Here is a 144,179-nt window from a genome sequence, read left to right on the forward strand (position 1 = left end):
ATGCCGCTGACAGCAACAGAAGTGGACAAAGAAGATGCAGCAAATAGACACAGAGAACAGACAACCGGGGTGGGGGGGGGGGGGGAGGAGAGAGAAATAAATAAATAAATCTTTTTAAAAAATTTAACTCAAAATGGATCAAAGACCTAAATATAAAAGGAAGTACAATAAAGCTCCTAGAAGAAAATGTAGGGAAACATCTTCAAGACCTGGTGGTAGGTGGTGGATTCTTAAACCTTACACCTAAAGCACGAGCAACAAAAGAAAACATGGATAAATGGGACCTCCTCAAACTTAAACATTTCTGTGATTCAAAGGACTTCATCAAGAAGGTGAAAAGGCAGCCAAGTCGATGGGAGAAAATATTTGGAAACCACTTATCTGATAAGTGTTTGATTTCCATTCTATATAAAGAGATCATACAACTCAACAATAAAAGAGTAGGCAATCCAACTTAAAAATGGGCTAAAGATTTAAATAGACATTTCTCCAAAGAGGAAATACAAATGGCCAGAAAGCACATGAAAAAATGTTCCATATCACTAGCTTTTAGGGAAATGCAAATTAAAACAACAATGAGATATCATCTAACACCACATAGAATGGTCATTATTTTTTAAAAAGTGGACAACAATAAGTGCTGGAGAGGATGTGGAGAAATAGGAACACTCCTTCACTGTTGGTGGGAGTGTAAAATAGTGCAGCCTCTGTGGAAGACAGTTTGATGGTTCCTCAGGAAGCTAAATATAGAACTTCCATATGATCCAGCAAGTCCTCTGCTAGGAATATATCCAGAAGAACTAAAAACTATAACATGAACAGACATCTGCACATCAATGTGCATTGTGGTGTTGTTCACAATTGCCAAAAGATGGAAACAACCCAAGTGTCCATCTACCAATGAATAGATAAACAAAATGTGGTATATACATACGATGAAATACTATGCTGCAATAAGAAGAAATGAAATTGGGACATATGTGATAACATGGATGAGTCTTGAAGACATTATACTAAGCAAAGTAAGCTAGACACAAAGGACAAATATTGCATGACCTCATTAATGTGAACTAAGTACAAATAATAAACACATGGAATTAAAACCTAGAGTATAGGTTATGAGGAGATAAGGGGAGGGTTGAGAAGAACTATGGATGCTTGATGTATGTAGAAGTTTTAATTAATTTGACTGTAAAAGTGTGGAGATGGATACAGTTATAGTAACATTATAGTGAGTAACAACTGGTTTATAAATGGGATTGTGACGGGAAAAGGTAGTCTGGGGAAGTAAATGTCAATAGAAAGAAAACTAAAGAATAATCTAGGAACTGAATACCACAGTAAACCCGGTGGTAGATGAGGATTGTGGTTGAGGGTACAAAGGCAAGATAGTCCTTCTGTGAGCTAGAGCAGATGTACATCACTATTGCAGGATGATGGGAATATGGAGAAACATGGGAAAACTACAACTGGTGTGACCTATAGACTGTCGTTAACAGCAGTACTATAATATTCTTGCATTAATGCCAAGCTATACTGTGTTGATAATGGAGGTGTATGGAAAAAGTGTGCCAACTGTATGCTATGGACCATGATGGTGGTAATAGTCTGATGATATTATCTCATAATCTGTAACAAATGTTCCACCAGGGTGTGGAGTTGTATGGGAAATCGACATATCTGTACGATTGTTTTTGCGAGTTCACAATATCTGTAACAAAAATACATTTTTAAAAAATACTATGGGTTGGGGGGAAAATACACCAAATGTAAAATAAGGATATAGTTGGTAGTAATATTTTGACAATGCTCTTGCATAGTTTGTAACAAATGTTTCACACCAATGCAAAGAGTTAGTGGAGGGGTGATGTATGAGACCCCTGTATGATGTTATGTATGTTTATTTTATAAGTTTGAAATCTTTACTATACACTTATTGTTTATGTATGTTCATGTATGAATGATATACTTCAATTAAAAAAATGAATAACTGAAAAATAAATAAATAGGAAAAGCTTTTTTTCTGGCCTTTGTAGCTTTTCTTTCCAAGACCCTAGGAAGCAGGTCTGCAAACAATTAGGGGGCCCAGAGCCCAGTCTTGAGCAAAAAGCAGGAACAATCTTAACAATCCAGGTTGAGCCAAGAATCAAAGAGCAGTGGTGGGAAGTGGACTTGGCCCACTGGTTAGGGCATCCGTCTACCACATGGGAGGTCTGTGGTTCAAACCCCAGGCCTCCTTGACCCATGTGGAGCTGGCCCATGTGCAGTACTGATGCGTGCAAGAGTGCCTTGCCACACAGGGGTGTCCCTGCATAGGGGAGCCCCACATACAAGGAGTGCAGTGTGCAAGGAGAGCTGCCCAGCATGAAAGAAAGTGCAGCTTGCCCAGGAATGGCACCACACACGGAGAGCTGACACAAGATGACACAACAAAAAGAAACACAGATTCCCATGCCACTAACAATAACAGAGGCAGATGAAGAAGAACATCAGTAAATAGGCACAGAGGACAGACAGCTGGGGTGGGGAGAAGGGGAGAGAAATAAAATAAATCTTTAAAAAAAAAAGAGCAGTGGTAACACACAGCCTCCTGCTACTAAATTCCTACAAAAAGAGAAAGAAATTGAACATCTGATTCTTTTTTTTTAAGATTTATTTATTTATTTAATTCCCACCCCACCCCACCCCACCCCGCCCAGTTGTCTGTTCTTTGTGTCTATTTGCTGCGTCTTGTTTCTTTGTCCACTTCTGTTGTCATCAGTGGCACAGGAAGTGTGGGCGGCACCATTCCTGGTCAGGCTGCACTTTCTTTCACGCTGGGCGGCTCTCCCTACGGGGCACACTCCTTGCACGTGGGGCTCCCCTACACGGGGGACACCCCTGCGTGGCAGGGAACTCCTTGCGCGCATCAGCACTGCGCACGGGCCAGCTCCACACGGGTCAAGGAGGCCCGGGGTTTGAACCGCAGACCTCCCATGTGGTATACAGACGCCCTAACCACTGGGCCAAGGCCGTTTCCCTGAACATCTGATTCTAATCAGATCCTAACATCAGCAAAAAGTTATGAGCCAGGGATGCAGCTGTGGTTCAATCAGATGAGCTCCCATCTACCATATGGGAGGCCTCCAGTTCACATCCCAGGGCCTCCTTGTGAAGGCAGGCTCGCCCACATGCAGTGGAGTGCCACCCGGCCCACAGATGCCGTGGTGAGCTGACTCAGCAAGGTGACACAACAAAAAGAGAGAGACAAGCGGGAACACAGAAGAACCCACAGTGAATGGACACAGAGAGCAGACAGCAAGCAAGTTGCAAGGGGAGAGGGGAAATTAAATAAAATACAGACACAGAAGAATGTACAGCAAATGGACACAGAGAGCAGACAGCATGCAAAAAAAATGCTGAAAGGGGGAGGATAAAAAAATTATTTTAAAAAAATTATGAGCCATACTAAAAAAATGGAAGACATGGCCCAAGAACAGGAAATATCAAAGCCCCAGAACAGACACAAGATTTGAGAGAACTAATTAACTAGATGCACACAAATTTCCAAAATCAAATTAATGAATTGAAATACAATATGATTAAAGGGATAAATGACATCAAGAACACATTGGTTGAAAGCAAAGAAGAATTTGAAATCCTGAAAAGAAAAGTAACAAGCTCATGGTACTGAAAGACACAATAGGTGAGCTCAAAAACACATTAGAGGAATACAACAGCAGACTCGAAATGATAGAATAAAGAATAAGTGATACAGAAGGCAGAATAGCTGAAATTGAAGAAAGAACAGAAAGGTGAAAAATGAGCAGGGGTTCAGAGAGTTGAATGACAACACAAAACACAAAAATGTATGTGCTATGGAAGTTCCAGAAGGAGAAGAGAAGGGAAAAGGAGCAGAAAGAGTATTTAAAGAAATGATAGCTGAAACTTTCCCAGTTCTCCTGAAAGAAATGAACTTACATGTCCAAGAAGTGCATTGAATCCCTAATAGAATAAATCGAAATAGGCCTACTCCAAGACACATACCATTCAGAATGTCATCTGTCAAAGATAAAAAGAAAATTCTCATAACAGCAAGGGTTTGAAGCAAACCATCACATACATGGTACACACAGTAAGATTTAGCACAGACTTCTCTTCAGAAACCATGGAGGTGAGAAGACAGTGATATGATATAATTAGGATACTGAAAGAGAAAAGCTGCAAGCTGAGAATTCTTTATCCACAAAAAATTGTCCTAATATGAAGGTGAGTGTAGCAGTTTGATATAATTATGAATTCCAAAAATAGATATTGGATTATGTTTGTAATCTGGTCTGTACCTGGGCATGATTAAGTTATGATTATGGCTTTTAATTGGGCCTTGTCAGTAGGGCGTTAAGTTCCCACTCCTTGGTGGGTGGGGTCTTACTGATAAAAGGCATGGCAAAGGACAGAGTTGGAGCATTTTTGATGTTGGAGTTTAATGCTGAAGCCTTAAGCTGGAGCCCCAAGAAGTAAACTCACAGAGGAAAGAGAACCAAGACCCTGGAAGAAAGGAACCCAGGAAGCCTGAACCCTTCCAGATGTCAACAGCCATCTTGCTCCAACACATGAAAATAGAGTTTGGTGAGGGAAGTAACTTACGGTTTATGGCCTGGTATCTGTAAGCTCCCAGTCCAAATAAACACCCTTTATAAAAACCAACCAATTTCTGGTATTTTGCATCAGTACACCTTTGGCTGACTAATACAGTGAGTATAAAATATTCACAAACAAACAGAAACTAGGAGAGTTTGCAATTAAGAATCCACCTTTATAGGAACTATTAAAGGAGGCCTTATAACATGAAATAAAAAGATAGGAGAGAGAGACCTGGAGGAGAGTAAAGAAGAAAAAAAATAGATGGTAACTAAAGAGTGAAATGACAAATGAAAATATGATATGAAATATAAAAACCAAAAAATAAAATCACGGAAGTAAATAGTGCATTTACAGTAATATCACTTAATGTGAATGAATTAAACTCCTCAATCAAAAGATACAGGATGACAGAATGGATTTTAAAAAAATATGTCATCCGTATGCTGCTTATAAGAAATTCATCTTAGACCCAGGGATACAAACTGGCTGAAAGTGAATGGTTGGAAAAAGATACTCCATGTATATAGTAATCAAAAAGAGCAGGGGTAGCTATCCCAATATTGAACAAAACAGACCTTAAATGCAAACAAGTTGTAAGAAATACAAAAGACCATTATATATTAATAAAAGGAACAGTCTACCCAGAAGATAAAAGTCTTAAATATATATGCACCTAACCAGGGTGTTCCAAAATACATGAGACAAATTCTGGCAAAAGTGAAGGGAGAAATAGACATCTCTACAATAATCATTGGAGACTTCAATACCCCACTCACATCATTAGAACAACTAGACAAAAGCTCAACAAGGAAATATAGATCTTGAACAATATGATAAACAAGTTAGACCCAACAGACATATATACAGAACAGACATCCAAAATCAGCAGGTTATACATTCTTCTCAAATGCCCATGGATCTTTCTCGAGGATAGACCACATGTTAGGGCACAATGCAGCTCTTAATAAATATAAAAAGATTGAAATTATACAAAGCACCTTCTCAAATCATAATGGAATAAAACTGGAAATCAATAATGGGAAAAAAGTAATTTCACAAATGTGTGGAGGCTGAACAACACACTCCTAAATAATCAGTGAGACAAAGAAGAAATTGCAAGTTAAATCAGTAAATATATTGAGACAAATTAAAATAATCACACAACTTACCAAAACGTATGGGATACACTGAAGGCAATCTTGAGAGGAAAATTTATAGCCCTAAATGCCTATATTAAGAAAAAGAAGAGCTAAAGTCAAAGATTTCACTAAACAACTAGAGAAACTAGAAAAAGAACATCAAACGAATCCCCAAACATGCAGAAGGAAAGATATTATAAAGATTAGAGTAGAAATAAATGAATTTGAGAACAAAAAAAGACAAAATTAACAAAACCAAAACTTTTGATTGAGAAGATCAATAAAATCGACAAATCCCTGACTGGACTAAGAAAGAAAAAAAGCAAATAAACAGAATCAGAAATGAAAAGGGGGAAGTTACGAATGACCCCACAGACATAAAAAGGATCATAAAATGATACCATGAGAAAATGTACGCCAACAAACTAAACAACCTAGATGAAATGGACAAATTCCTTGAAATACACAAACAACCTACACTGACACTACAAGAAATACAAGAACTTAACAAACCAATCACATTTAAAGAGGTTGAATCTGTCACCAAAAATCTCCTAGCAAACAAAAACCCAGGACCAGATGACTTCAAAGGTGAATTCTACCAAGGATTTAAAAAAGAATCAATACAAGTCCTGTTTAAAATCTTCCAAAAAATTGAAGAGGAGGGAAAATTAACCAACACATTTTATGAAGCCAACATCACCCTAATACCAAAGCCAGATAAAGATACTACAAGAAAAGAAAATTACAGACCAATGTCTCTAATGAACATAGATACAAAAATTCTCAGCAATATACTTGCAAATCGAAACCAATAGCATATCAAAAGACTTATACATAGCAACCAAATGGGATTTATTCCTGGTATGCAAGGCCGGTTCAACATAAGAAAATCAATCAATGTAATATACCACATTAAGAAATTGAAAGGGAAAAAAACTACATGATCATCTCAATCAATGCAGAAAATGCATTCAACAAAATCCAACATCCTTTTTTTTTTTAATAAAAAACACTTCAAAAGATAAGAATAGAAGGAAAAATTCCTCAATATGATAAAAGGCATATATGAAAAACCCACAGTCAATATCATAATCAATGGGGTAAGGTTGAAAGCTTTCTGTCTAAGATCTAGAACAAGACAACAGTGTCCATATCACCATTGGTGACACCAATATTGTATTAGAAGTTCTAGCTAGGGCAATTAGACAAGGAAAAAAAATAAAGTCATCCAAATAGGGAAAGAGGAAGTAAAACACTCACTGTTTGCAGATGACATGATCCTGTATTTAGAAAATTCTGAAGTATCCATGACAAAGCTACTTGAGCTAATAAATGTGTTCACTGAATGGCAGGATACAACATTAACACACACAAAAAAGTCAATAATGTTTTTGTACACTAGTACTGAACAATCTGAGGAGGAACCTGGGTGGGGGTGGGGGGTGGATTCCATTTACAATAACAAAAATACTTAAATAACTAGGAATCAATTTAACCAAAGAAGTACAGGACCTATATGCAGAAAACTACAAAACAATGCTAGAAGAAATTTTTAAAAGACCTAAACAAATGGAAAGACATTCCATGTTCATGGATTGGAAGAAAAAATATCATGAAGATGTCAGTCTTACTCAAACAGATTTATAGATTCAGTTCAATATCAATAAAAATTCCAAGAGCCCACTTTACAGAATTAGAAAAGGCAATTACCAAATTCACTTGGAAGAGAAAGTGCACCTAAACAGCCAAAAGCATTCTAAAAAAGAAGAGCAACATGGGAGGAATTTCACTGTCTGACCTTGAAACACATTACAAAGCTACAGTGATCAAAACAGCATGGTACTGACATAAAGACAGACACATTGATCACTGGAATAGAATAGAGAACCCCAAAATAAACTCTCACTTTTATGGTCAACTGGTTTTTGACAAACCTACCAAATCCATGTTAATGGGACAAAACAGTCACTTCAACAAATGGTGCTGGGAGAACTGGATATCTATAACCAAAAGAATTAAAGAGGACCACATCTCACTCCCTATACAAGAATCAACTCAAAATGGATCAAAGACCTAAATATAAAAGCCAGGAGCATAAAACTACTGGAAGAAAATGTAGGGACACATCTTCAAGACCTTGTGGTAGGTGGTGATTTCTTGGACCTTACACCCAAAGCATGTGCAACAAAAGAAAAAGTAGATAAAAAGGACCTCCTCAAAATTAAACACTTTTGTACCTCAAAGGACTTTACAAAAGCGTAAAAAGGCAGCCAACTCAATGGAAGAAAATATTTGGAAATCACATGCCAGATAAGGGTTTAATATCCAGGATACAAAAAGAGGTGTTACAACTCAACAATAAAAAGATAAATGACCCAATTAATAAATGGGTAAAAAAACTTGAAGACATTTGTCCAAAGAAATACAAATGGAAAAAAACACATGAAAAAATGTTCAGCATCACTAATTATTATGGAAATGCAAATCAAAAATGCAATGAGATATCATTTCACACCTATCAGAATGACTATTATTCAAAAGACAGAAAACTACAAATGTTGGAGGGCATGTGGAGAGAAAGGAACACTAATTCATTGTTGGTGGGAATGCAGAATGGTACTGCCACAGTGGAGGACTGTTTGGCAGTTACTAAAGAAGCTGAATATAGACTTGAAACATGACCAAGCAATACCACTACTGGGTATATACCCAGAAGAACTGAGAAAAGAGACATGAACAGACATCTGCACACTGATGTTCATAGTGGCATTATTCATTACCAAAAGTTGGAAAAAAACAGTATTTCATTCACCATGAATGATAAACAAACTATGACATATCCACACAATGGAATATTACTCAGCTGTAAGAAGATATTAAGCTGTAAAACATAGGACAACATGGTGAACTGGAGGACATTATGTTGAGCGAAGTAAGCCAGACACAAAAGGACAAATATTGTATGATTGCATTACTATGAATCAAATATATTGCATTACATATTGTAATGACCCGTGTGGAGCTGGCCCATGCGCAGTGCTGATGCCACGCAGGAGTGTCCCCCGCGTAGGGGAGTCCCACGTGCAAGGAGCGCACCCCATAAGGAGAGGAGCCCAGCATGAAAGAAAGTGCAGCCTGCCCAAGAATGGTGCCACAGACATGGAGAGCTGACACAACGAGATGATGCAAAAAAAAAAAAAAGAAAAGAAACAAAAAAAAATTTATATGTATCCAGAACATTTAATTGAGAAATGTATGTATTATTCAACTGCTCTCTCCTTATTTTTAAATTATTGTTTGTTTCCAATTATTAAATGTATAAAATTTTTAAAAAATTAGAAAGATTGCCTTTTTGTACATGTAAGAAAACTCACTTAGAACAAAACAATAAATGTGATCACTGTGGTAAAGGCTGTAGACACAAATATTCTCTAACCCAGCAGAGTGAGCATTCTTTTCAAGAAGTGATCATTTTATTCTACATCTAAGAACCCAAACAGGAGAGAAACCCTATGAATGTGATCCTCAAGGGAAAGGTTTCATGTTTTTCTTCTTTCTTACTCAACATCATATAATACACAGTGGAGAGCACCCTGTGGCTGCAGTCATTGTGGAAAAGGCATTAGACATAGAAAGGCACTTAAAATGCTACACAAGAGAACTCATACTGGGAGAAAAAACCATGTACATGTAATCAGTCTGGGAGAACTTTCAGCAGGTGTTCTCACCTTATTCAACATAAGAGGACTCATACTGAAGAACACTTGGAATGGGGTCAATATTGGTAAGCTTTCCACTATGTTTCTTGCCTTGTTTGATATCAGGAGACTCACTGAACATAATCAATATGGAAAAGCTATCAGTTGGGATTATGTTTATTTAACATCAGAGATAAATCATAAAGGAGGCAAATGTTGCAAGTTATTTTTGACTCATAAGCAGGTACCCAATGTAATAAGACTTTGTACTTGTGGCTTCCTCCAGTCACAGATGAGCTGGTATGAATAGTAATGCTCTAAGTATATCCTTAATTTCCCAAAGAAACATCATTTAATGGGAGTCAAGTTCTAAGCCTGATGGACAACATTTTTTAGAAATGACTTATAAATAACCAAATGTGAATATTACCAATGATAACAACATATCAATCTTCCTATGCCAAGTATGAATTAGAAAACCACCAACATTGAAGTGTTCTACTCACTCATCCATCTTTCAACATCGCGGAGACTATGTATTATTTTATAATATTCATAGGAGAGGACTGAAGGGTATAACATTCCTTTTTTCCTGAAAAATCCAATTGTTGGCATTTTTAACAAATCACAGCTTTATAACAACTCAGCAAAGTTTAGCCTTTGGCATTCTACACTTGACTGGAAGAAAAGAATCTTTAAAAGACCTGGGTGCATCTTCACACTTCAAGGGGCATAGCCAGCGCTAGACAGAATTAAAAAGACACACATACAAACAAAATGTTGTGAAAAAGTGGATGTAGCTCAAGCAATTGGGTGCCTACCTACCACATGGTCCTGGGTTCAGTTCTCAGCAACTGAACCCAGCAAGCAAGACAGTGAACTGATGCAACAGGCTGGCATGGTGAGCTAATGCAACAAGCTCACACAATGAAGAGACACAATGAGGAAACACAATGAGAGATATAACAAGGGGGAACAGAGGTGGCTCGAGCCATTGGGCACCTCCCTCCCACATGGAAGGTTCCAGTTTCGGTTCCTGGTGCCTCCTTAAAGGAAAAAAAAAAAAGGAGGTGAGCACACAATGAGCAGACAGCAAGCGCAAAACAACTAGCGGGGGCAGAAATAAATAAATAGAATAATTTTTTTAAAATGTTGTGAAATATCCATACTCCAAGGATGATGCAAGTCTCACAAACTTCAGCTAATACACCTTGTTAATATCAGAGTGTCCACACTGCATTGATTTTCTCATCTGAAACCCTGGATGCTAGAAGACATTTACCAAGTAAGGGGTCCAGAAACAAAAGGACTGATCTTAGAATTTTATACTAAAAAATAAAAATAAAAATGCATGTGTGAAAGGAAAATAAGAATTTTCATACCTGTGAGAATCAAAAGTATAACTCAGCTATACGCCTGGAAAAAATTCCTCTAGAGTAGTAATCATTCCCAAGAGAACTTTGGGTCTTGTCTTCAAAGACAAGTAAAAGAATTCTTATAGAAACTTCAGTCATAAGAGTAAAAAACTGAATACAGTCCAGTGGCCCATCAATAAGAGAATGGACAGACAACATGTGGTACAGCTGCATTTTGGAATCCTACTCAGAAGGAAAGAAAAAAAAAAAAACCTACTCATACAGAAACAACTTGGATGAATCTCAAAAATATTACAATGAATTGAAAGAAGCCAGACACCAAAAACAACAGACTGTATGATTTCATTTATATGAAAACTGAGAACAGGCAAAACTAATCAGGATAGTGGTGACCTCCGGGGGGTGATATTGCCCAGGAAGGGTATGGGGTTCTGGAACTATATTATACCTTAACATGCACGATGGAAACAAAAGTGTACATATATAAAATTAATTGAAAAAGGAAAATTAAACAACAAAAATAAGAAAAACAGAAAAAATTTTTGAAAAGAAACAGAATAAAATTAATTGAGTTGTACAATATCAGGGAACTTTATGCCTGTATGTTTATTAGAAAGGATTAAAATACAACTATGAGCCAGATTAATACAGGCAATTCATACTGCTGTTTTAAGCAATCTCAAAACAAAATAAAGAGAAAAGGAATGAATCTGCCACTGCCCATGTAGAAGTCAGGGTGTTTTCAGCTGCCAGTAACAGCAATCCCACCTCAAACTAACTAGTTAATGACATCAGACAATGTTTTCACTCACATGCCTGGAGAGATAGTGAGATGGTCTAGCTTCAAGTTCAGTTGCTCTAACAATTCAACAAAGCCTCCAAGTACTCAGTTTCTTTTCATCTTCCCCTTGGCAATCTGCAATGCTGGTTTTCCTTAAGTTGGTCCTTTCTTGAAAATAACGTGGCTGTCCAAAAGGTTCAGCCTCTTTGACCATGCTTCCTCAGCCTCCCTCCAGAGGCTTTGTTCTTTGTATTAGTTTTCTATGTTTTCTGTAACAAACCACTACAAACCTGTAGCTTAAAACAAGAGAAATTCATCCTCTCACATTTGAAGGCAGAAGTTTAAAGTCAGTACCAATAGCCTGCCATCACTCCCTTGGGAGCTCTCCAGGAGTCTGTGCCTTACCCTTCCAGCACCCAGGGATTGCCAGCGTGCTTTGACATGTGACCACATCACTGCAATCTCCGTTCTGTGGCAACATTCCTTTCTTCTCTGTCAAATCTCCCTCTGCCTTCCTCTTATAAGTACATGGGGTTGCACTGAGGGTCCACTCAAGCCAGGAATACCTTCTCATAATCACACCTGCAAAACCCTTGTTTCTATATAAAAAAAACATTTACAGGTTCCAGGGATTAGGACCTGATATCTTTGGGACGACTTTCCAGCCTAATGCCAAAAATCAAATATTCATGTAATCTAAGATATTGAGTGGTGACAAATTGTTACTTGTGGCCAAAAACATCTTGAGTGATAACACCTTCTTGCTCCCCACCACCTTCTGTTCTCAAGACTCTTGCTTGGTCATATAGAAGCAGGGATCCCACACAGTTGGATGATGACAGTTCTGCCCAACACGCAGGCCATCCTCAGGAGGTGAAACGCCATGAAGAGCAGAGACCCACTGTGGTCACCAGGAAGTGTACAGTAACCTCAGTCAGTCTCAGAGGTACAACTAAGAGGCCACGGAGATAGTGAAGAAACATCCCAGACGTCCAAGAGTATGTTGGGACATGGTGGAATCATCCAGTTATACATGCACGCAGGGGCACAGCTTCTCCCTCAGTCCCTCCATTCTTAGTGGGTGATACAGCCCTCTCTGGGTGAAAAAGCACACTCAAAACATGTAGCTCAAGTGGCTGAGTGCCTACTTTCCACATACAAGGTCCTGGGTTCAATCCCTGGTACCTCCAAAAAACAAACAAAAGAAACAAATGAAAAAAACAACTCTCATTGGGGAATGGGTGTAGCTCAGTGGTCAAGCACCTGTTTCCCATGTACGAGATCCTGGGTCCAATCCTCAGTACCTCCTAAAAAATAAAAAAATTAAAAACCCACAAATCTCAATTCAAAATAACCTGTGCCAATCTGTTGAACACAAAATGAATCATGTTCCCTCCCCCCAAATAGTTCTGCAATTAGAACCATATGATACTGATGGCTTTGATGTCTAAATTTATTGACCGAAAAAAAAGAATATTTTTAAATAGTCATTTCTGGGGGCTTTTTTTTTTTTTTAAGATTTATTTTTTATTTATTTCTCTCCTCTTCTTGCCCCAGTTGTCTGCTCTCTCTGTCCATTCACTGTGTGTTCTTCTGTGACCACTTCTATCCTTATCAGCGGCACCAGGAATCCGTGTTTCTTTTTGTTGCGTCAGCTCTCTGTGTGTGAGGCACCATTCCTGGGCAGGCTGCACTCTTTCACGCTGGGTGGCTCTCCTTACGGGGTGCACTCCTTGTGCATGGGGATCCCCTACGTGGGGGACACCCCTGCGTGGTACGGCACTCCTTGCGAGCATCAGCACTGCACGTGGGCCAGCTCCACACGGGTCAAGGAGGTCCCCGGTTTGAACCGCAGACCTCCCATGTGGTAGGCAGATGCCCTATCCATTGGGCCAAGTCCGCTTCCCATGGGGGTATTTCTCTTTAATAGGATGCACTGGAATCCAACTTGATTGATCTGGTAAAGAAAGGAAGTCAGTTTTTTTCTCATATTTTGAGAAGGATGTTATTTCAGAACAAAATCCAAAGACCAGGCCCCACAGAAGACCCCGTTGCAATTGTCTGCCCTTGTATTGGGCCTGTTGATGAACTTTAGAAATGATACTTTGCACAATAGCCTTCCCATCCTGGATCATGGTAAGTATCTTCATTTATTCAAGTTTATTTTGAATTCTTTCTGGAAACTTCATTTATGTCTCTTAACCCCACATATTTTATATTTCTAGTGCGAAAAGCATCTCTTTTACAAGTTTGTTAAGGTTATAGAGAATATTTTATGCACACATATGTGTGATTTATGTATGTCTCTTATTCTGGCTGCTTTATTATAATGTCATTGCTTTATAAAATTTTTCCAATTGGTTGCTTAGTATGCTAATATATGTTTATAATTGAATTTTTAAATTTTCTTTCCCAATAGCTTTGTGCTTAGGTCTGTTTCATATCTTATTTGAGGAAATAAAAACCACCAAAATTTTTAAAACTAAGATTGCTGAGAGCAGACTTCCTTCTTTTGTTTCAGATACAGTGACCAGCAGACGGCAGTATCTGACCATGGTTGTTGATTAGAGACGTGAACACTCAGAAAGAAAGACAGATGTCAATTTTTTTTTTTTTTTTAATCGGGAGAGAAGAGTAGATTTTCTAAAGCAGAGAAATTCTGAGTGGGATCACGTTAGGACCAGGTCAAGGTATGTGGCTTTTCCCTTGCCCATGCCCCAGGAGCTGAAGGATGAGATGCCCCCACACTGAGGAGCAAGAGGGAAAGGGGGAGCCCAGTTCTGGGTGACACTGGTGGGTAGCTTAACCAGCGGGAGGCACCACCTACTGTCGGACTTTTGGATTCATAAGGAGACAGAGCTAACCAGGTTTTCAGTTATTTGCAACCAAACATAGAAGGTGCAAAGGTGTAAAACGGGATTTTTCCAAACCTGACTCACTGGTTTGTCTTGCATTCCCGGTGACTTCTTACATGCCTCTCTGAGACAGAATATTTTCTAATTTTGTGGTCAGACTCTGCTGAGAGCTCAGATTTTTCATTTTTCCCCTATGTGCTATGTCAGGTCTGGATTATCTTGATGTTAATCTTATCGATGATGTTGGGGATAACGGCTATGATGCTAATAATTCACAAATAAAACACTGATTTTAATCTACTCCTGCTTCCCCAACCTTTAGTTCTCAAGCTCTGGGCTTGGAGGAGTTTTGTGCAAGCTCACATTTTAAAGAAAGGTGTATTTTTCTTCTTTTTCTGAATTATTTAAGCATATCCCCCTTTGCATGGAATGATTTAAAATGCTTTGTATGATCAAGCTAGAATGGTGAGTGGTGTGTGGAGATCAAATCACAGGTCCATGATTAAGTCACACAACTAATTTATGACTCAGTTATTACTACTACCAACTGTCACTGGTGGTTTGGGCCAGTATATAATTTGATATCTTTTATATTTAGTGCTTATGTTGTTTAATTTATTGTTGATAATGGACGATCAATTAAAGAAAACAGAAGGAAGGAAGTCAATATTTTTCAATAAATCAGTAACTTCATAAAAATTTATGATTGAGATGTAAATTGAGTGGAAAAGTATGAATTGAACTTTGCAAGTAAATGAAACAACTACTGTTACCAATCCAGTCATTTTCATATATGGATTTATAACGCCTTCTCTGCAATTCTAAATTCCAGAAACTTTTCTAATATAAAGATATGTTTTACACTTCTGCAAAGTTTGCCTGAACTAAGACTATTTAAACTTTGTCTTTTTCTAAGCTAGTGTGAATCCTCAGTTATTTTGCTGCAGATACACTCATGTTTGATGGCCACACCTGCTGCAGACCTGATAGGGATGTTAATTACTGGATGGTGTATGAACCTTACTATCCTGCTAAAATACAAACAGTTTTGAATTCTAAAATGCTTCTTACACTAAAGGGTTTTAACAAAGGACTGGGTCCCTGTATATCTACAAGATGCATATAATTTTTGACTTTTTATATGTTTAATACTTGACAAATGTTCCAAAATCATGCCTTTTATTTACGTAATTAAACGATGGCGAATTAAACTGTTTAACTTGCTTAAACGGAAAAATTTATTATTAAAAGTTGTATTTTATGAATCAATCTTCAATGATCTACTTATTTAAATCACCTTTTAACAAAAACCTTTTTTTTTTAACCTTATACCATATGAATGGGAAAAAAATAACCTCCAAGGGAGCTTGCTTCCTTATTTTTAAAGAACTGGATCAAAGTTGATGGTGAACCACTAGAAGCATCCCCACTTATATCCCTAACAAAACAATATTGCTTGTTAGTAAGCGTGACTAATTAACATGGCTCTGTTGCAGGGCTATATATAAGACATTAATTTTTAAAGTCAAAACAGGGAAAAGCTAGAAACCAAATTATTTATGAAATGGGGATGGTGTTCTATCCAAAACAGCCAAGAAAAAATTCGGGGAAATATTAAAAGACTAGTAATATGCAAAGATCAACAGACTAACAGTGTCATTGCAACAATTAGGACAACGTGTGGGCTGCGGGTAGCTCCTCTCCACAGTGGCCATAAATAACTCCGGGAAGAAGTTTAGTAGGCAGTGGACAAGGTGCCTGAGGGGGCACAAGGATGTTGAGACCCGCGAGGATTCTGCCGCATGGCTAGGAGGCAGTTCGGGAGCAGTGGGTCCTGGGCCTGAGGAAGACGACCAAGCCGGACCCTGGGTCCCGAGGAAGAGGGCACACCGGTCCTGGGAGCTACGGCCTTCTGGTTCTGAGCGCGTGAGCTCCCGCGAGCAAGCTCAGCCAAGGAAGACCCTGGGCAGAGGGTCCCGCCCAGCCCACACCTCTTCCCCGGCGCTGACCCTTCTCCCCGGAGCCTGGCGAGGCGCCTCTGGCCCGCGCCGAGCCCGCCTCCCGCCATTTCTGCCTTTCCTCCCCCTCCCCAGTCCTTGGTAGGACACTTAGCCCCGCCCACCCAGCGCTTCTGGCCCAGCCTGCCCCGACCTCCCCGGAAAGTGGGCGGCCCTTGGCCCCGCCCCCTGCGCACCTCCCGCCCTCCTCGCCCCACCCTTCTCCCTCTCCGTTTATTTTCGGTGTGCACTTTGCCCCGCCCCTTACACTGCGGGCCTGGCCTGTTACCTCTCCCGAGAGTTGGGCGGCCCCTTAGCCCCGCCCCCTCCCGGTCTCCGCCCCCTTCCTCTCATTGGCTACAGACTGACAGTTAGCTCCACCCTCTGCCGCTCGGGAGGCCCAGAGCCCCTCCTGGTCCCGGAAGGGTGTAACATTAGTTCCTTCCCCCACCAACGAGGCCTGACCCCCGCACTTCCGACCCGCTTGTCCTCCCGCGTCCTTCCATTTTCTCCGACTTCCGGTCAGCGTCGCGTATGGTCGTCCTCGTGGCTGGGCACGGCCCTCTACAGGCTTAGGCCGCCGACCTTCCAAGGTGCTGGGACAGCGCTGCCCGGCGTTCCCACTCGAGAGGTCCCCCTGCCCCGTCGGGCCGGCAGCGCACACCAGCGAGGATGCTCTTCCTGCCGGCCGCGGCTTCGTCTGCCGCCCACAGCGGGCTGGTCAAGATGGCCTCCGCCGGGGCGAGGCCCCGCGCGCCGCGGCGCTCCTGGGAGTTGTAGTCCGGGCCGGCCCACTGACGCACTTCGTCGCGGGCTGCCGGGCGCCATTGTGAGGCGCACTCGGGTGAGTGCGGCGTGGTCCCGCTGCCCGTCGGCAATCCAGCCCGGCCGGGGTCCTTCCGCCGGGGCGAGCCCAGCCTTGACCTTACCTCCTTGAGCCCGGGACGGCGTCGCCGGCCTGCCACTTCCCTCGGGGCGGTCAGGGGCAGTGTAGTTTGGGGCCCTCTGGCGTGGGGGCCGGGTAGGGTGACCTGACCTCCTCCCCAACATGGGTAACGTGGGGAGGCCACCCCCACTAACGTGTGTGGGTAGAAGGAGACGAGCGCCTCCGGTCCTGGGGTGGTATTTACAGTCCCCGCCAAATGTGGGCGGCAGGGAGGAAGTTGACCCGATCTGGCTGTGAGAGTGCTGGGAGGAAGATGACCACTTAAGGGCGTTTTCCAGGGTTCGGGGTGGACTTTCCATTTATCGCTGATGGGACTTCCTCCTGGCAGCGGAAGGGAACCCAGCCCGGTCGCAGGCTCACATCTCTTTCTTCCCACCCATCCACACTAAAGTCTGCCTCTTCAGGATCCTACCGGTTTTCACGAGATGCATGGGGAGGAGGAAGGCACGGCCTCCAGGTTCCCGGCAGCCTGGTCCCAGGTGAGTAGAGGCTTCCTTGAACTTCTCAGTTGACCCCTTGCATGGGAGCGTGTCGGTCCCTAGGCTCCAAGACACCTCAGGGAGGGGGAGAGACTGACTGGTCATGACAGGCCCTACCTTGATGGCCTAGCTTTCCAAGAGGTTGGTTAGAGCAGTGGCCAGATTCTGGAGGATCCTAAGGGCCAGATTGGGGCTCGTTAGTTTATTCTCTAAAGTGGTATGTGTGTGTTTGTGTGGAGGGGGACACCTGAGAGATCTAAGCAGGGATGGTATCAAGTGAAAGGTGAAGAAAGCTGGGCTCAAACAGTCACAAAGACACGTGGGGATGGATGCCTGACAGGTGAAGGGGAACTAGAAGCAGTAGGGGCTATGGGTAGAAGTTGAAATCTAAAGTGTGTGTATGTGTGACAATTGTGAAGTGTAGGCATGATGATTCAGCTCAGGGAATTCACTATTGGGAGATGTACATACTAATCCCAAAAGTGTGTCCCAAAGATGACTTCCCAGTTTAACGAGAAATAGGTTTTCAGAAAAGGAAGAATCCTTTTCCCGTGTCAGGTATGGTCCTCTTGCTGTGACCTAAAAAGGTTCAGACTTAGGTTTTCTCTCAGTTTCAAGCAAAGGCAGGAACAGAGATGGGAATTGGGTTTTTCAGAAGTTTGATTGCTCTAAAGTCATCTTCTAGACCATTCTGTGCCTTCCCAGGCTGTTAGTCTCCCTCCTCCTGCTAACATGGGTGAGGAAGGACCCTGCCTGAACAGGAATCTTGGGTTTTAGGAACCAGTGACCTTTGAAGATGTGACCCTGGGTTTTACTCCAGAGGAGTGGGGACTCATGGACTCCATGCAAAAGTCCTTGTACAGGGAGGTGATGCTGGAGAACTACAGGAACCTGGTGTCAGTGGGTAAGGTTGTCCTCCTTGTGTCAATAAATATCTGTGGTTTGCCGCATGAAGGCAGTTCCTCTTGAGGTGTGTGTGTGCTTCTGGTCAGGCTGCAAGGGTCAGAGTGGAAATGTTTGGGCCCTGGAGCCTGAGAGAGGGCTTTACTTTGGACCTGTAGGAAATGGGCAACTTATTGGTACTAACTTTGAAGTTTCACCAAATCCATCTCTTGGAGCCCCTGAAGACCAGGGAGGTGGCTCTATTGGGATGTATGTTGCCACAATGATGACGTTTATGGGTTTTGTAATGAAGAAGACTAGAGGAGAGGTGTAAGTGTCCAATAACTCAGTAGTATCATCAGAGACACTGGTTCCTTCTGTCTTTCCATGATTAGCATGTTTGTTTACAACATGTTCGGGTCCCGTGACACATGGCTGTGGCTCCAAGGACTGTGGTTAATGTTCCAAGCAGCAATAATGGGAGAGGGACAGCCCTGGCCAACTCTCTTTTCACATATTTAGTAAGAAAGCAAAAGCTTTTCCCCAATGGCCACCAGCTAAGCAAACTCTCATTGTGTCTTGTGAGTCCCGCAGCTGCCCTTAACTGCAAGGGAGTCCAGGAAAGCAAGCATCCAGCAAAGGGAATGGGATTGTAGACGCTGCCTTCTACCAGAAGTCATCCCCTAGTGGGGAGAATTCAGGGACAGTGCCTGCTACAGTGGGATGGTATTTTCTCCTGAACACAGACCCCCAAGCCCTGTCTCTATTCCCTTGAGCAGAACATCAGCTTTCCAAACCAGATGTGGTGTCTGAGTTAGAAGAGGCAGAAGAACTGCGGCCAGTGGAGAGACAGATCCCTCAAGACACCTTTCCAGGTGAGAACAGGCTAAAGGGGGACCCTGTAGGGAACAAGCCACCAGGTCAGTGAGGGGCTGGTGTCTGGGAAAAGAAGGTGAATAGCGAGAAATCTTGATGTGGGCACTGTGGAGCAACCCCAGATATGGAGAATCAAGCTCATTTCCTTCTAGCTTCAGAGTCAGGAGTGTCTATTTGCATGTCGATATGAACTTTGGGCATGTGGCAGATGGTATGTGCACAACAGTGGGAGATTCCCTCGTCCTCCTGCACCCCAGAGTACTGCCATTCCCTCAAGTAATCACTGTTAACATTGTGGTTTAAGCTTTTTTACACATATTTGTGTGTTTGTATTTATATTTTGCATATGCATACCACATACAGGTCTCTTTCATTCCATAGTTTCAGTATATTCCACATTTGATTTATATTTTCTCTTTTGATGGACATTCAAGTTGCCAGGTTTTGTTTGTTTTTTGTTGTTTTACATCATGGCTGCAAAGAATTTCCTTGTATACATTCCATTGCATATATGGGTTAGCTAAGTTACATTTGTTTTTATAAACTTATGGATTGTTTGCATTTTTTCTTTTATGAATTCATGTCCTTTTTCAAAGTTTTTTTCCTGAGATTTCTTGGTTTGTCTTTTTTATTCTTGGGAATTCTATATATTCTGGATGTGAATATTTCAAATATATCCCAGGTCAACAATTATCTTCTACTTTTCTTTATGTTGTGTCTGACTATATAAAAGTTTTATAGTTTTAGGCTTTTTTTTTTCGCTCCTTTCAATTCTGTCCTTATTCCTTTGTAGGCGCTAGGTTTTGTATCCTATATAGGCAGGTTAATCAAATACTTACCTATATTCTAGTTTACTTCCCCCCCCATTAGATCCTTCTTGTTGGAAACACCATATTTGTTATGGACTAAACTTTCATAGTTATTGTGTCTAGGTCTCTTTCTGGTCTCTGAGTTACTTTCCCTTGATCATGTCTGTCTCTGAGTAAATGCTATGCTGCTTTAATTATTCCCCACCCCCCACGGCTTTTTCTTTTTCGCTTGCTGTCTGCTCTCTGTGTCCATTCCCTGTGCATTCTTCTATGTCTGTATTTATTTTTATTTATACCCACTCCCCACCCCACCCCTGCAGCTTGCTTGTTGTCTGCTCTCTGTGTTCATTTGCTGCACGGTCTATGTTTTTTGTGCTTTGTCTCCCTTTTCATTGTGTCACCTTTCTGAGTCGGCTCTCTGTAGTGCCTGCAGGCCAGGTGGTACTCCACGGCGTTTATGGGCGAGCCTACCTTCACAAGGAGGCCCCGGGATGCAAATCCAGGGACTGCCGTGTGGTAGGCAGGAGCCCAACTGATTGAGCCACAGCCACTTCCCCTGCTTTAATTATTTTTTACTTTTCAACAAGCTTGGATAAATGGTAGTTCCCCTCCTTAAAAAAAAAAAAGAAAGAAAGCAGGGAGCAGAGGTGGCTCAGGCAATTAGGCACCTCCCTCCCACATGGGAGGTCCCGGGTTCAATTTCTGGTGCCTCCTAAAAAAGAGAAGACCAACATACAATAAACAGACACAGCGTATACAAAATGAGGGGTGGGAAGAAATAAATAATCTTCTTAAAAAAAACATTCTTGGTTCTTCTCAGGAATATCCTGTTCAGATGTATATGCATCTGATTGGATTTAGAAGTTAGCTTGGGGAGAACTCGTGTGTTGGCAGATTTAGTCTAGTTTTGCCATTGATGTGTGCAGGGTGGGATTTGCTCTGCCCAGTAACTCCTGGATTCTGTTGGGCCTTTTTTTTTTTTTTTTTTTGGTCTTTATTATTTTTTTAATGTAACATTCAAAAAATATGAGGTGCCCATATACCCCCCCCCACCTCACTCCACTTCTCCCATAACAACAACCTCCTCCATCATCATGGGACATTCATTGCACTTGGTGAATACATCTCTGAGACCTGCTGCACCACATGGTCAGTGGTCCATATTATAGTTTACACTCTCCCCCAGTCCACCCAGTGGGCCATGGGAGGACATACAATGTCCAGTAACTGTCCCTGCAGTACCACCCAGGACAACGCCAAGTCCTGAAAATGCCCCCACATCACATCTCTTCTTCCCACTCCCTACCCTCAGCAGCTACCATGGCCACTTTCTCCACATCAATGCTACATTTTCTTCAATTGCTAATCACAATAGTTCATGAATAGAATATCAGTAAGTCGACTCTAATCCATACTCTATTTCTCCATCTTGTGGACCCTAGATTGGTTACGTCCACTGCACATCTATATCAAGAGGGGGCTTAGATTCCACATGGATGATGGATGCAATTCTCCTACTTTCAGTTGTAGGCGCTTTTGCCTCCCTGTGTTGAGTCGTCTTGTCACCATTTGGCTTGCATTGTTGCTGTTACCATTATCTGGTTTGGGTAGTCCTCTTCCTTCGCAGTCTTGCATATTTGTTCCAGATGAACCAGTCAGTGCTGCTTAATAATACTCTTTATCATTTGTAACAGTTTCGGTAGATTTTCATATATTTTCCCAGTACAAAGTCATCTTGCCAGTAAGTATAAAGGAGATAAATATTATAATTCTTACATCTTTGGAGCAATTATATAATCATGTTAATCACAGCTCATATTCCCAAAACACTGTGGTTGACTGTCAAGTCAGTTTTTACTCAGGTGAAGAAATACACATCTATCTATTTTGGGGGGAGGGGCAGGGGATGGAACCTCATATGTGGGAAGCCAGTGCTCAACCACTGAGCTACATCAGTTTCCCTGAGTTGGTTGGTTGGTTTGCTTAGTTGTTTGCTTTTTGGTTGTTTTAGGAGGCATCTGGGATCAAACCCGGGACCTCCCACGTGGGAAGCAGGCACACCACTACTTGAGCCACACCCACTCCCCCCATCTCTTTCTAATGAATTAAAATCAGTACTAGCCCTCATTTCTCCTCCAGAGCCTTCCAAGGTGATCATAAGGATTTTCTTCTTTGAATGGTGAGCAGTGACATGATAGACACAGAAATATCCTTATTGTAATGTGCTGCTAAAGTCCATTGACTTTTTTAAGATTTTTGCATCAATATTCATAAATTAGGCTGAAGGATGTTTTTCCTGTTTGTGTGTGTGCCATCTTTGTCAACTTTTGTATCAGTGTGTATTGGCTCTATAAAGAAAATTTTGGATATTTCTCTTCCCTCTGTTCTAAGAGGCATTGGAACTTCCTGCTTCTGGCAGTTTTCAGCTTTGAAATCTACATCTGCCACCCACACACCACATCTTTGGTTCAGGCTTTCTGTTGTCCACAACATAGAGGGTTTGTGGTCTCCATGGCTCCTCTGGACTGTTTCTCACTTTTCCATGTTTCAGCTTGAAGGCTCATCATTGACATTTTCTGCTTTTCTTTTCCATACTTAGTAATTTTTTCATTATCTTCATTGAAAATCAACAGTGAAAACTTCCTTGCTGACTCTTAACACAGATCACTAACCTGTGACCTGATGGGTCTCCAAAAATATGAGCATGTTGTATCATCTGTGGTGGTTTCTGCCTACCCCCCTCATCCCAGGTCCTCTCTCTCCTTGAACTGGTCTCCTGGTATTCCTTCCTGTCTTTGGGCTTTTAGTTTTGCTACAGTGGGTCTGTATATCCCTCTTTTTGGAGCTCAAGGACTCAAGCACTCTGCGGGCAAACATGGTGCCTCCCAGCCGTGCACATTTTCTGAATGATAGAGTAGTTCCTTGGTTTTGCAGGTCTCAGACAGTTGGGTCCAGAGGTGACAGAAGATTTAGGATTGGTGTCTCAGGGCACGAGGCTGCTTGTGGGGAGCTCAGAGCTCTTGTCAGGATGCTCTCTCCACAGGCACAGGCACGAAGTGACAGGTGCCAGGCTCATCTCTGTGCCGTCACAAAAGTACTCACTCATGATGATTCATTTTCACCCCCTTCATTATCTCACAAAAATTTAGAGTCCTATGCAGCGTACTAAACATGGGTATCTGGTGATAAACCAAGGCCCAACATAATCCCTGCCATCCCAAAATGCATAGTCTATAAATAAAAGCCTTTTATAAACAGGATACATGGATGTAATTACAAATTGTGGTAAGTATTTATGCTGATTCTTGGTATAAAAGAAATCTGCAAACATGTAAAGGTGGAGGAAAGAGCTTCCAGGCACATGGGTCACCATTTAGGGTGACTAAGATGAGAGCAAGTATTGCATATACAGGGAACAGAAAATCAGCTGTTGGATGGAAGGAAGGAGTTGAGATGTGTGAATTAAGTTTGTAGAAGTGGGCGGGCATATCATACTGATTTGGGGTACTCATGGGAAACCAGGGTTTTGAGCAGGGGTATGACATGGCTTTTCATAGCTCACTGTGAGTTCTTCTGGAAAAAGAACTGGAGGGCACAGATGGAAGCAGGCATAGGGCTGCTGAAACATCTGGGGGTGAGTAGCAGCAGTGATGGGGAGAAGCTAAGTAGTCTCCAGTTCGGAGGTAGCCACAATGGACCTAGGTACAGATTGGCTGAAGTAAATGAAAGGATAAGAAGCCACTGACAATTCTAGCTTGTAGGCGAAGCGATGGCCTCAGGGGCCTTACTGTGATATTGTTGGTAACATATTAATTACATACATTCTTTTTGTATATATCAGTATTTTTTAAAAATTACAATAAAGGAGAAAAATTACTACTGGATTTTTGGCATTAGCCAATGAAATGAAGAAGTCTGGTGAGGGGTGTAAATCTAGAGGTTTTTTTCCTTTACACTTTTTTATTTTGAAATTGAAAGTTAATAAGAGAAGTATGAAGAACTGCCCTGTAGCTTTTCACCTAGATTCAAGAGTCTTTTGAACCATCACATCTTGATGAGAATGTTTGGTTAATGAAGCATGAACAAGGGAACTTTAGAGACATTCAAGTGGAGTCTTGAAGTCAGTTGAATGCATCAGTTTGCAGGAGGTTCTGACAGCTCATGAAAACATGCAATAGGAGGAGTGTGTGTGTAGAATTATATTCTTAATGGTTAATCTGTGCCAACCATTCCCTGCAGCAGTCTCTCCCAAGACTGGCATGGCTGTTCCTCTTTAATGCCAAGAACTAGGATTGAAGGCAATGCTGTGTGTTTCTGACACAGTCTAGTTAGCATGGTGCAAACATGGAAAGACTGTGGCTCTTCATGTCAACACACAGACTGGCAGTGTAGGTGATGCTGAAGTAGAAGGCTAAAACTAGGTAAATGCTCGATAGATGACATTCATCCTCAAGAAAGCACTGATTTGGAAATGCTACTATGAAAATAAGGAATATGTAAAAGTATTAGATGGACCTCAAACTAAGCCATCATTTAGTGTCCCTTTGAGAAGGCAATGCCATATACGTAACTTCCAGGCTTGAAAAATAAAGCAAATTTGGTCATTAGGAAAGTGACACAGGGAAAAGATGTTTATGAAAATCATGATTGTAGGAAAGCCTTCAAGACCTCTGACTTGTCAAGAAATTAAGCAGAAGATGAGCCCTGCAAATATGGACATGGAACTCTTAAACATAATCAAACATCAGTAGGAAAAAATAATACAAGAAGTGGACCGTTTTATTGGGAGAAATAAAAGGAAATCCTCCTAAATTACATACTTTGTGTGACCTGAAAGGACTCACAGGTTATAAAGTATACACATGTAGGGAATGTAGGAAATAAGTAGAATTCACTTAGTTCATACAGAACATAATCCTTATAAAAACAAGGTGGAATAAATGTGTCTAGTGTAAAGAAGCCTGCTTTCAGCTTACCTCAGCCTTCTTTACCGAGAGAAGGCTCACAAAGGAGATTAGATCTGCAAAGACCTTGCAAGTAGGATAGTCCTTTCATGAGTTTTTCACTTGAGAACTCACACAGAGAAGTTCCCAAGAAATCGGTCACAGCAGGAAGGGCTTTGGGCCAAACTCAGTCTTAAGAGAATTCATACTGGAGTTAAAAATTGCAGTTATAGGTCATTTGGTAAGGTTCTTAAGCCAAGTAATTCCATCTTAGAGCCTCAAGACCAAGAATGCCATTGTTGTGAAAGTGCTTCACGCCTAGCTCTCATACAGCACCACAGAATTGAGACAGAAAACCTATGACTGCAGTCGGTGTGGTAAAGGTTTTGGGCATCACAGAACCCACTGGCAATGAGCCCCATTAACACAAAAATATGGGAAACCCTTCAGTAGGAGTCCTCATTGTGTTTAGCATCAGAGAACTCCTATGGGAATGGACTTTCTAAATGTAATCTGTGCGGGCCAGTCATCACACTAAGCTCATGTCTTATGTGACAGAAAGAAAAAAACTTAAACTGGAGAGAGCTCCATTAAGTAATAAATGCGAATTTCACTTATTTTTACACCAGATAATCATAAGATAAACCATACATAAAATTTTTTATCACATAAGTATATAAAGAGAAAACAGGTCCTGTCTTCCAATTTGTTCCATTATCTGACACAACATCTAGAATAAATACTAAATACTATCGGTGAGAGCAAGTATATTTACTCCATTATCCCTATGCATCCCTAGTTCTTAGCACAGTGAATTACTAGGAGCTTAGTAAATTACCACTGCATGAATAAATGGCTGAAGAAATTTCAAGAAATAAGGGGGGTGTAAGAATCAGCACAGGAGACTTTGAAGACAAGGCCAGTCTTGGAGACAGGAAGGTGGGTAAGGGATGGTAAAGAATTCTTGAGATTGGATAATGCTTTGAAGAATTCTGAGGGACACATATTGGAGATTGGGTAAAGGATCCAGAATCTTAACTATCTCAAACATGTTGTGTAGAATTCAGCTTAATGAAATATGGTCATGTTGTGTGATCTTTTATTCAAGAACATTCTGCATTCTTCCTCTGTCACCTTCCAAATATTTGTTGCCTAGAACCTTTGTAATCTTGATTTCCTTATATGGGACATTGGCTGTTGGATAGTATTCTCCTTGGTGTAAATACCCAAGGGTGATTTCTAAGCCTGAAACTTTTGCTGTTAAGAAAGAATGAGGGGGAAAAAAATGAATTAAAAAAAAAAAAATGAGGGGGGGAGTGGATGTGGCTTAAGCATATCATATGGGAGGTCCCAGGTTCGGTTTCCGGTGCCTCCTAAAAAGAAGATGAGCGCACACAATGAACAAACACAGATTGCAGACAGCAAGCGCAAACAATGAAGGAAGGAGGTAAATAAATGTCTTTTTTTGAAAAAAAGAAAGAATGAGGGAGTGGATGTGGCTCAAGTTGTAGAGTGCCCGGCTCCAACAGGGGAAGTTCCAGATTCAGTTCCTGATGCCTCCTGAAAAAACGAGCAAAACAAATGAAAAAATCAACTCAGGGAAGCCAATGTAGCTCGGTGGTTTAATACCAGCTTCCTGTATATGAGGTTCCAGGTTTAATCCCCAGCCCTAGTACCTCAAAATTTAAAAAAAGAAGAAAGAATGAAAATAAATGAAATAAGCTTTAACTGAAACTTCAGGAAAGAAATACTTCAGAAGTCTCAAGGAAGGAACGAGGATAAATATGAAAGTAGGGAATAAGTTCCCTAGAAATGGAAGGGAAGAAAATTCAAGGGCTCATTTTCTGGGCATGCAACAGAAAAGCACCTTTGATTAATCAAAAATAAATAAAAGGCAATTAAAAAACCCAGTACAGATATTAAGTAATACATATAAGTTTTAAATATAGTACTTTGGGGAAACAGATTTGGCTCACCTGATAGAGCATCCGCCTACCCCATGGAAGGTCCAGAATTCAAACTCAGGGCCTCCTGACCTGTGTGGAGCTGGCTCATGCACAGTGCTGATGCGTGCAAGGAGTGCCATGCCATGCAGGGGTATGCTCTGTGTAGGGGAGCCCCACGCGCAAGGAGTGTGCCCCATAAGGAGAGCCGCCCAGTGTGAAAAAAGTGCACCCTGCCTAGGAGTGGCACTGCACACATGAAGAGTTGATGCAGCAAGATGACACATCAAAAAGAGTTTCCCACTGCCACTGACAAGAATACAAGTGGCCACAGAAGAACACACAGCAAATGGACATAGAGAGTGGACAACTGGTGAGGGTAGGGGAAAGGGAGAGAAATAAATAAAACAAACAAACAAAAAACAAAAACCCTAACCAGGAGTATGGAAAAAATATTTTTAAAAAAATATATAGTACTTTGCATGGCTATTAAAATGAGTCTATTCTCTACATAGTTGACATGAAAGAGTCTCCTATATATATAATTCCTTGAACATAAAATATTCACATGTGAAGATGCATCATCATATTTGTGTGACTCTAGATTATCTCTGGTAGGATACAGAAACTTCAGGATATATCTCTGAAGTGGTATAATACAGCCACAGTTGCCTCCTGAGAGGGGAACTGGTTGGAAGGGTGATTTTTCACAGCATATTCTTCTGTACTTTTAGAAATTTATATTAAATTTTAAAGGTGCTACCAATAACTGCTCTTAAAATGGAAATGACCCTCTTCATGCTGTATTGCTGGTTCTTGGTCTAGCTCCTGATGCAGTACAGCAACTCAGCAATTACTTGTTGAGTGTAGCAATGAATGAACAATAAAAATGGAAAGATTTCTGGGGAAGTGTAAAGATGCCAAAATTGGTCCCAAGAGACATGTTAAAATTGACCAGTTTTGGGAGCAGATGTGGCTCAAGCAGTTGAGCATCTGCTTCGCACATGGGAGGTCCCAGGTTTAGTCCCTGGTGCACCCTAAAAAACAAACAGGCAAACAAAAAACTAACTCAGGAGCCTATTTGGCTCAGTGGTTGAGTACTGGCTTTCCACTTACAAGGTCCCAGATTCAATCCTCAGCCCTAGTACCTAAAAAAAAAAAAAAAATTTTTTTTTTTTTTTGTCTAAAACAAATTGCCCAGTTGCATCTCAGTATTGCCCTAGGCAGTGAATTTTTTCCAACTGCTTATTAAAAGATAGTTTTCATGGTACATAAATGACTTAATGACATAACACTAGGGAGAACATTAACAAGTTCTTACTGCAAAGTATATGTAACACTGTTCTCACCAAAGCACAAAATAAGTAAAATATTGAAAAAGAAAATATTTGTAACTTAGAACAATTTACCACCTTAAAGAAACAGTATCTGAAATACTGTTAAAAAAATAAGGGTTTAGCAAGCTGACATACTGGAAAATGAATTTACAAAAATAGTAGCCTTGCCTTATACCACTGATAACCAATTTAGACCCATCTTTAGGAAAATATTTTAACATTTTAAATGAAAATAGTATCTAATTTTTTTAAAAGGGTGTTTACGAAAAAGTAATGATAAGGAATGAGCTTTATTTGAAGCAAGTTAAAAGCTGCTGGTGCATGAAGTAAGTAGAAGCATTGCCCTCTTGAGGGCTTACTAACCAAGGTTGGAGATATGTCAGAAATGGAATGTCCCTTCTTTAAGTGAAGTCATCCAGTCATCCCAGCTAACAGCCTCATGGGGAACTTCTGGTTCCATTTTACCTGTGGGATCAAGAGGTGGTCCAGGAAGGAGTGGGGTGGTCCTGGAAGGAGCAGACAGGAATGCAAACCAGGTATCTTCTCATCCCCATGGCCTGCACTCACAGCCACCACTCTGGCTTCCAAGTGGAAGATGGGAACTTTGCAGGGGCAGCAATCCTCCCATAGTAATTTACAGACTTCATACAAGTCAAATTACAATGCCAGTGAGTTTTTCTGGAACTAGACAGAAATATGGGAAAATACAGACAGAAGGCCTCGAAAGGCCCAAATATATTTTTCTCAATGGAGTTTTCCTTCACCAAGATACAGAGCTGCAGAGTGGGAAAATTTAGCACCTGCTTTGAAGGGCTGGGGGCTGGATCACAGTAATGAACAGGGCTGGTAAGGCAGCTGATCTCATGGGGCCTACAGCCAATTCAGAGCAGCCTGTGTGACTGATTAAATTTAAATTGATTGAAATGAACATACCAATTCAGTTCCTTAGTTGCGTTGGTCACCTTTCAAATATTTATTGGCCAACTGTAGCAAATGGCTTCTGTGCTGGACAGAGCAGATCTGTTAATTTCCTTCAAGCTCTAGAGACAGAGAGGTACAGTAAATTAATGAACCAGATACTTTGAGATGGCAATCAGTATTGCCAGGAAAGTGAAACAATGGGATATGCTAAGGTGAATGGAGGGACATGGTTGGGCATCATTAGTTTAGAATTTGGCAGGTGACATTTGAGCTGAGAGCTAGATGGGGGAGGTGAGCCAGGTAAAGATGTCGGGAGAGACTGCCTGGGAGGGAGACAGCAACACCTGGTGTAAAGTCCAGGTTGCAAAAGGCCTTCATGGAACAGTAGCTTCTGTCACTGATATGAAGACTGATTTAAAAGTGATCGTGAACAGCCTTTGGCATATCTTCCTTGGACCCAGTTGGCATCCTCAGCCGTCCAGTGGATGAGGCAGACTAAAAAGGTGGTGTACCAGGGTACTAAGAATTAAGGAAGGAGTGACTGGCAGAAAGAGTGGGAAGAAGTTTGGGACATCTTGGACTAGAAGGGAGGAAAGGTGAAAAGGACCAGGGAAGTGTACAAAGGGCCAAGGAGGGCTGAGGTAAGCATTCCTGACCCTTTCCCCAAAACTAGTTGTTGAAAGTTCATTGTTACCATTATAATTGTGGAATGGTATATCCCCTGTATACCTGGTTTTTTCAACATTCTCTGAGTTCTCGCAGGGAGATTATTCTCGAATGGAAGCAGAGAGAAAGTGTGAGTACTTAGGTGTGTTGAATGACTCAGTCACTTCTCTGGCTTCCGTGTTTATGGCTCATCTCACTGTGGCATCCTCCAATTCTTGGCACCCAGTAGGTGCGGTATTAAAGCCAAGTGAGGAAAACATGTGAGTCAGAGGTCTCCTATAGTAGGCACCGCTGAGCTGCAGATCCACCGGGCCCCAGCACTATTCATGAATAAGCTGCAGTGTCTCCGAGTCTAAAGTCGGACACCTTCAGAGGCTGAGTCAATATTCACGAGTGACTATCAACACATGATTTTGAAATGCACTCCCAGAACCCTAAGAAAAGGAAGAAATGATAAAAGAAGAAATAAGTAAATTAGCAAGAGGGAGGTGGGAGGGGAGTAGAATAAGACTCCCAACGGTTATGTTCCGGGGGTAGGGGGAAGATGAAGACGGAACTAAAACCGCTGTGATTAACCAAGGAATTAAAAAAAGAAGAAAGAAAATTATCAAGCAATATGGAGAAGTAGGATTTTAAGTGTCTTGCATGGTTATTGCTCAGAATTGTACCCGAGTCCATTGTCGTCCTCTCACACAGCCCCTCCCCCCACCTCGAACTATAGGTTCGGTTGGTGCATGTCACCTGTCTAGCCAGTTCTGCTGGCTGCTGGGGCCTCTGGTGAATTTCTTTCTCTGGCTTCTCAAGTTACCCTCAGAAAAATTCCAGGCCAAGTTTTCAAATAAGGATCTTGAGGTGGGGGATAACTATTTCCGAAATCCCAAGGAACAGGAAAGGAATTAAAGGCAAGCCCACAAAAGTAAACTAATTCAAAAGCTTACTCAGGGAAGGTGGGTAGAAGTAAGAAATCAAACGCCCCTAATTACTCATTAAGAGGTGGGGGGTGGGGACCCTTAAACGTAGGAAATGACGAGCAATGACTGAGAATTAAAAGCTCACAGCACTTGTCAGTTTTGCAACCCTAATCTGCCCGCAGTGCGAGGTTAGCTCAGGGCAGTGGCTGCGGCCCCACCCAACCGTGGGCGACTCCTGACAGCTGACTCACTGGGCGGGGTGCGAGCTGGTAAATGAGTAAGTGTGAAAGCCACGGACGAGCCAAAGTTTGTTATCTGAGGCGGGGAAGGGAGAACTACGGGAACAGTGTAGGAACCTAGTAGCAGGGCAAAGAAAATGGACTAGGAATACAGTTATTTTTTAAGAGGAAAAAAAAACGACCGTACTCTCCCCGGATATTTGTGGGTGGGGAAGACGAGTAGACTCTTCAGTTTCGCTACTGGCGCCGAAGCTGGAGACGAGCCCAGCACCTTACGGGGTATCCACAGCATAGAAAGTTCGGCTCCCGGGCTTTAAAACGGAGAGTCCAGACGCCCTAGCACTGCCCAAGACTCCCGGGACCGAAAGAACTACCGCCCGGGCTGAGCCGCCGCCTCAAGATGGCGGCGTCGGAAGTGGCGCTGAGTCTCCTGGGGGCTGTAGTGTGCCTCACGGCGCATTTCCGGCCCTGCCGGAAGTGGCGGTGGTGGCGGCGGCCCGGGGAGTGGTGGTTTCGGAGAGGGAGGTCTAGGTGGTCGCCCGTCTTCACACTGGGGAAGCGGGCACTTCCTGGCACCTGAACACGATCCCGAGTGTCGGCCTGGCGCTGCGCTTCGGGCACAGCCAATCTCCCAGAGCGTGCAGCTTGGGAGCACTTAGATAAACAAACGTGGTGACGGTTGGAGCAGGTGCAGGCTCCGAGGGTACCGGCGCGAGAAAAATCGTACGCGGGCGGCGCTGCTTACAGTTATTAGCCCGAATTTCTTACGCTCTTCAAGCCCAGCTGCAGTTATTTCACACCGATAATTTCATGCTCTTTTTTCCTCTCGTCAGATGACAATTTTTTTTCCTACCTTGGAATAGTCACACATATTTAATGTTTATGTGAGAGTCACAATTTTTTGGAGCCGTGTTCTAGTATTATTTATGTTTACAGTTTTGCTTCATCGGGACATGTGTGTTGTGGAAATAAAAAGCACCCAAATGAGAAGATGCAGAGGCTATGGGGAGAAAGTCAGCCAGCGTCCTGCGTTTGGCACATTGAAAGGCAGGCAGGGGGGTGGGAAGTTTTATAGAGAGGAAAGGAAACGCTTCCGGTGTGCCCTGTTTGTAGATTGTGGGCGATGGGAAGTTGGAAGCAGCTAACTAGAAGATTAATATCCTGTGCAATTAATATTGGGAGCCTATTTGACTTTCTCTAGTTGTCCTTGGGTTGAAAGAGGGGCAGCAAGCTAGGGAAACTGGCAGTCATTGAGCAAAATCTTATCTTTCTGGGCTGGTTGATGCAGATATTGTGGCTTGGCTTCCACCTGGTTGCTGCAGAGGTTGTGGGACAGGGTTCTGTTTTTCTGAGTGTTCTGGTCGTTGTGTAGTTTCTAGGTGTGTCTGTATCTCTGATACTGCTCAGACCACAATGTGAATTATTGCTAACACTTTGAGTTCATGCTATGGAGTTTCTTTCCAGGCACTTTTGTGCCGCCTGTTTATATTCACCTCCACTTTCACCGTTTTGTTTTGTTTTGTTTTGCTTTGCTTTGTTTTGTTTTGTTTTGTTTTGTTTTGAGGTACTAGAGCCGGGGATTGAACTCAGGAACTCGTATGTGGGAAGCCAGCACTCAAACACTGAGCCACATCGGCTCCCCGAGTTGCTTTTTTTTTATTTGTTTGCTTGTTGTTTGTTTTTACAAGGCACTGTAAACTGAACCTTTTGATGTCAGCCACACCATTACTATTTTCATTAAACGTTGCAAATTGGATCCAAAGGAAATCAAATGTTATTTATATTTTTAAATCTATTTTTTGACGACTTTAAGTCATTTAGGATTAGTGTTTCTTCTTGTGGTTTTAGAGAGAGCTTTTACGATTTCCTTTCTTGTTTTGTGCTCCTTAGCGTTTCAGGGCTGTTTGGTATTTGGTTGAGCAGTTGTGCAAATGTGGACTCTGCCAATCCCAGTAGTCCAGGGGTTCTTAACCTTTTTGTTCCATGGACCTCTTTGCCAGTCAGGTGAAAACCACAGACCCCTTACTAAGTCCACACTATACTGTGTATTATTTAATAAGTGTATTACACCTGCACCAACACATCCCCATTAGAATGTTGTTGGTTTTTATGGTGTGTTTTTTTTTTTTTTTTTAATTTAAATTCAAGCTCATTGACCCTTTGTTAAAAACTCCTGCTGTAGCCCCTCCCATTCCCAGACATCCTCCTCCTTATGCCTTCTTGAAGGCAGGAGCCAGGTGTTTTCCCCTTGAGGCTCCTTGACAGAGGCAACCATCCCAGTGTTGTCTCACTCCTACTGCTTCTTGTTCTAATTTTCTTTTTTTTACAGTTCTATTGAGATACACTTTACATACCATGCAATTTGCCTATTTAAAGTGAGCAACTCATGGCTTTTGGTATAATCACAGAATTGTGCATCCATCACCACAGTCAATTTTAGGGCATTTTCATTGCCAACAAAAGAAACCTAGTACTCCTTAGCTGTCTTCCTCATCTCCTCCAGCTCCTCGCAACCACTGATGTACTTTCTGTCCTGATTTATTTGTCTATTATGAGCATTTCATTTAATGAGATCAAACAAATGTGGTCTTTTGCAACTGGCTTCTTTCACTTAGCATAGTATTTTTAAGGTTCATCTGTGTTGTAGCTTATATCAAAACTTCATTCTGGAAGCAAATGTAGCTCAAGTGGTTTGATCCCCAGTACCTCCTAAAAACAAAAAACAACAAACAAATGACAAAACTGCTCAGTGGTTGAATACCTGCTTCCCATGTATGAGGTATCTCCTTGAAGAAAAAAAAAAACTTTTTTCAATGATCAAATAATATTCCAATGTATGGATAAACCACGTTTTATTTATCCATGTATCAGTTGACAGGCATTTGTGTCTACTTTTTTACAATTGAATAACAGTGATGTGACTATTTGTGTATAAGTTTTCTTTGAACATATATTCATTTCCGTTGGGTAAATCTGTAGGAATGGAATTCAATAGATATGTTGATTCTGTTTAACCTTTTGATGCTGCCCTACAGTTTTCCAAAGTTAGTTGCATTTTACATTTCAACCAGCAGCATAAGAGGGTTCCAGTTTCTCCCCATTCTCACCAATACACGCTATCACATCCTAATGGGTGTGGTGGTATCTCATGGTGGTTTTGATTTGCATTTTCCTGTTATCTAATGATGTTGTGCATGTTGTCCTGTTCTTATTGGCCATTTTTCTTGCTCTGCAGTTTTTTAAAAATTTTGAACATATTGAAGTATTTTAATAACATTGACTGCAAAAGCAATAGGTGTGTCTATCACTTATATTTAGAAAACATGGTAGAGTACAATGTAGAAAGGTATAATTTTACCATGCTAAAATAATCATCTTTTAGGGGTGCTTTATTGCAGAACTCTTTCTGTGAAGAGACCCATACTTTTAATTTTTAAGAATCCTTTTTTAATACAATATCATAGGCATTTATCTATCATTAAGTATTTTTGTATATCACTCAAAAAATTTTTTTATTTTTTATTTTGAAGTAATTTCATCTTTTTTTAAAAAAATATTTATTTACTTATTTATTTCTCTCCCCTTCCCCCCCACCCCGGTTGTCTGTTTTCTGTGTCTATTTGCTGTGTCTTTGTCTGCTTCTGTTGTTGTCAGTGGCATGGGAATCTGTGTTTATTTTTGTTGTGTCATCTTGTTGTGTCAGCTCTCTGTGTGTATGGAACCATTCTTGGTCAGGCTGCACTTTCTTTCGCACTGGGTGGCTCTCCTTACGGGGCATACTCCTTGCGCGTGGGGCTCCTCTACGTGGGGGACACCCCTGCGTGGCAGGGTCCTCCTTGCGCACATCAGCACTGCGTGTGGGCCAGCTCCACACTGGTCAAGGAGGCCCAGGGCTTGAACCGTGGACCTCCCATGTGGTAGACGGACGCCCTAACCACTGGGCCAAGTCTGCCGCCTAATTTCATATTTTGTTCTGCTTTTGATTTAGGGTATCCTGGGGCTTTGCCGGACCCTCCAGAGGATCCTCTCCCTGTTGAGGAGAGTGATTCGGATCCCTTGATGAAGATTGAGGTCGTTGAGATCCTCACACTGAATCAGGAGGTGGCCCAACCCCGGAATGCCCAGATCCGAGCCCTCTATGCCCAAGAAGGGCATCTGAGCCCAGACACTCCCCAAGAGCTCACTGGACAGCTGGGTGAGCACCCAGCTGACCCTGAGGCTGCCTGCCAGAGGTTCCGGCAGTTCTGCTACCAGGAGGTGGCGGGTCCCCGTGAGGCCCTGGCCCGGCTGCGCGACCTTTGCCACCAGTGGCTGCGGCCAGATGTTCGCTCCAAGGAGCAGATGCTGGAGCTGCTGGTGCTGGAGCAGTTCCTGGGCGTGCTGCCTGGGAAGCTCCGGTCTTGGGTGGAGTCACAGCACCCAGAGGACTGCCAGGAGGCAGTAGCCCTTGTGGAGGATGTGACCTGGATATCTGAGGAGGAAGGTGAGCACAGTGGAATGGCCAGGAGAGGGATCATTCCCACGGGGACATCTTGGAGGACGCTGCGTGATGAAGCACTGTGGGTTCACTAGGAGGGGTGGGGGCGGGTCCCACGCATCCATCCAGCCAAGGGTGCCTGCATCCCTCATGTATTCCCACATCAGAACTTTAGATGTGTGCCTGCTCATGTGCCTAGCTTTGCTTCTCTCCCCAGGACTTTCAGAATGGCCTCATGCCTGGACCCATTTGTTGGAAATGCAGGTTCTTGGCCCTGCCCCAGATCTACCCTCACAGAAACCCGAGGGTTGTGTTCTTTAGCAAGCCCTAGGCTTGCAGTTGGATGCTAATGTATTAAGTGCTTTGTTTTCACCCCTTTGGGAACCTTGCCTCAGCACAACAAATAGAAAACCTGATTTCAGTCGCACAGGCATAGCAGGCACTCGGTAGGGGCTGTGATAAAGTGATGGCCATGACAGGCAGGATGGTGGGACTCATGTTGGGGCGACCAGCGGACCAGCAGGAAAGACACATAAGGGCTGGGTTGAGGGGAGCCTCAAGGGTGGTGGTGTTGCGCGTGGAGGACAAGAAGTGGAAATAAGTCAGTGGAGAAGGATGTGCCAAGCAGGGGAGCATTGCTTGTGACAGTCCCAAGGGGGTAGCACTCACTGGGAATGTGGAGAGAAATTGGGCAGGTCCACAGTGGAAGGGATCAGGAACAGGGCTGGGGAGCAGTCCCTGAGGTTTCAGGAGAATATGCATGATCTCATTTGAGCTTTAAAGATTAACCTGGCTGCAGCATGCAGTGGACATTGGATTCGGGCAAGACTAGAAGTAAATGTGCCACCCAGGGGTTGTTGCAACTGGTGAGAGGGGTGGTAGCTTGGCCTGAAGTGATGGCAATGGCCACCAACAGGCCTGGGGAGAGCACAGGTGAGAAACATATTTGGGAGGAAGACTCTGTGGGACTTGACATCTGGTCAGGCTGAGTTCCACGGGGACAGGGACACTTCTGTATTGCTCTCTGCCCCTTTCCTCATTCATAACTGCCTGGCAGTGGTGGGAGCCCAGAAGATTCTTGTCAGGTACGTGATTTGCTTATGTAATGTGATTTAGGAGGGAGAGAGAGAAATCTGGCAGGTGGCTAGTGGGATTCGCAGCGCACAGGGCTTCCTGACAGACCGGTGTCGGGAGGTAGCAGGCAGGCAGTAGCATGAGCTATGTACGTCAGAAGCACTGAGTTTGGGGCGCAGTGGTCAGCAAATTAGTGGACCCACAAAGACATCCATGCCCTAATTTCCAGAACCTGTGACTGTTACCTTATGGGGCAGAAGGCACTTTGCAGGTGCGATTAAGTTAAGGGAATTAAGTGGAAAGCAGGAGGATCAGACTCAGATATGGAGAATAGCAGAGATTGGAGTTACGTGAGGCCATGGGCCAGGGAATATTGGAGCTGGGCAAAGAAAAACCCTCCAAGAGGAACCAGTCCTGCCAGCACCTCGACTGCAGTCCTGGAAGATGATACCTTCATTTTGTTTATGCACTAAGTGTGCGGTAGTTTGTTCTAGCAGCAGTAGAAATTTAAGGCAGGCTCCAAGGACACCATGGTAGAGCTCCTGAGGGCAAGGCCAGGAGGTCTGTCCTGTGTTTAATAACTTGCATGAATGGGATAAACTCACCTCATATAGAGAAAGATGGGAAGAGGCCCTCCAGGGAGCCCTGGAAATCGGCATTTTGTGATCATCATGTTTGTCAGGACTCCTGGATATGTGTGTGACCAAAAACCTGGCACAGAATGGCTCAAGGGTGGAGGAGCTTCCAGCATGGTGAGATCCAGGGGCTGCAGCAGTGTCTCCAGGCCCTGACCTCACCCACCTCTCAGCTGTTGTCCACTGGTGTCCTCACACTCACCTGGAGATTCTCCTTCCTAAATGTCCCACCCGACCTTTCGGTGGCTGGGACTGGTGCTGTGGCCCCGTGTTCATCTCAGACCCAGTCACTTTGGCTAGGAGGATGCAATGGCCAGCTTCCTGTCACCTGCCCCCCACGGCGGCAGGGCTGGAGTCACCTTTCCAGGAAACCGGTGGGCCCCGGAGCGATGCGGGTGGAAGGCTGGCTGTGAAGGAGCTGTGGTGGGGCTGGGACACGGATTTTGTTTTCTGGGGCTGAGGTGGCTCGGTAAAGTGCACGTAGAAGTGGGTGAGTGCCGGGAGGGTGGGAGCAGTACAAAGGGGAGCGTGTGGGGCCAGTCCTGGGGCACCACAGCACCCCATGCTCCTCGGGCTGGAGGAGGGAGGAAGGGGATGTTCACTGGCCGCAGGAAGGCCTTGGGGGCAGGAAGCCCAGGACTCTGCCCCGAGGAGGACACAGTGAGGCTGCTCCAAGGGCAGGTGGGGATGCAAGCACCTGGCCTTAGGAGACTTGGGAGACGAGGGGTGTAGACAGTGGGGCCATCTGCATGAGCATCCTAGGTCCACCCAGGTGTGGGGGTTTGGTTTCGGCTGTGAGGAAGGGCTGGAGGAGAGCTGAGCTGGCAGAGGAGAGGGCAGCAGGGGCCATCACAAGCAGTGGCCGGTGCGTTCCTCCCCTGACCAAGGGCGCTGTCAGCCTCAGCTCCTGCTGGGCAGTGTGGGCCCCTCAGGGAGAGGCTGGGGGAGCGCTCCCCAGTGGATGGGCCAGGCCACACCCATTGGCACGCCTCTTGCTCCTCCTAGCTCGGCCTGCCCAGGGCACGGCCTCCTCTCCAGAGATCACTGTTCAGCAGGAAGAGGAGGAGGAAGAGGCCGAGTGGCCGGTGGCAGCTCTCCCTGAGGTGAGTAGGGACTTCGCCCTGTTGCTGTCAGCCCTCTGCGTGGGTCCCCCCTTCTCTGGCCCCAGACTCCCCTGTGAGGGGCCCGCCCCAAGGCCCTCTCCTCCTGCAACTCCCTCCGTCCCCTGTGGGCTCCCTGGAGACCAGAGAAGGCCCCGGAACCTGGGGGTGCAGAAGCACTGAGGGCGAACGACCACAGGCGGGGTGTGCGGCCACGTCAGGACCTGGCCAGGCGGAGCCGGCCCTTCAGAGCCACATACTTGGGGGCTTTCGAGTGGAACCGTACAGGCACTGGCGTCTACTTCACAACAGCCAGGATGGAGCACGGACACAGGGCAGCCCTGCACTGCTGACTGCTAAGGCTGAGCAGCGGGTCTTGGTAGGGGGTGGGGGTCTGACTTGGGGTCACTGTCCTCTGTCCTTATTGTATTCACTTGGAACTTTCCATAATATAAATTTGAAGAAGAGCAAGCATGGTCATGGTGAGGTTCAGTGCATGTGTGGCACTGGTTTCTGTTACAAGGGGCTTGACTCTTGAAGTTCCTAGCTCTGATGGCACGAGCCATCCAGGGTGGTTGTGGGCAAGGCTGGATCCAGGGGTGTCCTGGGATGAGGGGCCCGCTCCCCTGCCCCAGGCTCTTGGCTCACCTTCCCTTACTTCCAGTTCCTTCCTAGGCCCTGCTCGGTGGGGGCAAAACGCCTCCCAGTCCAGGTGGAAGGTGGGAGTGGCATTCTTCTTTTCCACGTCAGGACAGCTCATGATCCCCCCGACTGACCTCTCCATCCCAGGGCGGGGCTTGTCTGAGGGCAACAGGGGTGTCAGGTGGGAGTGGGGCTTGTCTTCCTAGGAAGCTGCCCTGGGGGTGGCCAGAGCTGTAGAGGGACTGAGCCAGGACTGAAGAAGAGGTGGAGGGAGGGATGGAGGGTGGGCACTCCCCACTCTGCTGGACATGTGAGGTGCTGTGAGGGTCTGAGGAAGGCTTCACTCATCCATGTCCCCCACCCACTTAGCATACTCCAAAGCTTAAAATTCTAGCCCTTCTTTCCTGCTGTATCCACCTGTACATAAAAAATTATAATAATCATGGAAGTCTTTGTGTGCTTTCCGTGGAGATGAGCAGACTAGCATGCATTTTATATTGAAACGCTTAATTGGCACAACCAGTTTTGGGAGGCCCTGTTCTGCCTACGTTTTACAGGAGGGGACATCACCAGTCCCCTCAGGACACCAAGCAAGTGGCAGAGCTGGCTTAACCCCAGAGACCCAGGCTCAGGGCCGGGCAGGCTGTACTGAGGGAGGAGCTCTGCTCCCAGTGTGGGAGCTGGGCTCTGATTTTGTCAGCAAAGGCTGGGCCTCTTGTGGGCCTGATTGGGTGTCTCCAAGAGAGACCCCCCCAGCAGGGCACCTCAGTACAGTGAAGACCATCACCATCTTCTGTCTCTCCCCACTGATGACTCTCTGGCCCTCCTGCTGAGGGCAGAGAGCCCGGCCTGAGCGGACCCATGGGTGACATTGCAGGAGCCAGTGACCTTCCAGGATGTGGCTGTGGACTTCAGCCGGGAGGAGTGGGGGCTCTTGGGCCCGACGCAGAGGACCGAGTACCACGATGTGATGCTGGAGACCTTTGGGCACCTGGTCTCCGTGGGTAAGGCCCGTCCACACTGGTATCTCCGCCCTTCCCAGGCCTGGGGTGCTGCAGGGGCCCCGAGGCAGGGCTCCGCCAGGACTGGGTGCACTCTCAAGGGTCCCTTGTACATCGTTTTGCCTGGTATGGAGGCCAAAGGTCAAGGGCTGACGCCACTTCTCAAGTGGTTCTCGGTGCTGGGCTGGAGCTGCCCACATGTTTGTGTACCTGCCGCCAGGCTTGGGCTACCAGCACAGCCATCAGCCTCTGAGCGTCCGTAGGCCCAGGCTTACTGGCAGATAGGGCAGAGCGACGCTGCCCTCTTAACCGAGGCCAGGTCCAGATATTTCTTAGACACAAGACTTTTCCTTTCTTTTAATTTTAGAGTACCCTGTTCCATGTACAGTGCCATCTGCTAACCCCGTTAGCTTGCACTTCTCCCAGCAGCCCTTCCGGTTCAGGGTTTCTCATCCACACTTTACACAGGGCGAGTCTGGCTTAGAGAGGTCACGTGACTCATCCAGGGCTGCAGAGTTGTTACTGGCAGAGCCAGGACTAAACTCTGATGTTTGTTCTGTCCAGGAACTTTAATCAGGACTGTGTGATTGCTGGATGGACAGAGGTAGCCTCAGGTCACTGACGGACTTAATTTGCTGTCTACATTAACGGCGTATGAGAGGAGGACAGGAATACTCCCTGGGGTGTCTAGGCTGTTGGGGATAAAGCCTGGGTTTGGCTTGAAAACCACGCCCAGTCCTCTTTTATCCTCCTGCCTCGGGCCCCTGCCCCTGCCCATTGACCAGGCTCACTGTACCCGCTTCACTGCTGTCAGACTCTCCCTGAGTTACCTACCAGTCAGCACTTAGGAGACTCAGCTTTTTTTGGTAGCTGGGTTGTTTTTTGTTTTTTAATGTGTTAAAATACATAAAATATAAAATTTGCCATTTTATAGTGTACAATTTGGTAGTATTAAGTACATCCACAATGTGGAGCAACCATCACTACCATCTAGATCTAGAACTTTTTCATCTCCCTAAAAGGATATATACCCCATGCCCACTATCTAGCTTCATGTGTGTTATACCACCAAGCCCATTCCAGCCTCTTCTTTCTACAGTATCCAAACCTTTGGGTTTCTTTCAGGGTGGGAAACTACACTGGAGAGCAAACAGTTAACTCCAAAGTCAGATGTTTCTGAGGAAGAATCAGGTCACATCATGACAGTAGAAATCTCAAGGGGTGATCCCTGGTCTTCGACTTTGGGAGACGTCTTACAAGGTGAGGTCCTGGAATCTCTGGACGCAGAACTGAAACAAGTAGAGTTTGCTCAGGAAAATAACCTCCCTCAGGAGAAGGACTGTGAAAGCCCCAAATCTGGGGCAAACACTGGTCTCCACACCAACCACCTTTCATCCAAAAAATCTGTTCGGAAATGTTTGCACAAACGTGGCACACGGGTTAAAAGCATGAGGCATAGTTCACGTGTAAAAATTCAGAAGAGCTGTGAAGGGGAAAAAGCCAGGGTAAACAGCAGTTGTGGGAAAGTCTTCAGCCAGAGTGCTCAGCAGATTACATTTACAAGGATTCACAAGGGGAGTCAAGTTTGCCGATGCAGTGAATGTGGTAAAACTTTCCGGAATCCAAGATACTTTTCTGTACATAAAAAAATTCACACAGGAGAGAGGCCCTATGTGTGCCGGATCTGTGGGAAAGCATTTATTCAGAGTTCCTCACTCACACAGCATCAGAGAATTCATACTGGAGAGAAGCCGTTTGAGTGTCGTGAGTGTGGGAGGGCCTTCAATGATCGCTCAGCTATCTCCCAGCACCTGAGGACCCACACTGGAGCAAAACCCTACCAGTGTCAGGACTGTGGAAAAGCCTTCCGTCAAAGCTCCCACCTCATCAGGCATCAGAGGACTCACACCGGGGAACGTCCCTACGTGTGCAAGAAATGTGGAAAGGCTTTCAGCCAGAGCTCGCACCTTATTGGGCACCAGAAAACGCACAGTGGGCGGATGTGCAGGAAGAAGTATCTTACCTTGTAGCCATTAAGCTGGCTGCACACTTTGCTTTGGTAAACTGATCCTTCAGTGTACTGTGCCATGCCTGGCTGAGATTTGGGACAATGTGAAAAGGGAGCATTGAATGAGAAAGTTCCCAAGACTACAGGACAACCAGGGCACTCCCCCTGAGCATCATGAGTAAGAAGGAAAGCTGGTGGGGAGTTGTTGCTAATGAATGTAGCAGTTGGGAAAAAAAAGATTTAATTTTCCGGTCGATTTGCTGTTATAATTTGTTCATTCATTTGGTTATAAATGATATTAATGAAGCCTGCAGATACTTATATTTTGAGCTTAAAAAGCGAAATACCAAATAATTTGTGCACTAATTATATCTGTGGTAAATTTTTTATGCATATGATAAGAACTAAAAGAGAACATAGATAAATGTGCTATTTATATATTTCTGTGGTAGAATCTACTTGTCTTTCTTCCCCTCCTATTTAATTGAATATTTTTACAATAATGCTTTGATATTTAAAATAAGCAATGCTGAAACAAACAAAATGAGATTGTCAGATTGAACTCTGTTTATCAGCCCTAGCAGATTCTGAGCAAGGCTGCCATGAGTAGGGCCTGAGAATTCCATCTGAGTGGCTCATTCTGTTCCTTAGGGCACTATCGTGATATACTTAGGTGTGGGGATCTCAAGGAACCTTGGAGGCCCAGACGAATGGGAAATGTGGGGGCTTCTTGGGAATATCCATTTGCTTTATCCACTTTTCCTGAAGACTCCTGAGAGGGAACCCCCCCTGGCCAAGTGCCCACCACCGAGTTAAGCAACACAAGGTTGCTCACTGGGGTAAATATTTTCCTCAATGTCATATGAGGACCGTGAACTGTTCTGGTTTAAAATACTTTTCTGGCCTAGTAGTCCATTGTGTGCTTAAAATTTTGCACACACAGCTTTATTCACCTAAATCTGCCTGGCTACTTGCATTTTGTGACAGAAGTAAAAGCATTCTGATGTCCCTCTTATTTTAAAGGATGAACTAGCTGTCTTAAGGGAGAAGAGTGTCATACTTTTTACTTATTAAAGTTTACTTATGTTTTGTTAAAAAAAAAAGAGAGAATGACCAAGAAGTAGGATTGGTACTCAGTAACCTCATTTCCAGATCTCAAACCAAGAGGCCGCCAGTCCAAAGCTGTGGCTATGGCTGCAGGAACTGAGGTAATGATTTGAACTGGGTCTGGGGAATTGAGGTATCTGGGAGGCAGGGGATGGGGAGAACATTCTAGAACATGGGAAAGTTTAAAATTAGGACTAGAAAGTATAATACCAGTTTAGGGAATGTAAGGAATATGGTTCATCTGGATGTTTCCATTATCCCTGCTATGTAAAAAGCAGCCCCAAAAGTTAGTGGTAGAAAACAACAGCCATTTCTTATGGTGCCATATTCTGTGGGTGAGAAATTCCAATAGGGCACTGTCTGAAAGATGGTTTGTCTCTGCTCCACGATGTCTTGTACTTCAGCTAGAAGGCTTGAATGGCTGAATTGGAATAGCTGGAGCCAGAGGGTCCATTCCAAGCTGGCCTCTTCATCATGTGGCTGGCACCTGGGTCAAGGTTGTTCCAAGACTGGGCCCAGTTGAGACTGTCAAACAGGCCCCTCCATGTATCTTTTCACAGCATAGTGGCTGGGTTTCAAGAACTATCCAGAAGCCAGGATTCCAAGACTGGGTGGGAATGGCATGGTCTTTTTTTTTTTTTTAACTACCTCAAGTTGTGCAATATCACTCTTGCCACATACTGTGCGTTCACCAGTCGGACACTAAGGCCAGCCCAGATTTAAGGGGAGAGGAGTTAGTCTCTGACTCTTGAAATGGGAGGTAGCAGAGTCAGGAAGGCAGGAGAAAGAGTGGGAGCTGTCTCGGATCATGAAAGTCTACTGTTAGGCCCACTCTTCAAGCTTTAAATATTGTGGCCCCCACCGGTTCATCCCATATAGGAGTCCATTAGAGAGATGCAGCATGCATGGAGGCTGAATCACTGGACCCCAGTTCAGACTCAGGCTTTGAACCTGGCTCTGCCCCTTACTTGAGGTCCATGATCTTAAGGGTTTATGCCTCCAAGGACCAGTTTCTACAGGTCCATTTCACCAGTCCAAAGGAACTGGACTGATTGTGGTAAATTCACTTATTTGTTCAAGTGTAACTTTATCATTTACTGAGGATTCAAAAGTCAAAATTTTTTTCTTTGTCCATACATGGCTAATTTTTGCTACAGAAATTATTTTTTATTTATCTTGGATCCAACCAGCTGAACAAATTCTATGATTTCTGTTTACTAAGCTCTCTCGGGTTTCCAGTTAAAAGAGAATTTTATAACGTTTCTAAACTTCATGTATTTTTCTTCTGAATACAGAAACACAAAAGTAATTTGACTTAAAAAAAAATCACAGGTACTTCCTCTTTAAATATTTGGCTTCAAAATATTTTCTCAAAGCATAAATCACACACATTTTAAGTATTTGTAATTCCCCCAAGATGTTACAACTCAGGACCCGTGCTGTGAGCCTTCAGCAGGCCATGAATCGTTTCCTCCCGCACCCGTTCCCCCAGGAAGGTTCCATAGGTTTAACGGCCCTCTGAGTGGCTTGTTGATGGGGTTACCAATCCTGGTTCTCCAGCTCCTTCGGGTGGTTTATAGTGCACACTGCTTCTCAAATCGCGGGCCGAGGGCGGGGTAATGATGGTTCCAAGGTCTCTGATCGCTGGCCCACGGGGTATGTGGGCGGGGGAGAGTGGCCGGGTTTCGCGGGGAGGGGATGGCCCGGGTCGGGGAATATGACGGTCCCAGCAAGGGTGGTGAGTGGGGGCGTTTGCCGAGGGGCTAAATGCTGGAGTCGCGCCCCCCGCGGCCCCACTTTCTCTCGAAGGGCCACCGGAGAGCCACGGCGGACTCCAGTCCCCAGCAGGCCTCGGGGCTGGCCAGGCTGGCCAATCAGCGCGCCGCTCTGCCAGCGGCTGCCTCGCCGGCCCAATCAGCGCTGGGCCCGCCCCCGGCGCGCGCCCGGCCGGGTCGGCCCAGGGTCGGCTCAGCAGCGGCCCGAGGCGGTGTGGTGAGGCCCCAGGGCTGGGTTTGGTCCGGGCCGCGCTCCCTGGTGTGGAGAGGGGCTATTCTACGCGCCGGGGCGGCGGGTAGATCGTTTGTGGGGCGGGCGAAGGTCCCATCCGGGGATTCCCGAGCAGGGACGGGTTCTAGGCTGTGGTCTCCACGACGAAGTAGCGGCCGGGGCGGCCGGGACGGCCGGGGCGGCCGGGGCTCTCGGGCTGAGCTGGGGGTCCCGATCGGACTGGCGGTCTCACCTGAGCCTGGGCTCTCCACTCCGGGGTTTGGGGTGTCCTCAGATTAACCTAGGGGTCCTGGTCCCGGGTGGTGATGGTGTCTGGGACTGAGCTGGGTCTCCGCGGTGAGGGGGCGATCTCGGGCTGGGAGATGGGGGTAGGGCTAATGCTTGGTCCCGGGAGCCTCGCGGGTCTGGGACCGCTGGGGCGGGTTAGTCTGGGGACTGCAGGCAGGACGGGCCTCTCAGGATTCCCCATCCAGGCCGTTCCACGCCCCCTTCTCTCGTAGGCCCAGTAGAAAGCCCGGAGGAAGCGGGAAGTGCCAGTGAGGCAGGGGCCTACCTTACCCTTGAACTACAGGTTGAGTGACCGCGAGTGTCCTGTCTCCGCTGTCCGGCCGCTGGACTCACAATAACCCAGGAAGTCCTGCCTGCCTTTCCTGCTTCTTTGCTCACTCACCGCACTGGTGTAGTAGAGATCTGGGGAGCTGTGTGTGATTGCCAAAGGATCGAATGTAGATCCAATGCTGCATTTAATTTTGGCAGGAGGGCGGGGAAGGCGGTGCTCGGGTACAGCCTTGAGGAGGTACTCTGAACAGAAACTTGAAGGCACATGAGAAACTTCCAGTGGCTCTGTCAATGCAATAGCACTCTGCATATAGTGGCCATTCCAAATCTAGAAAAGAGACTATTTAGGAAATGGTGCTGGGAAACTATAGCTGTCTAGAGTGAAATTATATCAGACTCCATATAGAAATTTAAGTTTTTGGTAGCTTAAAGAAGGAACACAGGAATTAAATAATAAAAGAAGACAAAATAGTTTTTACAACCTTGTCATGGAAATATCTCTCTCCGTAAGGAAGATCCCAAACCCTGAAGTAATAAAGAAAAAGATTGTCAATTTAGCACAGGATTTAGGACATGGACATCTTTGGAGGCCATTCTACCTGTGACAGTCACCCAGATAATCAAACACGTGCTGAGTGCTGACTGCAAATTTATGTGAGTAATGGTAGGTGTAACTGATATGAATTGTACAGAAATGAAAAGATGGGTACTAGAAGCTAATTCTATTCAAATCCTGGATTAACTCATCCTGCTTTAAGTAGGAACTCTTCCATTCACCTCAGAGTGACTTTCTCTGGCCTTGTAATGCAGTCGCTGAGTGTATTTCATTTTCTCAAACATTTTTCTGTAGCTTTTAATCCATGTTTGTCTAGGTAGATGCACTTTATGCTGAAAGGGAGAGAAAGGAAACAATTTGGACAAGGAGGGAATGGATGAGGCCAGGAGCCAATTTGTGATAAACCAGATTTCAAGGAAGTGGTTGCTCTTCTCTAAGCCACAGATAAGTGTGTGAGGACAGGGAGAAAACCTAGTAATGAGGAAGGTGATGATAACACCTCTTTGTAGAACAAGGGTCCTTCCAGTAGAGTCTGCAGCCCACCTTGGCCAAGGAGCTGCCTCCTTACTGACAAGGGGTGGCTTCCTGCAGTGACTGCATCTTGCCCCTCACTTGGATCAATGCCTTGGAGACATCCTTGCACCTCCATCATGGCTCTCCCCCTCCAGCTATATGATTAAATTCAGCTGGGAAGCTGGAGTCTCAGCTAGGGGAAAAGACGTGGGGTTCTGAAGGACTGGTCTCGGAAGGGGTCACCCCAAATTCTGTCCTTATCAAGCCCCTTGAAGCTAGCTTGGCAGAGCCTGGGTGACCAGGGGAAGCCATTGCCTTCCACTGCACAGATTTCCCAGGACAGAGGGAGACTATGGACCACGGAGCTTCTTCATGTCATGCAGATATAGATGTACATTCACTTGGGCCTCCTGGTGGCCTCCTGGTGGGTCTCCGGCATCATGTCATCTATGGTCCTCTGAGCAGGGTTCAACAGCCCCCTTCTGGATGAAAGCCACGGCTGGGTCCTCAAATGAAATCACTCTATTCTAGAGTGTCACATTGATTTGCTCCTCGAAAACAGTCACAGGAGGAAATGGGCTGACCGCTTTCCCATCTACGGTCATCTCAAACATGGTCACAAATTCTTTGCCAGTCCTCCCACTAAGAGGTGGGGCCCTGTCCTGTCTCTCTAGAATGGTGGACTTGTGACTGCTTCAGCCAGTGGCATCTGCAGAAGTCATGCCATATGACTTCCAAGGTGAGGTCATATGATTGACTCAGCTCAATCTTACTTGCTGAAACACTTGTTCTGGGAACTCTGAGCTGCCTTGGAAGAAATCCAATCACACTAAACCTCTTTACTCAGCAGGCATCCAATCCAGCTGAGCCTTCAGATATCAGTCATGGAGTGAGGAAACTCTCCAAAGGGAGCCTCCAGCTGGTCAGTTGCCCCCATCCAGACCCCAGACATCAAGGAACAGAGACGAGCCATCCCTGCTGGGCCCTGTCCAAATTTCTGACCCTCAGATATGGGATAATATGAATATGGTGATTGTTTTACACTGCTAAGTGTTGGTGGGATTTGATACAAAGCAATAGCTGCCCAGAGTACTCTGCTGAATTGTGATTCTTGTACATGCATCCTCCTCTACCCATGACCACCTCCTGCCTTTCAGCTGCCTCCTTACACTAATACCCCTCCCTTTCCCCCCTGCTTATTAGCATGTTAATGACAGAAGAATATAATTAATATATTCTTACTGTAAAATTTCAAGGAATACAGAAGTATAAAGAGTACAAGGTGAAAATTATTATGTATCAATTCCCCTTTCCTTTCTAAGGTAATTCCTATAAATGCCTTGGAGATCTTTCCAGGCATCTTATTTATATTATGGGTGTGTATTTATGTATATATTTCAGTAGGCAGAATAATGGGCTCTCAAATACGTTTGTGTCCTAATCCCCAGAGCCTGTGGAATATGTTACTTCACATGGTGGGCTCAGTTTAATCAAATGCATTCTTAAAAGCAAAGCACTGGGAAGCAGATGTGGCTCAAGTGGTTGTGTCCCCGTCTACCACATGGGGCATTCTGGGTTCTGTTCTGGGGCTCCTCAAGAGAAGACGAGAAGAGAAGCAGACACAGAAGAACATGCAGCAAATGGGCACAGCAGTCAGCAAGTACAGGCGGCAAAGGGGGTGGGATAAGTAAAAAATAAAATAGATCTTAAAAAAAATAAAGAGCATGTTTTAAAAATTAATCAACCAATCGGTTTTAAAAAAAAGCACCTTTCCCAGTTGTACTCAGAAAGAGATGTGACTGGCTTTAAAGATGGAGAAAGAGGGCCACAAGCCAAGGAATACCAGCAGCTTCTAGAAGCAGAAAAAGACAAGGAAACAGATTGTCCCTTAGAACCTTCAGAAGGGACGCAGCCCCACCAACACTGACTTTAGCCCAGTGAGATACATTTCAGACTTCTGATCTCCAGAACTGTAAGATAATAAATTTGTGTTTTAAGCCATGAAATGTGTTGTAATTTGTTACAGAAGTTAGAGGAAACTAATAAAGGCCACAATCACTGGGATGGCCCTAACCACTTACCCCATGGAGACCTGGAGGAGCAGGAGCTGGAGTAGATTGAGGGCATGAGATAGTTGGATGAAAGGGAAGTAGTGCTCACTGCACAGATGCTGCCACTGGAGATTTCAGAGTAGTGATCTTCTGAGTATTGAGAGTCCAGGATGAACCCACATATGTCATTGAGGCAGAGATGACAACACTACAGTTTTCAAAATGCCATCCACCTAGGCTTGGGAATACAGCCTGCTCTACTCATGGTTGGGGTGGGGGGCGGGCAGGGGAGGTAATCCCAGGGATGAGAGGGAGTGAAGAAAGGAAGATGAGCAGTTGTGGAGTGCAGAACATTGGGCATCAGGTGCAAGGTCTACTTGCCTTTGTTCCTCTGGGAACTTTGCTAGTGTGACAAAAGTGTTTTTCTCAAGAGGCATAAGTGTATAAGGGCAAAGGAACTGTGAAGTGAAAATGGCAACAGTCAGAAAACAGGTGAACCACTGATAACCAGCAGAAGCCTCAAGAGGCTGAAAAGGGAATTAGTGGAGGAGAAAGCTGGAAGGCAGCCTCACCTGCCGTGCAGTGCCCCCGAACGCTCAGGAATCAGAAGTACAGGGTACCCTAATTAGAGGGTGAATGTAGAAGTTCAACAGAAAGTCTGTTGGAGGTTAGATCTTCAAAACCCCTCCCAACTCCTATACAGCTAGCTGACCAATTGTCCTCTTCCATCAGTGGCCTGGAGTTCACTCTTTGGAAAGGGAGAATCAAGGGTCACCAGATGAAGGGTGACAGTTGAGGGTAGGTTCCTCTACAGAAAATAGAAGGATTCAGTGAAAATGTGTGTGTATAAAGGTACAAAGATAGATTAAAACATTAGCTGCCATAATATTCAGCAGTATCATGGTTTCTTACTCTGATATGGAGGTTTCTGGGTTCTGCCCTGAATGTCCCAAAGTCAAGGCATCAGGTGCTCATTTGGATTGCTAAAGTCCCTGTTTCCTGTTTCAAAGAAGGATTTGGATCAGACTTAGTTTTGTTTTGTTTTTTAAGATTTATTTATTTATTTCTCTCCCCTTCCCTCCCCCCACCCCGGGTGGTCTGTTCTCTGTGTCTATTTGCATCTTCTTTGTCCGCTTCTGTTGTCAGTGGCACAGGAATCTGTGTTTCTTTTTGTTTCATCACCTTGTGTCAGCTCTCGGTGTGTGCGGCACCATTCCTGGGCAGGCTGCACTTTCTTTCGTGCTGGGAAGATCTCCTTACAGGGCGCACTCCTTGCACGTGGGGCTCCCCTACGTGGGGGACACCACTGCGTGGCAGGGCACTCCTTGCGTGCATCAGCACTGCGCATGAGCCAGCTCCACACAGGTCAAGGAGGCCCAGGGTTTGAACCACAGACCTCCCATGTGGTAGACGGACTCCCTAACCACTGGGCCAAGTCCGCCGCCAGGGTTTTTTTTTTAAAGACTTATTTATTCCCTCCCCACCCCCACCCCCCCAGCCCCTTGTCTGCTCTGTATCCATTCATTGTGTGTTCTTATGTGTCCGCTTGCTTTCTTGTCATACAGGACCGGGAAACTCTGTCACTTTTTGTTGTTGCATCATCTTGCTGTGTTGTTGCATCATCTTGCTGTGTCAGCTCTCCATGTGTGCAGTGCCACTCCTGGGTGGGCCGCGCCTTTGCCTTTTCCACGTGGGGCGGCTCTCCTTGCGGGGTGCACTCCTTGCGCATGGCACTCCTCTGTGCGGGGGACATCCCTGCATGGTACAGCATTCCTTGTGCATGGCAGCACTGCACGTGAACCAGCTCACCACATGGGTCAGGAGGCCTTGGGTATAGAACCCTGGGGCCTCCATATGGTAGGCAGATACTCAGTTGAGCCACAACTGCTTTCCATGACTTACAGGTTTCTAAATGCTTTTTCTTCATGAATGAGAAAGGGACCTGAAGCTAGATGGGGGTGGGGTGGGGGAAGAGATTCACGGCAACATCACTGTGTGAGCACACTCACTCATTTCGATATTTTGAGAAATGTAGCCAAGGCAGTGAATCTCAAAGTAGAAAAACAAGTTAAAAATGTAATTTGTAGATGATGACTCTGTCCTCGTTTAAACCAAGAGAATGAAAAAGGAGGTCAGCAGGAGACAGATAAACCATGAGGTGCAGCGATGCTCAGAGATGTATTCACCAATGCATTGAATGTGTCATGATGGAGGAGAATGTTGCTATGGGGGGAGTAGTGGGGTGAGGGAGGTGGGGGGTACATGGGACCTCATATTTTTTGAATGTAATATTTTAAAAGATGAATTTAAAAAATAAATAAAAATAAAAGGAAAAAGAAAAAGAGAGATAAGAAAATTAAGCTCACAGTTCTCCAGTATATAAATTCAAAACAAAACAAACACTTGAGCACTCAACGGGAGAAAATGACTCCGTTTATATTCCCAGTGTAGATCAATAAAAAGGAATAAACTGAACAAGTCAGGGGCACAAATCATGAATCAGGCTGCAGAATTCGCCAGGCGGCCTAGAACGGGAGGTCAGCTGTGTCCCGGCGGCCGGATCGCGGACCGGGCCTCTCCAGAAAAGCACGAGCCGCCCGCCCCGTTCCCGGGTGCCCGGACACCCTCGCACGGGGACAGCACCCGGGCGCGGGCCGCCAGGAGAGCTTCGGCCCAGCGCGGGCTCGCCAACGCCGCTCAGCGGCCAGAACCAGGCCACCATGGGGCCCCGGCGCGGGGACTACTGGGAATTGTAGTTCTGGTCGCGCTGTGACGCACTTCCGGCGAACCGCCTCAGTCGCGTCGCTATTGGGCCTGCGGCCGGGGTCAGCGGAGGTCGCTGCCTTGTCGGCTCTGCGGGGCTTGTGCTCACTCTTCTCCGTCTTCGGGGCTCTTGGACCACCGCCGGGCAGCAGGCGACTGCGATGGAAGCCGCGGGGTCCTCGACGACGCGGCTGCGGTGAGTGGGCGGCCGGCGCCAGGCAGAGCGTGGCGCGAACAGCTGCCCCGCAGCGCCGGAGGGAGCCTTGCAGAGCGATGCCGAAGCCCTCCTTTGTTACCCTTTTCCAGTTTATCCTAGGCTAGAAACCTGAGATAAAAACTGGGCCACAGGCAGCGGATGTACCTCAAGTGATTGAGCGCCTTCTTCCCATATAAGAGGTCGGGGTTCGATCCCTGGTACCTCCTAACAACTAAAACGAACAAAGAAACAAACGAAAATACCAGCTCGGAGAACCGGTGTAGCTCAGTGGTTGAGCTCCGGCTTCTCACATACGAGGCTCCGGGTTCAGTCGCGGCCCGGTACCTCAAAACAAACAAACAAAACAAACACCTGGACCACAGTCCGTTGGGACCTAAATCAACGTTTGACAGTTGAAATCACTCATTGAAGTTAAAAAGCCACGCTCCTCACTCTATGCAGACTCTTCCCCCTACCTTTTTAATATTAAAAGCAAAGTTAGAATTTTATGTTTGTCACGTTCACCTTGTTTATGGAGTTTTTCTATTTTGCGATTGTCTTTCGTCCCCTTCTCTTTGCTCTTGCCACATGTTCCCAGTATTAACAATCTGCTGGCCTCTGCCACACTTGCTCAATCCTAAGGGGTCACGAATGTACCTGTACACGACTTTGGTGCTGTTTTTTTATAATCCCCCAGCAGCTTTTCCTACTCTTTCTTACAAAAGTGCAGTTATACCTGTGCATTTCTTTGTGATTTGCATTACCCGTTTATAATATCCTGAGAGAAGAACTGCGTTGCTTGCACAATGTAAGGCTCAGGTGGAAATGTGTGGGCAAGAGACTTCACCACCTCACTTTGGGTCAGGTCTCCATTCTGTCTTTAAGTAATATATTGTAGGTCCTGAGCCTTTCTTGTTAGATGTGTTCCTTAGTGTTTTATGATATCTTCAATATTTATGCATTTCTTTGTGTTCAATTCTCCATTATTAAGCATATAGAGAAAAACTATTAGTATTTGTATATTTATTTAGTCTTTCCACCTTATGGAATTGTATTAATTTTAGGAGACCTATTTACTTTTTTTTTTTTTTAGCAGCGTAATTAATTTGTTTTGGTTTTTGGTTAACATTTTTATTGAGATGCAATTCATCTATTTAAACTGTACAGTTCAATAGGTTATAATATATTCCTAGAGTTGTACAGCCATCATCACAGTCAATTTTAGCACATTTTCATTACCCCAGAAAGAAAGGCCGGACCATGAAACAGTCATTCCCCATTCCCCTCTGCCCAGAGCCCCTGGCAAACACTAATCTACTTTATGTCTCTATGGATCTGCTTGTGCTGGATATTTCATATAAAGGGGATCATACAATATTTGTCCTTTTGTATCTGGCTTCTTTCACTAAGCATAATGTTTTCAAGTTTCACCCAAGTTTGTAGCATGTATCAGAAATTCGTTCTTTTTTATGACTAGTATTCCAATATATGGTTATACCTCTTTTTATCTGTCCATCAGCTGATGGACATTTGAGCTGTTTCCACTTTTGGGCTATAATATTATAATTTGTTATACTTTTATTACCAACAAGTAAAATTTTCTACTTTTCCTATGTTTAAGTGGATTATTTGTTTATATGTTTTTGTTTATTTGCTCATTTTTTATTCTTTTTCTATAATTTCCATAGTAATGCAATTGGGTAATTTTGACAGTGGCATCGTCTCAGTGCCTAAATTTAAGTGAGTATATTCACAATGAGATGTTTGTTCTTGGTTTTTGGTAACTTCTGGCTAACTTTATAGAGTCCTATTTCCATTTTCCTTAGAATTTTTATTGGATTGGCTGCTAAGTGTTAGCCAGACCTGTGTTTTCCGGTGGTCCCAGTCTTGGTGATACTGTTGTTCCTCTAACATGGCTGCTCAGTGCCCCAGGGGATTACCTGAAATTGCGGGTCTGAGCAGTTCAGGAAAGAACCCCAGGGTAGGCGGCCAAGGTGCTCCCAGGACAGTAGTTGAAGGGATGAATCAAGGAGGACTCCAAATCTCCTGGGTAGAGGAGGAGGAGAGAGTGTTAGATTCTGAGAAATGTAGGCAGGGAGGAGTGAGTATAAAGGATGGAACCAGCAGGAGGGAGAAGGGGCTGCATTCACAGGTCTTTGGCTCATAACTTCAGATTTTGGCATTTTCGGGATGAAACTAAAGACCCAATTCATTGCCCTTTTTTGACCCTTTGAATCTTACTTTTTTATAGTCTACTTTTTGGAGTGAATTGCCGCAAAGAATACAAGAGAAAGGAAATGGCAATTAACATAATTTCCAACAGTAGAATCATTATTGATATTGGGGTGGGTAAGATTTAAATTTAGATCAGAGGAAGAAAAAACTGTTGACCTTAATTGTCAGTGATAAACATTTTTCGTTGCATGAAGGTATGGATTCATTACCAAGACTGGCACAGTCATCTTGGGTACAGGAGATCTGGGTAGTCACCCATTTTCTATTGTGGGGTGCAGGGAAACAGGGCAGTTCACCCTTTCCCTGGGCCTTTATGATTTTTTTGGCTTCGCTGGCCTTTCTGGCCACTGCTTGTTGTGTGTTCGGAGGCCCTCTCCCTTGTCCTAGTTCATAAATGTAGGTGTCCATCAAGGGGATTATCTTGGTCCTTTTTTCCTTGCTTTCCACTCTCCCCAGCTTGCTCATCCACTCTGTGGCTTCTCTCACCCCCTGGATGCCAGTGACATCTGGATGTACATTCCAGAGTTTGCTAGAGGCTGTCAAACTTGCCATCTCTTCCCACTGACCAGCTGCCTTCTCCTGAATGTCTGACAAGACCCCCTGGTTGAGTTCCCTATCCTAGCAGAGAAGTAAAGATATCCTCCATTCATTCACTCATCTCCTTGGCCAGAATCCTGTGGGGAGCATTGCCTGCTTGCCCTTCTGTCCCTGTACACACTTTTCCAGTTCTTAGACCTGCCACTTCCATGTCCTGTGCAATACCTGGCCCCAGCCCAGATCCCCTTCATCTCATTTCCCAGGGTGTAGTTAGAGTGAGCCTTTTGCTATGCTGTATTTTTTTTTTTTTAAGATTTATTTTATTTGTACATTGTTTGCATTTGCCTTCTGTTCTCTGTGTCCATTTGCTGTGTGCTCTCTTTGTTTGCTCGTCTTTTTAGGAGATGCCAGAAACTGAACCTCTTACCTCCCTCCCTCCTCCCTTCCATCCTTCCATCCTTTCCTATTTTAAAAATTTACCCAATGTGATGGTTAGGTTCATGTGTCAACTCAGCCCCTTAATGGTACCCAGTTGTTTTGTCTAACAAGCACTGGCCTGTTACTGTGATAATATTTTGTGGACTTAAATCATCAGTAAGTTGATTGCATCTATAGCTGATTACATCTACAATCAACTGAGGAGATTGCCTTCAGCAATGAGAGACATTTCATCCAATCAGTTGAAGACTTTAAAAGGTAAAGTGATAGGAAGCAGATGTGGCTCAAGTGATTGGGCTTCCACCTACCACATGGGAGGTTCCAGGTTTGGTTCCCAGTGCCTCCTGGAGAAGGCAAGCTGGCGCGGCAAGCTCACACAACTAGATGACACAACAGAAGAGACACAGAGGAAAGACAATGAGAGACAACAAACCAGGGAGCTGAGGTGGCTCAGATGATTGAGCACCTCTCTTCCACGTGGGAGGTCCCAGGTTCAGTTCCCGGTGCCTCCTAAAGAAAAGATGAGCAACACACAGAGAGCACACAGCAAATGGACACAGAGAGTAGACAGTGACTGCAAACAATGGGGGGGAGGGTAAATAGAGTAAATATTAAAAAAAAGGTAGTAATGATTTCAGCAGCCAGAAAAGAGATTTCTTCTATACTTCAGCCAACCAACCAGCATCTCCTGGGAAATTAATCAAAAAGCTTCACTGGAGTTCCCAGCTTGCAGTCTGCCTTATGAATTTTGGATTTGTGCATCCCCCACAGTTGTGTGAGCCTATTTTATTAAATTTCATAATATTTTCAGATATCTCTGGTTCTGTTTCCCTAGAGGATGCTGACTAATACACCTACATAATATCTGAATACATTATCCCTGTTAGACTGAATCAAAGCACACTTTACAGAATAAACTGGGAAGTCCCCCTCCACTGTGCCCACAGTAGCTCCCATGACCCTTTTTTTATTAATGGGGGAGGGGGGATACACAGCAAGTTTACTGAGCTAAAGTTGTAATAATCCAGGAACAGCACCAAAAAATTTTCTGCTCAAAGGGTAAGCTGGAGGATCAATATAAATGACCGTTTGAAACAAAGGGCAGGTGTGGGGGAATGGGGACATGATTTAAGGTCACTATGGGGCTACAGGGCTCTTTGGGCAGGGTGTCCTTGAGGCCCTGTTCTTCCGTTAGCAAGCAGGGTGCAGGGTGTGCATGTAAGATTGTGGCCATTTGGTGAAGTTTAGCAGACTTTGCTGGTGTCAGCTTTAACTCTTTGTTACAGTTCTTCCTCCCAGGCTGAGGTAGGGGTTTTCATCAGCCCCACAAAGGATTATTGGTATGTCAGCCTGCTTCAGTTAATCTCTGTTTCTTCATTATAATCTCCTGGATAAAATGGATGCTCAAACAAATCAAGATGATTAGTAAAATCATTGATTATTTTAATTTCACATTCTCTCCTTTTTGTCGAGGGAGTCCTTTGACTCCGTGAAGACCATGTATGACTAATTTGGGGCTCTATAGAGTAAAAAAATAAAGTTATCTAGGATTTATTTTCTTTCTTTATTTTTCCCCCTCTCTCCCCCTGTCGTTTGCACTTGCTGTGTCCATTCATCTTCCTTGTTTCTTTAGGAGGCACTGGGAACCAAACCCAGGACCTCCAATGAGGGAGAGAGGCACCTAATCACTCGAGCAACCTCCACTCCCTGCTTTGCCGTGCCTCTCATTCTGTTTTTTTTGTGTGTGTCTCTTGGTGTGTCATCTTGCTGTGCCAACTCACTGTTTTTTCTTTAGGAGGCACCAGGAACCTCCATTCCCTGCATTGTGTGTCTCTCATTATGTTTTTCCTCTTGTGTCTCTTGTGTCAGCTTGCTGTGCCTGCCTGTTGGGCCAGCTCGCTGTCTTCTTTAGGAGGCACTGGGAACTGATCCACAGATCTCCCACATGGCAGGCGGGAGCCCAACTGCTTAAGCCACACTCTCTTCCCTACTCTAATTTTTTTAAAGGAGGTACCAAGGACTGAACCTGGGATCTTGTATGTGGGAAGCAGGCACTCAACCACTGAACTATATCCCCTCCCACAGACTGATACTGTAAAGCTGCAAGGGATAGAGAAAGTTTGGTGGCTTTGAGGCACTGTGCAACGAAGTTGGTGATGATGCAGATGAAAACAGGTCTGAGGAGGAGGAGAATGATTAGCATAATTGCAAGATTTTCTCTAGCTTCTTGACTAAGCTACAAAAAATGAATTTTGAGTGCCAGTTTAGTTAGGCCAGTAATCTATAAAGGAAGGGAGCGAAGAGAAATGTGAGAAAACAGATTATGGGTCCCAGGTAGAGAGGAAGGGGCTAAAAAGAGATAAGGAGGGCTGCTCTACAGAGTACAGTTCTCCATTATAGAATACAAATCCCCAGGTTTACTTGTGTGCTGATCCAGGTATGGAGAGAGAAAGATGAGAATAGGGCTGTTTTTGGCTTTTGTGCTTGCTTTTTAAACCATTAATTAATGTATGGGAAGATTCCCAGTTGTTTGCTGTTTTGATTGATTACCCCACTTCTCAATCTCCTGGGCGGGTCCAATGATAAGACCCCTGGAGAATATCTGGGGCCTTCTCTTTTATTCCAGAGGAAATCTCATTCTGAATGGGGGTTCTTGAAGATTCTTCCAGCAGCCATCTTGTGGGGTATTTGAGACCACGTGGGCTTCCTGCCAGTTTCCAGATTCACCTATTGATTCCTAATCTACTGGCTGGCCTCAGCATGATCAGCAGCTAGACTAGGGAATACAACCCAGAGGTGTTAGGCAGAAACCCCTTAATTGATTCCCATATGTCTCTTGGTTGCTGGTTTTTGCTGTGAAGCCATTTGGCTTGCTTGAGGATTTCCTGGATGTCAGTCTTAGCTTATCCAGTGACGTTGATCCAAGTACAACAGGATATGCTGGCAACAGCACAGATGCCTCCCTCCACCAATAGGTAATCTAAAACTAAAATCTGGGAAAGCAGATGTGGTTCAACTGATAGAGCATCCTCCTACCATATAGGAGGTCCAGGGTTTGAACCCAGGGCCTTCTGGCCCATGTGGTGAGCTGGCCCATGTGCAGTACTGCTGCATGCAAGGATTGCCCTGCCATGCAGGGGTGTCCCCTTTGTAGGGGAGTTCCACATGCAAGGAGGGCATCCTGCAAGGAGAGCTGCCCTGTGCAAAAAAAGCACAGCCCGCCCAGGAGTGGCGCTGCACACACACAGCTGTCACGGCAAGATGATGCAACAAACAGAGACCCAGATTCCCAGTGCTGCCAAGAACGCAAGCGGACACAGAAGAACACACAGTGAATGGACATGAGAGCAGACAATGGGGGAAAGGGGAAATAAATAAAATAAATCTTAAAAATAAATAAATAAATAAAGCTAACTGGGGGAAGTGCATGTGGCTCAAGCAATTGGGCTCCCATCCACCACACAGGAGGTCCAGGGCTCGATACCCAGGGCCCCATGGTGAAGGCAAGCTGGCCTACGCGGAGTGCCGGCCCATGTCGGGTGCTGCCCCTTGCAGGAGTGCTGTCCAACATGGAAAGCTGATGCAGCAAGACGATGCAAGAGAAAGACACAGAGGAGAGGCAAAAAGCCAGGGAGCTGAGGTGATGGAAGAGAATGATTACCTCTCTCCTACTCGGGAAGGTCCCAGGATCAGTTCCTGGAGCCACCCAATGAAAATACAAGCAGACACAAGAACACGGACACAGAGAGCAGATTGGGGGGGTAGATAAATACATTTTTATATATATACACACATGTATATATACATATATACATACATGCATATATATATATATATATATATATATATATAAAGCTGATGAGTTGTCCACAGTTACGGCTGTGAGGGAATTGAGACAGGTATTTAGTCCTTGCAGGTTTCTTGAGCTTTGTCTTCAAGGGTGGCACTGAGGTTGCAGATGACATGTTCTTGGTATCTGAAACCTATGTAGAGGGCTAAAAGTCCAAGTCCAAGCCCTATATCAGCAAGAATTAAACTGATAGCCCTTTTATTTTGAGTGGGAGTGGTAAAGTTTAAAGGATGGAAGTTGGAGTCTTACCAAACCAGCTGTGCTTTGCCCACCAGCTCTGGGTGATGCCACAAGCCCTGGAGTGGTATTGCAAAGGCAGACAAAACCTGAGGGGATACAGAAGACTCTGATTCCTGAGGGAATAAACAGAAGAGAAGAGGTAGGGGTCATTTTAATTAGACAATGGGGCTAGGGAAGACAATACTTGCTACCATCTAGAGAAAGGCAGTGGAGTCAACTGCAAGCAAAGAGATTGTAACAGAGTTAATGAGTCCCTAGGGGGACTGTGAGGTCCTTCTTGCTCTTGGGGCAGAACTATTCATTCTTTGCAGGGTGGGGTCTCCCATGCTTTCAGTGATCCACTGGGGTGACGGAACTGGCTTTAGGTGCGCTAAGTGAATCCAGGATTCCTTGAAGCTTTGCGGCAGTGGGGGTGGTAAGGAGGACTTGAAGGGACCTTTCCACCAGGGCTCAAGTCCATGTTATTAAAGATGCTGTTTCCAGTACACCCAATGTCCTGATTGCACAGGCTATGGAGAATTGGGGAGATCAATAAGCTCCTGGTGTGGCTCATTAAATATGTTACTGGTTTTGTCTAGGTTCTTGACTATGCTGCAGAAATGAATTTCAAGAGCATGTCAGGTGAGATAGGCCAGTAATTTATTTAGGTACGGAGGGAAGAGAAATGGGAGAAAATAACAGATCATAGGCCCCAGGTAGAGAAGAAAGACCTGAAAAGTGATAAAGCAGGCTGATTTACAGACTACAGTTCCTCGTTATAGATTATAAATGCCCAGGTTTTACTTGCGTGGTGACCATGGCAGGGGGAAAACAGCAGGAGCAGACCGCAGAAGGCAGGAACAGGCACATGGACTGGCACCGGGTCGGGGCACTGGGACAAGGTGAAGGCAAGCTCCCATGACCTTTTGTTTCCTGAGATTAATTATTGAGTTTTTCCCCTTGCATACTTTCTTTCTGCTAATTGGCAGTTCTTCCTTTATCTTCCAATAAATAGCTTTTCAGTATACTCTTCCACAATATCAATGACCCTCATTCCTTTATTTATAATCTATTTTATTAGCTTTTTGGTATAGGGTAATATATGCATGTGTTATTGAGTGAAAAGGATGACATGATCTTTTAGCAGTTATTTATGGTCACAGTAATACCATGTAACAAACTACTCCAATCCCAGTGCCTCAGAACAGTGACCACTCTTTATTAACCATGTGTCTGCACCCTGGCTGGAAGCTCTTCTCATCTCTCAGCTGGGCTGCATTCAGCGGAGGTTGGCTGTAGGCAGGTGGAAGGCTCTGCTGGTCTTGGCTGGGTTCTGTTGGGTGTCGGGTTCCACTGCCTGTTAGCTGGTCTGAAATGACCTCATCTGGGATGACTCAGCTGTTCTTCAGTGTCTGTCTCATCCTTGTAAGCAGGCTGGCCCAGTTGTGGTGGTGGCAGGGACCCAGGAGAGGAAGCAGAAGCTCACAAGCACCTTTTCAAGCCTCTGCTGGAGTCATTTTTGCTAGTGATCTAAATCCTTTTGACCAAATCAAGGAACATGGCCAAGTGCAGAGTTAGTGTGGGCATGGATATAGGGCAGTATGGAAAATTGGGGCCATTAATGCAGATTACCACAGGTACACAGCGTAAAAGAAATCTGTCTACTACCGCTATCCCTTCCAGGAAACAGCTGTTCTTTCATTATGTTGCCTTTTAACTTTTTCCTATTAAAATATATATATGAAATGGAAATGGATGCATACTATATCCTTTTTAAAAATTTTTAAACTTAACCTCTTTGCTGGTCAGGTAGAGCTCTCCTTAAGCCCACTCAGGGGCTTCACAGTATTTGATGTGATGTAATAGGACAAAATAAGTTCTCTGTTTCTGCTTAAGGCCACCTCTGGGACACAGGCTGGTGTGGGAGCCCCATTGGCCTGCCCACTGATCCCAGAACTAGGGCTGCTCGGGGCCAGAGGAAGGAGCTGCGCAGAGTGCAGCCAAGGAGAGCAGACCCAGTTCTTCCCATAGGTACAGTTCAGAGGAGTCACTCTGTCACCCTGGGGCAAAAAGAAAGGCCCTGGAAGGTGCTCAAGAATAAAAATACCTCCTCTAGAAACTGGAACAAAAGCCACCCCTAAGATTGCTGAATGTTAATTACATCTTGCGGTTTCCCCTTAAAATTTAATTTTATTCTGCTCTTCATGACAGTGGTGGGTGTGGGGAACTCCTCTTTCATGTGCTGTGGAGGGAGGGTAAAACTGGACATAAACATCCTGCGGGAAGCCAGGCTGAGATTGCCTAACATTACAGCATTTACACCCCAGGAGCTGTTTTCACAGACTCCTAAGAAACTCTCCCACCTGGCAGGCCAAGCAGTCATGCATGGGTAAAAATATCCTAAGTAATCCAACACCAAGCTTTTGCAGAATAAATAATCATGTTTGCATAAAATAGAAAAAGCTATAGCCATTAAAAATGTGATTTTGAGTATAATCCCATTTTTTGTAAACTATTAGGGCAGTTTATTTAGGAAAAATGAAATGGTAACAGTGCTTTGGGGCTCCAGGGGATTTTTTTTTTTTTATCTGCATTTAAAATTTTACAATGCTCATCCGTTACTCATGAATTTCTGTTTAGAAAATCTAAGCATTTCACATAACACTTTCACATAACAAACATTATTTTAAAAGATGACTTAAAAGTCTTCAAAATATTTACTCAAATATTTTGTCCATATTTTATTATACCCCAGTGCAGGATACTTTTTATGTCTTTTTTTCATCAGCTTAGGGTTAACATTGTTGTGCATACATGTTTCCTTTTTTTATTGTTTTCAATATTAAGTATATTTCCTTTAGACGGTGTTTTCAGAAATGAAATGGGATCTCACAAGTTGTAAAGTCAACTAATATGGTCCTCATTGCCCTTCAGAATCCCTACAGTGGATCTTGAAGTAGAGAACCGTGTACTGGTAAAATATTTCCTGGGCATGGTAAAATCCAAAGTGTACAGAAAAGGCATAAGTTGAAGTATAAAGTTCTCTTTATCACCTTGTATCCAGTCCTTTTCCCACAGGAACCTGCATCAGTGTATAATTTAAATTTTATAAAGATTGATCATCTGATAGAGACAGCTGAGTATCTTGCCCACTGTTTTCCTTTAATAATTTGAAACTGATGCCAAATCACTGTGTGAATTCATTATCCAGTGCAGTCTGGAGATGGATCATAATTTAACTCTCCCTGTTAGTTGTCCCTATGCAAGGTCCTGGCACCTCTGTGCCCCCTTCCATCTCATCTGCACCTGAAGTAGGGCCTTGTTGTGTCTACCCCTTTCCTGGTAAAGAGTTGGTGATTTGGTTTCACCATCTTTGTTCCTCCCAGCCTCTCTTTTGAGACTTAACATATACCAGTGTCCCCTGAATTTCACATTTGTTTGTTGTCCCAGCAACTGATTGCTAATTGCGTTTTTAAAAACTTGTAATTTTGAAATCATTCTTTGTTCACAGAAAGCTGCAAAAAATAGTAGAGTGAATGGGCTTATGTATTCTTCACCCAGTTCTTCCCAGTGGTGACAGTTTGTATGACTGTAGAATAATTCACAACCAGGAAATAGTTGTGGGAACAACCCAAAGACTATTCAGATTTCACCAATGCTACGTGCACTTGTTTGTGTGCCTCTAGTTTTTTATAACATATGTAGATTCATGTTACCTCCATCACAATCAAGAAACAGAACTCTTCCAGAACTTTCCACCACAAAGCTCTCCCTCATTCTACCTCTTTATAGTCATGGCCACACCTGTCCCCATGCCGCATTCATAATCTCTGGCAACTGCTGATCTGTTCTCCATCTTTATAATTTTGTCATTTCAAGAATGTTTCATAGGGAAGCGGATTTGGCTCAGCCGATAGAGCATCCACCTACCACATGGGAGGTCCAGGGTTCAAACCCAGGGCCTCCTGACCTGTGTGATGAGCTGACCCACGCACAGTGCTGATGTGCACAAGGAGTGCCATGCCATGCGGGGGTATTCCCCGTGTAGGGGAGCCCCACATGCAAGGAGTACGCCCCGTAAGGAGAGCTGCCCAGTGCAAAAAAAGTTCAGCCTGCCCAGGAGTGGTGCTGCACACATGGAGAGCTGATGCAGCAAGATGATACAACAAAAAGTGACAGATTCCTGGTGCCGCTGACAAGAATCCAAGTGGGCACAGAAGAACACACAGTGAATGTACATAGAGCAGACTACTGGGGGGAGGAGAGGAGGGGGAGGGGAAGAGAAAAGAAATTAAAAAATAAATCTTTAAAATAAATAAATAAAAAGAATGCTACATAAATCAGATCATACAGTAGTGACCTTGAGGTGCATTTTTCACTCACCATAAAAATCTTGAGATCTTTCCTGGTTGTTGCATTTATCAGTGGTTCTGTTTTCCTGGTGAGTAGTATTCCAGGTATGGATGTATGTATTAGAAAAATTTCCATTCATAACAGCAACCAAAATATGGAATATGTAAGATAAATGTAACAATAAGAATGTATAGGTACTATATGAAATAATTTTTTTTAAAGTTTATTAAAGGTTAGAAAGCAAAGCCTAAATAAATGGGAGACATTGTGTTCCTGAAGACTTTTAAGATATTAAAAATGTAATTCTAAAGTTAATGCATAAATGAAAGTATTTCCAATCTCAACAGGATTACTTTTGCATTAGACAAGGTTATCTAAAAGTTCAAAACGAAAAATGTTTGATGATAGTTTGGATAATTATGACCAAAGAATAGAATTGCCTTGCCAGCTATTACAATATACTACATTCTATTATAATTACAAGGTGTTATTGTCATAAGAATTGATAAATGGATGTGTTAATGAAAATAATAGTTTATTCCATAAATAGTTGTGGCATAATTAGTTCTCAAAATTGACACCTGACTCAGACCTTACACAAAAGTAGTTCCCAATGGACTGATGATTTGCATGCAAAAAATAAAGTGAAGAAAGTTTAGGACTTCTGGGAAGATGGCAAATTAGAAAGACATGGGACTTGCTTCTCCTCCAGAAAAATAGCTAGAGGACAGGCTAAAACAGCCTAGAAAAAGATTTTCTAGGGCTTAGGACACCAGGCAGAAGATGGACACCACCCAGAGGAGAGAGGGGCAAAGGAGAGAAATGGCAGTGACAAAACTGTGTGTTGAAACCAGCAGCTGCTGCTATCAGCACCATCCCCCACACTAAAGACACTTCAGAATTCTCAGGCCTCTGGGCCTGCAGCTGAAGATAAAGGGGGCTCCAGGAATCCACCACCCCAGGAAAGGGGAGAGAGATGGACACAGCCTAAAGCTGACTCATATTCTGGCCCACGAATTTGGACTGCTGTGTCCCACCAACCCTTCCAGGCCAGGTGTGACCACACAGTGGTTTGCCCTTGGAACCTGAGAAGAACTGGAGAAATCTGACCCTCTCAATCTCCCTCTCTCCTAGTTGGGACTGAATATTGAGGATGTCCCAGGAAAGGGGAGAGAGAGGGACACAGCCTAAGGCTGACTCAGCTTTTGACTCACAAATTTGGTCTGCGTGTCCCAGGAGCCCTTCCAGGCCAGGGGGGCCACACCATTGTCTTGGGAGCCCACAAGAGACTAAAGATATATGACCCTTCCAATCTCTTCCTCTCCTAACCTCAACTGAATGTTGAGGACTCAGAGGGGAGTGGAAATATTTTCTAGCAAGGAAAAGGGAGGGGGGTGCAAATAATGAGGAGAGCCTTTTCCGGCCTCTATAGCCTCCCTCCCCAAGGCTCTAGGAAGTGAGTCAACACCCAATTACTAGGTCCAGTTTCCAGTTTTGAGCAACCAGCAGGACAATCCTAACAATCTGGGTCAAGTCAAGAATCAGAGCAGTGGTAACAGCCTTCTGCCACTCAATCCCTACAAAAGAGAAATAAATTGAGCATTTGAGTAAACTATATCCTAATCAGATGCCTAGACATCAGCAAAAAATTATGAGCCATCCTAAGAAAATGGAAGACATGGCCCAAGAAAAGGAATATGTCAAAGCCTCAGAAGAGATGCAGAATCTGAGAAAACTAATCAGCAAGATGCACACAAATTTCCAAAATCAAATAAATGACTTGAAAGATAATATGGTTAAAGAGATAAATAACATCAAGAAAATATAGAAGCAGTGCAAAGAAGAAATTGAAATCCTGAACAGAAAAGTAACAGCTCATGGGAATTAAAGACACAATAGGTGAGATAAAAAACATTTTAGAGACATACAACAGCAGCCTCAAAATGATGGAAGAAAGAATAAGTGATACGAAAGACCAAACAGCTAAAACTGAAGAGAGAGAAAAGAACAAAAAGAAAAGAATGGGAGAAAATGAGCAGGGGCTCAGAGAGTTGAATGACAACACAAAACACAACAATGTTCATGTGATGGGAGTTCCAGAAAGAGAAGAGAAGGGAAAATGCACATAAAGAGAATTTGAGGAAATAATAGCTGAACATTTCCCAACTGTCACAGAAGAAATAAACTTACATGTCCAAGAAGTACACGGTACCCCAATCAGAATAAATCCAAATAGACCTACAGTTGTTTATATTTTCAGTTATTAAATGTACAAACTAAAGTTTTTATAAAAAAAGTTTAGATTACCTAAATGTGAAACCTATGGATTGGAGTACTAACTTTAAGCAAGACAGAAAACCCAAAGGTATTCATTTATAAAAGAAGAATAAGTACACATACTTGGATACATAAAAAGTAAAACTATGTATGCCCCATAGGTACCGTAAGCAAGGAAAAAGGCTAAATTGTGGACTGAAAAAACTATTTGCAATACACATGACATGCAGGTTTAATATTTATACCCTACTGTGATCACCTACAAAATGACAAAAGGAAAAGGCAAAATTATGAACATTTAAAACACAGAAAATAAAATCCTAAATAGACAAAAACAATATGTAAAGAGCCTCAAATAACAAGTAATTAGGATAGGTAATTAAATGACACTTTTCATGCAATAAAGTAACCAAAATTTAAAATACTGATAATACTGCTGGAGGAGATGTGGGAAAATTCTCATCCACTATTGGAAAGAATATGAATTGTTATATGCATTTTGGAAAGTATTTGATGATATCTAATAAAATTAAAAATACACTTAGTCTCCATACAATCCCAGTCATGGGATTTTGACCCATAGATAAAAAGGACTAGACTTCTGGGAAGATGGTGGATTAGAAAGTCACAGAAATCTCTTCTCTCTCAGAAAAAAGTAGAGGACAGGTGGTGGAAATGGCCAGAAAAAAAAATATTCTAGGCTTTAGGACACCAGGGGAAGGCTGGACACCACTCAGAAGGAAGGGTCACAGAAAAAAAACAAAACAAAACCCACAACAGAAAGATCATGAGTAGAAGTAGCAGCTGCAGCTGCTTGCACCCTTCCTTCATGCTACAAGCAGATAATTTTCAATTCTCCAGCCTCGAGCTGGTGGCTACAGACAGAGGGGCCTACAGGGATCTACCTCCTCAGGAATCAATAGAGGGAGGGACATAGCCTGAGGCTGATTCAGCTTTTGGCCCACAAATTTGATCTGTGTCCCAAGAGCCCTTCCATGGAAGGGGCCACACCATTGTTTACCTTGGGAACCTACATGGAACTAAAGAGATCTGACCCACTCAATCACCCTCTCTATTGACCAGGACTGGATGTTGAGGATGCAGAGGCAAGTGGAATTATTTTCTACCCAGGAAAAGGAAGGTGGCTGCCAGCAAAGGTTGGAGAACAGCTTTGGAGAAAGTTTGAATTGTGAGGCTCTGAAGAGCCTCCAGGCAGGATCCTGTCACACTGTTGCAATCAGTGTTGAAGTATACACACTCCAACCAGATTTTGAACCTAGACGGCTGCCAAAGAGCTCCATCTGCTGGCAGACCAAGGAAATGCATGTAAAGAGTCTTATAAAAACAAAAGAACAAAAACAAATGAAAAAACCAATTCAGGGGGGTCTATATGGCTTAGTGGTTGAGTGCTGGCTTCCCATATACAAGGCTCAGGTTGAATCCCTGGCCCCAAAGAAAAACAAACAAACATGCAACAGCAGACTTTAAATGTTGAAAGAAAGAATAAGTGATACAGAAGCCAGAACAGCTGAAATTGAAGAGAGAGAACATAGAAAAGAATAGAAAAAAATTGAGCAGGGGCTCAGAATGTTGAATGATAACATGAAGTGTAACAACATACATGTCATGGGAGTTCCAGAAGGTGAAGAGAAAGGAAAAGGAGCAGAAAGAGTATTTAAGGGATCAATGAAAACTTACCAATTCTTATAAAAGAATTTATGTGTCCAAGAAGTGCAGCATACCCCAATCAGAATAAATCCATATAGACTTACTCCTAGACACATACTGCTCAAAATGTCAAACATCAAAGAGAAAATTCTGAGAGCAGCAAGGGAGAAGCAAACCATCACATACAAGGGATGCCCAGTAAGACTTAATGTGGCTTTCACATTAGAAACCATGGAGGTGAGATGACAGTGGTATGATATAATTAGGATTCTGAAAGAGAAAAATTGCCACCAATCATTCTTTATCTGGCAGAATTGTCCTTCAAATATGGGGAGTTTAAAATATTCTCAAGTAAACAGAAACTAAGAGAGTTTGTAAAAAAGGATCTGTGTTTGCAGGCTGTATTAAAGGGAGCCTTACAGCTGTAAAAAAAAAAAAAAAAGAAAAGAAAAGAAAAGAAAAAGAAAGAAAAAAGATGAGAAAGAGACTTAGAGGAAAGTATAGAAGGCAAGAATAGCACAAAGGATAACCAAAAGAGTAAAAAGACAAAAAAAATGTATGATATGCAGACCAAAAAATATAATGGTGGAATAATGCATTTACAGTAATATCATTGACTGTGAATGGATTTAACTCCCCAATCAAAAGATATAAGCTGACAGAATGGATTTAAAAAAATTTTTTAAAAAGCATGAACCATCCATATGCTGCCTACAAGAGACTCACCGTCAACCTGGGGATACAAACTGGTTGAAAGTAAAAGTTCAGAAAAAGATACTCCACACAAATAGTAACCAAAAAAGAGCAGGGGTAGCTATACTAATATTGGAAAAAAACAGATAAGTGGAGGAAAAAACAAACAACCTTAGATACAGGCCAATATGTATTAATAAAAGGGAAAGTCCACCAGGAAGAAATAAAAGTCATAAACATCTATGCTCATAACAAGGGTGCCCCAAAATACATGAGGCAAACTCTGGCAAAACTGAAGGGAGAAATAGAGATCTCTACAGTAATAGTGGGAGCAGGTGTAGTTCAGTGCATGAGGTCCTGCATACCATGTTTGAGGTCCCGGGTTCAATCCCAGTACCTCCTAAAAATGTATATATGATAATAGTTGGAGAATTCAACACACCACTCATATCATTAGATAGAACAACTAGACAGAAGATCAGTGAGGAGACAAAGAACTGAAACAATATGATAAATGAGCTAGACCTAACAGACATACACAGAATGTTGCATCCCAAATCAGCAGATTATACATTCTCATCTGCTTATGGATCTTTCTCCAGGATAAACCATGTTAGGTCACAATGCAGCTCTCAATATAAAAAAGATTGAAATTATACAAAACACCTCAGATTATAATGAAATTCACCTATGTGTGGAGCCTGAACAACACAGTCCTAAACAATCATGGATCAAAGAAGAAATTGTAAGTAAATATATTGAGACAAATGAAAAATGAGAACACAAGTTATAAAAATGTGGGTCAAAGAGGAAATTGTGTTAAAGTTCAGTAAATATCTTGAAACAAATAAAAACGAGAACAAAACATGTCAAAACCTATGGGACACCGCAAGGCAGTGCTGAGAGAGAAATTTTTTTAAAGATTTATTTTCCCCCTTCCCCTGCTCCCACCCTGTTTTGTTTTTGCTGTCTGTGTTATCTTCTCACTTTCTGTCCTCTAAGATTCACTGGGATTCAATCCTGGAGACCTCTGTTGGGGAGAGAGAGGTTCCCTGTCAACTGCACCACCTCAGTTCCTGGTTTCTGCTGTGCTTCACCTTGACTCTCCCCTTGCCTCTCTTTTGATATATCATCATCTTGCTGAGTGACTCACTTGCATGGGGCACTTGGCTCACCACATGGGCACTTGCACAGCCACTTTTGTGGGCACTGGCTCACCATGCAGGCACACTTTCTCTTCTTTTTCACCAGGAGGCCCCAGGAATCAAACCCAGGTCCTCCCATATGATAGGTGGGGGAAGCAGAGGTGGCTCAACTGATAGAGCATCTGTCTACCATATGGAGGATCCAGGGTTCAATCCCCAGGGCCTCCTGGCCCGTATGGTAAGCTGGCCCACATGCAGTGCTACTGCACACAAGGAATGCTGTACCATGCAGGGGCACGCCCACATAGGGGTGCCCCACGTGCAAGGCGTGCACCTCACAGGGAGAGCCACCCCACATGAAAAAAACACAGCCTGCCCAGGAGTGGTGCCACACACACAGAGAGTTGACACAGCAAGATGATACAACAAAAAAGATGCAGTTTCGCAGTGCTGCCTGCCAATGCAAGCAGACACAGAAGAACACACAATGAATGGACATAAAGAGCAGACAACAAGGGGGATGGGGAGAGAAGTAAATAAAATAAATCTTATTTAAAAAATAATATATATATATATATATGGTAGGTGGAAGCTCTATCACTTGAGCCACATCTGCTTCCCTGCGAGAGAAATTTATAGCCCTCAATGTTTACATTTAAAGAGAAGAAAGCTAAAATTGAAAATCTAACTGCATACCTAGAGGAACTAGAAAAAGAACAGCAAACTAATCCCAAACCAAGTGAAAGGAAATAGTAAAGATCAGAGCAGAAATAAATGAAATCAAGAATAAAAAAACAATCAAATCAATAAAACCAAAAGTTGGTTCTTTAAGAAGATCAACAAACTTGAAAAATCCATAGCTAGACTGACCAAAAAAAAGATAAAATGCAAATAAATAAAATCTGAAGTAAGAGGGGTACATTACCACAAACCCCACGGAAATAGGAGCGATCTTAAGAAGATACTATGGACAATTGTATGCCAAAACAACTAGACGATGTAGGTGAGATGAACACATTCCTAGAAACACCCAAACAAACTACACTGACACTAGAAGAAAAAGAAGGCCTCAACAAATCAGTCACAAGTAATTGAAACAGTCATGAAAACATCCCAGGGGAGCTGATGTTGCTCAAGGGGTTGAGTGCCTGCTTTTATGTACAAGGTCCTGGGTTCAATTTCCAGTACCTCCTAAAAACAAAACAAAAAAACACAACTCTCATTGGGTAGTGGATGTAGCTCAGTGGTTGAGCACCTGCTTCCCATGTATGAGGTCCTGGATTCAATCTTCAGTACTTCCTTTAAAAAAAAACTCCCAAAGATGAAAAGCCCAGGACATGATGGCCTTAGATGAATTCTATCAATCATTCAAAAATGATCTAATAGCAGTCTTGCTCAAGCTCTTCCAAAAAACTGAACAGTAAAGTACACTATTCTAAGAAGCCAACATCACCTAATTTGGCACTAAAACCAAATAAAGATAGCACAAAAAAAAGAAAATTACAGACCAATATGTCTAATAATTATGGATGTGAAATTCTGGAACAGAATACTTGCAAACCAAATTCAAAAGCACATTAAAAGATTTATACACTATGATCATTGTATAATTATACAATTATCCCAGGTACGTAAAGGTAGTTTGCAAGAAAATCAATTAGTATACGCCACATTAATCAAAGAAGAAAAATCACATGATCCTCATGATTGATGGAGAAAATGCATTTGATGAAATATAGCATCCTTGATAAAAACACTCCAAAAGATAATAGAAGGAAGATTTTTTAAAAGATTTATTTATTTATTTCTCTCCCCTTCCCCGCCACCCCAGTTGTCTGTTCTCTGTGTCTATTTGCTGCATGTTCTTTGTCCACTTCTGTTGTTGTCAGCAGCACAGGAATCTGTGTTTCTTTTTGTTGCATCATCTTTTTGTGTCAGTTCTCCGTGTGTGCAGCACCATTCTTGGGCAGGCTGCACTTTCTTTCATGCTGGGCAGCTCTCCTTACGGGGTGCACTCCTTGTGCATGGGGCTCCCCTATGCAGGGGACACCCCTGCATGGCATGGCACTCCTTGCGCATCAGCACAGCCCATGGGCCAGCTCCACACAGGTCAAGGAGGCCCGGGGTTTGAACCGCGGACCTCCCATGTGGTAGATGGATGCCCTAACCACTGGGCCAAGTCTGCTGCCAGAAGATTTCTTAATATAGTAAAATGCAAATATGATAAACCTACAGCTAGCATTGTACTCAATGGTGAAAGACCGAAAGCTTTCCTGCTGAGATCAGGAACAAGAGAAGGATGCCCCCACTGTCACCACTGTTATTCAATTTTGTGCTAGAAGTGCAAGCTAGAGCAACTAGGCTAAAGAAATAAAAGACATCCAAACAGGAAAGGAAGAAGTAAAACTTTCACTATTTGCTGATGATATGATCCTTGGAGTTGACTGTGCTAGCAAAACTGAAATCCAGTTGGTTAAGAGTCTCGGGGTACCACCAGAGAGGCTAATCTATACAAACCCTTGTAAACAATGTCTCAAATTAAGCATGATGCCAATAACGAAGGTGAGATGATTTTTGACAGCAAAGTAGAGTTGATGAAAGTGACCAGGCACATCCAAAGGCAAAGTTGGTTTTGCAGATTACCATTCCAAAGCAGTGTGTTGCTTTAGTGTTAAATTTATAGCCACACTCAAAACCAGCCGGCTTCTTTTGGAATGAGCTAAAGAGCTTGATATTGGTGCCATCAGTGTCAGCTTCCATGTGAGAATTGGCTGAACTGATCCTGAAACCTTTGTGCAGTCTCTCTCTCATGCCTGCTGTGTCTTTGAGATGGGAGCTGAGGTGGGTTTCAGCATGTATCTACTTGATATTACTGGTGACTTTCCTAGAACTGATGATGTGGAGCTTATTTTGAAGAGACCACCAGTGTCATCAATCCAGCATTAGACAAGTATTTTCCATCAGACTCTGGAATGAAAATCATAGTTGAGCCAGGCCGATAATCTGTTCCATCAACTTTCGCACTTGCAGTGAATATCATTGCCAAAAAATTGTATTTAAGGAACAGACAAGATCAGATGAAGATGAACAGGAGTGGACAAACCTTTATTACATGAATGATGGAGTATATTGATCATTTAATTGCATCCTTTATGATCATGCCCATGCAAAGCATCTTCTGCAGAAGAGAACCAAACCAGATGAGAAGTGTTACTCATCTAGCATATGGGGACCCAGATGCAATGACCTTGTCAGATCATGGAGCACTGTGACCTGCCAGAAATGCATGTGGGTGATTGGATGCTGTCGAGAACATGAATTCTTTTTCTTTTCTTTTTTTTTAATGTCCATATGAATTTTTTTTTAGAACATGGATTCTTACACTATTACTGCTGCTTTCACTTTCAGTGGATTCTAGAGGTGAACCATCTACACAATGTCAGGGCCCACATGGCAAGGCATGCAGCAAATCAAGAACCATGAATTTCCACCCGAAGTGGAGGAGCTGGACACCAACACTCTGCCCATGTCCTGGGCTGAGGAAAGTGGGATGAAATGCCACTCAGCCACCTGTGCTCCAGCTAGTATTAATGTGTAAATAACATTTTTGTAGCTGTTAACTGTGAGTTAACACAGTTAACTACCTTAAAGGAGTTTAGCTTGAATGGAGGGATTTGGGGGGAACATTTAATTTAATTAGTGCTAGTGATGAATGTAGGATGACCAAATATCTGAAAGTAACGTGTTTCTCTCCCTGTTGTTATGATACAAAGGAAAGAAATGTATATAAATTAAAAAGTAATGATGGCGGTGGACTTGGCCCAGTGATTAGGGCATCCGACTACCATATGGGAGGTCTGCGGTTCAAACCCCGGGCCTCCTTGACCCGTGTGGAGCTGGCTCATGCACAGTGGTGATGCATGCAAGGAGTGCTGGGTCATGCAGGGGTGTCCCCCGCGTAGGGGAGCCCCACGCACAAGGAGTGCGCCCCATAAGGAGAGCTGCCCAGCATGAAAGAAAGTGCAGCCTGCCCAGGAATGGCACCGCCCACACGGAGAGCTGACACAACAAGATGATGTAACTAAAAGAAACACAGATTCCCGTGCCGCTGACAACAGAAGTGGACAAAGAAGACGCAGCAAATAGACACAGAGAACAGACACTGGGGTGGGGGGGGAAGGGAAGAGAAATAAATAAATAAATAAATCTTAAAAAAAAAAAAAGTAATGAGATGCAACCCTCTCTTAGGGCCAAATTCCACTTCTTGTGGTCAAGAACATCCAGTTGAAGCAATGAAGTATGAAAACCAGCTTCAACTATGGCCAGGCTTATGCAGAATCCCCTGGCTGTCCTCACTTCAACTTGCTTAATTAATGTAGTAAAATTCCCACCCAGGGGTGGAGTTATCTGCCCCTTTTTTGGTCATGCAATGTATGTTTAAGTGTGATTTCCTGAACATACTAATCATATAATTATATAACTAGCTATGTATGTTTATCTATATGCATAAAAGCCAATGCATAATCAGAGCAAATGCTAAGTAGTAACTTCCGTATTTAAGCAAGAGTGAAACCACAGCATGGGGAGTCAGGTCTGTGTTGCTTTAGACTGGCCTTGGCTCCTGTTTGCAGACATAATAAATTTAAGTTCTGCCTCACTCGTGTGTAGCTAGCAAAGGAGGTCATGATGAAGTCAAGAGTTCATGTTCCCTGTTACATACCTGCATGAGGGTCAAAACAGGACAGGAAATGCAAACAATTCCATGAACTACATTCTTGGCTGAAGTGACTGTTTTTGTTTATAAGGATGTTCATCCAGTTAATTAAAAGAGGGCGTGTTCTTGGAGGCAGAATTAAAGACATTTTCTGTTCTCATGAAATTCTAAAAATAACTTCGTATATAAACACCATTGTACTCATATGAAATAAAAGCACCGAGCTGACTCTCTGTTTTGCTCAATGCCTGAGAGAGCTTCAGTCCTCCTTACTACCAATTATCCTGACTGCTGACTCTTCTCTCTATCTCCGTTCCATAAAATTTAACACAACAACTGGCGCCCAAACAGGGACCTGAAAGTAAGAGTTGGGAACAGTTAAGACTGAGAAGGATATAGATGTATGAGTGAGTCATACTATTCTCAGCAATTAGTAAGGAGATAAGTGTCAGAATGGGAAATTCCCCTTCTGCCTTAGATGCTATATTAGTGTTTTGAAATCTTTGCTTAAGTTTTCTGGAATACCAGTTAAAGATAATATTTTACGGAGTTTAATAAAAAAGATACAGAAACAATGTTACTGGTTTACACCACAACATAAAAATCAATTTAATCTTAAACTTCAGAAACAAGTTGGGTGTGCTTTACAAAGGGCTCATCAAAGAGGTGATGTTTTGTCTGCAGAGGAATGGGCAGCTTTTAATATTATCTCTTTGGCTCTTCAACCTTTTCAGTCTGATTCAGAGTCCTCTCAAAAACAAACTAAAGAAGAGGAGGAAATCAAGTCTGTAGATGAAGTTTCTGATTCTGAGAGTAATAAATATGAGATTTTCGATGATGATTTTGATTCTGAAAATGAACCTTCTCCCAATGTTGATTCAAATGTTAATAATTCAGTGCAATTTGCTTCTATAGACTCCATTCAACAGATTCAACAACAACTAGAAGATCTGAGTCTAAAATTAAAAGAATTATCATCTCCTGTTCAAACTTTTCCAGTACAGGTAAGTACTTCTTTAACTCCTTCTGCTCCTCCTTTACCAGAAATTTCCGCTCCTGCAAATGGTCAAACCAGCCTTCGAGTGTCTGCGATCTCCCCAGAGATGTCAAAATTTTTACTTGATGATGATAATACGGAAAATTCTAGTGCTCTCCAAACTAACGATTTGTTAACTTTTCCTATTATCTGACAGCTTATGCCTGGGAATGCTCAGTATCCACAAGGATATTATCAAGGACAACATGAAGTGGTTCCTTTTTCCTTGTTAAAAATCATTAAACATGCTGCTAGTATTTATGGTGTTTATTCTCCCTATATGGTAGGAATTGTTCAGGCTTATGCTGATGCTAATTTGTTGTTGCCATTGGACTGGGAAGCTATTGCTAAAGCCTGCTTAGAATCTGCTCAATATATACAATTTAAAGCATGGTGGTGTGAGGAACTGGAAAAGATTGCTCATTTAAATGCTTCTCATGGAGGTTCAGACGTAGATCAATTGACAAGAACTGGAGCTCATGCTACTTTAATTCAACAATCTGTTTTAAGTGATGCTGCATTGGTGCAGATAAAGGCAATATGTTTAAAAGCTTGGCAGAAAATTGAATCTTCAGGAAAATCCGCTCAGTCATTTGCAAAAATTATACAGAGAAATCAAGAAACATATACAGATTTTTTGGCAAGATTAGGTAACACTTTGAAAAGGTCTATTTCTGATGATAATGCTCTAGCTATATTATTAGATACTCTTGCTTTTGAAAATGCTAATGCTGATTGTAAGAAAGCAGTGCTTCTAGTAAAAAATACTGGTGGAAGTATAGATCAATATATCAAGGCTTGTAGAGATATAGGTTCTAGCTCCTATCAAGCACATTTGTTGGCTTCTGCATTGCAGAATGGTCTAAATAAAAAAGGATTAAGATGTTATAATTGTGGAAAACCTGGTCATGTAAAAAGAGATTGTAAAGCTAAAACTAATTTATTGGCCAAAGGAAATAATCCAAATATAAAATCTTCTCTTGCTCCGGGGTTATGTCGTCGATGTGGAAAAGGGAGGCATTGGACAAACGAATGTCGTTTAGTTAAAGATCATAATGGTGCTAGTCTTGTTACTAATTTGGGAAACTCAATAACGGGCCAAGCTCGCTGCCCCAGACAAATATCGAGCAACAATCAGAAAAAATCTTCTCAGTTTCCAGTAATGGAACTGACAGACAGAGAAGGAAGTTAACTGTTAAAGATCTTTATCATGCTACAGAGGGAGGTGTGGCTTTAGGTATTCTGAGCCCTAATTCATTTACTATTTCTCCCGAACATGGAATTGTAAAAGTTCCTACTAATATTTATGGACCATTAGAATCTGGGATAGTAGGAATGATAGTAGGAAGAAGTAGTTTAACTGTGTCAGGAATTCAAGTGCGTATTGGTATATTGATTCTGACTATGAAGGAGAATTAATGGTTATGATGAGTTCATTAGTCCTTAAAATTTTTTCTAAAGGAGAGGGGATTGCTCAATTATTGCTGTTACCTTATAAATCTTTAACCAAGGCTCCTTGTAGAAGGAGTGGAGGTTTGGGGAGCACAAATAATTGTATCTTTTGGCATACTTTAATTACCGAAAATTGACCTAAAATGATGTTGCAATTTCCTAATGGAATAAATATAGAGGGGTTAGTAGATACAGGAGCTGAGGTTTCTATCACCTCTCTCGTACAATGGCCAAAAGAATGGCCTACACATACTGTTCAAGCTATATTTACTGGATTAGGAACTTTATCTGAAATTCAACCAAGTTCTCAAATTTTAAAATGTTGAGGCCCGGTGGTCAGAAAGCTACTTTGCAACCTTATGTTGCTGATATTGCTGCTACTCTTTGGGGAAGAGATCTTTTAGTACAGTGGGGAGCTTCTCTTTGTATTCCTTCTATCAATGAAGGTATGAAAGTACAATTATTTAATCAAGAGAGATGCACGTCTGTTATTGCTGAAAAAGATGATAACCATCCTTTTCATTAGGGGCTGCTGTTGAAAAGCTCTACGCTCTAAAACTTACTTGGACTACTGAACAGCCTGTATGAATTGAACAGTGGCCCTTACCCAGGAAAAATTAATAGTGCTTCATGCATTAATCAATGAACAATTAAATAAAAAACATATAATTGAAAGTTCTAGTCCATGGAATTCCCCCATTTTTGTTATCAAAAAGAAATCTGGAAAATGGCATATGTTGACTGATTTAAGAGCTGTTAATAAGTGTATTCAGCCAATGGGACCTTTACAACCTGGCCTTCCTAATTTATCATTGATTCCTTTAGCCTGGCAAATAATGGTTATAGATTTAAAGGATGCATTTTTTACTATTCCTTTGCATCCTGAAGATAGTAAAAAATTTGCTTTTACCATTCTGGCCCTTAATAATGAACAACCTGCCGCTCGGTATCAATGGACAGTTCTTCCTCAAGGTATGTTAAATAGTCCTACCATGTGTCAATCTTTTGTTCATCAACCATTGCAAATGATACACTCTAAATTTCCAAATATCAGAGTAATACATTATATGGAAGAAATTCTTTTTGCCATACCAGCAACTATAATAAAGATTCTATTTTTCCTTATGCAAAACAAGTTTTAGAACAATTTGGTTTGAAAATTTCAGAAGAAAAAATACAATGGCAAATGCCAGTTTTGTATTTAGGTCAAAGAATAACTGAAGAAACAGTGATTCCACAGAAAATAAAAATATGCAGAGATTTGTTAAAAACATTAAATGATTTTCAAAAATTATTGGGAGATATTAATTGGATACGTCCTTCCTTGGGTCTTCCTACATATTCTCTTACTCGTTTATTTAAGACTTTAGAAGGAGACCCTTCCTTAGATAGCCCTCGTACTTTAACATCTGAGGCTGAACAAGAACTTAAGCTTATTGAAAAACATGTACAAAAAGTGCAACTGCATTGTATTACTTCTTTAGAAAATTTACAATTAATAGTGATACATACTGTACATTCTCCTACCGGAATATTAATGCAAGATAATCATATTATTGAATGGTTGTTCTTACCTAATAAAAGTTTAAAATCGATGCATACTTATATAGAAAAAATTTGTAACATTATTATAAAAGGACATCTTCAACTTTGTCAATTAACTGGATTAGATCCTTCTGCTACTATAGTACCATTATCTAATCAACAAATTCAACAGTTATTTGCTTTAGATGAAAATTGGCAACTTGCTTTAACTCATTTTTTAGGCAATATTCATAATACTTATCCAAAAATTCAATTAATACAATTTTTAAAGTTGACCAATTGGATATTATCATCTGTGGTAGTAACTAAACCTATCGCTAATGCTCACACCTTTTTTACAGATGCCAATAAATTAGGAATTGTGGGATATGCTGATACAGTTACTTCTAAAGTTATTCAGGCGGCAGACTTGGCCCAGTGGTTAGGGTGGCCATCTACCACATGGGAGGTCCGCGATTCAAACCCTGGGCCTCCTTGACCCGTGTGGAGCTGGCCCATGCGAAGTGCTAATGCGCACAAGGAGTGCCCTGCCACACAGGGTTGTCCCCCGCGTAGGGGAGCCCCACGCGCAAGGAGTGCGCCCGGTAAGGAGAGCCACCCAGCGCCAAAGAAAGTGCAGCCTGCCCAGGAATGGTGCCGCCCACACGGAGAGATGACACATCAAAAAGAAACACAGATTTCCATGCTGCTGACAATAACAGAAGTTGACAAAGAAGACGCAGCAAATAGACACAGAGAACAGACAATGGGGGGTAAGGGAGAGAAGTAAATAAATAAAATAAATCTTTAAAAATAAATAAATAGTTATTCAGAGTCCTTATACTTCTGTACAGAAAGCAGAACTTTATGCTATAATTCTTTTATTACAAGATTATTATAATATTCCTTTCAATGTAGTTACTGACTCTCAATATGCTGCATTTACTGTCCATAATATTGAAACAGTTTTTATTCCAACAGATTCTACAGAACTTCATAATTCGTTTTTATCTTTACAAATGTTAATTCGTGCACGTTCTGATCCTGTCTAAGTAACTCATATTCGTGCTCATACTAATCTTCCAGGTCCTGTTAGTACAGGTAACCATTTAATTGATTCATTAATAGGTTCTGTATATCTGCAGAGCATGAACATGCTCTTTTTCATAATAATAGTATTTCACTTAAATGCAAGCATCATATTACTTGGGCTCAAGCGAAAGCTATAGTTTGTTCTTGCCCTACCTGTACTATTATAGATAAGCCTTCATTATCTCCTGGAGTTAATCCCAAGGGTGAAAAACCTTTATGCATATGGCAAATGGATGTTACTATAATTCCTTCTTTTGGTAAACAAAAGTTTGTGCATCATTCTGTCCATACATTTTCCAGATTTTCATAGTCCACTCCTTTGAATTCTGAATGTGCTGATGCAGTTATATTACATTTATTAGAAGCTTTTGCTGTTCTAGGAATTCCTTCCATAATAAAAACTGATAATGCTCCTGCTTATGTTTCTGTAAAACGCTGTGCATTTTTTCGAGATTATTCTATACAACATATTACTGGCATTTCTTATAGTAGCACAGGGCAAGCAATTATTGAACATCGTCATCGCTCTTTGAAAGAAGCTTTGTTTAAACAAAAAGGGGGAAAATATATGGATTCTCCTCGAAGAAAGATTGCTGTTGTTCTTTTTAAAATAAATTTTTTAGATATAGGAAAAGATGGATCTACAGCAGCAGAAAACCAGTGGATCAAGAGGTTTATGGAGGATTTGTCCCAACCTGCTTTCTGTTTAGATGTCATTACTAATCAATGGATACCTGTTGCAGTATTACGATGGGGACGGGATTATGCTTATATTTCTACAGGTCAAGAGAAAATTTGGGTACCTGACAAGAGATTAAAGTCAGATGGCAGCCAAAAGAGAAATGGAGGAAGTTCAACAGCAGTTTAAGATGATGCGGCTGGAGATGGAAAGACTTATTTTAGAGTGCCGCTGCCTCGAACACAAAGAACTCAACCTCCGACATGGGGACAATTGAAAAAGCTCACCCACAATGCTGAAAAACTGATTGAAGAAACAAACACTGTCAAAAGCCCTACAACTCTCTTAGCTATGTTATCTCTTGTGTCTTTTCAGGTTGGTTCATGTCAGACTTCTAATTATAGCTATTGGGCTTATATTTCTAATCCACCATTAATGAAAGGAGTGTCATGGACTGACCCTGCTGTTCCTATATATACTAATGAAACTTTTTGGATGCCGGGACCCTAAGATAGTCGTGGCCCTTTATTTCCACATGAAGAAGGGACTAAATTGCCAAATTATACCACTGGAGTTGCGGGCCTTCTGATTTGTTTAGGACAGCCGTCTTATTGTTTAAAGTATAAAATGCAGGCATGGTTGTCAATTCAGAGAAATTCGACAAAAAAGGAAGCTGTTCGTCATTTATATTTACTAGCTTCTTATGCTTTTAATTTTTCTGAAAGAACGAATTCACCTAGGCCTGATTTGCCACCATGTCATCTCCCAGTGGTCTCTCAGCTTACTGACTGGGTTCATTGGACTCAATGTCGAGGAGCTGAAAGTCAAGTTTTGATTAATTCTTCCTATGGAAAAGTTATTAATTGGAGCCCTTTTGGTTCTGCTCGATCACAAGGCCTGGGAGCTGATTTGAGATGGCATCGAAATGATACTGATTTTCATCACGTATATATATACACCAGTTCTAACCATTCTATTGTTTGGCATGGTGGAAGGTTTGGGGTCCCTTCTCCTTTTTTAGAAAATTATCATGCCCATCCACATGTATGAAAAATTGCCAGTGCCTTTTATTCTATTAGTTCATGGGTTGGGCAAATACATTATAAATCAGGGAATTTTACGCTCACCTTTTTTAAGAATATTAGTCATCATACACGAATATGTGTTCCATTACCATATTTATTTTTAAAAGGAAATGTTAATTGGAATGAAACTAATGGAGAACTTTATTGTCAAAATTGTTCTTTATATACTTGTCTTAATTCATCTATGAATTTTAATCAATCAAATGAAAGCATTTTTCTTCTTCGTCAGCATACTGGTTTGTGGATGCCTATAACAATGACTCGACATTGGCAGGATAGTCAAGCAACATATTTCTTAGAAAATATAGCGCAACAATTATTATATTGTACTAGAAGAGCTTTAGGCTTAATAACTGCTTTAATAATTGGGCTTATCGCAATTACTGCCACAGCAGTTACTGCTAGCTTGGCATTACAAAATAGTATTCAAATTGCTGATTTTGTACAGATTTGGCAAGCAAATTCCGAAAAATCATGGAATACTCAACGACAAATAGATGCTGAAATGCAAGCTGAAATTGCTGATGTTACTCAAGCAGTTTCTTTGTTAGGTGATCAATTGTTAAGTGTTAAAAGAACTTTGTCATTGAAGTGTGACTGGAATCACACTACATTTTGTGTTACTCCTGTACCTTTTTTTTTTTTATTGTCTGAAATTACATCAATGATTTATTTTCAGTATATACGTTTCACCTCAATTTGAGGTGTCTAAAGCACTTATCATCAAGACCAAGCCAGCATTACTTCATTGAGAGGTTAGGCTATTCCCAGTATTCCCATTACATGGAATAGTCCATACCAAGAGTCACTGCTTCCCCCCCAACAAGGCCTTGGGCTGCCACGAGCATGTGGAGCAGGTGAATGGACATTTTAGTGTTTTCCTTGCTCTTCAGTTTGTATAATCCATATGCAACCAGTGCTACAAAACCTGTCATCCCAATGGGTACAAATGGCGACTTTCTAGCTTTGCAGATGAGTTTAGATCCCTCATTTTCATCGTATGAAGACAGAGAAACAGGTTTGCCAGGTGATGTAATGATTGGTTGAAGAATCTCACAAGTGATGCTGTCCCTGAAGCTGCCACCAGCTTCTCCCTGTATTTATTATTCATCACACTCCTCATCTGCTAAAATCACAGATATACATTCCCTATAATATCCTCCAGCTGTGCTCCAACTAACACTAAACTTCCCTAGATGACCCATTTCAGCCACAGTCACATGCATAAGTCAACAGTGTTTGTTACACTCAGTATAACGGGCTACCATCAATTCCATCCATTACCAGATATTTACAACTGACCTTACTAAACATTCATCCTACATCCAGATCAGCTCATCCTTCTCAACCCACATTCTATCTCCCACAAACCTACTTTCCATAGTCCAACTCCATAAGTCTACTCATCGTATTTAGTCCATATCAGTGAAACCATACAATATTCCTCCTTTTGAAACTGGCTTTTTTCACTCAACATAATGTTCTCAAAACTCCTCCACGTCGTCATGTGTTTCTCCAATTCACTTCTTCTTATAGCTGAATAGTATTCTATCGTAAGTATATACCCCATTTTGTTTAACCATTCTTCAGTTGATGGACACTTAAGTTGTTTCCACCTTTTAGCAATTGTGAATAATGCTGCTATGAACATGGATGTGCAAATATCTGTTCTTGCCCTTGCTTTCAGTTCTTCTGAATATATTCCTAGTAGTGGGATTGTCAGATTTTATGATGGTTTTCTATTTTATTTCCTGAGGAACCACCAAATCGCCTTCCACAGAGGCTGCACCATTTTACACTCCCACCAACAGTGAAGGAGTGTTCCTCCTTTTCTACATCCTCTCCAGCACTTGTAGTTTTCTTTGTGTCTTTTTTTTTTTTTTTTTTTAAGCTTTTTAAATAATGGGAAAGGATGCTATTTGGAATGATGAGACCTATTTCACCACCTTCCTGGATCTGCACCTCCTGGGGACACTTCTGCTCTCCCATATTGAGTCCCTCTTTGGGGGCCCTGCCCATAGGGAGATGGGAGGCCTCTTGGAGTGCAGGTCCAGCACCTCCGGGCTGGGAGTGGATGATAGCAGACCCTGGTGGCCTTCGAGGCGGGAGCGGCTCATTCTGTCAGTCCAGGAGGCTTCCACTTGAGGAGCAGCACAATGAGGTGGGATATCATCTTCCAGAAGTTTCTGAGGGCTGAGGAAGCTACCAGAGGCCAATAGTGTAGGTTCAGGTCAACGTTGAGATCCTGCACAAGGAAAGTGAGCTGGACCTCACGGCCTCTGCCTCGCACCTCTGGTGTCTCCAGAAACAGGGCCATCCCGGGAGCAGAGCAGGGCAGCCCCAGAGCAGCCCCCTCCAACCCCACGCCCACCTTGGGTCTAGAGGGGCTCAAGCTCTGCTCCTTCAGCTGCTATCACAGGAGTTTGACTCTGGGGAGCAGCAGTCTCTATTTTTGTACTTAGCATTTTAAAGTGGAAAGTGTAATCATTATCACCAAGACGTTATAATCTTAGATAGCTGTTGTGGTGGTTTGAAGTTCTATGGACACCAGATAGAGGGGTTCTTAAAGTTAATCCAGCCTTTTTTTCTTTTTTTTTTAATGTACCCCAGCTGGGGATTGAAACTGGGTCCTGATATGTGGGGAGCCGGCTCTTAACTACTCAGCCATATCTGCTTGCCAGATCTGGGTTTTTTTAGGAGGCACCAGGAATGAAACCTGGGACCTCCCATGTGGGAAGAAGACACTCCGCAAATGAGCCACATCTGCTGCCCTGAGTTGGTTTTTTCTTCCTTTCTTTGTTTGTTTTGTTTTTAGGAGGCACCGGGAAACTAACCCAGGCCCTCCCATGGGAAGCAGGTACTCCTCTAATTTTTTTTTTTTATTGATTTTGTAAAAATATTACATTAAAAAAAATTATATGAGGTCCCATTCAACCCCACCACCCCCATCCCACCACTACCCCCCCAGCAACACTCACTCCCTTCATCATGACACATCCATTGCATTTGGTAAGTACATCTCTGGGCATCTCTGCACCTCATGGTCAATGGTCCACATCATGGCCCATACTCTCCCCCATTCCATCCAGTGGGCCCTGTGAGGATTTACAATGTCCAGTGATTGCCCCTGAAGCACCATCCAGGGCAACTCCAAGTCCCAAAGGCGCCTCCACATCTCATCTCTTCCTGCCATTCCCCATATCCATCAGCCACCATGTCCACTTTTCCCATTCCAATGCCACCTTTTCTCTGTGGGCCTTGGATTGGTTGTGTCCGTTGCACCTCTATGTCAAGAGGAGGCTCAGATTCCACATGATTACTGGATGCAATCCTCCTGCTTTCAGTTGTAGGCACTCTAGGCTCCATGGTGTGGTGGTTGTCCTTCTTCAACTCCATCTTAGCTGAGTGAGGTGAGTCCAATAAATCAGATTGTAGGAGCTGGAGTCTGTTGATGCTCAGGGCCTGGCTATCATATTGTCAGTCCAGAGATTCAAGTCCCCTAAATATATCTTAAATCCCAACACCAACTACAATTCCAGTAAAGTAGGATGAAAGTCTTATGAAAAGAGATCCCATCTGAGTCCAGTTCCATCATACAGAAACACCAGCGCCAAAGAAGGGCCATCTGACATGGCAGTGAACCCCGTCTGCCATGACCATAGAACCCGTGGGTCTCTAGCCCTCAAAGGAACCAACACCTGGGGATTGCATCCACTCCATCTGTCTCCCAGACTCTGCTAAGCTGTGCACAGGGGCAATCCTTCTGACAGCCTCCAGACTCTTTTTTAGAGACTCGTAGCCATATAAACTCATTTCTACTTTCCATTTCCCCCTTACATTAGGTCAAACAGCATTTTAAAGTCTTGTTATTATATGTAGACAGGGATATTCTGCTGATCCGCATTGAACCTTTAACTCAAGGTCATTTTCTAGTTCCATCTTCAGCTGGTATTTGGTAGTGATCCCTCAGTGCCAGGGAGGCTCATCCCCGGGTGTCATATCCCACGCTGGGGGGAATGCACTGCATCTACATGCTGAGTTTGGCTTCGAGACTGGCCACATTTGAGTAACATGGAGGCTGTCAGGAGGAAATTCCCAGGCACAGTGCTGCTCTAGGCCTTGTTCTTATTTCAGGCATATAGGCTCACAAGCATAGTCATTGGTATCATGCTCTCCCTGTTGGACCCTCATTCCTTCCTGGTCCTTACTGTTGCACCTGGGGGATTGCCACTGTTCCCCTAGGGACCACGACAGAGCACCTCCGCCCAGAAACTCAGTACCACCCCCAGCTATAGTTTTTAATTGTTGCCACTATGAGTTGGTTCCACACATTTAACATCCATTTTCCCATCCCCTTGGTGCCCACAGTGACAGCCAGCCTCCGTTTCCCGAGGAGCCCCGTCCAGAGACACTTGCAACATTGTTCAGGGCCTAACGTGCTCAATTACCCCAATGCCCTGGGAGCCACCCTTTCTCTCGAGAGATACAGTTCCCTCTATCTGATGGCATTAGTCTTCCCCAGGATGTGGGTCCACCCCCACTCTCATTACTTGGGTCTCTACCCAATGGTACCACCCACTCTGGCAAAATGAGCATTCGGACATTCCCCAGGAGCCTGTCCCGCATCCGACCATCCCCTCCGAGCATCCTAAACAGGTAACCCTCTTAATTATATTTTGATATGATTTTCTCAGCATTTTACTCTCGACCAACACCCAACACTCTCCTATGTTCGTATGCTACCCTTCCCTCCCCCCACTTTTTGGGCAATATTACCCATCCGCCCATCCCCAGCCCCCCTCAAACCCGCAAAGCCCCATCCAAAGGCAACCCCTTACCCCCATTTTATTTCTTCTTTGTGTTCATACTTACCACCAGCTCATCATAAATTTCATCCCTGCAGACGTCGGCTCACATCCTTCCTCCACCCCCCGATTTCCTGTAAGCCTATTGTTCAGTCTCTAGCTCTCTGAGGCAGCTTGCTTATTTCATATCATTGAGGTCATGTAGTATTTGTCCTTCAATGCCTGGGTTGCTTCACTCAACATAAGGTTCTCAAGATTCATCCATGTTATCACGTGTGTTTGTAGTGTATTTTTTCTTACAGCCAAGTAGTATTCCATTGTGTGTATATACCACATTTTATTGATCCACTCATCTGTTGATGGGCATTTGGGTTGATTCCAACTTTTGGCGATAGTGAACAATGCTGCTATGAACATTGGTGTACATATATCGGTTTGTGTCCTTGTTTTCAGTTCTGCTGGGCATATACCCAGCAGTGGTACTGCTGGGTCATATGGCAAATCTATGGTTAGTTTTTTGAGAAATCGCCAAACTGTCCTCCAGAATGGTTGGATCCTTCTGCATTCCCACCAGCAGTGGATGAGTGTTCCCCTTTCTTCACATCCTCTCCAGCATTTGTATTCTTCTGTTTTTTGCATAGCTGCCAATCTTATGGGAGTAAGATGGTATCTCATTGTAGTTTTGATTTGCATTTCCCTGATAGCTAGAGATTTGGAGCATTTTTTCATGTGCTTTTTAGCCATTTGTTTTTCTTCTTTGGAGAAGTGTCTGTTTAAATCTTTTTCCCATTTTTTAAATGGGTTGTTTATCTTTTTATTTTCAAGATATAGGAGTTCTTTATATATGCAAGTTATAAGTTTCTTATCAGATATATGGTTGCCAAATATTTTCTCCCACTGTGTTGGCTCCCTTTTTACTTTCTTGACAAACTCCTTTGAGGTGCAGAAGGATTTAATTTTGAGGAAGTCCCATTTATCTATTAGTTCTTTTGCTGCTCGTGCTTTTGGTGTGATGTTCATGAATCCATTTCCTATTACAAGGTCCTGTAGATGTTTCCCTACACGGCTTTCCAAGGTTTTTATGGTCTTGGCTCTTATATTTAGGTCTTTGATCCATCTTGAGTTGATCTTTTTATAAGGTGTGAGATGGTAATCCTCTTTCATTCTTCTACATATGGCTATCCAGTTCTCCAGGCACCATTTGTTGAATAGGCCATTCTCTCCCAGTTGAGAGGGTTTGATGGCTTTATCAAATATGATATGGCTATATATGTGAGGTCTATATCTGAGCTTTCAATTCGATTCCATTGGTTTGTGTGTCTCTCCTTATGCCAATACCATGCTATTTTCACTACTGAAGCTTTGTAGTATGTTTTGAAGTCAGGTAGTGTGATTCCTCCAATTTTGTTTTTCTTTTTCAGTATGTCTTTGGCTATTCAGGGTCTCTTTCCTTTCCAAATAAATTTCATAGTTAGTTTTTCTAGTTCCTTAAAGAAGGCTGTGTTGATTTTTATTGGGATTGCATTGAATGTGTAGATCAGTTTTGGTAGGATAGACATCTTAATAATATTCAGTCTTCCTATCCATGAACAAGGAATATTCTTCCATTTATTTAGGTCTTCTTTGATTTCCTTGAACAGTCTTGTATAGTTCTTGGTGTATAAGTTTTTTACCTCTTTTTTTTTCTTTTAAGATTTATTTATTTATTTAATTTCCCCCCCTCCCCTGGTTGTCTGTTCTTGGTGTCTGTTTGCTGCGTCTTGTTTCTTTGTCCGCTTCTGTTGTCGTCAGCGGCACGGGAAGTGTGGGCGGCACCATTCCTGGGCAGGCTGCTCTTTCTTTTCACGCTGGGTGGCTTTCCTCACGGGCGCACTCCTTGCGCGTGGGGCTCCCCCACGTGGGGGACACCCTTGAGTGGCATGGCACTCCTTGCGCGCATCAGCGCTGCGCATGGGCCAGCTCCACACGGGTCAAGGAGGCCCGGGGTTTGAACCGCGGACCTCCCATATGGTAGACGGACGCCCTAACCACTGGGCCAAAGTCCGTTTCCCAGTTTTTTACCTCTTTAGTTAAATTTATTCCTAAGTATTTGATTTTTTTATTTACTATTGTGAATGGTATTTGTTTCTTGATTTCCTCCTGATCTTGCTCATTATTGGTGTACAGAAATGCTACTGATTTTTGTGCATTGATATTATAACCTGCAACTTTACTAAACTCATTTATGAGTTCTAGAAACTTTGTTGTAGATCTCTCAGGGTTTTCTATGTATAGGATCATGTCATCCACAAATAGTGAAATTTTGGCTTCTTCCTTTCCGATTTGAATGCCTTTTATATCTGGTTCTTGCCTCAGTGCTCGAGCAAGTACTTCTAAGACAATGTTAAATAGGAGCAGAGACAATGGGCATCCTTGTCTTGTTCCTGAGTTTAGAGGGAAGGATTTTAGGATTTCTCCATTGTAAACAATGTTGGCTTTAGGTTTTTCGCATATACTTTTTATCATGTTCAAAAAATTTCCTTGTATTCCGATCTTTTGGAGTGTTTTTATCAAGAAAAGGTGCTGTATTTTGTCAAATGCTTTTCTGCATCTATAGATATAATCATGTCATTTTTTTCCTTCAATCTGTTTATATGGTGTATTACGTTAATTGATTTTCTTATGTTGAACCATCCTTGCATACCTGGAATAAATCCCACTTGGTCATGGTGTATAATTCATTTAATGTGTTGTTGGATACTATTAGCAAGTATTTTGTTAAGTATTTTTGCGTCTAGGTTCATTAGAGAAATTGGTCTGTAATTTTCCTTTCTTGTGGTGTCTTTGTTTGGCTTTGGTACTAGGGTAATGTTGGCGTCAAAGAAGGAGTTCAGCAATGTTCCTTCTGTTTCAATTTTTTGGAATAGTTTCAGCAGGATTGGTGTTAGTTCTTTCTGGAATGTTTTGTAGAATTCACCTGTGAAGCTGTCTGGCCCTGGGCTCTTCTTAGTTGGGAGATTTTTAATGACTGATTCTATCTCTCTGCTTGTGATTGGTTTGTTAAGATCATCAATTTCTTCTTTCGTCAATATGGGTTGCTTATGTGTTTCTAGGAATTTGTCCATTTCCTCTAAATTGTCATTTTTGTTGGAATATAATTTTTCAAAGTATCCTCTTATGATAGTCTTTATTTCTGTGGGGTCAGTGGTGATATCTCCTTTCTCATTTCTTATTTTGTGTATTTGATCTTCTCTCTTTTTTTCTTTGTTAGTCTTGCTAAAGGTTTGTCAATTTTGTTGATCTTCTCAAAAAACCAGGTCTTGGTCTTGTTTATCTTTTCAAGTGCTTTCTTATTTTCTATTTCATTTAGTTCTGCTCTTATCTTTGTTATTTCCTTCTTTCTTCTTCCTGTTGGGTTACTTTGTTGTTGTTTTTCTAATTCCTTCAAATGTGCAGTTAGTTCTTCAATTTTTGCTCTTTCTTCTTTTTTGATATATGAATTTATGGCTATCAATTTCCCTCTCAGTACTGCTTTTGCTGCATCCCATAAATTTTGGTATGTTGTGTTATCATTATCATTTGTTTCAAGGTAGTTATTGATTTCTTTTGAGATTTCCTCTTTGACCCACTGTTTTTCTAATATTGTGCTGTTTAATTTCCACATCTTGGTGTGAAACCTGGGCCTCTGTCCCTTGCAAATTTCCAGCTTGACTCCACTGTGGTCAGAGATATTATTTTGTATGATTTCAGTCTTTCTGAATTCATTAAGCTTTTCTTTGTGGCCGAGCATATGGTCTATCTTAGGGAATGATCCATGTGCGCTTGAGAAAAATGTATATCCTGCTGTGTTTGGGTGTAATGATCTATATATGTCTATTAGATCCAGCTCCTCTAATATACTGTTCAAATGTTTTGTTTCTTTAGTGATTCTCTTTTGTGATGTTCTGTTCCTGTACCTTATAATGAATCTGAATTTCCATGGGATCGTGTAAAAAAACATCTATTAAACCATGAAAATCTTACTAATTATATTATAAATTTACAAAGTCAAATTCATAATACTTTTGCTAATCATTTACAACCAATAATGTAAAATGAGATAATTGATTCTGTCATGAAAGAATTGAATACTTTAAATCCTGTAAATTACTTTAAGGGATTTATTGGATCTTCTATAGGATCTTGGTTTATAATCCTTTGTCTGTTTTTTATCTATAGTCTACTGAAGATACAAAAATAAGCAATGATTAAATTCACAAAATGCAGATCTTTTCTGTATTCCTTCACAAAATGGATTAAAACAAAAAGGGGGAAATGTAGCGAGCAAAGGAAGTCATGATGAAGTCAAGAGTTCATGTTCCCTGTTACGTACCTGCATGCAGGTCGAAACAGGACAGGAAATGCAAACAATTCCATGAGCTACATTCTTGGCTGAAGTGACTGTTTTTGTTTATAAGGATGTTCATCTGGTTAATTAAAAGAGAGTGTGTTCTTGGAGGCAGAATTAAAGACATCTGCTTTTTTCATAAAATTCTAAAAATAACTTCATATATAAACACCATTGTACTCCTATGAAATAAAAGCACGGAGCTGACGCTCTGTTTTGCTGAATGCCTGAGAGAGCTTCAGTCCTCCTTACTACCAATTATCCTGACTGCTGACTCTTCTCTCCATCTCCATTCCATAAAATTTAACACAACACATGTGTTTGAAGTTTTTTTCTCTATATCTCTGGTTATCTCCAAAGGCCCAGTTTGGGGACTAACAAATTGGACTCTGCTGGGACTAAAATAAATAAATAAAAATGGTAACCAGAGAATGCTTCCAAGGTGAACTGCAGAAGGGGTTGTCTGCACTGGGGCATCCATGACTCCAGCGGCTGCTCAGGATTTTCCCAAGGACTCAGGTTACCCAGGGCGGAGTCCTTTTCCAGCTGCCAAAGGACCCAAGGCTCATGAGGTTAGGACAGAGGACCAGATCGTCCCCTTCCCCTGGCAGGTGAGTTCGTCCCTTTGCTATTTCTGTTTTTTCCCCTCTCTGGCTGGCCACGAGTTAGCATCAGGTTTACCTTTGCTAAGATAGTGAAAGTTTGGTAGTCGTGGGAGGGTTTCATGGGTTTGAGTCCTACTCCCTCGCTCCCTTATAGGGAAAGCCCACTGGCTTTTCTGCATTTATTTTCTTTGTTCTCTCTCTCTGTTTTGCTGAGTGCTAACCACTAGGAAGCATCCTAAAAAATTTGATCTAAATTTGGGGGATCTGGGTTACAGAAATGTAAATTGATTATTTTGTTTAGTAATAAAGCTTGGCCTAGATACAGATTAAATAACAGGCCTAGCCAAAAAAAAAGGATTTTTAAATTTTAACACCATATTACAACTTGTTTTGTAAGTGGAAAAAGAAAATGGGTGAAAAGTCTCATGTTCAAATCTTCTTTCAGTTGTGGAAAGAGAAAGATAAAGAAACTAAAAATTTGTGGGTTAATACTATGTGAGTCCCCTTTAGCCCCAGTCAAAAATCTTAAAAGCAGTAAAAATCAAAGATGTGAAGTGATGGAAAGCTTGGAAACAACCATACCAAAGGAGTAAAAATTATGTGTCAAATTAATAAACTTTGTTTCTGTTGTTGTATCTTAACTCTGTTGTGTTTGTCTGTTTGTTCAGCATATATTTTCATACCTCCAGATGGTAATATTAAATTATCAAATAAAAATTTTAAAAAATAGTCAAATGGCCAAAAATTAAATAAATGCTTATATGAGTATATGAAGCAGAGTTTTTTATTTACTAAAATAGCTTTTTGTATTTTAATTGTATGTCCTGAAACTCCAAAAACAATAGCCTCTTTGGGATTGTTGGGGGTACTGGAAACCCTTCACCCTCATTTACCTCAAATATTAAAACCTCATCAAATGCAATGAATGAACTACACTAATGAAAGAAATTGATGTGGGAGGAGTGGGGGGTGTGGACAGTGGGGTACATGGGAACCTCATTTTTTTGTTTAAAGATTTATTTCTTATTTATTTCTCTCACCTTCCCCACCTCCCCCCAGTTGTCTGCTCTCTGTGTCCATTTGCTGTGTGTTCTGTGTCCACTTGTGTTCTTGTCAGTGGCGCCTGAAATCTATGTCTTTTTTTGTTGCATCATCTTGCTCCATCAGCTCTCTGTGTGTGCAGTGCCATTCCAGGGCAGGCCGCACTTTTTTCATGCTGGGCGGCTCTCCTTCCAGGGTATACTCCTTGCACATGGAGCTCCCCTATGGGGGGGACAACCCTGCATGGCACAGCACTCCTTGCATGCATCAGCACTACACATGGGCCAGCTCATCACATGGGTCAGGAGGCCCTGGGTTTGAATGTTGGACCTCCCATGTGGTAGGCAGATGCCCTATCCATGGGCCAAATCTGCCTCCCTGGAACCTCATATTTTTTAATGTAACATTTTGTGTGATCAATGTATCTTTAAAAAAAAAGATTTAAAAAATAAAATAAAAAGATGGGAAAAAAAACAAACCATTGTAGGTGTAGGTGTAGGTTGTGCGTGGGAATGGAGGAACCCCAGCAAGCTGTTTTTTAAAAAGTAAAGAAAGAAATACAAAGACCCAAGCAGTAAAGGGGAGTGGACACTATTTAACCTGTAAATTGGATGTAGTCATCACCATTATTAGTTTTGGATGGGGTTTGTGGCAAAGGCAACATTCTAAACAAATGCCCCTTGGGTTTTAGTCCAAGTTATAGAAGGGGACCAAATTATAATATAGCCTCTTAGGAAAGCAACTGTGTACAACATACCATGCCCTGTTGCAAGTAGACAGCTTAACCCAATAATGTCCAGTCACAGAAAACTGTCATCCCTATCTAGGGGTGAATTGCAGACACTAGAAACAAGACAGAAACAATGGACCACAGGAAATTTTAAATATCATTTTGTATTTGTACACACCTTTTCAGAGTGGGTGAAAAATTTTCCCTGCCACACAGAACAGCATCCCACAGTAACTAAGTTTCCCCTCCAGGAAATTATCCCAAGGTTTGAATTACCCCAAACAATTCAGTCAGATAATGAACCTGCTTTTATTTTAGCTGTGGTACAAGGTGTCAACCAATGTCTCAGAACTGAGTGGAAATTGCATGCAGCCTGGAGACCTGAGTCAACAGGGAAGGTGGAAAGGATGAACTATAAAGAAAACCTTAAGTAAAATTTATCAAGAAACACAGCTAAAATGGACAGAAACACTTAACCTCTCCTTTGAGCCAGAGTGGTCCCTAGAAAATGACTTGAGTTAAATTGTTTTGAGCTTATGTACAGAAGGCCCTTTCTAAGCAATCCGAGGGAAAACCCAATTCTCCAATAATCTTAGAGGGAGCCCTCCACAAGTGGGCCTTGCAGTTAGGAGAGCTCCTCACCACCTGCATACGCAAATATGTGCCTGAAATACCCAAATGACCAGCCTCTGCACCCCTTCCCAGTCAGGGATCAAGTTCTTTTTAAAGCTGGAAAAAAAACACCCTGAAGATCAGTGTAAACCTAAATGGGAGAGACCTTACATGGTACTGTTAACTTCTTATTCTTAAGTTACAGGGAATCAAGCCCTGGGTCCATCATACCAGAACAAAACCTTATTACTTTTCAGATCCAGCAGACAAAGGAAGTACTGAGCCAGAGACCATACCTGAGCATGAAGCAAAATATGAGATGGAACCAGTTAAGAACCTGTAGTTCCTGTTCAGGAAGAAAAAACACCACCAGATTCTAATTTCTTCTTTCTTCTACAGAACCTGCCCCTATTTTGCAAATCATTGAAAACCTCTACAATAGAACCAAGTGTTGGTATGGTATAAATTTGCACAGTCAATGTCAAGTAATGCCTGGACCAGCTGTACTGTGGAACACTTCATTTAATCTGTATCTTGAAAGCAGTGGCCGGGAGAGCCTACTTAAAATTCAACAAACTTTTGTAAAAACAACCCCCCCCCATACTCATATCATGTATGCAATGTTTTATCCAATAGCAATTGCAAACTCTAACAGACTGACCTTTCCTCCTCAGACCACCCTCTTACTATAGTTTCCTAAAGATCAATATCCATCAAGTCAGCAGGCAGTAGTTACAGAAGATCTGAGCTTTGTCCCTTTCCCCTGGATAAGAATATTGCCAAAACTAGAAGGAGGGAATTGATGGACATAGGATACCAAATATCTGAAAGTAACTTGGTTCTCTCCCTGTTGCTATGATGCAAAGGAAAGAAATATGTAAATTAAAATGTAATGAGACGCAACCCTCTCTTAGTGCCAAATTCCATTTCTTGTGGTCAAGAACATCCTGTTGAAGCAATGAAGTATGAGAACCAGCTTCAACCAATTGGCCAGACCTGTGCAGAGTAAGCCCCTGCTGTCCTCACTTCAACATGCTTAATTAACAGGTAAAATTCCCACCCAGGGGTGGAGTTATCTGCCCCTTTCTTGATCATGCAATGTATGTGCAAACATGATTTCCTGAAAATAGCATTTTCAGGAGATTTCCTGAAAATACTAATCATACAACTGTATAATTAGCTATGTATATTCATCCATATGCATAAAAGCCCATGCACAGTCAAAACAAATGCTAAGTAGTAACCTAGGTATTTAAGCAAGAGTAAAACCACAGCACAGGGAGTTGGGTCTGAGTCACTTTAGACTAACCTTGGCTCCTACTTCTGCGGATGTAAAAAATGTAAGTTCTGCCTAACTCTTTTTTTTTTAAGATTTATTTATTTATTTCTCTCCCCTTCCCCCCTCCCCCGCTCCCCACCCCAGTTGTCTGTTCTTTGTGTCTATTTGCTGTGTCTTCTTCTTTGTCCGCTTCTGTTGTTGTCAGCGGCATGGGAATCTGTTTCTTTTGGTTGCGTCATCTTGTTGTGTCAGCTCTCCATGTGGGTGACACCATTCTTAGGCAGGCTGCACTTTCTTTTGCACTGGGTGTTCTCCTTATGGGGTGCACTCAGTGCACGTGGGGCTCCCCTACATGGGGGACACCCCTGCATGGCAGGGCACTCCTTGTGCGCATCAGCACTGCCCATGGGCCAGCTCCACATGGGTCAAGGAGGCCCAGGGTTTGAACCACGGACCTCCCATGTGGTAGACAGATGCCCTAACTACTGGGCCAAGTCTGCTTTCCTGCCTAACTCTTATAAAGTTTTTTTCCTCTATATCTCTAGTTACCTGCAAAGGCCCAGCTTTGGGTCCTAACACTAGTTTTGAAATACCTTTGTAAGAGTAGTATTGGCATAGGTGCAGCGATGTGGAGGACTAGGAGATAGGGTCACACTTATCCATGTTCCTATGGAAACTTTATTTGTTTATATGGATTTTTATTCACTTTCAAACATACTTTTAAGGGATGCCCCTCAACTGCTGAGCAAGCATTTGTAGCTTGTATAAGGACAGAATGGGCCAAAAGTGTAGTGTTGTGACCTGTTTTAAAAAGAGAAGTATTTTGATACATTTTTAAAAAGTGGTGGGATCTTGTGTTGACCTGGCCGGCCCTCTCCCATCCCATCATTGGTTCTTGTATTAGTCAGCCAAAGGGGTGCTGATGCAAAATATCAGAAATTGGTTGGTTTCTATTAAGAGTATTTATTTGGGGTAGAAGCTACAATTACTAGACCATAAAGTGTAAGTTACTTCCCTCACCAAAGGCTATTGCCATGTGTTGGAGCAAGATGTCTTCTGATGTCTGCCAGGATTCAGGCTTCCTCTCTTCCTGGGGCTCATTTCTCTTTTGGTTTAGCCCCTTTGTTTTCTCCACAAGGTCACCTGTGCACAGTGAGGCTCTCTAGGCTTTTCACCTCTCCATAAGGCCAGCTGTAGACTATCAAGTGACCAGCTCTGTCTCTCTCCTTGGGGCTCAGTTCTCTCTGGCATCAGCTACTCTGTTCCTCTGTGGGCTTATTTCCCAGGATGCAGCTCAAAACTCCCAACTCTGTCTTTTACCGTGTCTTTTATCTGTGTGTACCACCCACTCACCAAGGGGTAGAGACTCAATGCCCTACTGATGTGACTCTGTCAAAACCCTAATCATAATTTAATTAAGTAAAAGTTAAACTTCAGACCATTACAAACATTATCCAACATCTATTTTTTGAATTCAAAAACAATATCAGACTGCTACAGCTCTGTATGGAGCCACCCTTGTGGTGGAACCAGTCCAGATCCCTGGACCTGGCTCCAGTGGAAGCAGAGTAACCATATGCACATACTGGGATGGATCATTTATGGCTGCCCCAATATGTCTGGCAGTGGTCTGCATAACTCACTGTGCCAGTGATTAAAACTTCCCAAATTTAATGAAACGTGAACACACATTCAAGATGCTCAATGAACTCTAAGCAGGATAAACCCAAATAGACCTACAAAAGATCATACTTTTGTCAAACTGTTGAATGCCAAAAATAGAGAATTCTGAAAGCCACCAAAAAGAACTAACTAGTCACATACAAGGGAGTCTGCAATAGAACAAATTCCAATTTCTCATCAGAACCCATGGAGGCAAGTGGGAAAGCATAGTTAAAGTGCTGACAACAAATAAATGCCAACCAAGAATTCTATAGCTGATAAAATTGTCTTTCAAAAATGAGGGAGGGATTAAAACATCCTCAGATAAACAAAATCTTTGTGACTATATCAGCCCTACAAGAAATGATAAGGCTGAACTGAATGGACACTAGAGAACTGACACAACATGAAGAAATAAAGACCTCCCATAAAGATGATATGGGTAAATATACCAGTACTATTGTATTTTTCATTTGTAACTTCAATTTTTACTACCTACAGGAGCTAAGTGGCAAATGCATAAAATAATGATAAATCAATGACATTGGACTCATAATGTATAAATGTGTAATTTGTGACAATAACTGTAAGAGTGGAGTGAGGGAGAATAAAGGAAAATAGTTTATGTATGATGATGTTGAAGTTAATTTGGTACCAAATCAAATGAGATTGTTATAGATTTAGGATGCTAAACGTAAGCCTCATGGTAACCACAAAGAAAATATCAGAGAATATGCAAACTCATAGAAACAGAAAGAGCATAGTTTACCACATGTGGGGGACAAGCAATGGGGAGTTTCTGCAAAATAGGTGTAGGGTCTCTGTTTTGGGTGAATGAAAATTTCTAGTAATAGAGGTGGTGAATGTACTGCAATATTGTGAATATGATTATTCCTAGTAAATGGTATGCTTGGGTAGGGTGGGAATGGGAAGATTTTTCTTGTATATATTTCCACAATTAGTAAGAGGAAAATAAATTAAAGATGTAATAATTAAATATAATACATGATATTAGGCTCTAAGAATGCAGGAGAAAAGTCTCAAATGATCACTATTCTGACATAAAAACTGGACTGTAAACTATGTCAATGTTAAATTTCTTAAACTTGATAACTGTACTTAAGGTGATTACAAATCCATTTGAAAGTAATCTACATAAAAGGATTCAAGGAATGTGATGTGTGCAGCCTGTTCTCAAATGTTGAAAGGAAGGAAGGAGGGAGGGAGGAGTATAGGTAGCAAAATGTTAAAATTGGTGGACCTGGGTATTTGGGCGGGATGAGATGGAATTCTCTATATGGGGTTTGTATTATTTTTGCAACTATCCTGTAAGTTTGAAATTATTTCAAAATAAGTTGAAATCATAATGGAGAGAAGCCTTATGAGTGTAATCAGTACCAAAAATGCTTCAGATGGAGTTCTCACTTTGTTGCATATCAGAGAACTCATATAGGAAAGGAACTGTATGAATGTCCTAAGTGTGGAAATTCTTTCATCCTGAGCTCTTATGGGGCACCAGAGAACTCACACTGAAGAGAAGCCCCAGGAATTTTTAATGTCCTTTAGTCAGAATTCTTACCTCAGTGATGTCAAAGAAATCATACTGGAGTAAAGCCCTAAAAACATAGTCAATATAGGAAATATTTCAGTTGAAGTTCTTACTGTGCATCAAAAACTCATGTGAGGGTGGCAGACTTGGCCCAGTGGTTAGGGCATCCATCTACCACATGGGAGGTCCACGGTTCAAATCCCAGGCCTCCTTGACCCGTGTGGAGCTGGCCCATGTGCAGTGCTGATGCACGCAAGGAGTGCCGTGCCATGCAGGGGTGTCCCCATGTAGGGGAGCCCCACACGCAAGGAGTGCATCCCGTAAGGAGAGCTGCCCAGCATGAAGGAAGGTGCAGCCTGCCCAGGAATGGTGCTGCACACACGGAGAACTGACACAACAAGATGACACAACAAGAAGAAATACAGATTCCTGTGCCGCTGACAACAGAAGCAGACAAAGAAGACTCAGCAAATAGACACAGAGAACAGACAACCGGGGGGGAGGGGTTAGGGAAGGGGAGATAAATAGATAAAAAAATAAATCTTTTAAAAAAACTCATGTGAAGCAGAAAAAAAAATGAAATTGAGAACAACAACAAAAAAAATAGAGTTAACAAAACCAAAAGTTGTTTCTTTGAGAAGGTGAACAAAATTGACTAGCCATTATCTTGACTAAGGAAAAAGAAAAGAGGAGATGCAAATAAATGAATAAAAAATGAAAATGGGAACATTACTGCTGACCCTACAGAAATAAGAGTGATCATAACAGGATACTATGAACAACTTTATGCCAAAAAAAAACTAGACAATGTAGAAGAAATGTAAAGATTCCTAGGAACACACAAACAGCCTACACTGACTCTGGAAGAAATAAAAGACCTCAACAAACCAATCACAAGTAAAGAGATTGAAACAGTCATCCAACAACTCCCCAAAATGAAAAGCCCAGGTATGGAAGGATGGTTTCAGCACAAGAAAATCAATCAGCATAATATACCACATTAATAAATCAAAGAAGAAAAATCACATGATTTTATCAATTGATGCCAGAAAGGCATTTGACAAAATACAGCAAACTTTCTTGATGAAAATACTACAAAAGATAGGAATTGAAGGAAACTTTCTCAACATGATAAAGGAATTGAAGGAAACTTTCTCAACATGAGGGAAGTGGATTTGGCTCAATGGATAGAGCATCTGCCTACCACATAGGAGGTCCAGGGTTCAAACCCAGGGCCTCCTGACCTGTGTGATGAGCTGGCCCATGTGCAGTGCTGATGCATGCAAGGAGTGCTGTGCCACACAGGGATGCCACCTGCATAGGGAAGCCCCACACACAAGGAGTGTGCCCTGTAAGGAGAGCCACCCAGTGCAAAAAAAGCACAGCCTGCCCAGGCATGGTGCTGCATACACGGAGAGCTGGCACAGCAAGATGACACAATAAAGACACTCAGATTCCTGGTGCCACTGACAAGAATATAAGCAGACACAGAAGAACACACATCAGCAGACAACTGAGGGGGGAAGGCAGGGAAGGGGAGAGAAATAAATAAATCTTTTTTTAAAAGGCCATATATGAAATACCCACAAAAAATACAAATTAAAAGAAAAAAATAGAAACAAAAAAATTAAGCAGACAGAAACTTTTAGAAGAAAAATAGAAAAAATTTAAAAAGAAAAAAAAACCCCATAACTAACATTGTACTCAATGGGGAAAGACTGAAAATTGTCCCAGTGAGATCGAGGCAATACAAGGATTCCCACTGTCACCAGTGTTGTTCAATAGAGTGCTACAGGTTCTAGCTAGAGCAATCAGGCAAGAAAAAGAAATAAAAGGCATCTAAATTGGAAAGGAAGAAATAGAATGTTCACTATTTTCAGATGATATGATCCTATATCTAGAAAGTCCCAATAAATCTACAACAAAGCTGCTAGAGCTAATAATTTAGTAGAATGTCAGGGTACATTATTAATATGCAAAAATAAGTGGTCTTTCTATACAATTGTAATGCACAAACTGAGAAGAAAGTCAGGAAAAATTCCATTTATTAATATAATAGCAACTAAAGGAATCAAATATTTAGGAATAAACTTAACCAAGGATGTAAAGAATTTGTATTCAGAAAACTATAATACATTGTTAAAAGAAAATTTGAAAGACCTAAATAATTGGAAGAACACCCCATGCTCATGGATTGGAAGACTTATCATTAGGATGTCAATTCTACCCAAATTGATATACAGATTCAATGCAACCCCAATAAAAATTCCACCAGCATTTTTTAAACAAATGGAAAATACAATTATCAAATTTATCTGGAAGGGTAAAAGGCCCTGAATAGCCAGAAACACTTAAAAAGGAAAATTAAAGTTGGAGAACTCTCACTTCCAGACTTTAAATCATATTACCTAGTTACAGTGGTAAAAATGGCATGGTGGGAAACAGACTTTGGCCCAGTGGTTAGGGCGTCCGTCTACCATATGGGAGGTCCGTGGTTCAAACCCCGGGCCTCCTTGACCCGTGTGGAGCTTGCCATGCGCAGCACTGATGCGTGCAAGGAGTGCCGTGCCACGCAAGGGTGTCCCCCGCGTAGGGAGCCCCACGCGCAAGGAGTGCGCCCGTGAGGAAAGCCGCCCAGCGTGAAAAGAAAGAGCAGCCTGCCCAGGAATGGCGCCGCCTACACTTCCCGTGCTGCTGATGACAACAGAAGCGGACAAAGAAACAAGACGCAGCAAATAGACACCAAGAACAGACAACCAGGGGAGGGGGGGAAATTAAATAAATAAATCTTAAAAAAAAAAAAAAAAACCGGCATGGTATTGGTATAAAGATAGACACACAGACTAATGGAATTGATGGTTCAGAAACAGACACATCTATAGTCAAGTGATTTTTGACAAGCCTGTCAAACCCACCCAACTGGGACAGAACAGTCTATTCAACAAATGGTGCTGGGAAAACTGGATATCTGTGCCAAAAGAAAGAAAGAAACCCCTATCTCACACTTTCTGCAAAAATTAATTCAAAACGAATCAAAGACCTAAATATAAAAGCAAGTACCATAAAGCTCCTAGAAGAAAATGTAGGGAAACATCTTCAAGACCTGGTGGTAATAAGTGTTGGATTCTTAAACTTTATACCACAAGCACAAGCAATGAAAAAAAAATCATAAATAAATGAGACTTCTCAAACTTAAAGACTTCTGTGATTCAAAGGACTTCATTGAGAAGGCGAAAAGGGACCCCACTCAATGGTAGAAAATATCTGGAAACCATATATCTCATAAGGGTTTGATTTCCATTCTATATAAAGAGATTGAAGAACTTAACAATAAAAGAGCAAGCAATCCAATTTAAAAATAGGCAAAAGATTTAAATAGACATTTCTCCAAAGAGGAAATACAAATGTCAAAAAGCACACGAAAAAATTTTCCATATCCCTAGCTATTAGGGAAATGCAAATCAAAACAACAATGATATATCATCTCATACTGCATGGAATGGCCATTATTATTAGTGCTGGAGAGGATGTGGAGAAATAGGAACACTCCTTCACCATCAGTGGGAGTGTAAAATGGTTCAGCCTCTGAGGAAGACAGCTTGGCAGTTCCACAGGAAGCTAAATATAGAACTTCCATATGATCCCGCAATTCTTCTACTAGAAGTATACCCAGAAGAACTAAAAACTATGACACGAACAGACATCTGCACACCAGTGTTCATAGCATTATTCATAGTTACCAAAAGATGGAAACAACCCAAGTATCCTTCAACCAATGAAAGGAAATAACCCAAGTGTCCTTCAACCAATGAATGGATAAATAAAATGTGGTATATTCATATGGTGCATTACTATGCTGCAATAAGAAGAAATGAAATTTGGACACATATGATAACATGGATGAATCTTGATGACATTATACTAAGTGAAGTAAGCCAGACAAAAAAGGACAAATATTGCATGGTCTCATTAATATTAATCAAATATGAAGAATAAACACATGGAGTTAAAACCTAGAGTATAAGTTATTAGGAGATAAGAGGAGAGTTGAGAAGAACTACTTATGCTTAATATATGTAGAAGTTTTAATAACTTGATTGTAAAAGTGTGGAAATGGATAGAATTGATAGTAACACATAGGGAATAGCAGCTGGTTTATAAATGGGATTGTGACTGAAAAGACTGAAAAGAGTAGTCTGGGGAAGTAAATGGCAATTGAAAGAAAGCTAAAGAATAATCTAGGGGGGAAGCAGATTTGTCTCAACTAATAGAGCATCCACCCACAACATAGGAGGTCCAGGGTTCAAACCCAGGGCCTCCTGGCCCATGTGGTGAGCTGGCCCATGTGCAGTGCTGATGTGCGCAAGGACTGCCATTCCATGCAGGGGTATCCCCTGTGTCGGGGAGCCCCATGCACAAGGAATGCACCCCTCAAGGAGAGCTGCCCCACATGAAAAAATTGAAGTTTGCCCAGGAGTGGCACTGCACACATGGAGAGCTGATGCAGCAAGGTGATGCAAGTAAAAGAGACACAGATTCCCAGTGCCATTGACAAGAATGCAGGCAGACACAGAAGAACACGCAGTGAATGGACACAGAGAGCAGACAACATGGGGGAAGGGAGAGAAATAAATAAAAAATAAATCTTAAAAAAAAAAGAGAATAATCTAGGGACTAAATAACACAGTGAACCCAGAGGTGGATGAGAATTGTGGTTGAGGGTACAAATGCAAGTGTGTCCTGTGAGCTAGAGAGGATGTACATCACTATTGCATGGTGGTGGGAATGTGGAGAATCATGGGAGAACTACAGTTGGTGTGATCTATAGACCATGGTTAACAAGCAATACTATAATATTCTTGCATCAATGTGAAAGATGTACTGTGTTGATAATGGGGAATATGGAAAAAGTGTGCCAAATGTATGCTGTGAACCATGGTTGGTGGTAATAGTCTGATGATATTATCTTATAATCTATAAAAAGTGTTCAACCATGGTGAGGTGTGTTCATGAAGGGTTGTATGGAAATTCTACACATGTGCATGATTGTTTTGTTAGTTCACAATCTCTGTAATAAAAATATATTTATTTTAAAATAGAGTGGGTTGGGGGAAAATGCACCAAATGTAAGACAGGGACTATAAGTAGTAGTAATATTTTGACAACGTTCTTGCATATTTGTAACAAATGTTTCACAACAATGCAAGGTGTTGGTGGAGGGGTGATGTATGAGACTCCTGTATGATGTTATGTGTGTTTATTTTGTAAGTTCTCAATCTTTACTATACACTATTGTTTGTACATGTTCATGTATGAATGATATACTTCAATAAAAAATATATTTTAAAAAATTCATGAGCAAAAGACCATGTGATGACTATAATAAGCCTTGAGCAGACAATCTCATTCTTGAGAAAAACCTTGTAATTAATATTTTTTAACATAACATATGGCTTATCTTTGCTCTTATGATAGGTTTACAAAAGTTAATCAGCTCAGGCAAATTTCTTAATAGCATTGAGTCCTAAAGATGAGAATGGTCCATTGCAAAGTCAAGAAAGCATATGATTATAAACATTTGTGGAAAAAATTACTCCTTAGACAATTTCATTATTTACATAGACACTGAAAAAATATGGAAATATAATATCAGCCTTCTTGTTTTTCTACATTTTCCCATTTGGGGCTATTTGTGTAATTTCTAATTTCTTTTATGATGATCCTGTAACATATTATTAATGGAAGTGAAAAATGCATGATGTCCATGATTGTGCCATCATATTAAAATGTTTGCATATGGACAAGAATTTAAATGCATGGATAAATAAATCATTAATTTAATTTTAAAATATTGAATTAAATGCTGACTGGATAAATATAATTTAAAACTTTATTAAAAAGAAAGAAATAGGAGACCCATGGATTAAAACAAAGATGATAAAGTAAATAACAAAAAACAGGAAGTGATAGCCCATACAAAGGAGTTGATTAAAGCATTAGAAACATAAATAAGGATGACCACAACTGAGACATACCAGACAAAACTCTTTAAAGAAAGGTCTGTGGTGGTTTGAAGCTGTTTGTACCCTAGGAAAACTTGCTCTAAAATTTAAGTCATACCTGTGGATGTAAACCATTGTAACTTGGATCTGTTGGTAAGGCTACTGTAAGTGAGGTGTGACCCACCTCAATCAGAATTGGTCTTAATCCTCTTACTAGAGTCCTTTATAAGAGAATAAAATTCAGACAAAAATAAGAGAAAGCCATGACAGCAAGAAGCTGAAATCAGTGAAACTTTTGAACAAAAGGAATAGACTAGCACACCGCCATGTGCCTTGTCATGTGCAGAGGAGCCAAGGATCACTGGTAGATGGTCTTCAGGAAGAAATCATCACCTCATTACCTTGATGATGCCCTGAATTGGGCATTTACCCTACCTCAAAAGTGTAAGCTAATAAGTCCCCATTGTTAAAGTCAACTCACTTCATGTTATTTGCTGGAGCAGTCTAGGAAACTAAAACAGTGTCCTAAATATACTTAAAGAGGTAGACAAAACATGGACATCCCCTTCCCCATAGGATATATTTACAAACCATAGTAGAAGTTTCATGTGCCTAATTAAGGCAATGGGGAATGGATGACAATCTCTAAGGAAATTGATAAAATGAATGGAATTTCCACTAATGAAATTGCAAGATTGAATGGAATTTCAAACCTAACAAGATAAAAGATGAACTAAATAGAAATGGATAAAGCCAGGAACAATAAGGAAAAAAGATAAAAATCTTTATAAATATACAAAAAAAGAACAAAGTTGGAAGTTTACAATTCTTGATTTCAAAACTTAATACAGGGAAACGGACTTGGCCCAGTGGCTAGGGCATCCGTCTACCACATGGGAGGTCCATGGTTCAAACCCTGGGCCTCCTTGACCCGTGTGGAGCTGGCCCAAGCACAGTGCTGATGCACGCAAGGAGTGCCGCACCATGCAGGGGTGTCCCCCACGTAGGGAAGCCCCACGCGCAGGGAGTGCACCTGTAAGGAGAGCCGCCCAGCGTGAAAGAAAGTGCAGCTTGCCCAGGAATGATGCTGCCCACACTTCCCATGCCGCTGACGACAACAGAAGCGGACAAAGAAACAAGACGCAGCAAATAGACACAGAGAACAGACAACCTGGGGAGGGGGGACATTTAATTAAATAAATCTTTAAAAAAAAAAAACTTAATACAAAGGTACAGTAACCAAGACTGTGTATTACTGCCATTAAGATAGACATATAGGTCAGTGTACTAGAACTGGAAATCCAAAATTAATCCTCACATTCATGATCAATTGATTTTTGACAAGGTTGCAAAACACTTCAGGTCCTGAAAGAATATTGCCTTTTTAATAAATGGTACTGGGACAAATGGATATCCATATGCAAAGGAATGAAGTTGGGGAAAGGGATGTGGCTCAAGTGATTGAGTGCCTGCCTCCCACATGGGAGGTCCTGGGTTTGGCTCCCAGTGCCTCCTAAAGAAGACGAGAAAGACAGTGAGTTGATGTAATGGGCAGATGTGGTGAGTTAATGCAACAAGTAACAAGTGAGAGACACAACAAAGTAGGGAGTGAAGGTGGCTCAAATGATTAGATGCCTCCCTCCCACATCAGAGGTTGGGTTTGGTTCTCAGTGCCTCCTAAAAGAAGGCCAGCACACAACAGACACAGCAAAATGCATACAACAAGAGGGTAGGAAGAAATGTTGAAAATAAATGTTTTAAAAAAAGAGAGAGATGGACCCTTTTGGGGATTGACTTGTGCACCCCACAAGATACGTTGTCTTAATCCACTTTCCTGTGACTGACCCCATTTGTAAATGAGATATTTGAAGATGTTATTAGTAAAAGTGTGGACTTATTTGTGAAAAGGATCTTAAAAGACTCTATTTAGATGGTGTTAAATGAGGGTGGGCCTTAACCCATATGAGTGGAGTCCTTATAAGTAGATAAAAATTTGGATGATGTCAGTAGAAGTTGGTAGAAGCCAGAAATTAGCAAAAGTCAGAGGATCAGACACAGGAGAGAGAAATTGCCATGTGACAGAAGATTGTTAAAACACTACAGACTCTGGAAGAAAGCAAGCTCTGCCAATATCTTGATATTGGAATTCTAGGCTCAGCAACCATGAGACAATATATCCCTATTGTTTAAGCCAAACCATTGTGTAGTATTTGTCATAGCAACCCTGACACACTAAAAAACCTACCTTACCATATACAAAAATTAACTCACAATGGATCAGAGAACTAAATGTAGGGAAGCAGATGTGGCTCAACTGATAGAGTATCTGTCTACTATATGGAGAGTCCAGGGTTTGATCCCCATGTGATAAGCTGGCCCATGAACAGTGCTGCTGTGTGCAAGGAGTGCTGTGCCACACAGGAGTACCCCTGCGTAGGGGTGCCCCACGTGTAAGGAGTGGGCCCCACAAGGAGAGTCACCCTGCAAGGAGAGCTGCCCCATGTGAAAAAAGTGCAGCCCACCCAGGAGTGGCACTGCACATATGGAGAGCTGACACAGCATGACACAACAACAAAAAAATACAGTTTCCCAGAAAGTGCCACTAGATAATGCAAGCAGACACAGAAGAATACACAGCAAATGGACATAGAGAGCAGACAACAGGGGTGATGGGGGGAGAAATAAATAAAATAAATCTTTATTTAAAAAATTAAATGTAATAGCTAAAATTATAAAACTCTTAGAAAAAAACATAGGTTTAAATCTTTGTGACCTTGTATTAGACAGTAGTTACCTAGATATAATACCAAAGGCACAAGCAACAAGAAAAAGATAAAATTGAATTTACTAAAAAGTAGAATTTTTGTGCATATCAAAAGACATTATCAAGAGAGAGAAAAGACAAGCCAAAGAATGGGAGAAAATTATTTGCAAATCATTTTCCTGATAAGGGCCATGTATCCGAAATACATAAAGAATCTTAAACTCAACCTTAAAAAGACTAATAACCCACTTTAAAGATGGGCAAAGGAATTTAACAGGTATTTATCCAACAAAGATCTACAAATAACCATTAAGTACATGAAAAGATGCTTAACACAATTAGCAGAGAAATACAAATCAAAACCACAAAGAGATACCACTTCATACCCACTAGGATGGTTATAATTTTAAAAAGACAGAATATAACACCCATTGATGAAGATGTGGAGAAATCAGGACACTTGTAGACTGGTAGTGGGAACGTCAAATAGTGCATCCACATTGGAAAACATTCTGGCTGTTCCTCAGAAATATGATCCAGTAATTACACTGCTAGGTATGTACCTGAGAGAAGTGGAAATATCTGTTATAGTAAAAACTTGTGCATGAATGTCCACAACTGCATTATTCACAATTGCCAAAAGGTGGAAATATCAAAAATGCCTACCAACTGATGAATGGATAAATGAAACATCAGGCATATTATGCACTGCAGTGAGGGAGACAGCACACTAGAGTAAATAAGGGGCAACAATAAAACATAGGGAAAGCCAGAGTTATAGTGTTGTAGAATTTGAGAGAGGTTCAATTATTTGCATTTAGAGAGGCCAGGACTCAGGAATGATTTTGAGAAGGAAAAATAGTTTATTTATGGCCGGCTGGACTCCGGAGCTTTTTGTTTGAATCCTGAGCCCAGAACAAGATTTTCAAATGTCTTTTATACAGAGAGGAAAGGCCAAATGGTCCCTTTGTTTCAGTTCTCAGTAGGCTTGAATTAGCATATCTGTCTTCCACATCTTAGGTAAGCTTTTAGCATGGACTCCAGACATTCTAGATAAGCTTTTAACATATTTGGTTTGCGTTTCCCCTGAATATAGACCTTGCATTGTTAAACTGTTTCCTGCTCACCAAGGGCAGGACTGCAACCTTTTATCATCCCACACCCACAAGTCACAGATAGTTTAGGTTATCTCTGAAGAGACAAAGAGGCTGCCACCCATAGCCCACATCATTTCCCCCCTTTGCCAAAGTTTAACTTGTTAAGCTTTGGCATAATTATTGTTGGAGCTATGAGGTGGATGGCTGTTTGTTGTTTTGATTGCTTATTTATCAATCTTTAGTGTAGCATCCAGGACTGTTTTTAAAAGTTTAGAAGTTTTTATTCTGGACAGCAGAATCCTGGGGCAGGGGCCTCCTGCAGTCATTCTGTGGCCACCGGCACTCACATGGATTTCCAGTCAGGTTCCAGATCCATCTATTAATTTTATTTTACCCTTGAAGAGTTTACACCTTTAATTTAAAAGGGGTGCTGAAGGGAGATGATTTCTTTTCTGTAACTGCTTCCTGCTGGCCATGGACTGTAGTTATTGCCTAATAAGGTGTAAAACTCTTAATTTATTTTAACTGGAGGAAGATGGATCTGGCATTCTGTACGAAGTTGGATGAAGTTTTCATATGGTTAATAAGATGTTCACTCTGAAAGAAACAAACTTAATTAATACCCATTTTTAAAAGAGGACATTGGATTACAGAGGTAGACAAGGTTAGGTGCCTATAAAGATGGCACTCCTTAAAAGCTGGTGGGAACAGCATATATATTCTTTTTAAGTTATTCCTCTTCAGAGAGAAATTGCAACCGACACTTAGCTTTGTCTGAAGACACATTCCAAGCTGTTCAATGACTGGCACTCATTCACTCTGTCAGATGCTTCTGGTGAACTGGCACTCCTTGGGCAACTGGCTTCACTCAGGATTAGAACACTAAGTTGGAAATTCTCTTAGTTTTCACCTGTGGGAGTGATCAGAACTACAGAATAAAGGTTTTTTTTTACACCTTAGTTTTAATTGTACAATTTCTAGTAATTTTGACTTGTTCAATAGGTGACTCACCATCAGCAAGCAAGCCTCACCTTTGCTACACAGCAGAGTACAGTAGAATATAGAAGTTGACTGAGACTGGCTGAGACTGCCACCTTATTCTATAGACATGTTTTTAACTGTTTAGAAAATGATTTTACCAGGAATTTAACATGTCTAATATACTTCTGCACTTGATCCAAAATAGAAAAGATAATGTTATAATTATTAGGCATATATTTAGTACAGGATAAAAGTACAGCACTTAATATTAACTAATGTATTACTTAATGCATAAGGATTCAGAGTTGCAATTATTAGTTTTGAGTTTCAGGTTTGTAATACTTTACATGTTATCTCTCCATGAGAGCAGGTCATAATGCCACTTGTGTTTAAGTTTCACTTACAGTATCCTGGTATCATGGCTCCACTTAGCATGTTCTTCAATGCAGTGAGCAAGTCGCAGCATCCTTGATCTTAGAGAGATTTTCTAGTATTCTACTAGCCTGGTGCATAGTGTTCTCTGGCACCATGGAACAGTGCCAATCTGGAGGTGATATCCATTGTACACTTGGCTGTACCGAGTCATTATTGGCTGCTGCAGGAGCTTGAAACTGCAACGTAGTTTCCATCGACTTCAGGAGCAGAACCAGAGGCTGATATAGCAAATATTTTTAATTGAGGGGTCAGTGACCAGCCTAGCCAATAACTCACATGGAGAGGCAAAATGCAATGTATACAGGGACTGGTTTGAAAGCACAAAAGAGTTTGATAATGTTAAAGTTTATTCCTTGTTTTTATATATATATATTTTAAACAATTTAATGCAACATATCATATATTAAATGACTGTTTACTTACACAATTTTACCATGAAGATAATCGTAGGTACTTTACTTTAGTAATAGAGGGAAAAAAATTATTTTTCATTGTTAAAATGAAAACAGAATATTTCCAATAGAGTCAAGATAACATTTTATTACTACTTACTTAAATGTGTACTTTGCGGTGGCCTTCAGATCGGTTTTATTATCATTAAGTTATTTCTGCTACCAATATCAACCTTAAGTTTTTTAGTTAACAATGACTTCTAGAACTAGAACTATTTAAACATTTTCAGTTTGGCAGATGTTTTACAAACTCCTTATAATTGACTATAACCACATTGACTAGCCACTTCATGTTTAAATAAACTTATTGAATTACAATTACTAAAGAAATTGACTATTTATTTAAGAGAGCATATCTACAATCTTTTTCCTTTAGCCTAATTTCACCAATGTGAACTTACAATTTTCATTACTCTAAAGATTTCATACATAATGTTAATTTAGTTTATAAATTAACTATGGGAGATTACACTCAAGTTAAATAAAATTGAAACTATTATAGTTTATGAAAGGAATGTTCTCTTTTTCCCTTACAGGAAGCTAAAAACTTCTTTTCTTTGTTTAAGTTATGAAAATGAATAATTTAAAAGCATACTGACTACCAGGTTTTAAAACACATTATACAATTACTTAATTGGTTTAATCATAACCCAAGAAAGATTTCTCCATAGTTTTATGGACTTTTCTTTACTTACTGAAATTTGTTAATAGAGTCACTAATTACCTTTATTTTGTTGGAAAGAAATCTTCTGGAAGTAAATAAGGCTCACCAGATTGTGGAGAAGAAAATAATTTATTCTTAATCTTGCAAGAAGGGGCACAGAGCCAGATATGGCTGGCGCCCCGAACAAAGAAAAATGACACAATTTATACCCCTAAGCCTAGCACGCAAGCTCTTCCTCTGTTTTTCTATAGATTGGATACTTCAGAAGTTAAAGCTTATTTGAGATTTAACTTTCCCACACAAAAGCTTGTGATTTAACTGCTTCTTCTATCACATTCCAACCATTTTAGTTTTTACTTGTTCCCCTTTGTTAAATAAGGAATAGAATTTAGTGCTGATATGGCACCGACTTAGCTCCTTCTTGGACATCCTTCCACTGCCCATAGGACTGGCCTAAGCTGGTCTCCTCCACTGCTGTCCAACTCGGGAGTGGGAGACTGAGGCAGCAGGCCACCAGGTTACACTAATCAACATTTTTTTCCCTTTATGTGAAAACTAATCTAATCTTTGTTTTTTTACATTTCATGGTTGACAAAAGGTTTAAACTGGGAAATTACCAGGCAAACTGATTCTTAATTCCCTAGCCTAGTAGACAGGTTTAATCTGCCACACCTAATCTTGCCTTTAAAGCTCTTGCAAAGAGGAGGCCTTTTCCCAATTGTTTTTATAATCAGGTTTCTATGACTTTTTCATCCTGCTTAGTTTAATTTGGGCTTTATGAATATTTATTTACATATATAACTGCATATTTAATTTTAATAATTTGAATAGAGCTCTTTTAAGAATTTTCATTTGTTAATTTGATATTATTATCCTGATGTATGAAGACATACACTGAGCAAATGGGCAGACACAAAGAGTTAGACACAGAAACACAACTCTTTGATATTACTTATAATTTGCATTACTTTATATACTGTTTAGCTTAATTTGGGGTTCAGAAATACATATTATTTATACAACTGCATATTTAACCTCAACAATTTGAGCAAATAGGCAGATATAAATAGTTTGAGACAAAAACATAACTTTAGTTACTTTAAACTTCTAATCTTTACAAAACTAGTGTGACTACAAAACATTTTAAAGACTTGAAACTTTTCTTAATTTACACTATGGCTGTGCAGTTTTACACTGTGACTATGCAGTTTTACACAAGAATTTTCTTTCTTACTTAATGGATTGTAATAACCAAAATGTTCTCAATGCTTTAGCACCATTTTGTTTTAGAACTTTATATTTTACTTTGAAATTAGCAGAATTTTGGATAAACAACAAGATTAATCTTATATATATTTACTGAGGCTATTTGAAGCCTCAGGGAGACAGACTGGTTTCTCTCATGAATTGCCACTCTTAGGAACACTGACTGTTAAGGCAGGAGACTTCCCCTCCTCCACCCCCCTTTTTGATTTTGGAGATAATAAAACTCCAGTGGTTGTTTAACCTTATTCCATCAGGCAGCAATTTATTTAGTTTACATTTGAATTCATGAGAGAAAGGGTTACTAATACCAGGACAGGAGACAGTGATGTCCCAGCTCTTCTCTGGCCTGTAAGGGCAGAAGCTATTATGAAATAACCATAGGCAAAGGCAAGGAGTGAGGTCAGGCTTGAAGTAACCATAAACTAAGGAAAGGTTAAGTTTAGGATTTACACTTAAATAATAATTTCAGGCTAAATTCACCCAGCTATAATTTTAGTTATTATCTTTCCACTGTTTTATAATATAAATGCATTTATAAATGAATTTAACTCTTAGTTACAGTTTTTATTAATTTTTTAAAAACCTGTTAATTTTATAACACTTTTAAACACCTTTCATTCGACTTATAACATATTAAATGAACTTAACCATTACTTTAAATTTTTTTTAAGGTAAAATAAATCTCTTGCAGTTAGTTTGAAATAAAAAGCTATTATAATCTTCAGAAAACTTTGAAGGTTCTGACAGTGTTATCTAAATGTTGCTGTATAGAATACACTATGCCTATTTAATTTATCCTGGTTTACTTTTGAATATTATACTACTTCATGAAAATTATGAGAAAACTACCACGGAATGATTCCTTTTATTTTTCTCCCACACTTTGTGATGTTGTTATTATATATTTTACAAAATTTACAAACCCAGAATATATTGTTATTTTTGCTTTGAAAGTCAGTTATATTTTAATGAAATAAAAATATACAAAATTAAAAAAAAATAATGAACTTTTCTTTGCTTTTAATACTTAGTAGCATGTAATATCAGAAACAGTTGTGGTTTTTTTTTGATGCAAGTTGGCAGGGAAGGCTGGTATTATCAATTCACTTTTGTTTAATAATGACTTTCTGCCATTAGCCATTTAAATACCTTAATTTAAACAATGCTTTGTTAAAACTTTTATAACTATTTATACCTTTAAGACAAATTTTACCTTCACAGAACACATTCTCTTACTTAAAGTTACTACAACACCTTCTAAGAGCCTGGGCAGAATGCAGATGTATTTAGGCTTTGACACCCTATGGAGGGAACTTTACTGCATTTATTCTGATTCTGCTTTTCACCCCCTTCACTTCCCCCCTCTTCCAGGCAGTTGGGTGCACAACAATCAAACAGGAATGTGGCTTATGAATAGAAGGTGTGGACTCACTGGAAAGGGGCAAGCCGCTCTCCCCTTTCCAGCTTTCAGGCCAAAATGGGCAGACAGAACCTACTCAAATTCGGCAACTCTCCAGGGGACCCAGCCACCCTGACTGGGGCAGCCCCAATAAACTTGGGTGTGTGGCGCAGACACAGATACAGATGGCCTCCAAGCCCCAGCAAAGGGGCAGACCAGAGACAAGACAGCAGAGCATGCACAAACATCTAGACTCCACAAACATCCAGACTCCTCACAGTTTTGCCCCATAATCATTCCTCCAGCTCCACTGAATTCTACTTTACATAACAACACAACTCCAACACTAGCATTGAGCTGACATAGAAGCACAAAGGTCACTAATCTGAACCACAAGTTCTATATATATATTTTTTCAGCATGGCTGCCCCCACAGCCATCACAAACCTTAGAACACTTAACATTTGGTATATAGCAAATTCATTCACAATTTAGCACTATAACAAAAGATTTCAGCTAGACTTTTTCCACTGTTTAACTTTATACCCAGACCAAGCTCCAGTAGAAAAGTCGATCCATTTTTCTGTAACCAAGTTTGTTTGTTTGTTTCTTTCTTTCAATCTAGACCAATTTCTAGGACATTAGGACTTGAACCTATAAACAACCCTTTTTATTAAAATCAAGCCTCCACTTCTTTAGTGGATATAAGACTAGTACCAGATTCTAACATGCAGTTAGACAAACCCAAAACACGAGGGCTTTTTTCCCGGTTTTTCTCCAGGACATTAGGACTCGAACCTATAAACAGCCCTTCCTATTAAAATCAAGACTCCACTCCTTTAGTGGCTATAAGACCAGTACCAGATTCTAACATGCAGTTAGACAAACCTGAAACACCAGGGCTTTTCCCTGGTTTTTCTCCTTTTCCCAAGCCTAGAGAGAATGGCTTCCCCCCAACTTTCTGGGGCTACTAGGGTTCTCTCAGGAGGTGATCAGCCTCCCCTTCCTAGCAAGTAAAGCTAGGGCCTTCCAGACTGTGCTCACCCTGGGAGTCTTACCTTCTTCCATGTTCAGAGTTCTTTTTCATTCCCAGAATCTTTCTCTTCAGACCTTCCATTGCCCTTGATTTTTGTCGGGAAGATTCTGGTGGAGCCCACATCTTTTTTGGATTAAATTTAACCCAGGGGCGCCCAGATTTGGGGTTCACCCAAGTCCTCCCGGCTTCCTCAGGGATTTGGAAGGGGCAGCAAAATGCTACCGTCTCTGACCTTCGTTTGCTGTCCCTTCGTGGTCGCCAAAAATGTTGTAGAATTTGAGAGAGGTTCAATTATTGGCATTTAGAGAGGCCAGGACTCAGGAATGATTTTGAGAAGGAAAAATGGTTTATTTATGGCCGGCTGGACTCAGGATCTTTTTGTTTGAATCCTGAGCCCGGAACAAGGTTTTCAAATGTCTTTTATACAGAGAGGAAAGGCCAAATGGTCCCTTTGTTTCAGTTCTCAATAGGCTTGAATTAGCATATCTGTCTTCCACATCTTAGGTAAGCTTTTAGCATGGACTCCAGACATTCCAGATAAGCTTTTAACATATTTGGTTTGCATTTCCCCTGAATACTTAAAGTTTATAGACCTTGCATTGTTTTTTGTTTTGTTTTGTTTTGCTTTGGTTTTTTATTAAAGATTGTTATTTATTTATTTAATTCCCCGCCCCTCCCGCGGTTGTCTGTTCTCTGTGTCTATTTGCTGCGTCTTGTTTCTTTGTCCACTTCTGTTGTCATCAGCAGCACAGAAGTGTGGGCAGCACCATTCCTGGGCAGGCTGCACTTTTCTTTCATGCTGGGAGGCTCTCCTTACGGGTGCACTCCTTGCGTGTGGGGCTCCCCTACGCAGGGGACACCCCTGAGTGGGGCGGCACTCCTTGTGTGCATCAGCACTGCGCATGGGCCAGCTCCACATGGGTCAAGGAGGCCTGGGGTTTGAACCATGGACCTCCCATGTGGTAGATGGACGCCCTAACCACTGGGCCAAATCCGTTTCCCAGACCTTGCATTGTTAAACTCTTTCCTGCTCACCAAGGGCAGGACTAAAACCTTTTATCATTCCACACCCACAAGTCACAGGTAGTTTAGGTTATCTCTGAAGAGACAAAGAGCCCACATCAATAGTAGGATGCATTAGTCTAGGTTTTCCAGGAAAAAAAAAAAACAGAACTAACAGGACAAACAGAAAGATATGAGTTGATTGATCACAAGAAATTGCCTTACATGCCCATGGGCCTGGCAAGTCTGAACTCTGTGGGTCAGGTCACAAGCTGGAAATTCTGATATAAGTGACATAGAAATCCTTAGTCTGGGGAAACAGACTTGGCCCAGTGGTTAGGGCATCCATCTACCACATGGGAGGTCCGCGGTTCAAACCCCAGGCCTCCTTGACCCATGTGGAGTTGGCCCATGTGCGGTGCTGATGCACGCAAGGAGTGCCCTGCCACGCAGGGGTGTCCCCCGTGTAGGGAAGCCCCATGCGCAAGGAGTGCACCCCGTAAGGAGAGCCGCCCAGTGTGAAAGAAAGTGCAGCCTGCCCAGGAATGGCGCTGCCCACACTTACTGTGCCGCTTATGACAACAGAAGCGGACAAAGAAACAAGACGCAGCAAATAGACACAGAGAACAGACCACCGGGGGCAGGGGGAGGTGGTTAAATAAATAAATAAATCTTAAAAAAAAAAATAGAAATCCTTAGTCTGAAATCCCCAGGGGAAGCTGACTGGTTCAAATTCTTGCAAGAGCTAATGTTGAAGTTTAGACAGCAGTTCTTTTTGCAACCTCTGGAACACTCAGGTCCAGCTTTTAACATCTCCAAAAGATTGGGTGAGGAGATTTTTGCCCACATTCCTGAGGGCAAACTCCTCTGTTGATTGTAGAAGCAATCAACTGATTGTATGCAAATCTCGGTAACAAGAAGGTCAATGTGTAACCAATCGACCATACAGCATAACTTAACCAATTTGACATGACTACCATCACCAATAATTTGGGGGGAAAGTGGAGTGCAGTGACATTTAATGAAGCAGTGTTTTGAAAGGCTCAAAGCAAAGCAGAATTGTATGTGTAAAGGAGTCAGCATTAGATCTGGACTGCAAATTGAAATCAGTGCCCTGTGTCCTTGGAAACTACAACAGTTAAAGTAGATGTGGAGTCTTATGTCAGAAACTCCTTATCTGAAGGTCTGAACTTGGTATGGAAATGGAAGCTGCTTTTCTGTGTGATCTAGATTAGACTCTCTAGGCAAAAGCAGATGTTTCATTCTTACTGATATGAATTTAAGCAGCAAATTTTCTGGTAGTCTGATTTTAGAAACCAGTTTCTTAGTAAGAAAGGAGTAGTCAGTTAAAGAACATGACACTTGACATGCCTCCTTGGGAGAAATACTGTTTTGTGTTAACTTTACAAACAATTTTATGTCTGTTATGACAGTCTGATACAAACTTGATTTCTCAGTCCACGTGTGATAGTTTGGGGCTTTTGTGGATGCCACAAAATCCTCTTCTTAAAGCCAGTCCATTCCCGGGCATGCAAACCTATTGTAGATGGAGCCTTTTGATTAGATTCAGTTAAGGGACCTTCCTTTTGATTTTTTAAAAAAGATTTATTTATTTATTTATTTCTCTCCCCTTCCCCCCCAACCCAGTTGCCTGTTCTCTTTGTGTATTTGTTGCATCTTCTTTGTCCACTTCTGTTGTTGTCAGTGTGTAGCTTTATATTCCTCTGTTCACAAAGATCTCCAAAAAGAGGATTAAGACCCAACCTGGGTCATGCCCTACTTATGTGTTAAAATCAAAATGAGGTGGTGGACTTGGCCCAGTGGATAGGGCGTCCATCTACCACATGGGAGGTCCGCGGTTCAAACCCTGGGCCTCCTTGACCTGTGTGGAGCTGACCCATGCACACAAGGAGTGCCATGCCACTCAGGGGTGTCCCCCACATAGGGGAGCCCCACTCGCAAGGAGTGCGCCCTGTAAGGAGAGCCGCCCAGCGCGAAAGAAAGTGCAGCCTGCCCAGGAATGGTGTCGCACACACGGAGAGCTGACACAAGATAACACAACAAAAAGAAACACAGATTCTGGGTGCCGCTGACAAGAATACAAGCAACACAGAAGAACACACAGCAAATGGATACAGAGAGCAGACAACTGGTGGGGGGGAGCAGGGAAGGGGAGAGAAATAAAAAATAAATCTTAAAAAAATGGTAGGAAAACTTCATGTTACTTTTACTGTCCCTTTCTCAACAACTTCTCTAGCTGGATGGGTGCCAGCTTGTGCTCCTAGTGCCTGGTCTTGGGTTCCAATTCTCAGAGTAACCCTTATGTACATATTTGGGTACATTTATGTTTTTGCCAATCCATATGATGGCAGCCTGAAGGGTTATGATCATCTCTGTCGCTATGATCCCAGAACTTGCTCTGGATGTAGAACTGGCTAGCAGAGTTTCATAAAAACCAAAAGGAAACAATCAATGACAGTTGACTGGGGCAAAAAATTACTGATTGAAATATATGGTAGCACCTGGGACGTGGAGGAGAAGTTGTGAATTTCATGGGGAAAGTTGGGTATATACTGATCTTTTTATATGGGGGAAATTGATAAGATCATGCAAGGATGCCCAGGAAAAGCTGAAGACTCAAAAAAAAAAAAATTAGAGGACTCTATGGTTTTGGCAAAGCTGTTTAGGCTCACTGCAAGGCTAGCTAATCAATAAGACCACAAGCACAGAACCAATCTGCAAAAGTGTTTTCTTTTGCTTTTACCCCCCTTTGTTTAGCCCCTAGCATTCAAGGAAATTTCTGTCATGACATGAGCTGAATCTAGCTTTAAGGAACAGAGACTTTAGTAACATTCTATGTCAGAGGATAAGTATTTGCATGAATACTTTGGAAAAATCACACACAAAATAGAATACAACAATAAGAAAGGAAAAGGCAAACTCTGGGGAAGAGGGAAAATGTGATTACCAGAGTTAACACATTAATATATTCAAATGTCCACATTTCAGCAAAGAATCATGAAGTATACAAAGAAACAGGAAAAAATAGCCCATTCAAAGGAATAAAACAATAGTAAACGTCCATGAGAAGCAGGAGATTTTGGGCATCCCAGAAAACAGTTTTTAAAAACTGGCTTAAATATTCTCAAAAAGTTAAAGTAAAGCACAAAGAACTAAAGTAAATCAGAAAAACAATGTATGAGCAAAATGGGAATTTCAGTAATGAGGTAGAAACGTGCATAATGGGTTGCATGTGTGTTTGTGATCGTCTATCTGGTGGAAGCCTGAGGGACTAAAGCAGGACACTTTGTCTTGCCATCCCAGAACTTGCCCTGCAAGCAGAAGCAGCTTGTAGACAGCTAAAAGAAACAAATCAAATTGGCCTGGGGCAGAGGATTACTGCAGAGGATTACTTGGTTTAAGACATACATCTCTTCCTGGAGAGAAGGAAAGTCTATTTCATAGGGAGAAGAGGGGGCTTTTGGATTCTTGTAACGAGGGGAATTCCTAAGGTCATGAGCACATCCCCAGATAAGACACATGCTCAGAAAAAAACTGGAGAGAAACCTGTGCTTTTGCCTCAAGTTTATCTTCTTGATAGAGCTAAACTCTAAAGGAGAGCACCAGTCAACACAGAGCCAATCTGAAAGACTGTGAAAAGTGTTCTTTCCATTTGTCTGTATTTGTTAGCTCAAGGCATTCAAGGAAATCTCTGTCATATCACTGGGTGGATATAAACCTAAGAAACAGCTCAGGGATTAAATTCCGGGGTTATCACATTAAAAAATTAAAATATACAGTGTGCAACAAAGGATTACAAAATGAACAACTGAACAATTGGGGGTAGAAATGTTATATGGGGGTAATTATAAATACTAGTACTATTGTATTTTGGGTATGTAATTATACTTTTTACAGAGGATGTTAATTTTAAGTCCCATGGTAACCATGATGAAAATATCTGAAAAATATACCCAGAAGGAAAAAGAAAGGAATCAAAATGGCTCTCTACATAAGATTAAATTAAGTGAAGCAACCAGTAATGGAAGAATTGAGTGACAAAAAAGATAAGACTTACTGTGGCAGTTGGAAATTATTTTATGAATCCCAGGAAGAGAAAGATTATGTTTGTGGACTGGTCCACCCTTGTGCTGTGAGGCCTATTTCAAATGGACTACCTCAGTGAGGTGTGACTCAGGCTGCATCTTCACCCTCTTAAGGGGTCTGCTAATAGAGAAACAAGAAAAAAAACTCTGCCATTTTTCATCCTGCCATGTGACATAGAGGAGAGGCTAAAAAAGCTGAGGCCCTGGGGAGAGATGAGCCAGCCTGATAGTTAGCACCTGAAATGGGAAGAAAGCAGAGCAGCTGAGCCTGAGAAAGGAATAACCTATGCCTGATTGCCCACAGCTGAGCTCCAGGAGATGGTACAGCCAGGAAGGGAAGGCAGAGACCAGGCAGGTTGCCCCCATCTTGTTTCAATATGAGGTAGCTGACTTGGGTGAGAGAGCACATCTTATAGTGCTTTGATTTGGACCTTTTGGCCTTGGAACTGTAAGCTTTTACCCCAAATAAATACACTTTATAAGAGTCAAGACATTTCTGGTTCTTTGCATTGGCATCCTTTTGGCAAACTAAAACACCAAAGAGAAAAAATGTCAGAAGATAATGTCCTACATTACCAGTAGTTACTTTAAATGTAGATGGTTTAAACTCCCCATCAAAAGTCACGGTTGAGGCGGAAGACTTGGCCCAGTGGTTAGGGCATCCGTCTACCACATGGGAGGTCCACAGTTCAAATCCGGGGCCTCCTTGACCCATGTGGAGCCAGCCCATGCACAGTGCTGATGCACACAAGGAGCACCATGCCAAGCAGGGGTGCTGCCTGTGTAGGAGAGCCCCACGCACAAGGAGTGCACCCCATAAGGAGAGCCACCCAGTGCAAAAGAAAGTGCAGCTTGCCCAAGAATGGGGCCGCACACATGGAGAGCTGACACAGAAAGATGACACAACAAAAAGAAACACAGATTCCCGTGCTGGTGACAACAGAAGCAGACAAAGAAGACACAGCAAAGAGACGCCGAGAACAGACAAATAGGGTGGGGTTGGGGGAGGGGAGAGAAATAAATCTTAAAAAAAAAGTCATGGTTGACAGAATGGTTAAAAACAGATGACCCATCTATATCCTGTTTACAAGAGACTCATCATAGATTAAAAAACACAAATATGTTGAAATTAAAAGGATGGAGAAATAGTCCATACAAATAGTTAGACAGAGAGAGACCTGGGATAGATATATTAATATCAGATAAAATAAACTTGAAGTCAGAAACTGTTCCAGGGACAAATAAGTGATAAAATGGTCAGTTCAACTGGAAGATATAGCAAGTATAAATATATATATGCATCTAACTGCAGAAACCCAAAATATATGAAGCAAATGCTGACAGATTTTAAGGGAGAAATAAATGTTTTACATTAATAGTAGGAGACTTCAATACAACACTTAGAACATTTACACAGAAGATCAATAAGGAAATAGAAGACATAAATGATATTATAAACCAAATGGACTAACAGACATACATTGAACACTGACATCAGAATACACATTCTTCTCTATTGCACATGGATCATTCTCTACAATAGATGATATGTTAACTCATAAAACAAGTATCAATAAATTTAAACATACTGAAATCATATAATGTATCTTCTCTGATGAAAATTAAATGAAGGTAGAGACAGAGAATTGGAAAATTACCAAACACGGAAATTAAATAATATACTCTTAAATAAACAATAAGTCAAAGAAGAAATCACAAGAGAAATTAGTAAATATCTTGAGATGAATGAGAACAAAAATACAACCTACCAAAACATATGAGATGCAGCAAATGAAGTGTTGAGGGAAATTTATAGCTCTAAATATTTATATTAAGAAAGAAGGAAGTTCTCAAATTAGTGATCTAACTGACTTGGAGGAACTGGAAAAAGAAGAGCAAACTAAACCAGAAGAGAGCAGAATAAAGGAAATAACAATGATTAGAGTGAAAATAAATGTAATAGAAAATAAAAAGCAATAAAATGAACAAAACCAAAAGTTGGTTCTTTGAAAAATCAATAAAATAAAATTAAAAATATATTAGTGAGTGTGGATGTAATTCAGTGGTTGAGTGCCTGCCTCCCATTTATGATGTCCTCAGTTCATTCCCTGGTATCTCCTCAAAAAACAAAACAAAACAAAAAAAAGCAACATTGACAAGGAAAAAAGAGGGTGCCAATAACTAAAATCAGAAATGAAAGGGTTACATTACTACTGACCCTATTGAAATAAAAAGGATTATAAGAGTGTGGCAGTTTTAGATTATTTATAAATTCCAAAAAGAGAGATTATGTTTGTAAATGGGTCTGTTCCTCTGGGCATGATACCCCTTGATTGTTTTAGATTCAGCTTCAATGCCTTTGATTAAATTATGTTACGGAGGGCGGGGCAAGATGGTGGCTGAGTGAGAGCACCTTATAGTCTCTACTGCAAAGAAGCAGCTGGGCAGTGTTGGAGGTTCTTCGGGACCAGGCTGTTTTGGGATTTTTGCAGGGCAGGAGGTGTCTGGACATCGATTTGGTGGGAAGGTAACAGAGAAAATTCATCTATAAGATATAACTGAGACTCTATTACACGGAGGTGGGAGCTGCGCACAGGACGCTCCCTCCTGGGGTGGGCGGAGCTGCAGCACCGGCGCTGCAGCGGCGATTTCTGGAGGCTCTGCGGTACTGGGGTATTCATAAGCCCTGAGTGGGCTATTGGGGGGCTAACAGGACAGGAGGCCTTCGCAGACCGATTTGGGGAGACAAACAGGAGTTTTATGGTGAAGCGGGGAATTTTTGATTGCGGACACAAATAATAGCATTTCCGCCTAGAGCCCGCACCCCCAAGGCCGGCTTCCAATCTGCAATGGCCTTAAATTGCTAGCAATAAAGAGACATCACCAGGAGGCAGTTTCAGGGACTGGCAGGGTGGGAGACGTCTGGAAGCCGATTAGGGGAATATTTTGCAAAGCGTGGGAATTGCGGTTTTGGACTCTGTTATTGGCGTTTCCAGCTGGAGCCCCACCCCCGGGCCTGGCTACTGATCTGTGTCATTAAATTGGCTGCAGTGTAAAGGTGCCCCCAGGTAGCAGTTCCCGGGGCTTACAGGGTGGGAGGGGTCCTGAAGTTGAATTGGTGATACATCCACAGAATAGACCCAAGTGAGTGAGTGAATTGCGGGGTTCAGACACATAGGATAGAGTTTGCAGGTGTGACCCCTCCCATAGGGCTGGCACCCAGCTGCAGGGATCCCTGAAGGCTGTGTTGGACTGTGGTGCTCCCAGGCTCCCTGTTAACCAGATTTGAGGTTGCCAGGTCTGAGTCCCCTAAACCCTGGTGACCCACACCCCAGAGACTCACACCTCTTGAGTCTTCAATATCTCAGACTTTCCATCCCTGAATCCATCACGCCCTGAGGTCCATCTGAGGTCCTTGAATGTCCTAGCCCTCAATATTTGCATTTTTTCTTTTTTGTTTTGTTTTGTTTTTATTTTTATTTTATTTTTTAATGTCCTGATTGCTAACATTGCATTATCTCCTAGTCATTTCTCCCAGCATATCCCCCAAAGTCTTTTTTTTTCAGTTATTTAGGGTTTTTGTTGTTGTTGTTGTTGTGGTTGTTCCATATCTTTTTTTTCTTTTCCCTACTTGTTGCCCTCCCTTTACCTACCCCCTTTTTCTTTCTTCCTTTCTTCTCTTTTTTTTTTCTATTTTTTTCCTCTCTCTCTTGTCCCTCATTTTCTTCTTATTTTATTTTATCTTAATTATACAATAGGTGCTGCAGGGAACACCCCGCATTTGCTGGGTTTCCTCATCCCCCGCTGCCTCGTTTCTCTGTGAATAGATTTTGGCTACCTACACTATCCCCTTTCCCCTACATCTTGATATCCTCCATCATCTACTGTCTCTCCTATATTCCACGTCCCTTTCTTTGATCCCCAAAGTATCTAACTCTTAATTTCTACTACCTTTGATTTGTTTTCTGTCTTTTATCCACTCTTGAAACTATTGCCTTTCTTTTCTCTTTCCCTCTTTCACGAAAACACTAGCTTTTTAATTCATGCCATATTCCTCCCATATTCAGTCGACTACCTCATTATAGGTACTATACCTACTGCTATAACTCTACACAACTTACATGAACCTAATATCCATCCTCCTAGATCTCATATTGTTGCTCTGTTAACATTTATCACCAATACTACTTTACACTTTCTCCTTGTTTACACAACTGCCTTTCCCTGGCCCTAATACTTTCCTTTAAAGTGAACTCAACAAGCAATGAGAAATTAGAATAAGAAGAACAAAGTGACAAAGAGAAGATATAACACTTACGCAAAAGCAACAGCTAATTAATCCCCAAGACTAGACAAAGAAGCTGAGGAACTGATTAAACCCGTCAAGATAAAATGATGACCAGACAGCAACAAAAATCTACAAACCAAACCAGTAATCAGGAAAACATGGCTGAATCCAATGAACAAACTAAAAACCAGGAAGGGGAGCAGAACTTCACACAAGTAATGAAAGATCTCAGACCATTTATCACCGACAAATTTAATGAAGTAAAGGAAGAGGTTAACAACATGAAGACAACACTTGGAGGGCAAATTGCAGACATACGCAAAAAGATAACAGATATGATGGGAATGAACACCACAGTTCAAGAAATAAAAAATACACTTGCAGCAAATATCAGCAGACTAGAAGAGGCAGAGCAGAGAATTAGTGATGTGGAAGACAGTACATCGGAAATCAAACAGATAGTAGAATTGATTGATAAAAAGATAGAAAAAATCCAGCTAGGACTTAGGGACCTGAATGACAATGCAAAACGCTCAAACATATGTATTATAGGCATCCCAGAAGGAGAAGAGAAGGAAAAGAGGTGAGAAGGAGTGTTGCAGGAAATAATGGCTGAAAACTTCCCAAATCTACTGAGAGACAGATGTACATATCCAAGAAGCACAGTGCACCCCAATCATCATAAACCCCAACAGGCCCACCCCAAGACATATACTTGTCAAATTATCCAACGCTCAAAACAAAGAGAAAATTCTAAAAGCAGCAAGAGAAAAGAAAATGATCACATACAAGGGAAGCTCCATAAGATTAAGTGCTGATTTCTCATCTGAAACCATGGAGGCAAGAAGGCAGTGGTATGATATAGTCAAGGTACTAAAAGAAAAAAATTTTCAACCAAGAATACTCTATCCAGCTAAACTAGCATTCAAAAATGATGGAGAGTTCAAAATATTCACAGATAAACAGAAACTGAAAGAGTATGCCAACAAGAAACCTCCCCTTCAAGAAATTCTAAAGGGAGTTCTGCAGGAAGAAAGGAAAAAACAGGACAGGCAGAGTTGGAGGAGAGTGTAAGAGCAACAAAAAAAGACAAAAAGAGAAGGGGAAAAAAAACCAAAAACAAAATATGACAAACACAAGTCCAATCAAAATATGGCTAACATAAAAAATTCCTTGAAAGTAATAACACTGAATGTCAACGGATTAAACTCACCTATCAAAAGATTCAGACTGGGACATTGGATAAGGAAATATGACCCATCTATATGCTGTCTACAAGAGACACATCTTAGACCCAGAGATTCATGGAGGCTAAAAGTGAATGGTTGGAAAACAATCATACAAGCAAACAATAACCAAAAAAAGGCAGGAGTAGCTATATTAATATCAGACAAAAGAGACTTTAAATGCAAAACAATTGTGAGAGACAAAGAAGGATACTACATTTTAGTAAAAGTGTCGTCAAGAAGATCGAACAATCATAAATATTTATGCTCCTAACAAGGGCACCTCTAAATACGTGAGGCAAATGCTGGAAAAACTAAGTGAAAGAATAGATGCATCTACAATTATAGTGGGGGATTTTAATACACCACTATAAACTCTTGACAGAACATCTCAAAAGAGAATCACTAAAGAAACAAAATATTTGAACAGTGTATTAGAGGAGCTGGATAATAGATATATACAGATCATTACACCCAAACACAGCAGGATATACATTTTTCTCAAGTGCACATGGATCATTCTCCAAGGTAGACCATATGCTAAGCCACAAAGAAAGGCTTAATGAATTCAGAAAGATCGAAATCATACAAAATAATATCTCTGACCACAGTGGAGTGAAATTGGAAATTTGCAAGGGCCAGAGGCCCAGATTTCACACCATGATTTGGAAATTAAACAGCACACTCTTAAAAAACCAATGGGTCAAAGAGGAAATCTCAAAAGAAATCAATGACTACCTTGAAACAAATGATAATGATAACACAACATACCAAAATTTATGGGATGCAGCAAAAGCAGTACTGAGAGGGAAATTTATAGCCATAAATTCATACATCAAAAAAGAAGAAAGAGCAAAAATTGAAGAACTAACTGCACATTTGGAGGAATTAGAAAAAAACAACAAAGTAATCCAACAGGAAGAAGAAGGAAGGAAATAACAAAGATAAGAGCAGAACTAAATGAAATAGAAAATAAGAAAGCACTTGAAAAGATAAACACGACCAAGAGCTGGTTTTTTGAGAAGATCAATAAAATTGACAAACCTTTAGTGAGACTAACAAAGAAAAAAAGAGAGAAGATGCAAATACATAAAATAAGAAATGAAAAAGGAGATATCACCACTGACCCCACAGAAATAAAGACTATCATAAGAGGATACTTTGACAAACAATATTCCAACAAAAATGACAATTCAGAGGAAATGGACAAATTCCTAGAAACACATAAGCAGCCTATATTGACAATAGAAGAAATTGATGATCTCAACAAACCAATCACAAGTAAAGAGATAGAATCAGTCATTAAAAACCTCCCAACTAAGAAGAGTCCAGGGCCAGACAGCTTCACAGGTGAATTCTACAAAACATTCCGGAAAGAACTAACACCAATCCTGCTGAAACTATTCCAAAAAATCAAAACAGAAGGAACATTGCTGAACTCCTTCTATGATGCCAACATTACCCTAGTACCAAAGCCAAACAAAGACACCACAAGAGAGGAAAATTACAGACCAGTTTCTCTAATGAACCTAGATGCAAAAATACTTAACAAAATACTTGCTAATCATATTCAACAACACATTAAACGAATTATACACCACGACCAAGTAGGATTCATTCCAGGTATGCAAGGATGGGTCAACATAAGAAAATCAATTAATGTAATACACCATATAAAGAGATTGAAGGAAAAAAATGATATGATTATATCTATAGATGCAGAAAAAACATTTGACAAAATACAGCACCCTTTCTTGATAAAACACTCCAAAAGATCGGAATACAAGGAAATTTTTTGAACATGATAAAGAGTATATATGAAAAACCCACAGCCAAAATCATTTACAATGGAGAAATCCTAAAATCCTTCCCTCTAAAGTCAGGAACAAGATAAGGATGCCCACTGTCTCCCCTTCTATTTAACATTGTCTTAAAGTACTTGCTCGAGCACTGAGGCAAGAACCAGATATAAAAGGCATTCAAATTGGAAAGGAAGAAGTCAAAATTTCATTATTTGCAGATGACATGATCCTATACATAGAAAACCCTGAGAGATCTACAACAAAGCTTCTAGAACTCATAAATGAGTTCAGTAAAGTTGCAGGTTATAAGATCAATGCACAAAAATCAGTAGCATTTCTGTACACCAATAATGAGCAAGATCAGGAGGAAATCAAGAAACAAATACCATTCACAATAGTAAATAAAAAAATCAAGTATTTAGGAATAAATTTAACTAAAGATGTAAAAAACTTATACACTGAGAACTATACGAGACTGTTCAAGGAAATCAAAGAAGACTTAAATAAATGGAAGAATATTCCCTGTTCATGGACAGGAAGACTAAATATTATTAAGATGTCTATCCTACCAAACTGATCTACACATGCAATCCCAATAAAAATCAACACAGCTTTCTTTAAGGAACTAGAAAAACTATGAAATTTTTTTGGAAAGGAAAGAGGCCCCAAATAGCCAAAGACATATTGAAAAAGAAAAACAAAATTGGAGGAATCACACTACCTGACTTCAAAACATACTACAAAGCTAGAGTAGTGAAAACAGCATGGTATTGGCATAACGAGAGACACACAGACCAATGGAATTGAATTGAAAGTTCTGATATAGAACCTCATATATATAGCCATATGATATTTGATAAAGCCACCAAACCCTCTCAACAGGGAGAGAATGGCCTATTCAACAAATGGTGCCCGGAGAACTGGATATCCATATGTAGAAGAATCAAAGAGGATTACCATCTCACACCTTATAAAAAGATCAACTCAAGATGGATCAAAGACCTAAATATAAGAGCCAAGACCATAAATACCTTGGAAAGCAGTGTAGGGAAACATCTACAAGACCTTGTAATAGGAAATGGCTTCATGAATATCACACCAAAAGCACGAGCAGCAAAAGAACAAATAGATAAATGGGACTCCCTCAAAATTAAAGCCTTCTGCACCTCAAAGGAGTTTGTCAAGAAAGTACAAAGGGAACCCACACAATGGGAGAAAATATTTGGCAACCATATATCTGATAAGAGACTTATAACTTGCATATATAAAGAACTCCTATATCTTGAAAATAAAAAGATAAACAACCCATTTAAAAAATGGGAAAAAGATTTAAACAGACACTTCTCCAAAGAAGATATACAAATGGCTAAAAAGCACATGAAAAAATGCTCCAAATCTCTAGCTATCAGGGAAATGCAAATCAAAACTACAATGAGATACCATCTTACTCCCATAAGATTGGCAGCTATGAAAAAAACAGAAGAATACAAATGCTGGAGAGGATGTGGAGAAATGGGAACACTCATCCACTGCTAGTGGGAATGCAGAAGGATCCAACCATTCTGGAGGACAGTTTGGCAGTTTCTTAAAAAACTAACCATAGATTTGCCATATGTCCCAGCAATACCACTGCTGGGTATATACCCAGCAGTATTGAAAACAAGGACACAAACCGATATATGCACACCAATGTTCATAGCAGCATTGTTCACTATCGCCAAAAGTTGATATCAACCCAAATGCTCATCAACAGATGAGTGGATCAATAAAATGTGGTATATACATAGAATGGAATACTACTCGGCTTTAAGAACAAATACACTACAAACACACGTGATAACATGGATGAATCTTGAGAACCTTATGTCGAGTGAAGCAACCCAGGCACTGAAGGACAAATACTACATGACCTCAATGATATGAAATAAGCAAGCTGCCTCAGAGAGCTAGAGACTGGAAGATAGGCTTACAGGAAATTGGGGGGTGGAGGAAGGATGTGAGCTGATGTCTGCAGGGGTGGAATCTATGATGAGCTGGTGGTAAGTATGAGCACAAAGAAGAGATAAAATGGGGGCAAGGGGTTGCCTTTGGGTGGGGCTTTGCGGGTTTGAGGGGGGCTGGGGATGGGCGGATGGGTAATATTGCCCAAAAAATTGGGGGGAGGGGGGGCAACATACAAATATAGGAAATTGTCAGGTGTTGGTTAAGAGTAAAATGCAGAGAAAACCGTATCAAAATATAATTAGTATGGTTACCTGTTTAGGATGCTCGGAGGGGATGGTCTGACACAGGACGGACTCCTGGGGAATGTCTGAATGCTCATTTTGCCAGGGTGGGTTGTACCATTGGGCAGAGACCCAAGTAGTGAGAATGGGGGTGGACCCACATCCTGGGGAGGACTAATGCCATCAAATAGAGGGAACTGTATCTCTTGTGAGAAAGGGTGGCTCCCAGGGCATTAGGGCAGTTGAACAAGTCAGGCCCTGAACACTGTTGCAAGTATCTCTGGATGTGGTTCCTTGTGAAATGGAGATTGGCTATTGCTGTGGGCCCCAAGGGGAGGGGAAAATGGATATGGAATGGATAGAACCAAGGTAAATGTGGGGGCAAGAGAGGAGTTTCATGAGAGTACACAAGGATGGATATAAAACATGTAATATTACACCAAAAATGTATAAGGGATGACAGACTAATAATGTAAACCATAATGTAAAACATAGGATGCTAAAAAATTTAGAAAACTGTATAGCCTAAATTATGGACCACAATGTAAGCACAGATGTCACCTCGTTTGAAAGCTATTGTCTCAGAGTCTGTACATCAGTTTTAGTAAATATGATATGAATAAGTTAAAAGATTATCACTGTGGAAGGGAAAAGGTTTTATGGTGGATGTGTGGGAGTACTGTATATTGTATATATGAATTACTGTGATCTAAGGCTCTTGTGAAGAGAAGCGCAATAATTAGGAAAAAAGAAAAGAAAAAGATAGGATGTAGAATTTTTCCACATCAATATGTATTCTATATCTAACTTTTAAACTCATCACTATATTCCATTTTACTAGTAAGGGAACCTGACATTATATTGGGCTTCACTTTTCAGGAAGTTTTGGATCACAGAGTGGTTCAACAATGGCAGCAGAGGAATACTGGTATGGGATGTTATTGACAGGCGATATATGGTTGACAGGGAGTTATACAGGGCATGTGTCCAGGGTGCATGGAAATGTTTGGATATACTCATAGTGGAAACAATTAAAAACAACAGCTGGGGGGGTACTGGGTTCCTGGTCGGGTGGGGGTTCTGTCGTGGTCCCTAGGGGAGCAGCGGCAGTCCCCCAGGTGCAACGGTAAGGACCAGGAAGGAATGAGGGTCCAACAGTGAGCCCCTGATACTAATGACTATGCTTGTGAGCCTATACACCTGAAATAAGAACAAGGCCTAGAGCAGCACTGTGCCTAAGAGTCCCCTCCTGACAGCCTCATTGTTACTCAAGTGTGGCCAGTCTGGAAGCCAAACTCAGCATGTAAATGCAATGCCTTCCCCCCAGCATGGGACATGACACCCAGGGATGAGCCTCCCTGGCACCGAGGGATCACTACCAAGTACCAGCTGATGACGTAACTAGAAAATGACCTTAAATTAAAGGTTCAACATGGACCAGCAGAATATCCCTGTCTACATATAATAACAGGAGTTAAAAATGCTGTTTGACCTAAAGTAAGGGGGAAATGGAAAGGAGAAATGAGTTTATATGGCTATGAGTCTCTAAAAAGGAGTCTGGAGGTTGTCAAAAGGATTGCCCTTATGCATACCTGAGCAGAGTCTCAGAGACAGATAAAGTAGATACAACCCCAGATATTGGTCCTTTTGAGGGCTAAAGAGACCCACAGGTTCTATGGTAATGGCAGATGGGGTTCACTGCCAGGCCAGTTGGCCCTTCTTTGGAGCTGGTGTTTCTGTGTGATGGAGCTGGACTCAGATGGGATCTCTTTTCACAAGACTTTCATGCTACTTTACTGGAATTGTAGTTGGTGCTGGGGCTTAAGATATATCTAGGGGATTTGAATCTCTGGACTGACAATATGATAGCCAGGCCCTGACCTCAACAGACTTCAGCTCCTACACTCTGATTTATTGGACTTACGCCACTCAGCTAACATGGAGTTGAAGAATGGAGCCTAGAGTGCCTACAACTGAAAGCAGGAGGATTGCATCCAATATCCATGTGGAATCTAAACCCCCTCTTGACATAGATGTGGAATGGATACAACCAAGCCAAGGTCCACAGGAAGGAGGAATACAGTAAGGATCAGAGTGGACTTAATGATATTCTATTCATGAACTATTGTGGTTAATAATCGAGAAAATGTGGCACTGATGTGGAAAAAGTGGCCATGGTGGCTGCTGGGTGCGGGGAATGGGAGGAAGAGAAGAGATGTGGAGGCATTCTCGGGACTTGGAGTTGTCCTGGGTGGTGCCCCAGGGACAATTACCGGTTGTTGTATGTCCTCCCATGGCCCACTGGATGGAACGTGGGAAAGTATGGGCTATGATGTGGAACACGGGACATGGGGTGCAGTGATGCCCAGAGATGTACTCACCAGACGCAATGGAAGTGACATGATGATGGGGGAGAGTGTTATTGTGGGGGGAGTGGTGGGGTGGGGGCGGTGGGGGCGAATGGGGACCTCATATTTTTTTAATGTAATATCTTTTGAAAAAATGAATAAATTGAGTAGAATTTGAAAAAGTTATGTTACAATTAGGGCTTTGATTTGACTGTATCAGGAGAATGTAATTCAGTTTGAGTACCCTCCCTTTTTGTGGGCTATACAAATGGATACTCAATCAAGGATACTCTAAGAAGTAGATACACAGAGGAAGCTCCATAGACACGGCAGAGGCCCTAGTAGGAGAGATAAGCCATTTGCCTGATAGTTTGTAACTGAAGAGACCAGAGCACTGAGCATCTGAGCAGGCCCAGAAAGAAATGAGTCCTCTAGACTATAGCTAAGATTGGAAGAAGCTGAACCCACAGAGCCTTAAGAGGAAAGAGGAAGGTTGAACCCTCACAGATGTTACCCACCATCTTGCTTAAACACATGGCAATAGACTTTGGTGGCAGCTAACCTTGAGCTGAACTCTTGAGGGCCTTGTAGCTCTAAACATTTATCCCCAAATAAATACCCTTTATAAAAGCCAACCGAATGGTGGGGCAAGATGGTGCCAGAGGGGAAGTGGACTTGGCCCAGTGGTTAGGGCATCCGTCTACCACATGGGAGGTCTGTGATTCAAACCCCGGGCCTCCTTGACCCGTGTAGGGCTGGCCTATGTTCAGTGCTGGTGCGCACAAGGAGTGCCATGCCACGCGGGGGTGCCCCCCACGTAGGGGAGCCCCACGCGCAAGGAGTGCGCCCCATAAGGAGAGCCGCCCAGCACAAAAGAAAGTGCAGCCTGCCCAGGAATGGCACCACACACACGGAGAGCTGACACACAAGATGATGCAACAACAAAAAAAGAAATACAGATTCCCGTGCTGCTGACAACAACAGAAGCGGACAAAGAAGAACATGCAGCAAATAGACACAGAGAGCAGACAATGGGGCTTGGGGGAAGGGGAGAGAAATAAAGAAATAAATCTTTGAAAAAAAGAAAAGATGGCATCAGAGTTAGAGCACCCACATCATCTCTCCTACAGAAAAATGGTGGGGTGGGGATAAAATCCTGCCTGAGTGAGCTGTTTTGGGAAGCCACAAAATAGGAGGCTTCAGGACATCGATTCTGGAGAGAGTGCAACAAAAAAGATGGATTGCTCAGGTTAAAACCGTGAGTTTCTGGTGCTTGAAGCTGGAGCTTTGGAACAGCTAAGCCCCTCCCTCAGGGCAGGAAACCATGTTCCCCAAACCTTGCTAATTACACAGCTGGAGGAGAAAAACTCCAAGAATGGGAGGGTTTTGGTGAAGGGTGGAGAGGAGTCTTGAGGGTGGGTTAAATCGTGTGGACTCCCCTTTTTGAGCTTTGAGGAGAATACCAGGTGGCTTGAGGAGAAACCAGGAAGAGGGAGAGGCAAATCTGCTGAGACAGCCAGATTTACCTAACTGCCCTGGGAGAGGGAAAATTGGTCTGGGAGAAGGAGGAGCCAGGTAATTAACTAGTCCTGTGCAACACACCTAAAAGAAGGAGACAGTAGGAAGTGCTTGGAAGACTTCCAAGAGCATACTTAGAGTTCCTGGTAAGGTGTGGGTGCTCTCTCTCAAAGAGACTGAGAGTCATTATTTTCTGTGGAGATTGGTTCACCAAGATCCCATTTGAACTTCAGAGGGGAGCTTTCACATGGGCTTCCTGCTGCCCTGGGAGAGAGGGAAGTGAGAAAGGGAGAAAGGGGAAAGGACAGATTCCTAATCAGTTTATTCAGGTATGTGGTTGAAACTATAATGTTGAGAAAACTCTTTAGAAAATATAATAAGTAGGGGTTACTTGTTTAAGGTCTTTGACAGGGGGGCATCTGGCACAGGGTGTACCTGGGGCAGGCTTCCAGGGAGTGTATGAGTGCATATCTTGTCATAGTGTGTTATATCAGTGGGTGAAGGTCCATATAGAGTGGGAAGGTGTTATACCCCAATCCTTGTGAGGCCTGATGTTCTCAAACAGAGGGGAGGGTGTCTCTCAAGAGCATGGGTAGCTCCCAGTGGGGGAGGACAGATTAGTGTGTCAAGCCCTCAGCATTGTTGCAAGTATCTATGAATCTTGTCCTGCAAGCAGTGAAGCTTGGTTGTCACTGTCGGCCCCAATGGGAGTGGGAGAGAGGAATAGAATATATGAAAGAGGTAGTAACTGGGGGGCATGGAAGTGTTCGGCATGATCATACAATGATGGATACAGGCCATGTTAAACTTCACCAAAAATTTGTAGAAGCGTACAGTCTAAAATGTAAACCTTAATGTAAACCATAATGGAACCATGATTAGTAGCTGTTTCAATGTCTGTACATCAGTTGCAGCAAATGTAACATCCATATGTAAAAAGATCAGTGCTGGGAAAGGGGGAAAAGGGTTTGATGTTGAGTATATGGGAGTCCCCTATATTCTATATGTGCCTTTACTGTGACCTAAAACCTTTTTGAAAACATAATAATAAAAAAAAAAGGATGTAGACGCCAAGGAAGAAATGAAAGAGACTTCCCTGCCACTGTGCATACAGGGCAACACCTATTTCAGTGATAAAAGGCAAATGTCAAAAAAAAAATTTATTTATGATATTTTTCATTTTTTTAATACCCCAGTTTATTTTTTTACTTTATTTTAGTTTTTCTAAATTATTATGTATTCTATTTCTAATCTTTGAATCTGTCATTACTGTTTCATTTTCCTATTAATTGAATTTGACAATATATTAGGCTTCATTTTTGAAGAAGTTTTGGATCACAGAGGGGTTCAACTATGGCAGGGGAGGAGCATTAATGTGGAGTGTCATTGATGGGGAATGGATGGGTGGGAGTGAGTTCTCCAGGGCATGCATATAGGGTATATAGATATGTTCGGATGTTCACTGGATATGACATAATGGGTAGAGTTTCACATGACAACTGAGGGAGTGCTGAGTTCCCATTCTGGGGAATTCTGTCACACTCCCCAATGGAGCAGCAATAATCCCCCAAGTGCAATGGCAAAGACCAGTGAAGAAGGATGGTCCAATGATGGGCCCTTTGTACTGATGACTATGCTTATAAGCCTGTGTGCTTGAAATTTCACCTAGGCCTAGAGCTACAGGGTGCCTAAGAGTTACTTTCTGAGAACCTCCATGTTGCTCAAATGTGGCCCCTCTCTAAGCCAAACTTAGCATGTAAATGCATTACCTTCCCCCTAGCATGGGACATGACTCTTGGGAATGCCAGCCTCCCTGGCACTGAGGGATTACTACCAAGCACCAGCTGGTAAAGCAACTAGAAAAAGATCTTGAATAAAAGGGGGAAATAGTAAAGACAAATGAGTTTCTATGGTTAAGAGACTTCAGAATGAGTCAGGAGGTCATCAGAGGGGTCATGCTTATGATTGTCTCAGCAGGATCTCAGAGACAGCCAAAGTAGGTACAACCTCAGGTTGTGGTGCTCCTGAGGGCTACAGAGACATCCAGGTCTTACAGTCATGGCAGATGGCTCTGGAGTTCAGTGCCTTGCCAGTAGACCCTACCTTGAAAACTGTGTTCCTGAGTGTGATGGAGTTGGACTCAGATGTGACCTCTGTACACGTCTCTTTTGTCACTTTTACTGAACCTGTGCTTGGCACTGGGGTTGGTGTGTGCTCAGGAGACTTGAATCTCTTGACTCTTCATGTGCCACCTGGGCCCTGAGCCTCAGCAGAGTTGCAACATCTACTCTCCAGTTTGTTGGACTTACCCACGTCAGCTAACAGGGAGGTGAGGATGGTCAACCACCACACCAGAGAAACAAGAGAGTCTGCAACGTCAGGTAGGAGAATCGCATCCATCAGCCATGTAGGATCTAAGCCCCTCTCAATTTAGAGGTGGAGTAGACATCACAATTCCAGGGTCCTTCAGATGGAGGAATAAAATATGGGTTAGAGCGGACTTAACTGGTATTCTACTATAGAACTCTTGTGACTTTAGCAATGGAAGAAACTATATCATTGACATGGAGACAGTGGCCGTAGGAATTGCTGAGAGAGGGAAGAAGAGATGTGATATAGGGGGATTTTCAGGATGATATTGCAGGGACGGATGCAGGACTTCATATATCCTGCCATAACCCACTGACTGGACTGGGAGAAAGTGTAAACTACAATCTAAATTATAATCCATGCTGTGCAGCAGTGCTCCAAAATGTATTCATCAAATGCAATGAATGTGCCATACTGATGAAAGAACTTGGTGATGTGGGAGAAGTGGGGAGAGAGTGGGGGTATATGGGATCCTCATATTTTTTAAGGTAACATTTTGTATGATCGATGTATCTTTAAAAAAATTTTAAATCTATTTAAAAAAAGAATTTTTATTTATCAAGTTGATATTACCATCCAGAGTTATTAAAATATATACTGACACTGAACAAACAAACAAACAAAAAGAGTTGGGACACACTAACAGAAACATAAAGCTCATAATTTGACTCAATTCTTCTCCTTTGGTGTGGCTGTCTCTGAGCCTTCCATCATTTCACATCTCTAATTTTACTACTTTTAAGATCTCTTCTGGAATCTGTGTTGCCTGTAATATGCAAGCTTGTTCTTGGAAACACTTTAATTAGTAATCAGCAACCAGTTAGGAGTGCTTGAGTAGTATAAATGCAGGTATGCTCTAATTTAGCAGTTTATACAGATAGACATTTAATACATATATTTTGGATTACTATTCTTTAGGGGTACAATTAGGCTCAAAATTCAGGAGTAAGCTATTGATTCAAAACTGAAAATTCCCTTTGACACCTTGATAAAAATTCTGACCAAAATGAAAAAAAATGTCTAAAACAATATTGTCAAAGTAACATCCCATTCAAACTTTTCTACAATTTACGCAATCATTATGGGCTTTCAATTTTATGATCTATTTTTACTTGCAGGCTTACAAAAGCTGCAAGGATTTTTATATTCTCTTACTTTCATAGAGTTGTGCGGTCACCCCTCGGGCTGAAGTGTGGTTTGCTGGCCTGGCGGGGGAGCAGCTGCGGCAGGCCAAGCCGCTGCCCCCATAATAGGGTGGCTGGCCGGACTCACCGCCACCCCTGAAGGAAGCTTGGCATGGGCGCAGAGTGCCCTCGGGTCTCCCCTTCTCGGCAGCCATGCTTCTGCGGCTGCCCCTCCTCCCAGATGGCGCCACACGATGCCTGTGGGGTGGCACCCTTCTTCTTCTTTCTCCCTGCGCAGGCGCAGGGCGGAAAATTCCAGTCTGCCCTTTTCCCCTCCCCCGACAGTAGCAACAGCCAGGCGTGGGCAGAAAAATCCAGTCTGCCCTTTCCCCTCCCCCAACGGCAGCAACAGCCAGGCGTGGGCGGAAAAATCCAGTCTGCCCTTTTCCCTTCCCCCGACAGCAGCAACAGCCAGGCGTGGGCGGGAAACTCAAGTCTGCCCTCCACCCCAGCAACAGCAGCCACCAATCCCTAAACCCTGCCCCTTCCCCCAGCAACAGCGACAGCCAATCCCTAACCACCACCCCTCCCCCATCCAGTACCGCCCATTTGCTGGCAACCAATCAGAACAGGGCGTGGCTTCGACCAATCAGCCTTCCCCAGCCCCTATAAAACGGTTGCCTCTCCCTCAATAAAGTGGACTTGCGTGTTTACCTTGTCTCCGCGGTAGTTCTTCTGCTGTGCGCCCTCCAGTCCTGAGAGCCCCCAACAAGGGCCTGGCCTCCCTTGTCCCCAGTTCGTCGCCTGCTTCTCCAGGCGACCCCCTCATCGCCGGCTTCGCCGGGCGACCCCGTCAGCCGAACCGCGCAACCCCTTGTGAGACCGATCCCTCGTCTGCTGCCGGACCGACCCCTCGTCCCAAGCGGGACCGACCCCTCGTCCCAAGCGGGACCTACCCCTCATCCAGAGCTGGACCGACCCCTCGTCCAGAGCTGGACTGACCCCTCGTCCGCAGCCAGACCCCACCTCTACCGACCGAGCAAACCATCGCAGAGTTGCCCAGTTCAAATATTACTAAACTTTAACAGCACCACTTTTATCAATTTGGCTATCCAGAGCCATTTAGAATTAGTATGGAAACAAAACAGAAAACATTAATGTTCCTAAGTTTTTAACTCCTCTAGCAGTTTAATTCTAACAGTCCACAATCACATCATTGATTCTCCCTCCATTACCCAGGAGCATGAGAACTCACTAGCCCACAGCCATCTCAAAGGCTGACTATGCCAAAATGTTCTGCTAAGGAAGAGGTAAAAACTCTAAATGCTATGTAAAGGCAGCTTTATTCAATTAAATGAGTTTCATGTTATATCAAATGATTTTAACAATTGAGCAATTACAAAAGAAAGTAATCAATTAAAGATATAGGAAAGAATGAAAGTATATACAACCACCCACCAAATCAGGGGGAAACTCAACATTTGATCTCTCATATGACTGGGGAACCCCTTTACAGCTGATCAAAGTCTTTTTCAGAAAAACTGTCCCAGGCAGAACATGCCCTCCTGGGTGAGGCTCCAGCTGGCAATTTGGGGACCATCCCTTTTAAGGAGTTACTGACCTCAAAAACTCTAATGAATCTTGCAACTTGTGAGAAATGACCTTATCAGTGCTGTGGGGGCATTTTTGGGACTTGGAGTTGTCCTGAATGATATTGCAGGGACAGATGCAGGACATTATATATCCTGCCATAACCCACTGAACAGACTGGGAGAGAGGGTAAACTGCAATGTAAACTATATTCCATGCTGTGTGGCAGTGCTCCAAAATGTATTCATCAAATGCAATGAATGTGCCACACTGAGAAAAATAAAAAATAAAAACAATAAAAATAAATTTTTAAAAAGCCAACAGATTTCTGGTACTTTGCATCAGCACCCCTTTGGCTGACTAATACAAAGAGGATTCTATGAACAATTATATACCAGCAAATTACAAATTACATAACCTAAATTACATGGACAACTTCCTAGAAACACAGTTAACTACCTACATTGACTCAAGAAAAAATATAAACTCTCAGCAGACCAATGAAAACTAAAACTAAAGAGATTGAATCAGTATCAAAAACTTTCCAACAAAGAAAAATGCAAGACTAGATGGCTTCACTGGTGAATTCTACCAAACATTCAAAGAACTATCACCAATCTTGCTCAAACTCTTCCAAAATATTGAAAAGGACAGAACACTTCCTAAGTCATTCAGTGAGGCCAGCATCACCCTTCTACCAAAACCAGATAACAATTTCACAAGAAAAGAAAATTGTGGACCAACATCCTTCAAGTAGTTGCAAACATCCTCAACAAAATTCTTGCAAATTGAATCCAACAGCACACTAAGAGATTTATACATCATGATCAAGTGGGAATTATCCCAGGAATGCCAACAGATAAATCCAACTCAGAAAACTAGGAACAGAAGGAAATTTCCTCAACATGATGAAGAGCATAAATGAAAAAACCCATAACTACTTCAGCTCCTACACTCTGATTTATTGGACTTACCCCACTCAGCTAACATGGAGTTGAAGAATGTCAACCACCACACCATGGAGCCTAGAGTGCCTACAACTGAAAGCAGGAGGATTGCATCCAGTATCCATGTGGAATCTAAGCCTCCTCTTGACATAGAGGTGCAATGGACACAACCAATCCAAGGTCCACAGAGAAAATGTGGCATTGGTGTGGGAAAAGCAGCCATGGTGTCTGATGGGTACGGGGAATGGGAGGAAGAGATGAGATGTGGAGGCGTTTTCAGGACCTGGAGTTGTCCTGGGTGGTGCTTCAGGGACAATTACCAGACATTGTAGATCCTCCCAGGGCCCACTGGATGGAACGTGGGAGAGTATGGGCTATGATGTGGACCATTGACCATGAGGTGCAGCGATGCCCAGAGATATACTTACCAAATGCAATGGATATGTCATGATGATGGGAGCGAGTGTTGCTGGGGGGGGGAGTGGTGGGGTAGGGGTGGGGGGGTTGAATGGGACCTCATATTTTTTGAATGTAATATTTTTTCAAAATGAATTTTAAAAATTTAAATAAATAAATAAATAAATTACCTTGTAGCCTTAAAAAAAAATCTAATATTATCTGACAAAAAATTCTAAGAAAATGAACTTATCCAGAAGGTTACTGGAATAAAGCATTTAGATCCACAATTGTCAACCATGAATCTAAGTATGCATTACGTCTTGAGGTATCTGGTTATGAAGTCATTGTGATTGGCAAGACATTAAAAATATTATTTACTTTAAAAAAACAAACAAACAAAAAAACCCATAACTAACATCATATTTAATGGTGACTGAAAGACTAAAGCCTTTACCCTAAAGTCAGAAATAAGATGAGGATGCCCACTTTCACCACTGTTATTCAGCATTGTACTGGATGTTCTCACCAGACCAATTAGGCTACAAAAAGAAATAAAATGCAGCCACACTAAGGAAGAAGTAAAAGTTTTACTATTTGCAGATAACATGATCCTATATATAGAAAATCCTCAAAAATTCACAAGAAAGCTACTAGAGCTAATAAAACTAATTCAACGAGGTGTTGGGATACAAAATCAACATGCAAAAATCAGTTATGGGGAAGCAGCTGTGGCTCAATCAGTTGGGCTCCCGTCTACCATATGGGAGGCCATGGGTTTGTGACCTGGGGTCTCCTTGGGAAGGCAGGCTCACCCACAAGCTGCAGAGAGCCCCCTGGCCCGCAAGAGCCATGGAGAGCCAACTCAGCAAGGTGATGCAACAAAAAAGGGATAGCAGACAGCAAGCAAGCCGCAAGGGGAGGGGAAGGGAAATAAAATAAATAGGTCTAAATAAATAAGTTATTTAAATAAAATAATTCTTATTTTGCTTGCCATGTTTTCAAAGTTCAGTTATGTGGCAGCATGTATCAGAACTTCATTCCTTTTTGTAGCTGATAAATATTTCATTTTATGTAAACACCACATTTTCTTTGTCCATTTATCTGTTGTTGGACACTTGTGCTTTTCCACATTTAGCTGATTGTGTATATGCTGCTATGAACAGAAGAACACACAGGGAGCAGACAGCATGCAAAAAAGCAAGGGGGTGGATTAAAAAAATGAGTTACGTTTCTATATACTAGCAAAGGACAATCTCAAAAACAAAAATGAAGAAAATTCCCTTTACAATAGCAACTGAAAAAACAAAACATGTAGGAACAAATTTAATCAAGGGTGTGAAGGATTTGTACATGGAAAACTACAAAACATTGCAGAAAGAAATTAAAGAAGATCTAAATAAATAGAAGGACTTTCCATGTTCATGGAGTAGAAGACTAAATATTAAGATGTCAATTCTATACAAAACGATTTACAGATTCAGCAAAAAAACAATCAAAATTCTGACAGCCTTCTTTGCAGAAATGGAAAAGCCAATCATCAAAATTTATTGAAAGGGGAGTGGATGTAGCTCAAGCGGTAGAGCACCTACTTCCCATATGTGAGGTCCTGAAGGGGTGTCTTGGTACCTCCTGAAAAGAGACAAACAAATTTAAAAAAAAAACAACTCTCTTTGGGAAGCAGATGTAGCTCAGTGATTGAGCACCTGCTTCCCATGTACAAGGTCCTGGGCTTATCCCCCAGTACCTCTTTTAAAAAATTCATGTGGAAGGACAAGGAGTCCTGAGTCATCAAAACTATCTTGAAAAAGGATCACACTTTCTGATTCAAAAACTTATTGCAAAGCTACAGTAATCAAAACAGTACAATACTGGCACAAAAACAGTCATATAGACCAATATAAAGCAATGAAATAAACTCCCACACCTATGATGAACTGATTTTATACAAGGGTACCAGGTCCACTCAATGGGGAAAGAATAGTCTCTTCAACAAAAGATACTGGGAAAACTGAATATCCGTATGCAAAACAATGAAAACAGACTCCCTACCTCACACCATATATAAAAACAAACTTAAAAAGGATTGAAGACCTAAATATAAGAACTACAAATAAAATTCCTTGAAGAAAACATAGGGAAACATCTTCATGATGTTTGTATGTGGCAATGGTTTATTAGTCTTTACACCAAAAACATGAGCAACAAAAGAAAAATAAAATGACACTTTATCAAAATTTAACAATTTTGTGCATCAAAGGACATTATCAAGTAGAATGTGAAAAAATATTTGGAAACAACATATCTGATAAGGATTTGATATCCAGAATATATGAAGAACACTTACAACTCAACAACAAAAAGACAAACAACCCAATTTAAAAACGGGCAAAGGACTTGAAGAGACATTTTTCCAAAGAAGATATACAAATGGTCAATAAGTACATGAAAAGATCTTTTGTTCAACAACTTTAGTCATTGGAGATATAGAAATCAAAGCCACAATGGATACCAATTCACATATACTAGAATGGGTTTAATTTTTTTAAAAAGGAAAAAAAAATGTTGGTGAGAATGTGGAAAATTTAGGACCCTCATACTCTGCTGGTGGAAATGTAAAATGGTGCAGTCTCCATGGAAAACAGTTATAGCTTCCTCAAAAATTAAACCTAGAACTACCATATGATCTTGCAATTATACTCCTAGATATATACCAAAAAGGACTGAAAATAGGGTCTCAAAACAGATATTTGAACACCAATGTTCATAGCAGCATAGGCACAATCAGCTAAATGTGGAAAAGCACAAGGGTCCATCAACAGATAAATGGACAAAGAAAATGTGGTGCTTACATAAAATGAAATATTTATCACCTACAAAAAGGAACAAAGTTCTGATACATGCTGCCACATAATCTAACACTGAAAAAATGGCAAGCAAAATAAGTGATATACAAAAGGACAAATATTGTATGATTCCACTTATATGAAATATCTACAATAGACAAATTAATATAGACAGAAAGTAGATTAGAAATTACCAGGGGCTGAGTGGAGAGGAGAATGGGCATATTGCTTAATGGGCACAGAGTTTGTTTGGGGTGATGAAATAGTTGGAAATAGTGGTGATAGTTACACAACTTTGCAAATGTAATTAGTTAATTAATGTAATTAATGTCACAGACTAATACACATTTCAGTGTACAATTGGTTAAAATAGTAAATTTTATATATATTTTACCACAATAAAAAATTAAGAAAAAAATTAAGATAGAAAAAAAAGGCTGACCATGGCCTTTTTACCTCTGCCATGGAAACCAGCAACATTCCATACGTTAGCTCTCCTTCAGGCTAGGTTCTGGAGTGAGATAACATGGAGCAGATCTCCCAGCTGATTCATAATGTATGCATACATCAACCAGAAATAAACCCTTGTGTTTCAAGCCAATAAAATGGGGATTATTGTTCCTGCATCATAACCTAGCCAATGTTGACAATAGTCTTACTTTAAAAAGTGAAAGGGATAATAAGGACATGGGGAGGAGTTTGTAGCATTGCAATATTGATTTAAGTGTTCCAAATCACCCCAAAATTTCACACTTAAATCAGTTAGCTACCTCCATTATTCAGCTGTAAAACAAATCATCATGAAAACTCAGGGCATTCAACAATAAGTATGTTTCATTCATGGGGTTCCTTGTTTAGCTAGGGTTAAGCCTAACTAGATGTGATCTGAGTGGACTTTGCCTCAATTTTCCTATTCCATGTTCCATGGGGGAGGTTAATATAGTGTCAACAGTGTATAGTTGTTGAGAGTGTGCTGAATTAGCACATACAAGTGTTTAACTGGGTTGGCAATCAGTAAGCCCTTAATCCATGTTACTGTTTTTGTTAATATGATTAGTAGTTCTTCAAACCATCCATAATTTTAAGGGTTAAATAACAAGTAAGTGGTGAGAACCAGAAACACCTTGAAAAAGAAGAGCAATGAGAGAAAGCTAGCTGTGCTAGATATTGAAACATAATGCAGAACTTTTGTAATTAAAAAATTGTAGTATGGGTATATGAATAGAGAGGCCAATCCAACAAAGAAAATTCAGAAATAGACTCAATTGCATGGGGAAATTTAGTACATGACAAAAAGAAAAACAAAACAATGAGGAAAATGTAGACTCTTTAACCAATAGTTTAGATTTATAACTGCATATCCATATGGAAAAGGTAAAATTGGATCCAATCCTCATACCATATACTGGATGAATTCCAAGTGAATTCCTATTCCTCCCCTCTTCATTTATTAGTATCTTTTATATCTTATATATTTTGTTTTGTATCATCCTGTGTCTGTTTGTTGTGTGTTTTTCTTCCTTTTTTTTTTTTTTTTTTTTTTTAGGAGGCACTGGGAACCAAACCTGGGACCCCCCCCAATACAGGAGAGAGGCGCCAATCGCTTGAGCCACCTCCACTCCTTGCTTTGTTGTATCTCTCATTGTGTTTTCCTCTGTGTATCTCTTGTGTCATCTTGTTGAGTCAGCTTGCCACACCTGCCCTTTGCGTCAGCTCACTGTCTTGCTCGTCTTCTTTAGGAGGCACCGGGAACTGAACCGGGACCGCCCAGCTGGTAGATGGGAGCCCAATTGTTGCCGCCTTTCTCCGCCCCTCCTCCCCTTTCAGCCCCCGCCGCCCTTCCCGCCAGTCCCGCCCATATTACCAACCTACAGTCTGCCCTCTTCCCCAGTAACTGCTTACCTCAGGTCTATCCATCAGCTTCAGCCTGTCCACAGCCGCCCCTTAGCCAACCCTCCCTTCATCACGCCCCTCCCTCTACCCACCCCTATATAACCAAGTGTACTTCCGCAATAAAGCAGACCTGTTCTTGCGCTCAAGCGGTCTCCGTGGTTTTTCCCCAACCATGCGTCCCCCATGCCTGGAGAACCGGTGCTTCCTCGTGGAGCACCCCCCGCCAGCGGTTCGGCAGGAGCTGACCCCCCCCGACTCTTGGGCCTGAGCGAGACTGAGACCTCCCCGCTCAGCAACAACTGGTGCCCCCAACGTGGGGCAGCTCCTCCCCCGGCCCCTCTCTGCTGCTGCTGCTGCTGTGATCGTCCTCCTCTCCAGGTAGGGACCCCTCGCCCGGACAAGCCCCAAGGGACTCCTCGCCGTCGTCCCGTCCCTATCCCGTCATGGGCGCCTCTTTGTCATTGCGTCAGGCGCCGCAAGTCAGAGCCCTCGCTGCCCTGCTCGATGCCAATGGAGTCTGTGTCTCCTTGCGGCAGCTCCAAAAGTACTGGGATCTCTTGCTCCCTTTTAATCCGTGGCTCGCCACCTGCCAACTCTGGAGCCCGGACACATACTCGCGACTCATAGATCGAGTCACCTCCGCC

At 41.9% G+C, this 144,179-nt stretch overlaps 1 protein-coding gene and 4 long non-coding RNA genes across 13 annotated transcripts; 3 read left to right on the top strand and 2 right to left on the bottom strand.

Annotated features, from left to right (window-relative positions):
• Nucleotides 1–9,624: 9,624 nt before the first annotated feature.
• LOC131274229 (uncharacterized) lies at nucleotides 9,625–17,173 on the bottom strand. Its single transcript, XR_009181437.2, has 2 exons — nucleotides 16,953–17,173; nucleotides 9,625–13,577 (listed from the first exon to the last, which is right to left on the bottom strand). It is a non-coding gene; the product is annotated as an uncharacterized lncRNA (long non-coding RNA).
• Nucleotides 17,174–17,187: 14 nt separating this feature from the next.
• Nucleotides 17,188–42,801, top strand: ZNF274 (zinc finger protein 274). 7 transcript variants are annotated; one of them, XM_004484722.5, is made up of 8 exons: nucleotides 17,193–17,316; nucleotides 17,810–17,897; nucleotides 18,675–18,801; nucleotides 19,559–19,654; nucleotides 35,413–35,907; nucleotides 38,616–38,713; nucleotides 40,230–40,356; nucleotides 41,479–42,801. In XM_004484722.5, exons 2-8 carry the CDS (start codon nucleotides 17,844–17,846, stop codon nucleotides 42,381–42,383), a joined length of 1,902 nt encoding a protein of 633 aa, XP_004484779.2. In that variant the 5' UTR covers nucleotides 17,193–17,316; nucleotides 17,810–17,843; the 3' UTR covers nucleotides 42,384–42,801. The 7 variants fall into 7 exon arrangements, with proteins under 7 accessions (XP_023442189.2, XP_004484779.2, XP_004484775.2 ...); XM_004484718.4 differs by having other exon boundaries at nucleotides 17,198–17,316; nucleotides 17,823–17,897; XM_071209656.1 differs by having other exon boundaries at nucleotides 17,254–17,316; nucleotides 17,747–17,897.
• LOC131274228 (uncharacterized) lies at nucleotides 26,848–34,222 on the bottom strand. 2 transcript variants are annotated; one of them, XR_011646445.1, is made up of 4 exons: nucleotides 30,338–34,222; nucleotides 29,621–29,727; nucleotides 29,051–29,152; nucleotides 26,848–26,967 (listed from the first exon to the last, which is right to left on the bottom strand). It is a non-coding gene; the product is annotated as an uncharacterized lncRNA (long non-coding RNA). The 2 variants fall into 2 exon arrangements; XR_009181436.2 differs by having other exon boundaries at nucleotides 29,051–29,193.
• Nucleotides 42,802–45,396: 2,595 nt separating the features above from the next.
• LOC131274227 (uncharacterized) lies at nucleotides 45,397–49,108 on the top strand. Of its 2 annotated transcripts, none has more exons than XR_009181434.1 (2): nucleotides 45,397–45,460; nucleotides 45,976–49,108. It is a non-coding gene; the product is annotated as an uncharacterized lncRNA (long non-coding RNA). The 2 variants fall into 2 exon arrangements; XR_009181435.1 differs by having other exon boundaries at nucleotides 45,403–45,502.
• A 2,742-nt stretch (nucleotides 49,109–51,850) lies between these two features.
• LOC101447920 (uncharacterized) lies at nucleotides 51,851–82,837 on the top strand. The gene is made up of 3 exons (XR_189242.4): nucleotides 51,851–52,112; nucleotides 75,157–75,245; nucleotides 80,128–82,837. It is a non-coding gene; the product is annotated as an uncharacterized lncRNA (long non-coding RNA).
• Nucleotides 82,838–144,179: the final 61,342 nt, after the last annotated feature.

Source organism: Dasypus novemcinctus, chromosome 18 (assembly GCF_030445035.2).
Source record: "Dasypus novemcinctus isolate mDasNov1 chromosome 18, mDasNov1.1.hap2, whole genome shotgun sequence".
Lineage (NCBI taxonomy): Eukaryota > Metazoa > Chordata > Mammalia > Cingulata > Dasypodidae > Dasypus > Dasypus novemcinctus.

Bases quoted from the DNA above. Each gene is read 5' to 3' on its own strand.
- ZNF274 (XM_004484722.5), top strand. From the start codon at position 17,844: ATGCATGGGGAGGAGGAAGGCACGGCCTCCAGGTTCCCGGCAGCCTGG. The intron at 17,898-18,674 runs GTGAGTAGAGGC...CTTGGGTTTTAG, and splicing joins TCCCGGCAGCCTGGTCCCAG to GAACCAGTGACCTTTGAAGA. The intron at 40,357-41,478 runs GTAAGGCCCGTC...GGTTTCTTTCAG, and splicing joins TGGGCACCTGGTCTCCGTGG to GGTGGGAAACTACACTGGAG.